Here is a 124684-nt window from a genome sequence, read left to right as displayed (position 1 = left end):
CAACATCTTTCTAAAAAACCCAACAGCAATAAATGAATGTTGACGTGAATAGCCAGTTATGCTGTATGTTTATACGCACTCTCTGATTCTCTGGAAGGATGTCCTAACAAAGGATATATGCTATCTCCAAGGGTGGTTATGTATGAGCAGTTTCCTAAACATTTCTGATTTTGAAAGGGGGGAATTCAGTATGCATTCCAATACCCCATCTAATCCAGGAGTCTGTCTCTGACAGTGGCCAGCCAGATGGTTGTAAGAAGCTCACAAACAGGGCACGATGCTGCTAATCTTCCCCTATTGTTTGCTCCCAGCATGTGGTAAGTCAGAGGTATACTACCCCTGAATGTGGAAGTTCTATTTAGCCATCAAATTTAACCAGCACCATTGATAAGACATCTCCATCATGAAAGAGCCTAATCCTTATTCAAGTGTACTAGTAGCCATCATAAGAACATAAGAACAGCCCTGCTGGATAAGGCCCAGGAAGCCCATCTAGTCCAGCATCCTGTTTCGCACAGTGGCCCACCAGATGCCGCTGGAAGCCACAGGTAGGAGTTGAGGGCATGCCCTCTCTCCTGCTGTTACTCCCCTGCAACTGGTACTCAGAGGCATCCTGCCTCTGAAGCTGGAGATGGCCTATAGCCCTCCGACTAGTAGCCATTGATAGACCTCTCCTCCATGAAGTTATCCAAACCCATCTTAATGCTATCCAGGTTGTTGGCTGTCACCACATCTCGTGGCAGAGAATTCCACAAGTTGATTATGTCTTGTGTGAAAAAGTACTTCCGTTTGTTGGCCCGGATTTCCCGGCAATCAACTCCATGGGATGACCCCTGGTTCTAGTGTTATGGGAGAGGGAGAAGAATTTCTCTCTGTCCACTTTCTCCACACCATGCATGATTTTATAGGCCTCTATCATGTCTCCCCGCAGTCGTCTTTTTTCTAAACTAAATAGCCCCAGGTGTTGTAGCCTAGCCTCATAAGAAAGGTGCTCTAGGCCCCTGATCATCATGGTTGCCCTCTTCTGCACCTTTTCCAGTTCTACCATGTCCTTTTTTAGATGTGGTGACCGGAATTGTATACAGTACTTCAGGTGTGGCTGCACCTTAGTTTTGTCTCAGGGCATTATAATATTAGCAGTTTTATTTTCAATCCCCTTCCTAACAATCCCTAGCATGGATTTGGCCTTTTTCACAGCTGCCACTATTGAGTCGACACTTCAACGAGCTGTCCACCACAACCCCAAGATCCCTTTCCTGGTCAGTCACCGACAGCTCAGGTCCCATCAGCGTAGACTCATCAGCATATATGCATCACATCTTGAGGAGGACTCAGTTCCACAAGTTCTTTTCATTGCTCAGGTTCTAGGTACTGGGGGTTCTGTGATCCAGGTGAGCTAGGTGCCAGCCCAAGTGGGCCAGAAGCAGACATATGGTCCAAAACAAGGCAGGGGTTGAGCTCTAAAACAGCAGGCAAGATTCAGAGAGGTCAAAAGCAGGTGCATAATCAGACTCGGGCAGGGTGAAGTCCAGAGCACTGATCAAGAACGAGGAGCTTCATGCAGCAGACAAGTTGCTCAGACTGAGAAGCAGGCTCTGCAGCTACAACTTGATAGAGCGCGGCAGGCAGGGATTGGTCATTAAAGTCAGCTGACTCTCAGGGAGGCTGGTACTGTGGTGTGGGTGGCACCGTCGAAGCACAGCTTGCCAGACTTAATAATAATAATAGCAAGACAGGACTGCAGAAAATAAAGGAATTGAAGGATGAATACGAAAAACAGCAGATGATGAATCGACGAGAAAAATGGCACAACAAACCATTGCACGGTCAGTGCTTTAATGACATACAATCGGAAGTCAACAATAGTACAACATGGCAGTGGTTAACGAGGGGGGACACAGAAGAAAGAAACGGGAGGTCTCGTTTTTGCAGTCCAGGAACAATCACTACAAACAAATGTTATAAAAGCAAAAATTGATAAGACCCAGAAAGACAGTAAGTGTTGATTATGCAAGGAAGCGGATGAGACGGTTGAGCACATTGTATGTTGTTGTAAGAGAATCTCACAGACTGATTATAAGGAAAGACACAACAAAGTTGCTGCAATGATCCACTAGAACTTTTGCAAGAATTAGAAATTGCCAGCAAGCAAGAATTGGTGGAATCATCCAATTGAGAAGGTCACAGAAAATGAAGAGGCAAAAATCCTTTGGGATTTTTACAACCGATAGGCATTTAGCACACAATACGCCTGATCTGACAGTCATCAAGAAGAATTGGGTTCTGATAACTGATATTGCAATCCCAGGGGATAGACGAGTCGACGAAAAACAATTGGAGAAAATAACCAAATACAAAGACTTTCAGATTGGAACTGAGCAGCTCTGGAAAAAGAAAACAATAGTAGTGCCAATAGTGGTTGGTGCCCTTGGTGCAGTACCAAAAGAACTTGAACACCATCTCGACACATTGGGCATCAATAAAATTACAACACATCAGGAGAGCTGGTCTTGTGGTAGCAAGCATGACTTGTCCCCTTAGCTAAGCAGGGTCTCCCCTGGTTACAAATGAATGGGAGACTAGATGTGTGAGCATTGTAAGAGATTCCTCTCAGGGGATGGGGCCACTCTGGGAAGAGCATCAGAAGGTTTGGAGTTTCCTCCCAAGCAGTTTCTCCAAGATAGGGCTGAGAGAGACTCCTACCTGCAACCTTGGAGAAGCCACTGTCAGTCTGTGAAGACAATACTGAGCTAGGTAGACCAATGGTCTGACTCGGTATATGGCAGCTTCCTATGTTCCTAACTACAGAAGGCCACACTACTCGGCACAGCACAAGTACTACGACGATATCTTTAATTCTTCTTTAGTTATCCTAGACCCTTGGAAAGGCCCCGATAATTAGAGTACTAAATCCAGTCAATAACATCTGGTAGACTGTGTGTAAATAGCATCATCATCATCATAATTATTAGCTGCCCCATAACAAATTGTTCTCTGGGCAGCTCACAACAGAAGATTAAAACATGAGATTTATAAATACATTAAATCATAACAGACGGGGGAAAGGCAGTGGGTGGGGCAAAGAAAGTACAAAATACAATGCAAAAACAATTTTTAGAACATTTTAAAAAATCAGTTACAATCAAATCACAATTTTTTAAATTTGAAATCTAAAAGGCCTGATTGAACAAAAAGGTCTTGCCCTGGTGGAAACAGAGGCCACTAGTGCAGGAAGAACGGGGCTAGTGCCTGAGTGTTGGGAGCAGAGTCCCCTCTAAGGTGTGTGCACATGTGCATGCACACAAGTTTTTTTTATGTCAGCTCAGTTCATTTTAGATCCCGCTCAGACTGAATCAGAAAGGTCCCACTCCAAATATACGTGCCATCCAAAACAAAACTCATCCCACATACAGATGAAAAAAATTAAAGAGAAAACTGGTTCAGAGCTCTGGTTCCAGATTCCTACAGATGCTTTACATGTTGGGAGATAAAAATGATACTTTTCCATTTTTAAAAAAAAAGAGAGAGAAAGCTAAGGAAGGAGTCTGAGTGGTGCGATGTGTTCTCCATGGCGGACAATGATGAACTAACTAATGGAGGGACCATGCTGCACTAGTGATATTAGAGGGGGTGGAGTTCCCGCCAATCGCATTGCAAGGAAAATAAAGCCCTGGAAGTTCCCTGCTGAAGGGCTCCTCACGTGTGTGAACACCCACTTGTGTGAATCACAGAGCCCACAAAGAAGAAGTACCCCATTTGTCTGCTCCAAACCTACTGCCAAACTGTTTCAGTGGGTCACAATTTAAAACAAGAAGTTCTGGGAAGAACGAATCTGCTTACTTTCCTTTCGCTATCATCTTAATTGATAATTACCATCTTCACTGTACCAAATTTGGTCAAAATTGGTCAGATGGTTCATAAGTTAGCCCATTTGCATCTCAAACATTCATGTGTCCGCCATTTTGAACAGGGGTGGATGGCATCATCACAAACTACGCTGTTGAGGTGTTCCTGTGTGTCCCTACCACAGTACTAAATTTGGTTCAAATCGTTCCTGAGATTATGAAATGGATACACACAGAGAGAGAGAAAGCTGGGTGATTTCATAAGCTCACTTTCTTAAGGAAGGTAGGCTAAAAACATAGGCAAAATGGTTGTTGGAGGCAGGAAAGTAGTGACCTCTTCTTCAATCTGCCCCCTCAAATGGACTGCTTTGCATCATTTCTTGGTAAGGCTTTTCCTGGCTTGGAGATTTGTGTAGTTTTGAGCATGATAGGCTTGCACAGTGATGTGACGCTGAAGAGCAGCACTTCGTTGCCTACAGCTATATATAACTCGGTCTCAATGTGCGCTCTTGGCAAGCGTGAGCTCATTAGCTGCCTCATCATTACAGATTTCACACCTCCAGAGACGCAGCCTCTGAGGCCTTGAGTCAAATCTCAGGTTTGTTACCAAAGCTCTCTCTGGTAACATTAGCGGCCAAACGTTTTCTCCCGCTCTCAAACCAATTTTAAAATATTTAAAAACACAAAAACAAAACCTTTTTAAAACACCCAAAACTATAAAAGCTGTCTTATATAGTTTTTACACAGGCTAGGGGTAGTTCAACAGTCAAGAAATACATCGCAGACTTGCACTTGGTAGGGTTGTAATGAAGTCCTTAGAAAGGCTATTTAGATGCCGTGACATGTCTACACCAACAAAGAGTAGAATCATTCGGACCATGGTTTTCCCTGTTACACTCCATGGATGCGAAAGCTGGACTTTGAAGAAGCAAGACAGAAAAAGCATTGACGCTTTTGAACTTTGGTGCTGGAGAAGACTTTTGAGGATACCGTGGACAGCCAGGAAAACAAACAAATGGATCATAGAACAAATCAATCCAGAATTTCCACTCGAGGCACAAATGACCAGGCTCAAACTATCCTACTTCGGACACATTATGCAAAGACCCAGCTCCCTTGAGAAGTCCCTAATGCTGGGGAAAGTTGAAGGAAAGAGAAGAAGAGGATGACCAGCAGCAAGGTGGATGGACTCGATGACGACAGCAATGAATGTACCACTGAGAGACCTTAAAGGCCAAGTTGAAGACAGATCATCCTGGAGAGAATCTATCTATGTGGTTGCTAGGAGTCGACACTGACCTGACGGCACGTAATCAATCAATCAATCAATCAATCAGGGGCAGTACTTCCATGAGGCACGATGAGGCAGTTGCCTCTGACAGCAGATTATTAGGGTACAAGCGTGATGGCAAGACTCCCTCCTGTCCCCTGATTTTTAAGGTGGGGGGGAGAACGTGGGCACAAGGAGAGGGCAGCATTTGGCATCCTGTCTCAGACGCACAGAAGCCTTGAACTGCCACGGCACAATCTATTGATTTATTTCATTTTCAACCCCCGTTATTTCATTTTGAACTTCCTACAAGAGCTCAGAACCATGTAGAGGGTGTGCCCCCCTCCTACATTTTATCCTCACAACAGCCCTTTGAGGTAGACCAGGCTGAGAGAGAATGACTGGCCCAGAGTCACCCAGTGAGGTAATGTTAATTCTGTACTGAGAAAGCTGCATTTTATGACCTGCATAAAGGACACATGTTAAGCCAGTCTGTGCGATTTCTCTTCTTTTTGCATAGTCATAGGGCGTGGCAAATAATTATGCTGGACATTGAAGCCTACACAGAGAGAGAGAGAGAGAGAGAGATCTTATTCAACATCTTTTTTCGCTTCCTAGATTTCACCAAAATTTCCTACACAAAGTTTCAAGCATGCCTTCAGAGGCTAGATTTTTAAAATAATAATAATAAACTTTAAATATGAAAGCTACGCCTGAATTCAAAGGTACATCACTTGAGTCACTGTGATAGCAAACTGACTCACAAGATTGTATACAGATGTACAACTTCCTGTCCAGGGCTGGGCTTGGAGAAAACTGGTTCTCCCAGTTACAGCAGAAGCCACTGTCACAGAAGCCCCACTGTTGACTTGCTTTTCGTTGTCACAAACCTCTTTAGAGTAATACTTATATTGTGTTTACTTCTTTATGGTGTTTAATAAACAAAGATGCAAGACAACTAAGGAAAACATGTTTAAAGAAAAGGGCATGTCGAGGGGGGAAATGGGTGTGGGAAGAAGAAGTCAGGGATAGATGGAGACAGCTAGGAGATCAAGAAGCATAGCATCATTGCCTCACATCAATGCCTAAGAATCTCATCAAGCATATACGTCTGTGTATACTGTCCATATATCCTGATAATTTCCCATGTGTTATTGTTTTCTGTATTCAGGCCTCTCAAGTCTAGCAAAAGCTGTTAAGCCCTCTCTGCACTGATGTCTAGATGTGAGAGGGATGGTTTTTCCAACGCTATAAATCTGGTCTCTTGGCAATCAACCATGTGCATCATAACAAAAAACCCCGGAATGCTTTACAGATTTTCAGGATGTGCATCTTCTTCTTCTTCTTCTTCTTCTTCTTCTTCTTCTTCTTCTTCTTCTTCTTCTTCTTCTTCTTCAAAGCAACAAATGAACATTCAAAGGTCTGGGCAGACCCTCAAATTCTTAGTGGTGTAGTGGTTAGAGTGCTGGACTAGGACCAGAGAGACCCGAGTTCAAATCCCCATTCAGCCATGAAACTAGCTGGGTGACTCTGGGCCAGTCACTTCTCTCTCAGCCTAACCTCCTTCACAGGGTTGTTGTGAGGAGAAACTTAAGGATGTAGTAACCACTCTGGGCTCCTTGGAGGAAGAGCGGGATATCAAATGTAAATAATAAATAATAATACATTCAGGCCTACATTCTCTTTTCTTTTTCCCCCTGCATACACCCCTGCCCATTTCTATTCTTTTAGGGGCACTTTTCCTTCTGCCTGTAACATGGCTGGAATTGCAACTAAAGGTCTTGGGATCAAGGGGAAAGGACAAGCTGTCACTCTTGCTCCCCACCACAAACCGCATCCGTACACACACACACACACACACGTATTTTCTATCGACGCAAGTCAACCGCCCACCACAGTGGATTTCAGAAAAGTAGCGGAGCATATTAAACAGGGGTGATTCACAACATCGTCTGAGCCCCCGCATCATGGGCACAGGCTTAAGATGGTAATTGAAATGCATTCCACTGGGATAAATCAAATGGCAACAGCCAATCTGTTTCCCTGGAGATAAGGACCTCGCATATATCAGCTGTCAATGCAAATGAATAATTGACATAAACGGGAGGTGAAACCACACAGGCACTAAGTTAAAATAGGGATGTAAAATGGGGCTACTCTGAAGTAATTAGAGCTCTCTGGAAATTCTCAAGCAACATTTGTGTTTGGGTTAATTGAGAAGTTAATTAAAAAAAAGAAAACCCAAACTTTTAATACACTGGTTCGGGGGGAGGGGGAGGATACTGGTTCAGGTCAATTCTATTCTGTCTTCAAATGCTTCAAACATGGTTTCAAAATTGCATACAATAAAAAAGTATTGCCCCTCAGGCCAGCCTCTTGAAATGTTGGTCTTATTTAGGCAGTCTTGGCTAGGCCTTTGCAGAAAAGGCCACCTTGGAAGGTCTTGAATTGTGCTGGTGGAGAACATAAGAACAGCCCTGCTGGATCAGGCCCAAGGCCCATCTAGTCCAGCATCCTGTCTCACACAGTGGCCCACCAGATGCCTCTGGAAGCTACAGGAAGGAGTTGAGGGCATGCCCTCTCTCCTGCCATTACTCCCCTGCAACTGGTACTCAGAGGCATCCTGCCTCTGGGGCTGGAGCTGTCCTATAGAGTTGTGCACAAAACCAGTTTTGCTGGTTCAGTTTTGCCTCCAGTTGAACCGGATCCTGTTCAAGTTCAGATCCAGTTCAAGCGGAGGCCGGCAGGGTGGTGGGGGAGATGCACCCCCCACGGCTGCCTCAGCCACCACCAGCAGCACTTGTAAGTAGCTATTTATGTTTTTCCCTCCCCTTCTACCCTTAGAATAGCCCTCTTTCCTGGAAAAAGGATCCTCGCCAGATTTCCCTTTACCAGTTGCCTCATAAGCCAGCTCAGTTTGAACCAGGCGCAGTTCAGTTCAGACGGACCAGGTTTTACTCCGAACCCGTCAAGCCAAGTTGGCTTGATGTCAAGCCCGGCTCGAATCACCACCAGACTAGTAGCCATTGATAGACCTGTCCTCTGTGAATTTGTCTTAAGTCCCACTGAAAGCCATCCAAGCTGGTAGCCATCACCACAGCCTGTGGCATAGAATTCCACAGATTACACACCGTGTGAAAAAGTACTTCCTGCTCTCGGTCCTAAATTTCCAGGCCTTCAGTTTCATGGGACGACCCCTGGTTCTAGTGTTGTGAGAGAGGGAGAAAAATTTCACTGTGTCCACTCTCTCTATTCCATGCATAATTTTATACAACTCTAGTATGTCTCCCCGAGGCCACCTCTTTTCCAAACGAAAAAGCTCCAGATGCTGTAGCCTTGCCTCATAAGGAAGGTGCTCCAGGCAACTGACCATCTTGGTCACCCTCTTCTACCCCTTTTCCAGTTCTACAATGTCCTTCTTAAGATATGGTGACCAGAACTGCACACAGTACTCCAAATGTGGCTGCACCACATATCTGTATAAGGGCATTATACTATTAGCATTCTTATTTTCAATCCCCTTCCCAATGATCCCTAGCATGGAATTTGCCTTTTTTACAGCTGCCGCACACTGAGTCGATGCTTTCAACGAGCTGTCCATCACGACCCCCAGAGCCCTCTCCTGGTCAGTCACCGACAGCTCAGACCCCATCAGTGAATATGTGAAGTTGGGGTTTTTTGCCCCAATATGCATCACTTTATCCTTGCTAACGCTGAACCGCAGCATGCAATGCAAGAAAGTATACAGTAAGCAACTGGGTCCACTGCTGAGTCCCTGTTGGCAACTGACTCTTGTTGGTAGACCTCCTCAGGGTTCTAGTTTGTTTGTTTTTTTAAAGATCCTGCATGCCTGTATTCTAACCCACCCCAACCGCTGCTCCACAGAAGCCCTGAGGACCGGGCACTGGTTCCCTGTGCTTTCCTGCACTGGGGTTGCTAACCGGATAAGGCAGTTGCAGCTGGGACAAGCAGGCCTAGTTCTCACCTATGTTGACCCATGTCTGGGCTGGACCCCTCCATGCTGTAGGTGGGGGTTCACATGACTGAATACTTCTTTGGACACCTCACCACCACCATCCCTTCCACATAGAAAACTAGCCTATCAAGGGTACAGGTTCTAATCAAGTCTTTTCTTCCTGATGCTAGCTTTCTATGCACAGGGCATCTCTTTGTATGGAGAGGCATTCAGTCATGGATGTGAGCCCCCACCTGCATTCTGATGTGGTCCAGCCCCCACAAGGTTTCACCACTTCCATGAGAACTCAGTTTTTAACCATAACCCAGAACCCTCTTGGTCTGGAGAGTCAGGTGATATTAGTGGGCCAATTAAGTTCCACTGCATTATATAAAACTCTCAGTGTGTTATCTTTTCTCAGCCTTGTTGAGGAAGATCATCAGGTGCTTTCTCTGGACTACCAGGTTTTTTTAGCTTTGCTGTATTACCTACTTCTGGCCTGCCCATGTTCTGTGTTCCATCTCTTTGAAATGTTGGGTTAACACAGGAATGTTCGCTAGAGTCTTATGCATCATATCACTTACCCTTTGGAACTCGAATCCACATGATAGACTTATTACAGAGTCAGATTCTGCCTGCCTATAAGACCCTTTCATCTACAAGTAGGCATTTGGCCTATCAGCTGGTTTCTTCTTTTGCTGGATATACTCCTTGTGATTTTAAGAATATGTGTTTTGTTGCATTTTATTGGACATCACCTTGAACATTAGTTTTTAAAAGTTGGTTGATACATTGTTTTTATTCCCAGTGATGATGGTAAATAAGGACATGCACATGGGTATTTGCTTACAATCATCCGTTATTGTTCTTGCCATTCCCTATCTTGTCAAACTTTAGATGGGAAGCTCTTTGGGGCAGAGACCTCTCTTCGTTTGTTTGTTTTTTAAATATGCTGTATAGAGCTAGGAAGAGCTAAATACATAAATAAAACTGTGTAACAAACACCAGGAACTGCCCCAGCTGAACTTTCCAAACTCTGTTGATTTTTTTCTTCCCCATCATGCAGGTGTTCCATTAGGGAATGTGTCCTGACATTGATGTGAGGAGCAGGCAAGCTTCCATTTCTCAACTTGCATCTGAAACAATCAGCATCCTTCTTATGTGAGGTCAAAGTGCATTTCTTCCACGATATTGATTGGCAGCTCTTGGGTCAGTTGCTGTCTTCCCCTTACACGCACGTTGACAAGCTCGGGGTTCCTCAAATTAGAAAAAGCTGCACACTCTAATGAGGTTCTGTTGATGGAACTTCATTCCCATCTCGATTTTTTAAAGGGGGCAGGGGCTATGATTCCTCAGCATTCCTTTATCTGACAAGGGCTGTTCATCAGGTCTAGGAGAACACAATTTTCCAGCCTCCGAACCCCCAGACTCTATTATAACGGACCTATTGTGATGTAAACCGCCCTGAGCCATTTTTGGAAGGGCGGTATAGAAATCGAATAAATAAATAATAAGTAAACGGAGCCTAAAAGTTCGTGAAAGAATCCCGTATTTTCCTACAATCTTTCTAAGCTCCCACTTCCTTTCTTCAGTTGTTTCCCTACGCATCTCTTTCATGCAGTGTCTGGGACCTATCCTCTTCCTCTGTGTAGTGTCCTCTGTGTCGTGTCATGTACACAAGTGGAATAATAACTGCTAGATTTTAAAGGCATTATCTATTAAGTACCTGATTAAAAACCAGGGCATTGTAGAAATGTGAGATTAAAAATGTCAAGACCCTGCCAACCTTACAGTCTAAATGGGCAGACACATTACAAAAGGGAAAGTAAGGAAGTAAATGGGGGTGGGTGGGATAATTATGTCTTCTTACTTCTGTAAAAGGCCACCTGATGGTGCAGCTGGGAAGTAACTTGCCTAGGGAGTTAGAGGTTGCTGGTTTGAATCCCCGCTGGTAAACACCTATATTGGCAGCGATATAGGAAGATGCTGAAAGGCATCGTCTCATACTGCGTGGGAGGAGGCCATGGTCAACCCCTCCTGTATTCTACCAAAAGAAAACCATAGGGCTCTGTAGTCTCCAGGAGTCGACACCAACTCAACAGCACAACTTGGGATTGTTTTGATGAAAGGCGGTATATAAATTTAACAATAAATAAATCAACTTTACTTCTTAAAAAGTGGGAGTTAACTTTGATGTCTTTCTAGTGCTCTCTCAGCCAAGGGAAGCAGGAACTGGTGTTGAAGATTCGGTAGGTTGCTATACAGAGTTGCCAACTTGTGATGTAATTAACAATATGAGCCTATGCATGTTTACTCAGAAGTAAGTCCCACTGATGTTAATGGGGCTTCCTCCAGTCTCAAGTAAGTGACCATAGGACTGCAAGCAAAATGGTATACTTTAATCAACTGGCATGTATTTGATCACTTTGCATAAGTGATGTGGCAGCTAGTCCTAAGGGAGGACTACTTACTACTCACTGAGCATCCTACTCACTGAACCCACCTGCCCTCCACTAACTTTCCTATTCAGTTTCCCCATTTCTAAAATTTCACTGAGCATTAAGCCACACAGAAAGGTGTTGGATTGTATGAACAACTGTAAAATTCTAAGTGATTTTTTAAAATGAAAATGGCTTGTGCACATATCATCTCTCAACATACTGTTTCTGGCATTACGGGAACCTGATGTAACAGCCAGGACCAAAACAGGACCCACATTATTTGAGGCTGGGACCCAGTCTGATGATATGGGGGCTTGGTTCAGACATACACTGTAATGCCATACCAAAACAGGCATGTGCTCATGTGCTTCCTCCACCCTCTTGCTTGCACTGAAAATCCCTCTCTCCCTTCTCATTAGTGGCAATAAAGGAGAGAAAGCACCAGTCCAAAAACAGAAGATGCCAATTCCATGCTAGGGATCATTAGGAAGGGGATTGAAAATAAAACGGCTAATATTATAATGCCCTTATACAAAAACAATGGTGCGGCCACACCTGGAGTACTGCGTACAATTCTGGTCACCACATCTAAAAAAGGACATTGTAGAACTGGAAAAGGTGCAGAAGAGGGCAACCAAGATGATCAGGGACCTAGAGTACCTTCCTTATGAGGCAAGGCTACAACACCTGGGGCTATTTAGTTTAGAAAAAAGACGACTGCGGGGAGACACGATAGAGGTCTATAAAATCATGCATGGTGTGGAGAAAGTGGAGAGAGAGAAATTCTTCTCCCTCTCCCATAACACTAGAACCAGGGGTCATCCCATGAAACTGATTGCCAGGAAATCTAGGACCAGCAAACGCATAATCAACTTGTGGAATTCTCTGCCACAAGATCTGGTGACAGCCAACAACCTGGATGGCTTTAAGAGGGGTTTGGATAACTTCATGCCTCTGGGTACCAGTTGCGGGTGAGTAACAGCAGGAGAAAGGGCATGCCCTCAACTCCTGCCTGTGGCTTCCTGTACCATCTGGTGGGCCACTGTGTGAAACGGGATGCTGGACTAGATGGGCCTTGGGCCTGATCCAGCAGGGCTGTTCTTATGTTCATTGGAAATGAGAGGATGACTGGACCCAATGCACTTCAAGTGAAGACTCCTTATCAGGAGCAATGTGTTCTCCATGCTTGCCCTGCTACCAAGTAATGCCAGGGATATTACAGGAGTGCCCAACCTCTGCATATGGCAGGCAATACAAAGTTTCTGGATTGGCCAGACCTGGTATTAATACTAGGAGCTTGTCCTTCAACCCTTGCTTGGTCAACAGAGCAGTCTCTTCTGCATTTTAGGACCCCAAACTTCAGGGAATCTGGGCTGGACAGCACACACTTACTGTCACATTTGGGTTTAGCTGCCCACTGGCGGTCTCCACATTTGTGATAAAGGCAAATCAACAAAAATTGAACACTAAGGGCTTTATTTTGTTTTTTAAAATAAAATGGGAAGATGTCCCCCGTCCCCTTTCTTCAACTATTTTTAATAGTCATGAGATCAGGTATTACAGAAGCTAATAACCCTAGCAAGTAGCTCCCTCTTCACTATTGTCTTAAACGCGTGGAAACAGAGGGTGGTGTGGTGCTTAAAACTACAAGCGTTGAAGTGGAAAGATCTTATTTGGAGGCGACTTGTACACATTCGACAGACCTTTCTCAGAAACGTGCTCAGAGTTCTTGAATCTCATCACTTTTAATTGGAGCCAGTGTGTTCACGCCTCTATATTTAAATTGCTCTATGAAGTCAGGCTGCAGCTGTCAGAACTGTGAACATCTCTTTGCAATAATTAAATGTTGGTTCCAGGGAATATTAGACACAAGGCTCTCTTTTTTTAACTGTAGGAAACCGAAGACAATAGAGCACATTAGGCATATCTACCTTACAGATTGAAATTGCTTTAACAATAGTCCTCTCTCCCCACTGTCCCCAGGAACCATGGGAACTGTAGATCTATGAAGGGGCTTAGAACTCTCAGCACCTACACCAAACTACAATTTTCAGGTTTATTTGGGGAAAACCATGAAAACTTAGGCTGGGATACATCTAACATATGTTTGTAGCATAAAGAAAGAAATAGGTCCTATTCTAAACCTAAGGCTACAGTTGCAACAGATCACAAAGTCGTCCTTATATGACTCCTTCCTAGCTTTCTTATCACCTTATTTCTGTGGCGCACTCTGCCATTCTTCCTTTTCTGTGCATGGTCTGGTACCTCCACACACACCCATCTCCTCCTTTCCTAGTCCTCACTGCTCCAACCGCCCCCACCGACTGGCTTATTAATTTCATACAAAAGCATGCATGGACCCAAAGCCACACCCCCTTGTGTCTGAGGTCAGGCACAAAGGGCCAATGCCAAGGACGGGGCCATCAGCCCCGACAGAGTTTCATTTCCCTGGGTAAAGGAGCTCCCTTTCAGAGATTCCACCAACCACTGACAGGGGAAATGAAACTCTGCTGGGGCTGATGGCCCCGTCCTCTGCATAGGCCTCGCCCCTTGTGTCTTACATCAGATGTAGGGGTGGGGCCAATGACTGGGAGAGGGTCCAGCGTTTGATTGAAACGCTGGCTAGAGAGGAGAGGGGCACGCCTCGTGCTCCCAGCTGGCAAATTCTTTACTCGCTGGCTGAGTGTGGGAGGGGGCACCATAGCTGAGGGTGCGACATGGGGGCCCCCAGACCCTGGGGACAATTGTCCACCCTTGCTCTATTGTCACTACGCCCCTGAAGCTAGACCTCCAGTAAAAGTATACTTCTGGAAAGTGTATCGGAACATGCACTTCCACCCCAAGGACAGCTACCTGGAACAACCTCCAAGAACACAAAAATTAGCCATCTGTTTTCTAAGGTATGCAAAGCCCAAGGCATGTAGGTCTTCAGTACCTTGAACGGTGTTTGCAGAGCAGTACAGGAGGCTAGTCAAGACTGACATGGGTGCATAGTACAATGAGCTTCCAGTAGCTACTTCCTGTTGGTTGACAGTTGGTTCCAGGAGTTGACATTTAGAAATCTGCTCCCAATGTCTTGTGTAGAATCACTAAGGTTAAAGATGTAGATGGCCTACTAAACCATAAAATCTGTTCCCCTTAGGGGAAGGAGGATGGGCGATAATCTCCATAGGTATATAATACATATTCAAATATATCATGCTGGTTCTTAGCTTTGAAAAAGCCCAAATCAATGCATTAGATATTACAAACTGCAATGCAAATTCACAGCACCAGGCGCAATACTGATACGTTTTTCCAAACAGCTTCTCCCAGTGTTGAGATGGCAAGCTTTTGAATTTTAAATAATTAAAAAATAAGTCACATTAACCAGACATCAAAGAAAAATATGAGAAATGCAAGCCCCAGCATAAAATGAGACACCAGGCAAATGAATTTTTACCTTAAATATTAGAAGGGATTAAGGGTTTTAAGGCAGGAGTCTTGCTAGAATGTGTCGCTTATCAACTTAAGAGTAAGAAGATAAAATGGAAGTGCTCAGACTCCAATCCCATAAATATAAAATCCCCATAAATTATACTTTGTAATACAGACAGATGCCTGCTCTCAGACCCCAGAAGAGATTGCTCTGTGTGCACTCACCAGGGTTGACTGGTCCTGCAATTTTATTGTGGGTTTCTTTGTATAAAAATGATATGTCTCGTTCTCGGAACTGAAAACCTTGAAAATGTGATTTCAGGGTATACTATAGTGTCAGAAGACCAAGATCTATCAAAAGGCATTTTTGCAGGTCCACCACCATCATATTCTGACGTGTGTTTTTTTTTTTAAAAAAATGTTAAAATGTTTCATGAAGAATTGCAAAACTGCCAAAAGAAAGAAAGAAAGAAATCCCCCTCACACAATCTAGACATACGTCCAATTATACTAAATAACCTAAACAAGTATTTTGCCTTTTTGAAATTTTGTCTGGTAACAGTAAATCTTTTCTCCTCTCTCCTTGCATCTGGAGCTCAGGTATTTCTCCATGGGAGACAAACCTGATTTCCCTTTTTGCACATCACACACACAACACACATGTATCTATTCAGCCCCATGGGTTCGAACATTCATCTAGTCGTAAGTGGGCTGGTTACAAAATGCCTTTCCCCATCACCTTCCTTGTGGCCCTGCTCCTGCGTCTTTAACAGCCGTCTGTCGTGAACAAATTTAGCAGGTGACGCTTTTCCTAGCTCCCCGCTACCAAGGTTCACTTTTAATTTTTTTTAACCATGTCAGTCGTCTTCTTCTGTCCTCCTCTTCTTTCCTTTGCCCACTCTCTTTTTTTGCTGCTCTCAAAAAAGATCCAGAAAATGATCAAATTGTGCTGATATGATACACATTGGATCAAAATATGATCAAATTGTGCCAGCTTGTTTGCCTGAAGGTCACTTTGAACATATAAGAACCCATGTCTCAGTGTTCTATCCTTGTGTCCAACTAGTCTGTTCTCACAGGTACCATTTCTCCTCCTAGCTGGGCAAAGAGAGACACCTTTTTAAATGGTGCCCCTCTTATTTTTAGCAGAAGGGGAGAGCAACTGGCCCTGTCAAGCACCAACAGGGCATCTCTCCAGAGGCTGCTCCTGGTCTCTGACTTAACTTTCCTTTTAGACTGTGAACACTTTGGGGAAAGCGAATCATCTTATTCTGTTGTAAAACATATTGAGAATGTTTTTGATGAAAAGTGGTATACAAATACTAATATCAATTTTTTCCTCACCTTTTGCTTCCCTCCCTGGCATCTCCAAGATAGGGCTGAGAGGGATTCCTGCCTGCAGCCTTGGAGAAACAGCTGCCAGTCTGTGTAGAGACAATATTGAGCTAGATGGACCAAGGCTCTGACTCCATATATGTCAGCTTCCTATGTTCTACGTTGGGGTGGACTCCAGTTGCTGGAGTCCATTTGCAATCCTATTATGGTGTGCCACAACCACGGACATCCACAGTGGGCATTCCCCTTGGATTCATGTGGTCTCGTGGAGCAGCAGTTATTTTTACTTTTCTGTTTATGTATTTCTTCACCCACAGAAACATTTCTGCAGATGCCCACAGCCACAACCCACCCTTCCAGTACCAATGGCCTGTGGCATTAGGGTCTTGACAAGAAACTAATTCATGCTTAGTCATATTTGGCATAGTTTTTTCTGTAGTAAGCTTTTTTCTTTGATAGATTAATTTAATAACTCTAAAATATGCTGAATGGTTTCTCCTTTTGGTCATCCCTTTGCTCTTGGAATAATCTTCCTACACACAATAATAATGTTATGTCACTTATTCACATGGTACTTTGCTGAGTAACAAGCAAAAAGTCAGGCTGCCACCTTCAGGAGCTTACAGTCCAGTTTCATGTGTGGTTATATTAATAATAATATATAATAATACCACCCAGAGCCAAAGCCCTAAATAGCTTAGGCCCTGGGTATCTAAGAAAACGTCTTCTTTGGCATGTACAGTGGTCCCTCGACTTATGAAGCTAATCCGTTCCGAATGCACGTTTGGAGGTCGAAAATTTCGTAAGTCGAAAAGCGCACCCACGGAGGTTTAAAAAAATTCGTAAGTCGAGTAAGCCGCATCTAAAAATTCATAAGTCGAGGAAACCGCATCTAAACCGCCAACGGTTTCCGTTCATAGCTCGAAAAATTCGTAAGCGTGCGGCCATTTTTGTCGTTCGTAAGTCGAAAACATCGGATGTCGAGTAGTTCGTAAGTCAAGGGTCCACTGTACTCCACTGCCCATTGACATAATCCTTACCAGATTCCCCTTTTTAAGCAATCTGAACCAAGTCTGGTTAAGCTCGAACTCAGACCGGCCCCTTTTTCTGGTGTGATTCAAGCTCGAACCAGTCAAACTAGGCCAGTCCGAATCCAACCCAGCTCTATTCGAACTGGTTCTGCACATCCCTACTGTAGCCCACCAGAACCGCTGAGTATTCTGGTATAGTAGTGGGGAGGGGAGAGAAGGGAAAGGAGTCAAGATGTGTACAGTAGCAAGCTCCTTTAAAGGCACAGAAGGAGAACCTGAAGTAGTAGTAGTGGTTGTGGTGTGGTGGGTGAACTAGCAGCCTGCATGATAACCTAAGCTGCCATACTGAAAAAGATAATTTCTTTGGATTATGTTTTTGAGTACTGATCATAATCATCACTTTTATGTTGTTATAACTGGTTTGATCTGGTCCATACGTTCTTCCCATTAGCTTGCTCCAACTGGAGAAGAGCTGGTCTTGTGGTAGCAAGCATGACTTGTCCCCTTAGCTAAGCAGGGTCTGCCCTTGTTGCATATGAATGGGAGACTTGATGTGTGAGCACTGTAAGATATTCTTTTCAGGGGATGGAGCCTCTCTGGTTCCAAGTTCCCTCCTTGGCTTCTCCAAGATAGGGATGAGAGAGATTCCTACTTGCAACCTTGGAGAAGCCGCTGCCAGTCTGTGTAGACAATACTGAGTAGATGGACCTGTGGTCTGACTCAATATATGGCAACTTCCTATGTTCCTAGCTGAAAATAAGGGACAAATTGCATCCTGTAAGATGCTGTACAATGGTGTACAACCAGCCTCAGAATTGATCATGAAGACATTGAAGTGGTGGCTAGTTTCTGCCTTTTAGGATCGACCGTCAACAGTAAAAGATCCAGCAGTCAAGAAATATGTCGCAGATTAGCACTTGGTAGGGTTGCAATGAAGACCTTGGAAAGAATATTTAGATGCCATGAAGTGTCTACACCTACAAAGATTAGAATCGTTCAGACAATGGTTTTTCCCATGACACTCCATGAATGTGAAAACTGGATTTTGAAGAGGCAAGATAGAAAAAGTATTGATGCTTTTGAACTTCGGAGCCGGAGAAGACTTTTGAGGATACCATGGACAGCCAGGAAAACAAACCAATGGATCATAGAACAAATCAATCTAGAATTTTCACTCCAGGGACAAATGACCAGGCTCAAACTATCATATTTTGGATACATTATGCAAAGACCCAGCTCCCCTGAAAAGTCCATTATGCTGGGGAACATGGAAAGGAAGAGAAGAAGAGGACGACCAGCAGCAAGGTGGATGGACTCGATCATGACAGCAATGAATAAACCACTGAAAGACCTTCAAGGCCAAGTTGAAGACAGATCATCCTGGAGAGAATCTATCTCTGGGGTCACTAAGAGTCGACACTGACTTGACAGCACTTAATCAATCAAGCCTCAGACAATTCTGGGCTGAAGTGAGGGATGTCCCTGCTAATCCATCTTATTTATCATTTCTCTCTGCAAACCACCCTGAGCCATTTTTGGAAGGGCGGTATAGAAATTGAATTAAATAACTAACTAACTAAATAAAAAGGGACTGTCGGTAATGCTTTCCATAGATGCTGGAAAACCACCTTCCTCCCCAGCCAGCCAGCCAGCATTCTCCTCCTCCTCCAACAGTGGATAGACGTCAGAGGCTGTGTAGTAGAGGACGCTGGTGTACCTTCTGCGTCACAGATGAAATCTAATTAATCTTTTAATTATGTGAGTGTTCCAACGGTTTTAGATGGTGAGCCACCTTTTCGTAGGGGGCGGTATATAAATGGACTAAATAGAACCAGCGTGGTGTAGTGGTTAGAGTGCTGGACTAGGACCGGGGAGACCCGAGTTCAAATCCCCATTCAGCCATGAGACTTGCTGGGTGCCTCTGGGCCAGTCACTTCTCTCTCAGCCTAACCTACTCCACAGGGTGGTTGTGAAAGAGAAACTCAAGTATGTAGTACACCGCTCTGGGCTCGCTGGAGAAAGAGCGGGATATAAATGTAATAATAATGATAATGATAATGATGAAATAATGTCTGTGTGCCTCCCGCGAAGGGTTGGATATAGGAGCGGTTGGGGAGGCTCCACCCACGAAGCCCCGCCCCCTCCGGGGTGCGCGCCCCGGCCCTTTAATTCTCGCCGGCCCTTGGAACGCGCGCGAGCCTTCCTAACTGTCGCTTGGCGAGCGCGTCTCCCTCAGTGTTCCAACGGCCTGCCCGCGGCGCGCGCGGCAACTGGGAGGGGAGCGCGCTGACGCTCCTGCGCCCCTTTCCCGGGCGGGCGATTCCCCGCTCCTGCTCTTCCCTCCTGCTCCCGTCTCCCAGCCCCTCCCACTCTTCTCCCCCCCCCCACCGCCGCTCTTTGAGTTAAGCCTCGCCCTCCCCACTCCCCCTCCTTGTGCGCAGGCGTGGCCCCCTCTCCTGCCAGCAGTGCCGCTGCCGCCGCTCCCTGAAGCCGCCCTCCGAGGCCCCGCCCTTCTCCAGCTCAGCCCTTTCGGCTATCCGGGTCCCTCTCGCTCTCTGGTCCCTTTTCGGCCGCCGGCCAGCCTCCGACCTCCACCCCTCCGCCCCCTGCGCGCGCCTGAAACTGGTTACCCGTCGTGCTTTGCGCGGCCCCTGGCACTGACGTGGCCGCCGGGAGCCGCCATCTTGTGTGCCTGGGCGCAGCGAGCGAGCGGGAGGAAAAGGGACGAGAGGCAGGCAGGCGAGCAAGCGGGGAGGGGGGGAGCCAGGACAGAAAGCCCGGAAGGAGCAGCGCTGCCTGAGCGAGGCAAACCAAGACGACGCCGCCGCCGGGTAAGGACCGCCAGTCCCCCGCCCTCCCCTCCTCCCTCCCAACCTCCACTGAGACGGGACGGGGAAGAGAGTGGGGGCCGAGCCCTTGTCCTGGGCGACGGCCAGGCCTGGGGCTGAGGCCTAGGCCCGGACTAGGCCCAGGCGACGGGGCCGGACCAGCGAAGAGCTGCCTCCGGGGTCTCGCTTGTCCCCCTCCCTGAGTCTGCGGGCGGGGTGGGGGATGGCTGCTGGCTTCAGGCCGCACTGCCGGCGCGGACTCGGCTGCGCGAGGGGGCGGCCCGCTGGAGGAGGAGGAGGCCGAGACTCGCCTGGCTGGGCCCCCCCTCTCTCGCTTTCCGCCAGGAGGAGGGGGGGCTGTGGGTGGGTGGGAGGTCGAGGGAGGACCCTACCTGGGTGCCTCAACTTGAGTATTTTGCCTTAATGGACGGCCATCGCTCTCTGGAGTGTCCTTAATAGTGAAAAGGTTGGGTAACTGTTCTAAAAATGCGAATAGCCAAGTGACCACTCACAACAGCTCGCTTTTTTCCTTCCCCCTCCCTGTAAAAACTGCATTTCCCGAACGGCGCTGGCGTGGGAGGCTCCTTCTGGCCTACTCTGCCCTTTCTGTCCCCCGTCCTGTATTGCTTTTTTAAAAGGGCGTTGAACTGCTTGCTGCTGCTTGTCGTCGGCAGCTCAGCCTGCCTGCCCCAATGGTCACTTTCCCCGTCCCTCTGGAATGCACTTTGACCGCTTTTTTCTTCCATATGGAAATGTGAAGAGGGACTTCTTGTCCCACACACTTTGGTCTGTGCTTTCTTTTGTATCTTTTGATTGATTAAGTGCCGTCAAGTCGTTGTCGACTCTTAGCGACCACATAGATAGATTCTCAGCTTGGCCTTTAAGGTCTCAGTGTCAGTGAAGTAATTCCAGTGTTTAACTTCTTGAAGTACCTAATTGAGGGGTGATCAGCATAGGGTTCTGTTTTGTCCTGTGTTAGGAGTGAGCCCTTGTTACCACCCAGACACCCCTTGATGATCTGTTGCTTGGGTGATTGAATGAGTCATTAACATGTTATCAAAAAGGGAAAAAGCCTCTTCTCTGATCCCTATATTTGGGGTATATAGATGGTTGACCTCTTGCTTGTAGTTTCCCACTGGATTGAGCACAGGATTTGAGAAGATGGGTGGGGAGAACAGTTTTGATCAATTAGTCACTCACTGGTGACTTCATCAGCGGGACAAAAAAGTTACGCAAGTGCAGTATCTCAAGTGTGAAATGGCAGAGGACAACCTTTTTAAAACTCCATTTACAGGGCGGAATGGGAAATTGTGATCCATTTCCTCGGGCTTGGAGTTGTCGTCCCATGTCACTGACACAAATGCAACCTTGTGGAACAAAGCAATCTCCCTGCTGCATACACCTTATTTCACTGGGCTTCCCCTCCCCCCCCCCCCGAAATACAGTGCAACATTGGCAGCCCTGGACTCATTGGCACTGCTAGTCTCTGCAGCTAGAGGCAGCCAGATGCGCTCCACTGGCAAGGATCCATCCTTCTGTATTTTTAGCTTATACAGCTCCATTTGAAAGAAATTTTATTTAACAGTTTTGTATGGTCGCCAGCATATATACAAAAGACAGATCTCTAACGTAGCAGGCAATGAAAAATGGCAGTAGGTATGCCCATGTCCAGAGCTGGGAATCCCATCTCCTACCAGGCACTCCCCTGCCATCATCCTTTTCTTCTTAATTTTGTATTTGTTCTGGTGACAGAACAATCCAGCGTGTGGGTATCTGTAATGCTCTCCTTGAATTATAGCTTTCAGACATGCATATTTGTATTTATATGTGTGAATGTCCACATGATTTGCCTTTCAAGATTCTCCTCCCTCCCCCCCCCCACACACACACTTTCAGCTGCACACTTTGAAGGATATGCATTTTGGTTGACTGAGATTTTCATTCTAAGCTTAGAAATAAGTTTTACTCAATTCAATGACTTTTCAAAATCTATTTCAAGTAAATGAATTTGTAGTTCATTGTCCAGGAAGTGTCTTCGTATTTAATATCCAGGAAGTGTTTATGTGCAATTCATGTGTGATGTGCAGAATAAGGAAGGATCCAGATTAGAGAAGTTCAAATAGGAGAGGTTATACACATTTCCCAACCATTCAGCTTTGCTTCTCTTCCTCCTTCTCTAGTGTAGGTTCAGCCATGCTTGCCCCTTAAGAAGGGGGTATTCTGAGAACGTTTAGGGGGAAGCTGCCCTTGCCTTTCTCTGCTCATCTGCACTGCTAGACATCCTTTTCTAGTCTTAAAGGGTTGTGGTTGCAAGAGAGCAACTGCTGAAATTTCTGAAACACCTTAGGGCCTGTGTATGTGACTCTCCGTGGATAATGCATGTGGGGAAGAAGCCGTTTACAGCTTGGGTGCTCACTTGCAGCAGTTGTTACATGCTTTGGTGAACATGGGAAATTGTAATGGTACTAGTTTGTGCCGTCAAGTCAATTTCTATTCCTGGTGCTCACAGGGCCCTGTGGTTTTCTTTGGTAGAATTCAGGAGGGGGTTACCATTGCCTCCTCCCACGCGGTATGAGATGATGCCTTTCAGCATCTTCCTATATTGCTGCTGCCCGATATAGTACCAGCAGGGATTTGAACCAGCAACCTTCTGCTTGTTAGTCAAGCATTGCCTTGCTATGCCACTTAAGGTGACTCATAGACAATATTCCTGAACTAGTGTAGCTTTGTCAGTGCAGTGCTGGCTCATCTGTGGGAATGTGGCCCTGGTTTGTAAGAACAGGACTGATTTTCTTCTTCCTTTCCACAACTCCTCCTGTTACTTCTTCTGACTAGCTTCTTTGATACACCTTCTAAACAACTCTCTGAAATGGTCCAGGGGGAAAAAGTACTGGCCAACACCCTACACAGTGCAGTCTTGGCATTAGCAAGTTGCCAAGGTTATTTCTAATGGAAGTAGCATGAAGCAAGTGACCTCATGCTTTTTTAAGGAGCTCTGCAACAGTTTGGGGGGTGCCTTTTCTGTGTGCAGCAGCCTGCTAATGCCACGGTTGCACTGGGCAGAATGTTGACCACTGACTACAGGTTGAGGCTCATTTAGCTGGGTACTTATGGGTTTGGGGCTTGAATGGCTGTTTGGCTGCCTGTCACGTTTGACCAATATGTGACATTGACACTTCAAGGAAGAACACCCTTCCCATAATGTACCGGAACTAATGTTCCCTCTAACAGGAATTGCCAGATGTTGTTGACTACAGCTCCCATAATCCCCAGCCAAATGCCATTGCAGCTGGGGGTGCTGGGAGGTGTAGTCAACAGCATCTGGGAACCCCTGTTAGAGGGAACACTGACTGGGACTGTTGTGCAATCTTAAGTATAGACTCACACTGAAGCATGAAGCTGTATTTGTCACTGTTTTAAAGCTTTTGTGGTCCATAAAATCACCAATTTCAATGTTTACTTTGGCTTTAACAGCTGTCTTCTCCCAGTGCAAGTTTTTCTGTGTTGACTAAGCACACCTAGAAGTTTTACTAGGAAACACTGGTGGACAGAGCAGGAAAAAGTTAACAGATGAGTGAGGTTGTCATGACTTATGTGCCTTCTGATTTTTAAGCTCATATGTAGCTGAGTTGCATTTCTAATATTTATTTTTCTTTTAACGAAAGGCGGTATAAAAATGTAAAAATAAAAAAAAATTAAAAAATTATTTATTTAAAATATTTTTATACTCCCTAAAACTTACATCTCTGGGCAATTAATAAATGACAACAGAAAAGTTAAACCATTGGTTAAAACAAAAGGAATGCTAACAGGAAAAGTTAAAACCTCAAACAATTTAAAATTTTAAAACAAATTTTTAAAATTAAAACAATACTTTTTAATTAAAAGCCTGGGTGAACAGGCTTTTATGAGTCTTTAAAGACTTTAAAATATGAGTCTTTATGAAACATGAATCTTTAAAGACTTTTTTAAAGTTGTCAAATGGGGAGGCTCTTATTTCAGCAGGGAGTGTGTTCCAAAGCTTTGGTGCAGCAGTGGAGAGGGCCCATCCCAAGTAGCCGCCAGACGAGCTGGTGGCAACTGCAGATGGACCTCTCCTGATTATCTCAATGGGCGGTGGGGTTCATGACGAAGAAGACGTTCTCTTAAATACCCAGGGCCCAAGCTGTTTAGGGTTTTATTGGTTATAACCAGCACCTTGTATTTAAGTTAGTCTTGAGATTTTTCATGAAAAAGTGTTGTGTTGGAACTGGTAAACACTAAATGCTGGCTACTAGAATGAGGTAGCTTCTTATACCTCACATGTTAAATGTTTAGGGATTGAGAACAAGAGCACTGTATCCTCAATCCAACTTTACTCCTAATACTGTAGTTTACAAATTTCCTGTATCTGAACAAGGTCCAACAGTGGCCATCCAGATGACTCTGGAAGGATTGCAACCAGGGCATGCTAATGACTGTTGAGCATCTTTTGTGCTGTCTTGCTTGACCCTGAAGGAATAAGTCAAGGAGGTTAGGCTCAGAAGTATGTTGCATCTGAAAACATTAAGGTTCCTACCATCACAGCTAGTAGGCCTATCAGTGGGTAATGTACATGAATTTTTTTTAAAGCCAGCTAAGCTAGTGGTCATTGTCACAGTCTGGTAATGGAATTCATAAACCAGTTTTGGGTTGTATTAAGTACTATTTCTTGCAAATATATGTTATTTCAAATTAGGTTTAAGTATCTATTGTGATGTTTTGCTGATTAGCCTCAGGGGGCATCTCAGACTATTTTAGCAAAAGCAGAGTTTAGGGGGAAAGTTGACCATGAAGCAATTCAGCTCATTTTCTCCTTGATTCATGACTTGAGCATTTTTTGTTGTTCCTCAAGATAACAAAATATGCTTAAGTAATGAGTGTTTTGAGATAGAAAGATGCTTTAAAAATAAGACACATGGGTTGTTATAACTAAAATAAGTGGCTTAGTGCTGCTTGGTTCTCACTTGAAATTGGAGGAAATGTGCTCAAAAATTCTTGATACCTCAGCTGAAGAACACTGGATTAATATCTTGTTAGCAGTCTGTTTTACTGTTTGATAAGGTGAGAATCCCTACTGTTCTACCTGCCGTATGTTTTAGGTAAAAACATAATTTGTTTTCCTTATGACACTGGGCTGAAATGGCAACGAAGCAGATTTAGGCTAGACATTAGGGACAATTTCCTAACTGAAAGAGCTGTTTGACAGTTGAACAATCTGGCTCATGCAGTGGTGGGCTCTTCTTGCCTGAAGGGTTTCAGGCAGAGGCTGGGTGGCCAATCCATCTGTCAGGGATGATGTAGTGCTTTTCTGCACTGAACTGTCCACTGGCTGGACTGAAGACCTCCAAGGTCTTTTCCAACTCTTAACACTGTGTATGGCCTGAAGATTTGTTTTAAAGCATAGTCATCTGGATAGGTTTAAAGCAGCATAGCTTAGATGAAACAGATTCTTTTCCTTTTTGAACTGCCAGGCTAGTTAATTCTGTACTGGTTGCAGATTTTGGGGCAGCGGAGTAACTTGCAAAAAGCATAGTTCCTTGGGCATCAGTAGTCAAGATTAGGTATATTGTATAAATGGAAGGGCATAACCAGGAATGGATCTTGCTTCAATGAAACTTAAATACAATATTGTTTCTCAAACCACTAAAAGTTGCTGTTCTTTTTGTCTCATATGTCAGAGTATTGGCAGCCTAGTTTCTTTATGCTGGCCACTAGTGGAATAGAATGTGAAAGTGAAGTCCCATGAAAAGCATCTGGAGGGATTATTCGCACTGGACTGAAAATGTTGCAATATCAGCTGCACAGTTTTGAGATCACAGACTCTCAAGCCCTTTCTTACAGCTTTCAGGCAAAGAGTACTAGTACATTTCCTGCTATAACAGCAGTTTTTTGTATTATTCAGCAGACTTTCTTGCTACATGCAAAAATCTAATTTTATTTCTTGTTTCTAATTATTTGGAAAAATGTAGGGTGCCACTTTGCTGAGGTTTCTATTCTCAGACTTTTCTCTCATAGGCGTCTCAGTCCAAATATTACCCTCTATTGTTTCCTTTATCCTCTAATTTATAATCTTACTACTTTGTGTAAAAGCAGTTCTGTACTCTTGTATGCTGAGTTGAGTAACAAGTAAAACAGCTTAATATTTAAGCAGTTTAAAGCTCAGAGGTATTTTGCTGTAGGCCCAAGTGCCATGTGTGCTCTCTGGTTAGGTGTAGTCTCCAGACTTCATGACTGGACATACATGAAGATGGTGTGAAAGAACATTTTTGCAATTTGCTATGGAGCATCCTGCTACTTCACCCACCAGTGACTTCAGGAAACAGTTCTGCTCATTCCAGGCCAGCACCATAGGTGGACCTTTATGGTTCTGCTACTTCTCCTGTATCTAGCAATATTTGTTCCAGTGCAAAAATCCAAAGGCTGAATGTGTTAGAAATTATTAGGATATGTAATCCAAAGGCTGAATGTGTTAGAAATTATTAGGACTTTTAGGGTGGGACTAGGTAATATGGAGGATGTGTGGATACTGCCCCAAAGCAGTAGTTCCACATCATCTCTGCTGCCTCCTCTCTTCATCTCTGTTAAGAGAGACCATGTGCTGTAATGTGAGTGAGTTGCAGAGTTCCCCTACAGATGCAGCTGCTCAATGCAATGGTATTGTCATATGTCCTCTTGATGGGGAGGAGCCACACAGGGCCCAGAGTTTTCCTGCCTGGAGGGGCTTTTGAATTGGCTTAGGGGAAGTGCTTGCCCTGCTCAGCTAAAGAGTCTCAGCTAAACCAGGGCCTACTAGTGAAGGAGATCCACCACTACTTCCCCTTTGACCACAATGAATGTCCACACACAGATATACCTCTTCAATATCAATCATTGCCTATAATAGCAAACTACCGTTGCTCATATCAAGTTGCATCTGTTTGGAGTCCCTTAGGTATGGCAGAGGAGCCACCTAATGGTGCAGTGGGGAAATGACTTTACTAGTAAGCCAGAGGTTGCCAGTTTGAATCCCCACTGGTATGTTTCCCAGATGATGGGAAACACCTATACAGTGGTCCCTCGACTTACTAAGTTAATCCGTTCCGAACGCACGTTCGTAGGTCGAAATTTTCGTAAGTCGAAAAGCGCACCCACGGAGGTCTGGAAACATTCGTAAGTCGAGGAAGCCGCATCTAAACCGGCAACGACTTCCGGTCATTTTTGTCATTCGTAAGTCGAAAACTACAGATGTCGAGTAGTTCGTAAGTCGAGGGACCACTGTATTGTGCAGCAGCAATACAGGAAGATTCTGAAAGGCATCATCTCCTACTGCATGGGAGATGGCAAGGGTAAACCCCTCCTGTATTCTACCAAAGACAACCACAGGGCTCTGTGGTCACCAGGAGTCAACATCGACTCAACAGCATGACTTTACCTTTAGGTATGACAGACAAGCCTTGCATTATACTGCTAACAATCAAATGTCTGTCTAGTGCATTGGGTAGTCTACACACTTTATGAGACCCACCAGAACCTTTAGAATACTGAGGCATTCTTGTTTTGTTTCAAAACTAGTGCATCTCTGTTCTTTAGTGGGGATGAAGCTGTAGCTGTAGAGACCAGGCTAGAACTGTAGCTCTCGAACTGTGAGGCAGTTGGGTAGAGAACATTGGGAAAGAGACACAATGATCCAGAGAATATTAGGATACCATGGTAGTTGCAGTCTTCTTGCCCTCATTGACTGAGACATAGGTAGGTTGAAAGCTCTGTAGTAGCAAATACTCTCCTCTAATTCACATCGATTTGGGGGAGTGGGTGACTCTCCCTTACTTGCCCATCCTAATCTGATTTGAGAAGAGCTGATACTTCATTTTGTTTTCCTGTGAGCAGTTTAGGAAGTCTTAGTTTGATCTTTCAATACTCCTTTCTAGTGCCAGGTTTGGATTAGGGGGGAACAAGTGGTAGGGGCCAAGCTCAAATCTCAAAGTATTAGGCTGGAAGGAATGGTTACCTATAGGGAGAAAGGATGCAGTCTGGCAGGAAATGGCAGTGTACACTGGGGTCTGAGCTGTTGGTGATTGACCTGGAAAGGGATCTTGGGGTTGTGGTGGACAGCTCATTGAAAGTGTCAACTCAGTGTTTAGCCACTGTGAAAAAGGCAAATTCCATGCACCACCCCAACACTAAAAGCCAGGAAATGTAGGACCAAGAAAGTATGCACTCCTCCACAGGATGTGGTGGTGATGGCCACCACCTTGGCTGGATTTAAGCAGATCTTAGACAAATTTATGGAGTACAGATCTATCAGTGGCTATTAGTCTTGATGACTATAGGCTATCTTCAGGCTCAGAGGCAGGATGCCTCTGCATACCAGTTGCAGGGGAGCAACTGCAGAGGGCATGCCTTCATCTCCTGGGGCTTCCCAGGAGGCATCTGTGGACTTCCTAGAGGCATCTGGTAGGCCACTGTGCAAAACAGGAGGGTGGACTTGATAGTCCTTGGGCCTGATCCAGCAAGGCATTTCTTATGTTAATATTTAGAGAGCAGGTAGAGATGAAGGGTGGTAAAAGTAGTGAAGGAGATCAAGGAGAGTCAAGTATGAGATTTGGGCTGTGTGAAAGAAAGGAACAGGGATTGAAGAAACCTTGTAGTAAGCAAGAGGAGACATCTAAGCTCTGGGTTGGTGATTAAAATCCAGGACCTGGAAGCATGGATTAGCACCTAAGTTAGAAACTTTGTGAGAGCCGTAAGTTAAGTGCTCACTCAGTGTTTATCCTCTGCCTGAGTTCCTAAGCCTTGATGTCCTGTGACACTGCCTTGCATTTGTTTTATAGATTTATCCACTCTTGTAGAGATGTGCATATCAATTGAGCTCAAAACAGCCGTTTTGAGTTGGAAACGAATCACCCTTAAAATAAAGGGCCTGTTTCAGGCTTGAAACAAAACTACCCCATTTTGAGCTTGAACTGTTTAGAGTGTGGGAGCGCCAGTCTACCAATTGGGGTCAGTGGATAGACCAAGCCTCTGAGGAAGGCCAACGCACTAAGTCCGGAGCGGAGGCCTGGTCTATCCACTTCATGCAGCAAGTAGACCAGGCCTTTGCTCCAGACTTAGCACATCGGCCCAGCTCGGGTCTACCCACCAATCCCAATTGGTAGACCAGCTCTCTCCAGAAAAATGGCACTCGAAACATTTTGAGTATTTCATTAAAACAGGCTTAGCTGCTGTTTTGATGAAACGTTTTGAGCATTTTGCACTTCATTTTGAGATCTAACAGAGCCAGTGTGGTGTAGTGGTTAGAGTGCTGGACTAGGACCAGGGAGACCCGAGTTCAAATCCCCATTCAGCCATGAGACTTGCTGGATGACTCTGGGCCAGTCACTTCTTTCTCAGCCTTACCTACTTCACAGGGTTGTTGTGAAGAGAAACTTAAGTATTTAGTGCACCACTCTGGGCTCCTTGGAGGAAGAGTGGGAATAATAATAATAATAATAATAATAATAATAATAGTCTTGATGGTTATAGGCTACTTTCAGGCTCAGAGGCAGGATGCCTCTGCATACCAGTTGCAGGGGAGCAACAGCAGAGGGCATGCGTTTCGAGCTGGAAATGTACAATCCGTTTTGTGAACACCTCTAATCTCTAGGGCAAGAGAGATAAAGTTGCCTATACATTGTCTATAGACATTTATTTATTGATCTACTCTTGAAATGTTGCTCTGCTCCCTGTAGTTTACCTTTATTTATCATATAGTAGGGGAGTACTTTCTGTGCAGTTCTCTAAAACATAAAAGAATTCCTTAAAATTAAAACTATGGTGTAAATATTTTGCAGATGGATTCCTAAACTGGTATACTGAACTAGCCTATGGCTTAAAATTCAATGCTTGAGCAGAAAAGAAACTTCCAGGATGACTGTTGTAGATCCCTAGTGGTGGGATATTTTGACATGTTCCCCAAACTTAAACATTCAAATATGAAAGGGCAGTAAGGAATTTTTAAATACAGTTAGGCATAGCAGTTCCTAAATCCCCTACACAATATTTTGCTGCTTGAAGTTACAAAAAGAGTGAACAATACTTCAGTGAACCCTTAAGAGGATGATGTTTTTACTAAGTAGTCTTGTTTCTGCCATATTGAAAAATAGTGTTTAATCAATAGAACTTTTTAAGAATTGAGACTGATGATTTTGCATGCATACACGCAGCTGTAGTCCTTTAATACTTTTAGGTAATACTCAGAACTACATAGTTAGAGACAATTAAATCTCTCACGTGTTGCTTTGGATTGGTAAGACGTGTACAGTGATATGGGCTGTGTGAAATTTGCTGTTGGGTGCAGTTTCTTCCTGGACACTCTTTAAGTATCTGTGCTTGCAGTTGGAATACATAGTTCTAGATTTGTAAGGGACCTTGGAAGTCCTCCAATCTAAACCCCTGTTCAATGCATGAAACTGCTACAGCATCCATGACAGACGTCTGTCTAGTTGTTTGAAAACCGGTAGCGAAGGAGAGCCCACCGTGACATGAGACAGATTGCTCCACTGTTAAACAGTCCTCTCAGTTAGGAAACTGTTCCTAATGTCTAGCCTAAATCTGCTTCCTTGTGATTTCAGCCAATTGGTTCTAGTCCTGCCCTCAAGAGCAACAGAGGATTGTGTCTGCTGCTTCTGTGTGATAACCCTTCAGATATTTGAAGATGGCAGTCTTTACATTTGGCTCTGTTGAACTTCACCTTGTTGGTTTCAACCCAATATTTGAGGTTGAATCTTCATTCTGTCTTCTGAAGCTTTGTCATCTGCAAGCTTGATAAGCATCTCCTCTACTTATGAAAATGTTGCACAGCACAGGACCCAGGACAAAGCCCTGTGGCACTCCACGTGATACTTCCCTCCAGGAGGATGTGGAGCCATTAATGAGTTCTCGCTGGGTATGGTTGTTCATCCATCTGAAAAGGGAAGCTCCTAGGCAAGGTGTAGGATGGCTTCCTGCTTGAACTGTGTTCTCTGCCAAGCTAGTGGTGTGAGTTATACCAAGCTAGTGGTATTCTTGTCTACTACTTGCAGTTGATCAAGACACTAAGTGGGTTTCCCTCAAGTGTGTTACTACTTAAAGCTAGCAGTCATGTAACTGTTTTGTCAAAGGTAACTGAGCTCTTTCTGTTGCAGCAAACATATTGAGGATAACCTTTTTGTTCTGAAGAGTCGCACATAATTGGCTTAGTTTTTAGGAATGTTTAAAGCAGAGGTTTGATTTCAAAATACTTGCACACCTGGTAATAAAATACAAAAATTAGGCTACAGTGTGTTTTAATTGCACAAAACTGCATTGTTTTGTGGGGTCCTTGTTTTCTAGTATCATTTTTTGTAGCATCATAGAGATTTTTATCTTGGTTAGCTTTTGGAAATGCACCTGCTGACTGGTGCTGACAGTTTAGCATCAGTGGAAACTTAAATTAAATTAACAGCATGGCCACCCTCTGTTCAAAAGAGAGACATAATTTGCCAATGTGGTACTCTGAAATGTATGGAGAGATTATCTTTGACCACTGCTGCCTAGTGTTGGGGGATAACTTGGGTGTGAAACAGAATGGTATAATCCTGGCTCTGCTGCATATCAGGAGATGTAGCAGATGCCCTGCTGTAACACAGAAGAAACAAGAAGTCCAGAGCTTCACATACATGAGTCTGCACTTGGACACCAGAGTGTTTGTAACTGAGCTTCATTTAAAGGCTCCTACAAAGGGCTTATTATGGATACTGGAGAACATGTATTTAGGAAATGTCATTGTCTGTTAGCCTGATACACAGGTTAGAAATATTAGAAGTGTTTGTTTTCATAAGGTTTCTGGAACAAACCAGCAAAACTAGGTCTAGATGCAAACTTAGACTTCACCAACTCTGCAGTTTCTGATTAAGAGCTGTGCACCTTCAGAAGCCAAGATTCTGACTTACCAACTTGGGACAAACTGTTAGATAGAGCTCTTGTGCGGAAAATGTAGCCACACCATAGGGTCTCTTCTGCATTCCATGTATACAACCCACTCTTCCACCCAGTGGCTGTTTGACCACTAAAAAGCAAGATTCCACCAGGTGCTTGAGGCACTTATTGCGGTGTGAGGAAATAATTCTTAGGGAGAGAAACTCACTAATGTAAATTAGTCATGTTGCTGCTACTCATCTTCATGTGTTTGATAAAGGTGTGGCCCCTCTGCTGATTCATCTTTGTATTAAAGGCATTTTAGAAGTTCAGAAAACTCCCGCTGAAATATGTATTTTGCATGCATTAAAACATTTTGTCTGTCACAGTTAATCATCAAACTATTGCTGAATCAATGGTAGTGAATGAATCCTTGTGTTAAGGCCAGTAGTGGGTGATTCCATTTTAATAAAGAACTTCAAAATGCACAGGGCAGTATATTATAACTAATGTACAATAATGCCCGCTTTTCACATGCATGACCAAGAAGCCTACTGTTGACCATTGCATCTGTTGTCTGAGTGCAAATGTATATCCCTGTCACCACTAATACTAGCCACCTTTGATTTGTTCTCCTAAATAGGAATTTGGCTTATGTTAAATCAGGCCATTGTTCCATCTTGCTTGTGTTAGACTGACTGGCAGCAGGGGTTCAGAAAGGGGGCTTTCCCAGCCCTATCTGGCAATACCTGGGACCTTTGGCATGTAAAGTTCTAACATTGGACCATGACCCCCTTCCTGCATTAGTTACATCTTTTAAAATATAACTAAGTGTGGGACTTGAGCAGATGAAAACAGTCCAGGGAAATGTCTGCCCAGACCTTTGGTGGTGATGGTGCTCTAAAATTTGAAACCATGTTTGCCCCTATTGAAGAGTGACCCTTATCAAACTTCAGCATTAAATATTGAAGAGAAACATGTTTCCAGCTGTGAATTATCAAACCAGTCCTAATTTCACTGAAAGGAATTGGTGAATAGTGTGGTATAAATGAATGAGGCATGTTTTGCTTTTGTTAAAAGTATATAATCTTGCATTGTGACCTTAACATTAACATTACTACCTCCCTTGACATAATTGAATATGCACTATAATTTTAAAACATGTCAACATTTAGTAGCATCCATCTATATTCAGAGAAAACACACACACCAGATCTGGGTTACTGGTTTTTTTATGGCACTGAGGCTACTGCAGAGCCCACAGGGAACTTCGAGAGACAGAACGGAGGGAACTTGGATAGACAGACCGGAGGATAGATCGTATTAAGGAGATATTGTATAAAGAAAAAAGGAATTTTCAAAGGAGAAGGAAAGAAAAGAAAGAATTAGACTTGCCTAGCTCTCTCTCCTTCCTGCCGATCCTGAGGCGACAGGAAAAGGAACTGGGGATTAAGGGTTAACCTAGCCCTCCAGGAAATCTTTGCTGTACTAACTTCCTGTCACTACCTGAAGGTATGAGGAAATACCCACACTGCAGGATGGTCTCCGATTACGTTGGAAAACATTTCTGTTCTCAGCCCCTAGTTGAACTTCTGTTCTGCACTGGACCTTTATTGCTGTGAACTGATGTAATAGTCAGATTATGACTGCTATCCTGCACACTCATGGGAATGAAAAGCTCTGAAACTTACTTCCAAGAACTAGGCTGTATGTGTTCCTATACTGTAGCTAACTTTCTTGAATTTCTTATCTCTCTAGATTTCTTTGGCCAGTGACTGATCGCCACACTCAAACATGGGAAATATTTTTGCTAACCTCTTCAAAGGTCTCTTTGGCAAAAAAGAAATGCGTATCCTTATGGTCGGACTGGATGCTGCAGGAAAGACTACTATTTTGTACAAACTTAAACTCGGTGAAATAGTAACTACCATCCCAACTATAGGTGAGTAGCTTCCTACCTGGATTATATGGTGTTTTGAAATGTCTTTTAAACAGTATTATGGCTGCAATCCTATCGATGCTTTGGAGTAAGTTCTACTGAGTGAGACCTATTTCTGAGTAAACATGCATAGGATCAGCCTGCATGTGTCTTTGGCTTGCTGCCCAGTTGAAATAAGGATCTGGTTATGGTGCTGCATTTTTCACAGTTGCTGTAACCAGTTTAAGGAAGTGTTCATGGACAGATTGCAGTGCAGCCTTGAAGAGTTCAAGATACTCCCAGTTTTCTTAAGATTTTTTTTGCATTTGATACTCCTTGTAGTTCATTCTTTATGATAGGAGTTGGCTGTTTCTAGTGTTCTGGAGTTACAAGAGAAAATTGGATAGGCTAAGATCATGTGTGAATCTGCCAGATAAGGTGTTGCTAAAGCCCATTTTTCTTCTTTGGATAAAGAACCTACTCTCTAAGGCTGAAAGCAGGGAACAGATTGTCTCATTGATCCTTACAGTAACCCTAATATTTAGGTGAACAAGAGTTCCATTTTAAAGTGAAGGAAAGTGACTTGGCAGGAATTGTCCAATAAATCCATAAGTTACCTTGGGCTTTTGCTCTCCCAAATACTCCTTAGGCTTTAAAAAGAGGGTTGGGGTGGGGGAATCACCTGAGGTTGCAGATACATTGCAAACTGTGACTGAAGCTGAAGTATGTTCACTTCATTTCAATGGCTAACTCAAACATGTGGCAAACAGCTTCAGAAAAGGCAGTCAGTGGCCAGGTTTGCAGATGATGCCATGCTATTCAGGGTAATGAAAAGTAAAATAGATTGCAACAAAATTCAGAAAAATCTCTTTTCCGCAGTTGTCGGAGGTCATTCTAAACAATGGGTTGTCAGCTAATCATGCCTCAAGAAAGACAGGAAGTAGAATTTTAAAGTAGTTGGAGATATCCAGCAGTTAAGTAGGAGGCGCCAAAACCTCCTGTTCCTTTCCTGTCTCGCCTCAGGCAACAGTGAATCCAGAGAGCTCTGAAATGAAATTCTTTTCCAATTTGTGTAAAGTGATACACATTAGGGCAAAAAATCCCCAGCTTCACACACATATTGATGGAGTCTGAGTAGAAAAGAGATCTTGGGGCTGTGGTGAGTAGCTCAGTTAAAACATTGTCCCCATGTGCAGCAGTTGTGAAAAGGCAAATCTCATGCTAGAGTTCATTAGGGAAAGGATCAACAATAAAACTGCTAATAACTAGACCATCTTACTTATGTATTTTTCTATGTAAACTGCTTTGTGAACTTTGGTTGAAAAGCAGTATATAAATATCTGTAGTAATAGTAGTACAATGCCTTTATACAAATCTATGGTGTGATCATATTCTAGTTGCTGCATCTCAAAAAGGATATCATAGATCTGAATAGAGTGCAGAAGATGACAGCCACAATGATCTGGGGGCTGGAAAACCTTCCTTTCAAGGAAATACTACAATGTGTGGAGCTTCTTTGTTTAGAAAGAAAGGGACTGAGGGTGTGATTAGGCTTGTAAAATTATGCATAATATAGAAGAGACACTTTTCTCTCTCAGCACTAGAACCAGAGGTCATCTAATGAAACTGACAGGAGATTTAAGACAGACAAAAAGGTCTTCACACAGCACATGATGAATCTATGGAATGTGCTGCCTCAAGATGTGGTGGTGATGGCCATTAGCTTGTATAGCTTTGAAAGGGGATTAGACAAGTTCATGAAGGACACGTTTATCCATAGCTACTAGTCTTGGTGGTTGTATACCACCCTCGGGCTTGGAGACAGGATGCCTCTGAATACCAGGTGCAAGGTGGTAGTGGCTTTATTTTATTTATGCCTTTATTTCCTCCTCGTGGGCTTCCTAGAGGGACCTGACTGACTACTGTGGAAAACAGGATCCTGGACTAGATAACCCTTGTCCTGACTCAGCACTGCTGTTCTTCTGTTATGAATGTTGCAGAATAACAGCCAATATATGAAGTTTGTCCTATATGTTTATGAAAATAGCAAACTATCAATAGATGCTGTTATAATTATGGAGGCTACCTGTGGCCGTTGAGTTGGTATAATGTTTCCAGTGTGGCCTTCAGCACAGAACAAGTTCCAGCTACAAATTTAGCAGTCCAGCTTTAGGGCTCTAGTGGCTCAGATTCAAAAATCAGTTGAGCAGGTGTTTGAAGCTCACTGGTGAAGTGTGGGAGGGAGGATGGAACTTTGTGTAGGTGTTCTCATTTCTGAATGTAGAATTAAGACTGGATTGTTTAAATGAGGTCCAAAGCACTCTTTGGTACCAGTGGGCTGGTGGGTTGGGAGCATATTACAAACAATTTACTTCCGTGTTGTTCTTAGTCTGTCACCTGATCAAGCACATCTTTTACTTGTTAACTGATCAACTTCTTTACCACAATTTGTTTCAGGTTTCAATGTAGAAACAGTAGAATACAAGAACATTAGCTTCACAGTGTGGGATGTAGGTGGCCAGGATAAAATCAGGCCACTCTGGCGCCATTATTTCCAGAATACACAAGGTGAGTAGTACTCTTCTGTAACGTCCATGTACTGGGCACTTGCACTTTGAATGCATCCATTGATGCTTAGTTGTAGGGCTGAGCCATCCTGCACCTCGCTAAATATGCTAACTTTTTCACTCCTTCAAGTGTATTCATTATTAACAGTATTCTGTAGGATTCCTTCCTTTGAGATTTGCTAAACATTTTTGTTTCAATGCATCTAACTTCATTTTTGAGGCCACAGCTTATAAAATAATAGAAAATATTCAGTTGAAAGCAGTGGTCACCAAAGCACCTAATCATTGTCTTCAGACATATCAGCTATTTCAGGGCTTGAGTGTTGGTCATTGGCAACTGAATTTGCCAGGAGGTCAGTTTAGTGATTTAACAGTGAGCACCAGCACACACACACGCACACCCCGTGCTGGACAGCAAAACCACCACATGGAAGAGTTGAGAGTAATGTTCCTATTCTACCATTTTGAACTAAGGTGCTTGACTTTTCTGCATTGTTCTTGCTGGCTGTGCTGGTAAGGGTTACCTGGAAAGGAAGTATTTCCTACTAACCCAAATGCAGTGAGGATACTTGTATCAACCACACATGCTACCTTTTCAGCTTAATGCATTGTAGCTAGCATGATGCCACTGGAAAGTGAAGCAATTCCTCCCATACGTTGAATTAAAGTGGCAATAGGAGGTCCAAGAAATACTTAGAGTACCATTTAGGTTGCCAGGTGACCTGTTTTGTCTCATCTGTGTCTAGCTTCTCTCTCTAAATGACTGGAAGATAGTCATGAAATACTGAAAACATACCGAAAAGGTGCAGAATAGGTGACACAGCATAGTGTGCTGCATAGTTAACTATTGTGAATGTGTATGCATTGTATATACATGAGTCAAAGCTTTGGCCTTCGTAAAACTTCTTTCAGATTTCACCTATGGATCAAATTGATGGAATCTAGAGTTTTGATCCATCTGCTGCAAATGCATGTGGATTTACAATAATTTGACATTTGGTACCAGTTATTGTGTGATACACTGTTCCCTCTAACAGGGATTCCCAGATGTCGTTCACTACAATTCCCAGCATCCTCAGCTGCAGTGGCCTTTAGCTGGGGATTCTGGGAATTGTAGTCATCAATATCTGGGAATCCCTGTTAGAGGGAACACTGATGTGGTGGCCCATTAACTTCAATAAAATGGTTAAACTTCTTTACTCATTTTGAGCACTTTTAACTCCAAATTAAACAAAAGATTGAGGAAATTGCATCCACAAACCCTTAAGTCAGCCAGGTGCAATTGGAGCTGTACTTTTCTAAATGCGTCCTGACCAAAACTGCAAGACAATTTGCAAAGAATTCTAGCTCAAGATTGGTTGAAATGGACTGCCTGAATCCACTAAAGAAAAAGTGGTCCCAGCTGGAATAATGAACATTGCTTTCTGAACTTTTTTCCTTGTTACGTGGTGGCCTGTTCTGCATTTTTAGATTCCTAATCTTTTAGCGAAGAATGTCTCTGCATGCCTCAGAGTTCATGTCTGTTCTGTGCTTTATTGCTTCCAGCCCTCAGGGCTGACTTAACAAGATGCTGTGGCAGATTGGCATATGTTTTGTTTTCACAGTTTACTTTGTGCGCAGGAGCTGTTGCATCTATGATGCAGGCAGACGGCTAGCCGTTGTCAGCTGTTGCCTAGCTGTTTCTTGACATTCTTTGCTCAGGCTATTTTGCCTTAGTCTCAGAGTTGTGAACTAAGAGTTACAGAATTGCTGCAAAAACAAATTAACACACTTGCTTCTGCACAGCAGATGGCTTGAAGATGTGTCAGCATAGCGTAGTGGTTAGAGTTTTGGACTAGGACCAGGAAGACCCGAGTTCGAATCCCCATTCAACCATGAAACTCATGGGGTGACTCTGGGCCAGTCATGGGTCTCTCAGCCTAACCTACCTCACAGGGTTGGAACATAGTGAGACCATTGGTCTATCTAGCTCAATATTGTCTACACAAACTGGCAGTGGCTTCTCCATGGATGCAGGCAGGAATTTCTCTTAGCCCTATCTTGGAGATGCTGCCAGGGAGGGAACTTGGAACCTTCTGCTCTTCTCAGAGCAGCTCCATCCCCTGAGGGGAATCTCTTCCAGTGCTCACACTTCTAGTCTCCCATTCATATGCAACCAGGGCGGACCCTGCTTAACTTAGCAATAGCAATAGCACTTACATTTATATACCGCTCTATAGCCGGAGCTCTCTAAGTGGTTTACAATGATTTAGCATATTGCCCCCAACATTCTGGGTACTCATTTTACCGACCTCGGAAGGATGGAAGGCTGAGTCAACCTTGAGCCCCTGGTCAGGATCGAATTTGTAACCTTCTGGTTACAGGGTGGCAGTTTTACCACTGTGCCACCAGGGGCTCTTAGTGGATAAGTCATGCTTGCTACCACAAGACCAGCTCTCCTCCCAGGTTGTTGTGGGGGTAAACATAACCATATGCACCACTCTGAACTCCTTGGAGGAAAAGCGGGATATAAATTTAAATAAATAAATAAGAAACTCTGTGTGATAAGGCAGCTGCTGTAGCATTGTGGCTGTAAGAATGCTCTGTAAACCAAGAAATCTTTAGCTAATATCTTGCTCTGTTCAGAAACTTGGCTGATGGTTTGTGCCTAATACCTTGCATAGTTCCACTTTTCATAAAGCAAAATACTGGGCATTGGTTTTTATCATAGTGAGTAAGGAAGTCCGTCACATTGATAGCGCAGCGGAGCTCAAGAAGCACTTGACCAATTTGCTGTGTTCATGCAAAAGGAGGTTCAGGTTTTGGCAGTAGATGGCTGAAAGCATAATTACTGGTACTTCTATGTAGTAGTGTACAGTTTCTTCACTTTTTGAAACTGGAGCGACATGAATCTTCCAGTTGGTAACTTCCCTTTCTCCTGAATAGATATTGAAGCCCTTCCAGAGTGAGCTATTTCAGGTTGTTTTTCCAGCACGGTTATAGTTTTTACGGGATTAGAATGCTGCTGAGGGAAACTTCAGCACTAATTCTGATCTCTGCTAACTGTGGTATGGCAGCACCTTCCCTTCCCATTTTTGACAAGTCAGCATAGTTTTAGGAATTGTTGGCTGAAGGATGCAGGGTGTAAATGAGAAATCAGTAATATTGTTACCATGTTATGCATAGAGTGAAATGATCCTGTTTCTCACTACTGGTTTTGATGGTTTCATCCACAAGCACATTGCAGTTTTCTAACTTTCTCCCAAAGACCTTCAGGCTCTTAATAAAAATATCTTCTTCTTTATGTATAATTCTCTTAAAAGTATGTGTCGCTAATCCCATGTGTGGCAGCTCTTGCGAGAGTTCACGAGCAGCTGCCAGATAGGATGGGGACGGAGGAGAAAACAACGATAGCGGCCAGAGGAGGAGGTGGTGGCCTGCCCCGTGGGAGCAGGAGGCAGCTGCTACCAGGCAAGCGGAAAGCCCAGGTGGGGGGAGAAGAAGTTGGCCCGCCAGCCAGAAAGTGGTGGCGGGGGAGAAGCCGGCCCGATGAGGGGATAAAAAGGTGGCGGTGGGTAGGGCCAGCCAGAGGTGCAGATACCCTGCGCCCGGCCCAGCTAGTTTTCTATTAATGCTTTCCTGTTCTGTTTCCAGAATTCCCTCGAGTCATGTTGATCTTATTACATATTCGGATTTTGAACCCAGTCTAGAAGATAACTGTCTGTTTCCCTTGACCTGATCAAAGCAATGTTTGAGCAAATAGCTCCATCCTTTTAAATCACTGTGTGTGCCTATCTTAAAACCAATAATTGTAGTGAACTGGATGAAAATTTATTTAACCTGGCTTATTATAGGTTTCATTGGCAACTAGCATGAAAAAGAACATGCACATTTCTTATGGAAATAGGCCTAGCTCCACACTTACACTTTTCATTCTTGGAGGTGCCTCACCCCACCATCCCTATGCTAAACCTGTATTAAAGAAAACCATTTGCAGCTTCAGACCATGCCATGTATCCTAAGCGCCTTTTGTGTGAAGGAAAGCACTTCCATGCAAACCACAGGGGGGCAACTTAACCTCCACTCTCCATACGGTTCTGTTCAGAGAGTCCCCCAATGCTTGGGAATAGATTTTCAAGGGGCTGCTGTATTCAGGAGGCAGGGAAGCTTGTGCACATGGACTTGCTTCTGTTTGCACTCCTTAGGATACAACACAACATGCTTGGCCCAGAAAAAAACTTTCTGCTTCTTCTTTTTGAAATGTGGAATGAGCTACTGTTAGAATCCCTGGATTGTGCTTGGTTTACAATTGCTTGCTTGCTTGCTTTATAGGTTTGATCTTTGTGGTTGATAGTAATGACAGAGAGAGAGTCAATGAGGCCCGAGAAGAACTTATGAGAATGTTGGCTGAAGATGAGCTCAGAGACGCTGTCCTCTTAGTGTTTGCTAACAAACAGGTAAGCATTAAGAAATGAATATGTATAGCCGAGCCAATAGGATTCCCTGGGTGGTTGTTTGGCTGCCTCAGTTGTAGCCACTTTGGCAGGTGGGCTTGAAGAGTTCCAACCTTTCAGCCTAACAGTGTCAGTGGAGTTTGTTTTTAGCAGTGGGTTGGAAATAGTATTTCTGCTTACATTCTGCAGTAAAATGCATACTCTCTTGCATGACATGGTTGCAGGATGTGCTGTGACCTATGTGATACAGTTGGGTTTCTTTTGCAATTCAATACTTGGGGATGCCCTAAGAAAGCATTACTATGCTAAAAGTCCATTTATTCGTGTCTCTGGCCCTGCGTATATGCAGTGAGACTTCTTGTTGGCTCTTGCAAACTGTCACACAACCTCAAAAGTTGGAGGAATGAAAAAGTCACATGCAGTATTGCACCAGAAAAGAGGAGCTGGGGTTATTTGGGGGCAGTGCTCTGTTGTTGGATTCTAATATGCAAGGGGCATGTTGCAGCCTAAATTGGGTAGAGCAGCTATTGTTATAGTAAGGCTGACTTTTCACATCTGGTGGCATTGCCCAGTAATTAGAAAGTATTGGAAGAAAATAATCTCTGTTCAGGAGATCCAATTCCTGTTGATCTAGTGTTATATCTCATATTAAAATTAATCTGATTCATTTAAGAAGGGGGCGGGGGCACCAGCAGGATTGTTTAAACTCTTCCACACTTGTGATCTGCTCCTGTTTGGATTAGAATCCAGTCCACTGACATCAGTGTGATAGCAAACTGTCTGTCCGAGCAGGTAGTGTGAAGAAGGCACTGCCATTGATCAGTAGCCACATTACTTCCTGCAGAGTCCAGAGGTCTGCTTTGGAAAAAGTGGCTCCCTAGAACTGGCAGCATAAACTGCATAGATCTGCCTTATTTCAACCTCAGTGCATCCTCAAGCGGAGCAACCAAACCCCCATTACCTTGAAATCTGGTTAATAGTCATTTCAACACATTTGCACGTGTTGGTTTATCTCCATGCCAACAGGAAGCTGGCTCAGTTTGACAGCCTTTTGTGTGTAACAGCTGAGTAAAAGAACAGCTGTCTGCATGAATGATAACATTTTTTTAAAGACATGGACTTTTGGGATGCAGTTAATGGCTTTCTAACCTCGGACTCCATCCCTGAGTTCTCAAAGGCTGAGGCTTCCTTTTCATGTTTCATCCCTAGATGAAAAGTGTCAAATTGCTACTCAGTCAGATTTGTACAAGGTTAACTGGGTTTGTTATCTTCTGTTGAAGTTGCAGTGAAGGAGTAAAACTTAGGTGCTTCAGGTCACCTGAATGTCACCTAAAAGTATATGGTGATAGTGGATACACTTAAAATAAAACTTGCCCACATTTTAGGGCACACCCTGGCTTCGAATGACTTCCTGAATGTAAACACAGTAGTTACTTCTGCCGGGACTTGTGTGGCACACATCTGCTGCTTCAGTGTCCAAGTGTAGAATTAGGTGACACAGAAGAGAGCATCCTGAGAGTGCCAGCAGAAAAAGTTCTTAAAGGCCCTCTGAGTAGAGGCTGGTGTTCTCATGCCCTTCACAACTTCTTTCCCACTGCTGCCGCCATTTGACTTGCTTACTTGGTAATCTCCAAGCCTTTCTCTCCCCTGTAAAATTATTTGAGTCTTTAAAGAAAACCAACTGAGACTTCGAAGTCAAATGATGATGTTTGCACATAATTCTCAGTGCAGGATTTCTGTATCAGTGTCCATGTAGGGCTGACTGAATTTATGATGGTCAGATCTGTGTAATGAACCCCTTCCTATAGCTTTCCCTTGTTAAGCTTGAAGCCTCACAAATTGTGTTAAGTGCCCGCTGCACCTACAGTGGTCCCTCGACTTACGAAGTTAATCCGTTCCAAACGCACGTTCGTAGGTCGAAATTTTCGTAAGTCGAAAAGCGCACCCACGGAGGTCTGGAAACATTCGTAAGTCGAGGAAGCCGCATCTAAACCGGCAACGACTTCCAGTCATTTTTGTCGTTCGTAAGTCGAAAACTACGGATGTCGAGTAGTTCGTAAGTCGAGGGACCACTGTAGTTGAATTTTAGCAGAGCTTAAGTTGCATGCCACATTTGCTGGCAACTTAAGAAGCAAGGCTTTTACAGTTGATTGTTGCTGCCCTTCCAAAATCTGTACTATGAATACTACACAGTTGCTGGATTGAGGGCTGAGGGTTTACTTGTGCTGCTCTCTGAGGGAGCATAAATATGTTTTGGGCTTGAAGGAAGCAAGCTTTGAGCCAAGAACAGACAAAACCATTGGGTGGGAGAGGCTAACTCATCACAGTTAATCACTGTAGCAGTTATAGACATACCTACCCAGATTTTTGATGTCTTGCAAGTAGATCTGTATTGCTGTGAAGTAGTTACCCTTCTGAGGGATGTCTTGTGACTGTCTCTTCTGGGACTTAACAGTGTTTTGGTTCAGTGGAGCTACTTTATCTAGACAGGATGATGCATGGAATGGATGTATACTCCCCAGAATACCATGTTAATTGGGTCTGAATGAATACTGTGTCTGGGGCCAGGAAGGAGTGTTTTCCCCTGTTCAGATTGCCTGGTGTGTTGAGGGATATGTTGTCGCATGTAGTTTGACTGACTGATTTGGAGTTTGTGATCTTCAAACACCATTCTCCAGAATTGCTGCTGTGGCACACTCATGGTGGGTGGGCAGTTCTGTTAAGCAACCACTGGATTAAATAACGTGTCTCTGTTCTATGATTCTCTAAAAGAAGTGCATCTTCTAAAGCCAAGTTGCTTCTGTTTTTAGGACCTTCCGAATGCGATGAATGCAGCAGAAATCACAGACAAACTAGGACTGCATTCTCTTCGCCACAGGAACTGGTATATCCAGGCCACCTGTGCCACTAGTGGAGATGGTCTCTATGAAGGACTGGACTGGTTGTCCAATCAGCTCCGAAACCAGAAATGAAGCCCTGAAATTCTTCCTCTTTCCCCTCTCTTCTCCACCCCTAATTTCTCCTCCTCCTCCTCCTACTGCCCTTTGCTTTACTCTAATGTGGCAAACCATGCTACTTTGTGGTATTGAGTGCCGGAAGCTGTTTTCATTTCTCTTGTCACAGGATGTCCTTCACCATGCTGTACGTGTGGCAAATCCAAGCCTGAAAACAGTTTAGGTTTCTTATTTAATGTAAATAGTTCTTGTTTCCAATGAGACAGTTTCTGGTACTCCTATGCAATATTACTCAGCTTTTTTTATTGTAAAGAAAATCAATTCGCTGTTTAGTACTGGGAAAGGAATTTAAAGTGGCTTCAGAGAAGGGTTGCCAGTAGTCCAGTTATACACTAGAGCTGAAAATGATCCCTCTTGGCTAGCAGGGTCTGTGGGGAGGCCAGATTTGGTGGCTATTTTTTTAGCCTGGAGTTGTCAGTTTCTTTTTTTAAAAAGGAAAGTTTAAACACTTGAACAAAATGTCCATTGTGAGTTCTGCAACAACTTGAATACCAGCAACTTAACATGTGTATAGATCCACAGAATGAGCAGCATTCTGGATCTTTCTGTGCTTGATGACTTTTTGTGTTTTTATGTGGACCCTCCTAAAGTCCGAGCTAGTTCAGTTTTGGCCACAGACTTGAGAGAAATTGGCGCACGCACTAACATTGAATCCCTCGAGCTGTCTTGAGATTTGGGCAAGAATAGCCTCCTTTTCTGCATCTAATTTGGGTGCCATCCTCATCTGTTTGATTTCTTGTTGGTTCTCCCCTCCCCCCAAGTATTTTGGACTTATCTTGTGTAGAACTACTCCAGAAGGCAAATTCTTTCCACAGAGCGCACAGCAGCCCGTAGCAATTCTAAGCTCTGTCATCGGCAAGTACTGTACTTAAGTAAGAAATGCCATCCAAGCCATCTAATGTAGTGTCTAGGAAAAAAATTAAGTAAAAGCATGAAAGTTTGGAGTTTCATTCCATTCTAGAAGTATTGATGCCATTTTTTGGAACAACTTCACATCTGTGTATGTGTGTGAAAACCCTTCACATCCCTCATACTGCAAGGTTCAGATTTGCCATCAAGAAAGCCTCTAACTTTTTTCTTTTGTATTTTGATAAAACACTGAAGAAGCTGGAGCTGTTTAACTTGAGGAACTATCAGAACTGGTTTATTTAGTGTTGTGGAAAATCTTATTTGCTTTCAATACACAGTTAGTAATCAACTGTTTTGTATACTTGTTTTCAGTTTTCATTTCGACAAACAAGCACTGTAATTAAAGCTGTTAGAATAAAAATCTCTTAACTATTTCACGGTGTCTTCTTGCTTTGCCTGCTCACTTTGCCAGGTTCATAACCAAATGCATACTGAATAAAACCTTGCATAGCATTGTACTCATCCAGTTTCTGCTTTGAGTCTCCACTGAGAAATCCCACGTTGGAATGGGCCCCACCTAAACCGACCATGCTTCATCTCCTGGACTCCTCATCAGGCTTCACCCAGTGGAAGACCCCCTGGGACTTAAAAGCCACAGGCTGAGAACCCTCCTTCACATACTTGCCCCTGAGATCCAGGCTCTTTTACTGACTTTCCAGCTTCCATTTACAAGTAATATAAAAGCATATCCCCTTTCCCTTATGCCAGGTGTCCTCAAACTTGTAGTCCAACGACATCTGGGGACCCAACTCGCCAGCCTTCAGCCATTGTGGCTGAGGCTGGTGGGAGTCGTAGTCCAAGAACAGCTTTAAGAAACCCAGCCTTATGGGAATACAAGGGGAAATACACAAATAGTAGTTGCTTATAAGAAACAAACTTGCTTCTGAACAGTGAGTACAAAGGCACTGGAATGGCAAGCACTTGGGCAGCAGGCACTTGCACTTAACAGATTGTGTTCATATTTAATACTTTAAATTACACTTTGCCTGTATTGAAGTTCTTGCTGTTTTACATTGACTTGCGTGGTGGCATCCCTTGCCATGAGTTTTTAGCTAATAGGCCTGATTCTTCCATGTGGCAGTATGCTTGGGCTAACGTGATATGCATATGTTCTTTCATCAGATGATCTGTTCTGTGGTCAGCACAAAAGTCTTACGCTACCCCTCAGGTATGGTCTGGTGATGCTATCTATCCTGAAGCACACCTGGCTAGACCTCACCTGGGAATGAGCCCAACATCTCTCCCTGAAGTCACTTGGAGATTTTTTGACTCCAACCTTACCACCTTGAGGGGCTTGCATAAGCTGTGTTCAGATGGAACCCACACACCCCCCCCTTACAAAAACACTTTGGTTCATCATAGCAGTGGGAAGCCCTTAATAGTCTTCTAAATGGAGTCTTCTGAACCAAGGAAGATGAGGCAATTGAGAAACACGTTGCTAACACATTCGTCTTCTGATGAATGAACTCCACGGATGAGCTTTAGCAAGTGTTTGGGAACATTGCACTCTTCTGTTGCCATGGCCTGGCTTGGTGGCATAGTCTCTGAATGCTGTATCACCTTGCCTTGGCAGCATGGCCCAAGATTGTTGAGCACCCACCAGCATAAGAACAGCCCTGCTGGGTCAGGCCCAAGGCCCATCTAGTCCAGCATCCTGTTTCACACAGTGGCCCACCAGATTCTGCTGGAAGCTGCGGCAGTAGTTGAGGGCATGCCCTCTCTCCTGCTGTCACTCCCCTTCAACTGGTACTCAGCAGGTGTGGCGCATCCTATGCAACATGTCTTAGACCACCCCTGCCTATTTATAGTGAGAGAATAAGTTGGGAACCTGTGAAAATCCCCAGTCAAAGGGGGCTAGAAAGAGGAAGTCCTAGAATAGACTGTTGCTTCAGATTGCAGCAGACGAGCCACTTTTGAATGCTGCTCTCTATAAAGAACATCCCAACAGAGAATGCTAGAAACAGGTTCTAGCCCAGCCTACTCCCTGCTATGCTAGCTTTCTGCTTTCAATGACTTCTTAATGCAGCAGAATATGCACTTTGGGCCCCCCCCCTGCCATCCTGCCCCCTATCACAGCTAGGCCTGTCCTTAGGGCAGGGCGACAGGGGCGATTGCCCTGGGCGTAGCTCCACAGCGGAGGCATGAACAGCTTCTCACTTAGCAGCCTCATGCCACCCGGCAGCCAGCTGCAACTTGGAAGCAGAGGAGAAGAAAGAGTGCAAGCAAGAAAACACAGGATGTGGAGCATGTGGAGACGTGGGTGGGGCTGAGCACTGGTGGAGGGGTTCCCTCCCACTTCCCAAGTCTCTTTTCTGCAGGGAACCTTTGCTCTCATTCCCTGCAGCGTCAGCCAGCCCCATCAAGTGATCTCGTGAGTTTGAAGGCTGTCCCAGGGAGAAGGCCTATCTGGGGAGTTGCTCTACTGTGGGAGGGTTCCCTCTTCCCCTTCCCAGTAACCCCCATATAGCCAACCAGAGCAAGCCTGGGAAAAGAGAGGCTAGAGAAGTTGTCTCCTTGCCATTTTGCTGCTGCTCCCTGGGTTTCTCTTGGCTTCAGCCCCTTCCATCTATCCTTCTGATTTCCCAAGCAATATGTAAGAATATATTTTTAACTTAAACCATTCTTGCTTTCTTAGACCAAATTTATGTTGTAAAAATCATGAGGGAAGTGTAATATGCTTTGGCAGAGAGCAGAGAAACAGTATGCTACACCTTGCACTTCCAAAAGATAGCATATACTTGGAAGTAAGAACAGCCCTGCTGGATCAGGCCCAAGGAAGCCCATCTAGTCCAGCATCCTGTTTCACACAGTGGCCCACCAGATGCTGCTGGAAGCCACAGGCAGGAGTTGAGGGCATGCCCTCTCTCCTGCTGTTACTCCCCTGCAACTGTTACTCAGAGGTATCCTGCTTCTGAATACCATTGAAAGTACTTGCTATCCATTGAAAGTGCTTGCTTCCCTGTAAATGTATCAACTTGAAGGTGCTAGTTTCATATTAAACAAAATATGAGGATGTTCTAATGGACAGTGTAATCTTATTTTGTGGGAAGGGGGAGAAATAAAACTTATAAACTATAAATTTTATAAAACAACAAGGCCTGAGCCTTTAGTACCTTACAGCATCATGAAAATTGTACTAAGATTGGGGAGATGCAACCTTTTTGTTGCAGGACCAACTTGTTTCCTCTAATAGCAAACTCAGGTGGTTGAATGCTACATAAGAATAACCCAGATATTATTCTGTGACGGCTAAGTCACAGAATAATAAGGGGCCAGGTTCACGTATGCATTGCTAACTGGCTGAAGAATATGAAACAGAGGATGGGGAAAACAGACAATTTTCACAATGGACAGAAGTAAGAAGCAGAGTCCCCCAGGGATTGGTAGTGGGACCACTGCTTTTTAATTTATTCATAAATGAGCTCGTAATGGAGGTAAGCAGCAATGTGGCCAAACTGGTGTCTGTACCAATGTATATGTATATTATATTGTATATATAATGTATATTATATTGAAATGTTAAGGAGGTCCTGCATATGCATTCGCTTCCAGCCCCACACACCCCTAGGGCCAGCCCTGCCCGCAGCATTTAGGTATGTCTACAGGCAGAGCCCACTTCAGCAATATAAGGTGCTGTGGCACTGTCCTACCTTGTAGGGTTGTAAGGAGGATTACTGAGATCACATAGGAGAAAAGCTTTAATATTTTAAAGGAAGAGCTATATAGTAGGGCTGAGCAGTCGTGTCGGTCCAACAGGCAGGTCAGACTGGATATGTCCTCTGTCAGGCATTATCGGAAGAAGTTCTGCCATGATGGGAGGGAGCCCAACTACAATCCATCCTGTCCTGGCAGAACTCTGTTGGAGTTCTCTGTATTCCCAAAACTAAATGGCCAGTGGGCTGCCTCTCAGCTGAGTGGTGGCTTGTTGGCCATTTATTTATTTAACATATTTTTATACCATCCAAAACTTAAGTTTTGAATCGGACAGGATTGGGGGTGGGGGTCAGGGATGTCTCTAAGGAGGTGCGGGGATGGGGCGAATCAGCATGTGCAGAGCCTCCTTAACATTTCGTATAATTACAGAATCCTACTGAATGATGACATACAGTGTAAATAGTGTAAGTGAGGTTTTTTGACATGTCCAACCAGCTTGGACATAGTGTCCATTTTTTAATTTCTAAAATAAAAAGAACAATGCATGGTTCACAGTTCTCACGCAGACGTTCTGGGTTGCAAATCAACCAGAGCATAGTGCATTTATAAATAAATAATGTTTCGGATGTTTTTGTAATTTTCTACCATGAAACAAGACACTTAGGGCTTTTTGATGGGTTTTTTTAATTCAAAAAAAGATTTAAAAACCAACAATTTGTCTAATCCACTTCAATTTAATAAATATATTTCTCCCCCTCCCCACATCTCAATATCAAAGCCCTATGGCAAGTCATTCCAGGTAATCTAAAGGCTGAGGCAGACTGGGGTGTGGTGTGGTGTGGTGTGTGTTGGTGTGTGTGTGTGTTGGTGTGTGTGTGTGTGTGTGTTGGTGTGTGTGTGTGTGTGTGTGTTTGTTTGTTTGTTTGTTTGTTTGTGTTTTAATAAAGGCAAAGAGCAGATTCTTCCATGTGGGGGTGAAATGTTGGTCTAAAGGCGGGGGGCTTCAGTTCCAGACATTTTTGTAAGTTTCTGCCATGAAACAAGCCACTTATAGGGCTTTTAAAAGGGGAGGTTTAAAACAAAAAATTTTAAAAAAATGTCCAGTCCACTTCAGTTTAGATATACATATTCCTCCCACCCTTCCCTACATCTCTGCTCAATACCATAGCCCTATGGAAAGCCAATTCCTAAATATTCAAGGGGTGGGAGATAACCACAAAAAGGAAATTACATCATACCTCCATTACTAAGCAGGCACAGGCTAGGCTGAGGGTCTGCAGAGAGCTGTGGTGGGTAAGGGCAAGCGCTGGACACTCTGCCCGCCTCTGTCCTGAGCTTCAGGCTTTAGCAAGGCCTGCATGGAGGCCTCTCTAGAAGCCCTGCCCACCCAGTGAACAGCTGGGAGGCGGAGAGAGTAGGAACTCTAGCAGCTGGCCTGGGAGCCTTTCAAGCCTGTGCTGCACATCCACACGAAAGATCAGCTCTGGCTGCACACAGGGAAAGATAAGTGACTGGGGGAGAGGAGGGCAGGCTGCACTGCAGTGTGCCTAGAGCAGGGCTCGGGGCAATGGCCCCGGTCGCCCTGCCCTAAGAACAGCCCTGGTTTAGCTATATCAGTCCTCCTTAAGGTGTTTCTGTTGGGTTGGATCCTCTCAGATCCAGTCCAACATTTTTTAGGCTGCACAGGCTTACTTTATTTACATTTCTAGCCTGCCCTCTACCCAAAGGTCTCAGAGCGGGTGACATATAGAGATGCATATTCACAATCCGTACTTCACAAAAACCCACCTAGCTAAACATTTGTCAGAAGTCAAAGATTCCATACCCAGCACCCAAACTAAGTATGTAGAAGGCGATGTGGTGTAATGGTTAGAGTGCCCAACTTGGACTGGGAAGACCTGCATTCAAATCCCCGTGAAGTTCACGGAAGGTATCTCAGGCCAGTTATCTCTACTGAACCTGCCTCGCAGGGTGGCTGCGTGAATAAAAGGGAAGGCAGGACCATCTACTCTGAGCAACAGAGGCGGGATAGAGTATCTTCTATATATGTAATTCTCTAAGGCATACCCGTGGCTAATGCCATGCATGGCAGCTCTTGCGAGGGTTCGGAGAGCTGCCAGGTAGCCACGGATACAGGCAGGAGAGAAGAAAATAGCAGCTGTGGCAGCAGCCGGCAAAAAAACAACGGCGGCCAGCTCGCCAGAAAGCAACGGAGGAGGGGAGAAGCAGTGGGCCGGCCAGCTGGAAAGCAGGTGGGCAGTTGGCTGGGCAAGGGGGAGAAGTGGGCCGGCGGTGGGGGGGAGGAGAAGTGGGCCAGCCGGCAAGCTGCAGGTAGGGGCTGGGAGGCAAGGAAGAAAAAGGTGGCGGTGGGTAGGTGGGATGGCCCGCTCTCCCGCCCGCCAAAGGTGCAGATGCTCTGCACCCGGCCTAGCTAGTCAAAATTAATGTATAGTAATTATTGAAGCTGGAGCCACTCCAGTGTGGTCATTTTCTCCTGCTAGAAGTGGCTAGCTACCTCCTCCTCTAGTTCCGGGTCTGTGCGAAGGAGCTGCTGAGGGGTGAATGCCTTTACCCTGGGATCACTCCGTTTGCAGATTGATAAAGGAATTCTGATGTGAACCAGCAAGGCAGATGGGTCACCCAGGGCCTTGGGCTGGGGAGCGGGGAGCAATTGCCCTGGACCCCATGCTTAGGGGAGCGGAATCCAAAGCATGGTCCAGTATTTGAAATGATGCTTTTTCGTTCAAGGCAGTGAAACAAATCAGTTAACATTTCATCCCAGGACCAAGAGTTATTTCAGGATTCGGGGTTATCACCATGACACAGCATGCAGTGGCAATATTACACATGCAGTGGAATGTAATGTTGGTACAGTTTCACAAGAGCAAATATTGCACAGTTGAAGGATGCCATAGTGCAGCCTTCAATATGTGCATGCATACACGTGCACACACACTCTAGTGCGTGTGCGCGCATGCGTATGCATGGGGAAATGCTTGACTAACAAGCAGAAGGTTGCTGGTTCGAATCCCTGCTGGTACTATATCAGGCAGCAGTGATATAGGAAGGTGCTGAAAGGCTTCATCTCTCACTGTGCAGGAGGAGGCAATGGTCAACCCCTCCTGTATTCTACCAAAGACAACCACAGGGCTCTGTGGGCGCCAGGAGTTACCGACTAGAGGGCACACTTTACCACTGTGTGTCTGTGTATACATACATGTGGACAAAAGTGTTAGTATCCCTCCATGAAAAAAGAAGAACCCACAATTGTATCTGAAATAAACTTGAAACTGACAAGTGTAATTGGCACCCATCATTGTTTATTCTGCATTTAACAAAAATCAGACTTTGCTTTAGAGTTTTGATGCAACAGAAAATTTCAGATAATAACACAAATGAAAATAACACATATACATACACACGTAAAGTGTGCTGTCAAGTCAGTGTCAACTCCTGGCGCCCACAGAACCCTGTGGTTGTCTTTGGTAGAATACAGGACAGGTTGACCATTGCCTCCTCCCGCGCAGTCTGAGCTGATGCCTTTCAGCATCTTCCTGAACACTATCATACATATTAATTAGCACTACAACACATAGTGTTGCTTGTGTGACACATGGCATGTGTTGCCCTCATGCCCAGCTGCTCCATTCCACTCTGCATGTAACTTTGCAGAGTATGTCAGCCAGAGGAAAATGGGGGGGGGGGCGTTTCAAAGGAACATCCTGCCCCCGGGCCTCTCAGAGTCTTGGAAAGGCCTTGGGGTCCCTGCCGGAACTGTGACCATGAGGAGGGGGGAAGAGGGCTGGAAGAACTCCCCGTCATGCCAGAGAAGGCCCCAAATCAGTACTCTTGAAAGCCAGACCTTTTGGCAAGGCCATTTCAAGGGGAATCCTCCACCCGCCCGCCCCCCCTTGGAGCTGCAGTTTTATGCTGTACAGCTCCACAGTGCCCCCTTCTGTCATAGCTCCACACAGCTTCACTGTGGAACAGAACCCTATTTCAGAATGCTTTTTGAGGATTAAATTAATTTATTATTATTATTATTATTATTATTATTATTATTATTATTATTTTATTTTATTTTAACACAAAATGCTGGCAATGGCTGCAGCATTAAACTCCAGACTGGGCTTAAGTAACACCTGTTGGGACTTTCAGGAGTGAGAGGCAGTGTGGTTTGGGGGCTGCCCGGGTTCTCAGTCTTGAATTCCCAGAGGTTGTTGGACTACAAGTCCCATCATCCCCCCCCCACCCATTGAAGCTGGGGATGATGGGGAGTTGTAGTCCAGCAACCTCTGGGGACCTAAGTCTGGGAATGCCTGATCTAAACTGAAGCCTTCCATAGCATGGAGAAAAGCATTATCCTCTAACTGATGGTTTTTTTAACCAATCCTCCAGGACTGGTCTGGCATCTCCAGGAATCAGCATCAATCTTAGGTAGTTATTAAAGGATAATTTAAGAGCCTGATACAGTGAAAAAATATAGGGATTTTTTTAAGGAGAATAAATATCCAGGAATAGTTTCAATTGGAAATGGCAACCCTATACAAACGACTGTGTATCAAACTATTAGTAAACGCAGAGGAACAAGGGCTATTAAAAAGCATTATCAGCCCTCTGCTGAGAGTGACCAGTCGTCACTCTGAATCACATGGGCCTCTACAGGAAGTCCCCACCTTACAAACAGGTTGTGTTTCAAATGTTCATAAGTCGGATGTTCAAGACTCCAAATGCATCTCGTTCCCAAGAGCGACGACTTGTTTGTTAAGTGCAAGCTGGCATTTGTAAGTTGGGGACCTCCTTAATGTCGCACGTTACCAAGCTTTGCTTGTAAGTCTGGGTGCTTGTGACTCGGGGAGTACCTGTATCTTTAAATCACACTTAGAAATTGGGGGATGTATTTGGATTTGTGGGGCAGGGTGCAAAGTCTCATCCTGACCCCATCTCATGCCCAACTCTTCTACGTTTTGTTTATTTTAAGTGGGGACCAACCCTTTTTATACCCCATACGTAGCTACACTCATCCAGAAAGGTGGCAGAGAGAGGTGGCAAAATGCCCAGTGCCATTTCAGGCTGTAAGAGGGAGGGGTGGTTACTACTTTTGAACACTCCCCCATGTCAAAGACTCCCAGCAAACAGCAAATTAGCACATCCCAAAGAGAGATGCTAGTCCAGCTCATTGCCTGCTATGCTAGTTTTCTGTTTGCAGGAAATGTTTAATGTGGAGCTGCATTAAGGAACAGCACACACACACAAACACACCCTGCACACAGCATGAAGTGCTTTCCATCCCTTCTTTTTGCTGCATGTACAGAGCCCCAGTCTGGAGTTAACACCAAGTGCAGGAAGAGGGGATTTCCTTGGCTTGGCGATGATGTATGATTGCAGGTTAATCCCCTCTGCCTGGAAAGTGACCTGTTGTGATAAAGAGGGAGAAAAGGAAATGAAGATAATTAGGGGTTGTCAGGTTCAGGGAGAGGCTCCAAATTAAGCTATCCGGCTGCCGTTCAAAGGAGGATGGGGCAAGGAAGAGACCTTGCCTGTGGCTACAGGGGCTCCCCAAATACTTCCCTCCACACACACCTTCAACCAAGAGGCACAGGCCCGAATTGGGTTCTCTAGCACCCTCACGGCTGGGGCATTTGCAGCCGAACAATGGTTGGCAATCTGGATGAACAGTGGTGGTAGCAGAAAAATAACATGGCGGGAGCGGGAGGCAGTGTTCTCTCTAATTTTTTCATCTGTGTGCGGAATGAGTTCTGTTCTGGGCAGCAGTCTCAAGGCAGTGTGCGTGCACCATGTGCTTTCAGAGAGGGACGCTCCTGATTTATTATTTAGTTATTAAATTGTTCTTATACTCCACCTCCTCCAAAGACTCTTGGCGGTGGACAAGAACAGTACCAATAACATCAAAAAAAAATAACAGAATAAATTAAAGGGCAAACATCTGGCGAAACAGGTAGGTCTTAAGAAAGGCCTTAAAAGCAGCTAGGGAGGGGGCTGAATGAATCGGGGGGGGAGCATGTTCCAAAGAAGAGGGGCGGCCACAGAGAAGGTCTTCCTATGTGCCCAGGCACCAAGAACTACACCAGGGCCTGGGACACTAAGGAGGGTTAGCTTTGAAGCCCTCACAGGACGGGATACAACCGGCCGAGAGAGGCGATCCCGGAAATATACAGGTGCTAAGTCCGTAAGGGCTTTGTAGGTGAGAACCAGTATTTTGAATTGGACCCAGAAATGAACAGGCAACCAGTGCAGAGACCATAAAAGAGGTGTGGCACTATCAAACCTACGGCCACCCATAAGGAGGCGGGTCGCTGCATGCTGGACTAGCTGAAGCTTCCGAATCGTTTTCAAAGGCAACCCTAAGTAGAGGGCATTACAGTAATCCAAACGAGAGGTAACAAAGGCATGAGTTGTTGTTGTTGTTGTTGCCAGGGCCTGCCGGTCGAGGAAAGGCTGTAACTGGCGAACCAACTGTGCAGGGAACCAACTTAGAGGGAACACCGAGGCGGGGGTGGGGGGGGCACAAGCAAGGGAAAGTGCATTTCAGAGGAGAGCAAGCTTTGTCCTGCATGTTAGATTTCTGAGAGGCAGCAATGTGTGTCTATCCCACCTCCAGCCTCAAAAGGCAGGATGCCTCCGAGTCCCAGTTGCAGGGGAGTAGCAGCAGGAGGGGGGGGGCATGCCCTCCGCTCCTGCCTGTAGGCTTCCAGCGGCATCTGGTGGGCCACTGTGCGAAACAGGATGCTAGACTAGATGGGCCTCCTTGGGCCTGATCCAGCAGGGCTGTTCTTATGTTCTTATCCCAAACATCAGTGGTAGTGAACCTAAGGGGAACTGTGATGTACTGCTGTTTTTTTTAAAAAAAAACTTTGACTGAGGATAGTAAAGAAGAGCATGTGAAGAACTCTGAGCATGTGACGAGTGCCCTTCCTTCAAACAACTGTCCAGTAATTGGGGGAGGGGGGGAGGGAGGGGGTCCCTGCCTCCCTGGTACTTTCTATGCAAGTGAAGTTGCACACCTTTGTGGCAGGGACGGGGAGAGAGCCGGAGACTCCAACCCCTCCAGCATTTCACAGATGAAAATGGGGACGTGTTTGAATAGCAACACCCCCAGTTCTCATACCCAGAATCCCTTGGCCGGTCCTTCTCCCTCCCCTACCGGAGGACTCTGCGGTTCTGGTGGGCTGCAGGCTTAGAGTTGCCAAGAGTCCCATGCTGTGGACGTTAACAAAAACATTAAAATTAACGATTGTAATGTTAATTAAAACAAGCAGTGATTGGCTAACTTAGCACTCTCCAGTTATCAGGATCGTGAAAAGAATGCAAGGGAGCACTACTGGATAGTCCTCGAGTGTGAAACCTATTTTGCCCTGCTAACTGGGCAAAGAGGCACCTTTTAAACGTGGTGATTCTCTTTATTTAGCAGGGGGAGAGTAACTGGCCCTTTTCACCCCCAGCACAGCACCCCTCCAGTGACTGTTGCTGGTGTCTATCTGATGTTGCTTTTTAGATTGTGAGCCCTTTGGGGACAGGGGTCCATCTTATTTGTTTGTTATTTCTCTGTGTAAACCACCCTGAGCTATTTTTGGAAGGGCGGTATAGAAATCGAATTATTTATTATTATTATTATTTCCCCTGGCGAACCACGCTTCTCTTTCTAGAAAACAAAATGACCTCACACCCCATTTAGCTAACCATGGTTATATCAATAAGTAGAGGAGACGCAAGCAACCTGAGCTGTAGTCAAAAGTGGTAAAAGCACGCACAGCACTCAGGCTCCCAACCACTCCCCGATTCGGGCAGTGGGATGTTGGCAACCCTCGTCCCAACCTCGCCACTGTCATACTTGGCTGAAGACTCTGCCCTGCTCTGCTTGCTGTCGGCCAGGGGTTCTCAAACTCGGGTCCCCAGATGTTGTGGGACTACAGCTCCCATCATCCCCAGCCGCAGTGGCCAAAGGGAGTAGTCGTCCGACAATATCAGGGGACCCGAGCTTGAGAACCCTTGCTCAGTTATGACTGGCTGCCCATCCGGCACACAGAACAATCTGCACAGTTGCATTTCCACACTTCAGGATTGTTGCGTCCCTCGTGATGTGAGAGGAGCCTGCGCAAAGCAAGAGGCACCTCCTTCCTCTCTCCCGTTTCCGAAAGCCATTGTGTGTGAACTTCTCGCCCTGACACACCCCAAAGAGGCAAGTCTGGTCACCTGAAAGCACAAGGCTTCCTTTCAACTCCCCATAGAGGAGGAGGGGGGGGTAGAAGGTAGGTGCATGGGCCCATCACTCACAGGGGCAAGGAATGTGGGGAGACACACACACACCCCTTCTGAGGTGCGTGAGGCCTTTGTCCCAACAGAGCCCCCGTCAGAAACACTTCCCTGACCTTTGCACAAAGTCTCTGGGCGTGATTTATGCTCCAGCAGTGTCGGGGCTGCCGCTGAGGGTTCAATGGAGTCATCACTAGCACTTCCTGTCAGGGCTGGATGGAGACCAGACTGCTTGGCCTGGACCGGTCTGGGCGGCAGCAGCCAACAGAAAGGCTTAATTGCGCCGGGCAGAAGAGCATCACAGTAAACAAGCCGCCGGCTCCGGAAGAGAGAGCCATGCCAGGGGTGATTTGTAGTCAGCCACAGAGCGAGAGAACCACCCCAAAGGATGCTGGCTAACTGGAAACAGAAGAATTGCCTGCTGTTGGTGACTGTTTGGAAGGGCTACGGAAAGCCACTGAAACACCGAAGCTGCTAAACTCTGCTAGAACCAGAGAAGGAAGAAGACAGCAGATGCAGAGATCTGTGTCAAGTCATGCTTCATGGGGGGAAATAATACTGTGCAGCCATTCTCCTTATCGGCGCTGCTGTAAATGACTTTGCTACAAGTATGGGCCTGCAAGAAAATGTTGCCATATATCCCCACTGCGCATGTCTTACCTGAGCACCTGTCTGAGCACGGTGAAAGTTTTAGGCACCTTTCTGCCTCAGAAGAAGGGCTGACTTGAGAGAGTATTCTTCAAGCTGAGAAATTCCCTGCTCTTTTTGTTCAAAGTCTCCCCCACACCCACACCCCACTCACAACAGAGTAAGAGTTATTTTTTTTAGGGCTTGGCTCCCTCAAAAGCAAGGTTCTGAGAAGGGAACTATTGTTTAAGAATATTTAGGAACATAGGCAGCTGCCATATACTGAGTCAGACCATTGGTCCATCTAGCTCAGTATTGTCTACCCAGTCTGGCAGTGGCTTCTCCAAAGTTACAGGAAGGAGTCTCTCTCAACCTATCTTGGAGATGCTGCCAGCGAGGGAACTTGGGACAAGTTCTCCCCAGAGCGGCCCCATTATCCCCTAAGGGGAATTTCTTACAGTGCTCACAAGTAGTCTCCATTCAAATGCAACCAGGGTGGACCCTGCTTTGCTAATTCATGCTTCCAACACAAGACTGGCTCTCCTCCCTGATTTTATATCCTGCTTTAGTTAGTTTAGTTATATACTGCCTCATACAAAAAGGTCCCTGGGTGGTTCACAATATTAAAACCATTAAAACATCAACATAATTAAAACAATTTAAAATACATTAAAATCTCTAAAACCAAAGCTTAAAAACTATGAACTAAAAGCCTAACTAAACAGGTATGTTTTTAAATCTTCCTTAAAAACATTCAGAGAAGGGGAAGCTCTAATTTCATTATGAAGCGCATTCCAGAGTCCCGGGTCAACTCTACAAAAGGCCCAGTTTCGCATTGCCACCAGCCGAGCCAGTGGCAACCGGATCTCCCCAGAGAATCTTAACAGGCGGTGGGGGTGATGAAGAAGAAAGCGCTCTCTTAAATACTTCCAGGGATGTAGCTATAATTGAGCGGATGGATTCAAAGAACCTGGGGCCCCCAACTCCACCCCTCTCTATTTTCTTCATTATCTCCCTCACTCCGAGGGGCCGTCAGGGAGAGGGGTGAACATGGGCCCTGTCTCCCCTATCTACGCCCCTGAATATATCAGACCCAAACTTTTCAACAGCAAAAGTTCTCAAAGCAGTTGACATAAGAAAATAGAAGTGGCCGCCTATCCCCCAAGGCTCACAATCCAACATGGATGCATCTTCCCCTGAACACACGTGCAAGAACATAAGAACAGCCCCGCTGGATGAGGCCCAAGACCCATCGAATCCAGCCTCCTGTTTCACACCGTGGCCCACCAGATGCCTCTGAGAAGCCCACAGGCAAGAGCTGAGGGCAGGCCCTCTCTCTTGCTGCTGCTGCCCTGCATCTTGCCTCTGAGGCTGGAGGTGGCTTATAGCCAGTAGAGGAGCCAAGCCAGCAGTGGCCCCGCTTGCCCTGCCCCCTACACCTGACATCAGATGTGGGGGTTAGCCACACCCCTGCTTCTGATGTCAGATGCAGGGGGCGTGGTCTGGCTCCCTAATGGGGTTGCACACCCCCGTTTTGGGAGTTAGATCCAGGCAGCTCTCCCTGCCCTCTGTGAATGCAACACTGAACATCTAACTCCAGAAGGGGGTCACATGACCCCATACGGGAGCTACATCGGGGCCAGCGCTACATTCTCAGCGCGGCCAGAAGCGGCTCTCCCTGCCTTTAAGGCAGCTCTAGCAATTTAACTCCCGAAAGGGGCCACGTGGCCCCATTCAGGAGCTAAATCAGCCCCCCCACACACATCTGATGTCAGACACGGGGGGCGTGTCGGGGCCCCTGAGGGGCAGCGGCCCGGGTTCTTTGAACCCGGTCACCCAATGATAGCTACGCCCCTGTTTATAGCCACCAATGAGTAGCCGTTGATAGTCTCGTCCTCCATGAATATGTCTAAGCCCCTTTTACAGCCATTCAAGCTAGTGGCCATCACCTCATCATGTGGCAGAGAATTCCACAGATAAATTATGCACTGTGGAAAAAGTACTTCCTTTTGTTAGTCTTAAATTCCCTGGCAGTTTCATGGGATGAACCCTGGTTCTAGTGTTGTGAGAATGGGAGATATAGATAGATATAGCTCCACTCGCTCCACACTGTGCATAATTTTATAGACCTTTATTACATCTCCCTTCAACCATCTTTTTTCTAAACTAAAAACCCCCAAGTGTTGTAGGCTTACCTTGTAAGGAAGGTACTCTAGGCCCCTGATCATCTTGGTTGCCCACAACTGGACGTTTATCCAGTTCTATAATGTCCCTTTTGAGATACAGTGACCAGAACTGAACACAGTATTTCAAATGTGGCTGCACCATAGATTTGTATAAAGATTGTACATCAACACCTGCTATGGCATTGCACAACTTGCAGCCGCTGAGCCTGTTCTGAGCTGTTGCTATCTAGCATGATTATGTTTTTTTGAACATAACGTTAGCCCAAACTTATGCCTTTCTGATTTTTAAACGGGTGGAAGACAGGCCATTGGAGAGTGAATGAATACCGCAGACAGCATCTGCAGTGGGGGTGTGGCACAGTGGGGTTTCAGGCAGTGGTCCGTAGCCTGGGAACTGAGGGTCTCACAAACATGTCCCCATTTTCATCTGCAGCATGTTGGAGGGAAGCTTGAAGAAGAGAGCTAGTCCTGTGGTAGTCACCCCCTTTGCTAAGCAGGGTCTGCCCTGGTTTGCTTTTGAATGGGAGACTACATGTGAGTACTGTAAGATATTCCCTTTAGGTGATGGGGCCGCTCTGGGAAGAGCATCTGCCTGCTTGCATGCAGAAAGTTGCAAGTTCCCTCCCTGGCAGCATCTCCAAGATAGGGCTGAGAGAGACTCCTGCCTGCAACCTTGGAGAAGCTGCTGCCAGTCTGTGCAGACAATACTGAGCTAGATGGATTAACTCGGTACCTGGCAGCTTCTTATGTTCCTAGGAGGGCAGGCCACTTTGTCTATATTTACCAGAAGCCAGAGATTCGGGAATCTATGTGGTTTGCCCCTCTCCCGGGAGGGGTGGAGCGGGGAGGGGAGGTCCTTTGAACCCATCCACTCAATGGCTACACTCCTGTATGCATCCTACAGTGTGCATTCCAGTCAAGGGCACACGTACATATCAGCTCGTCTTTTTGCACAATCCTCTGGCTTTCTGAGGTGGACACATGTGCATGCTCAACTGCTTGTGGAGAGGGCTTATGTCCCCCTTTCCTGAGCGGTTGGTCAGCATGATATGCATCTAGATGCCGGCTTTCACAGGCATAGGTCCCTAGCTTCAACAGAGCACATAGCTGGAGGAGGACCAGACCGACCATGCCAGATCAGCTGTTATTGCCCAGTTTTGTCCTGGGTTCGTTTTCTTTAAAGCACTCCGATTTCACAGTGGCCATTTCCTTTCTCGGCTTTCCTAGCTTTCCAGAAGCTCTTCCCGGGGGCTTATAACCCAAGCAAGGCTCATAAAGTTTCCTTTCCCACAGTTCCCCCCCCAATTAACACATAGGTGAGAGGGTCCTCCCTTCTCTCACTTTATTATGCAGAGAAGTTAATGGGGCTGTTTTCCTTTCAAGGGGATCTTTCCCCCATTTCCTTTCTCACTTACAGCAGGAGGCCCAGGTCTTGAAGAGCTCAGAATGAAGTCAAAAATATGTTTTTTTGGTGGGGAGAGAGGCCCGTAGCACACATTTATGGCCCTGGGTAGCATCCCATTGTAAAACAATCTGATCATTTAAAAACCATTGTCCTTCTTCTTGTTGTTTTTAAATAGGGCATCCCACCTAGATGGCATTGCTGACCAACACTGACAGGCAAAATAGGTACCAATCTCCTTCCAGCTAAGAGTTAAAAATGGGTTTATTCCCCACAGTAAAGAGATTTTGGCCTTTTCAAGGAGGGGTGGAGTTGTGTCACATCCACGAGTTATTTTCCTAATTAAGCAGGTGTGTGACATTCTCGTTCACAGATCTCCCTTTCCTCTCTGCCAGCTGGTCATTTCCTCACTGGCTCCCCTCTTGCAGGTTCGCCATTGGGTCTGGAAGAGGCTAGTTCTGAAATGCCCCCCTCCCCACCATCAGAAGATGCTAAGAGCCAAGCCCACCTGAAACCCTTAGCCCAATCCCAGGCATGGAGAGATGACTATGGGTGCTTATTAGGGAAGGAGAGGAACCCTGCCTATGCTCACAGTCACTTTCATTTTTATTCTTGCTTCAGATGCAAACCTGCTAATTGAGCAAAGTGGTACCTTTTGGAGTAGTGAGTAGTCTCTTACATTGAGCAGGGGGAGAGCAACTGTCCCTATATAACCCAAGCACAGCATCCCTCTAGTGGCGGTGGTTGCTGGTGTCTAGGTTGTTTCTTTTTAGATTGTGAGCCCTCTTCGGACTGGAAACCTTTTCCTATGTAAACTGTTTGGGGGTGGGGGATGCTGGAAATTGGTATATAAATATTAATAAATAATAATGCAGACTATAATGCAAATAGTGCAATAATAATGATAATAATGCAGACAGCAAGTGCCGCTTTTGTAAAGAAGCAGATGAAACAGCGGACCACCAAATCAGCTGCTGTAAAAAGATCGCACAGACTGACTACAAACAAAGGCATGACAAGGTAGCAGGGATGATACACGGGAACATCTGCAAAAAATACAAGCTACCTGTAGCCAAAAATTGGTGGGACCATAAAACTGAAAAAGTTGAAGAAAATGAAGATGTAAAAATATTATGGGACTTCCGACTACAAACAGACAAACATCTGCCACACAATACACCAGATATAACTGTAGTCGAGAAGAAAGAAAAACAAGTTAAAATAATCGACATAGCAATACCAGGGGATGGCAGAATAGAAGAAACAGAAATAGAAAAAAACCACAAAATACGAAGATCTACAAACTGAAATTGAAAGGCTGTGGCAGAAGACCAAAATCATCCCAGTGGTAATTGGCGCCCTGGATGCAGTTCCAAAAGACCTTGAAGAGCACCTCAACACCAATAGGGGCCACAGAAATCACCATCAGCCAATTACAAAAAGCAGCTTTACTGGGAACAGCCTATATTTTGCGACTATATCTATAATAACCAACAGTACTGATGATAAAATTCAGCCATCCCAGGACCTTGGGAAGGACTCGATGTCTGGATAAAACAAACCAGTCAATAACACCTGTCTGACTGTGTAAACAAGAAATAATAATGGTGTTCACAGATGAAAAACAGGTTCCAGATGTAATTAACTAGTATATTGTATAGATTATGTTTATATCCTACCTTTCCTCCAAGGAAGCCAGGGCAACATATATAGACCCTAGCAACAACCATGTGAGGTAGGTTAGGCTGAGAGATAGTGACTGGATCAAAATCACCCAGCATGACTGAGCAAAAAGATTCCCAACACTCTATATTCGTTGTGCTGCCTCTCAGGTGAGTCATGGAGAAATGGTATGTTCGCAGAGAACCTTTTGGGAGCATTTGTGCACAACTAAGCGTACAGGAAGCAGCACTCAAATACCAAAAACGTATCACAGCGAGAAGAAATTTACGGATCTTTCTACCATGTGGACTCCATGACCCCAAAGGAACCAACGATTCATGTGAACTGCTAAGCATTTCACACTTTCCTCCTTGAGGGAACCCTTCTCCATGTAACTGTCTGTTGCTGAGCGAGGATTGAAAGGACGAAAGAACAGGCAGGTGTGGGAACAAGGGACAGAGAAGAAGACCCCCCAAAAGGACACAAAGAACAATAGACTAAAGTCTAGGGCCATGGAGATGTGAGACTCCCCATCAGGGTCAACAGACTGAGCTATTCAGGCTCATGAGAGGAGTTGTTGCTGGCTCCACGAATTTCTGGGCTGTTTCCGCTTTCTTGGAACAGCTGCCCACCATGCTAAACCACATACAGCATTCGAACCTTGCCTAGTTCCAAACAACTTTCCACGCAGCAAGGAGGGATTTCCTTTCAAGGAAACACAAGGGTAGTTAATACAACCATAACCTGGGCAGGGCAAAGAACGGTGCGCACTCCTGATTTTTGATCCTGTGTGAGCCACAGTCTAGGTAGGAGGTGGGGGCCAGCTCAGGTGGCATTTCCTCCACCCTCGTTCATGTGCTGGGTAGGATGACCCTGTCTGAGCCTGCATCTGCTTTCCAGACAATCATCCCGCTCCTCCTACCTAGATTTTAGCTCACACACAATCAGAGATCAGGAGCATGCATAGGACACTTGTCCTACTCAGGTTATGGCCGTGTGAACTGGCCCACTGCCTAAAGCCTCCTGTAGGTTCATGGACAGTTGCATCATTTTAAAAACCCCGACTACTCTTGCAAACTTATTTGCAAATAAATCCTCCACCTTCGAAGAGGAACAAAGAACATGGACACAGTTCCAACAGACTCCATCCATTTTGAGGAAGATATATCCGAAGGGATAAGACATCTGGCAGCTTTGGGAAGCATCCTGCATGGGTCATTTAGCAGAGGCACCGTGAAGGCTTATCTGCTGCCCCACTGCACTCTGTGTTGCCCACAGAGGGGACTGTCATAAGGTCCCAAGTGGCATCCTCATCAACTGTGGCACATCACGCTCTTTGCATACTCACTTTTGCGCAAAAGAGCACCAAACGAGGAGCACAGACATGTGTTCTGAATCACATTGCAAACAAAGTGTAAACGGACACACATGTGCCCCACAGAATGAACAAGGAGACAGATTAATTGATTGTGCAATCTCAGGCATGCCAACGCAGAAGTACATAAGAACAGCCCTGCTGGATCAGGCCCAAAGCCCATGCAATCCAGCATCCTGTTTCACACAGTGGCCCACCAGATGCCGCTGGAAGCCTACAGGCAGGAGTTGAGGGTATGCCTTCTCTCTTGCTGTTACTCCCCTTCAACTGGTACTCAGAGGCATCCCGCCTTTGAGGCTAGAGGTGGCCTACAGCCCTCCGACTAGTAGCCGTTGATAGACCTCTCCTCCATGAAGTTATCCAAACCCCTCTTCAAGCCATCCAGGTTGTTGGCTGTCACCACATCTTGTTGCAGAGAATTCCACAAGTTGATTATGCGTTGTGTGAAAAATGCAAATCCTACTGTGCTCAAAGGGGCTCACTCTCAGATACGTGTGCGCAAGATTGCAGCCCAGGTCGACCAATCTGCAAAAAGCTGGAAGTAAGCCTGCAGTCATGAACCCTGTCACCTATTGCAATCATCTGGGGAGGTCCGGTTATGGTTGCTGCCAGCTCATTTGAAGGTGACTCAGTCCTAGGCCTTTTCTGGGGCTGCCCCGGGGCTTTGGAATGTGCTCCTTGTCGAAATAAGAGCATCTCCTTCTGTTTGCTTTTAGGAAGACCTTCAAAACACACCTGTTCTCTCAGGCTTTTAACTGAAATTAATCTTAGTGTTTATCCCATGAAATTGTTTTAACATTTTTATTCTGTGAAATTGTTTTGTTTTTACTCTGTTTTATATTAGTTTTAAATTGTGTACACTGCCTTGAGATTACACATATTAAGCAGTATATAAATACGATAAATAAACAAATGGGTACAGGAGACCCTCGCTATTCCATAGCCCCTGGTGGCGCAGTGGTAAAACTGCCGCCCTGTAACCAGAAGGTTACAAGTTCAATCCTGACCAGGGGCTCAAGGTTGACTCAGCCTTCCATCCTTCCGAGGTCGGTAAAATGAGTACCCAGAATGTTGGGGGCAATATGCTAAAATCATTGTAAACCGCTTAGAGAGCTTCTAGCTATAGAGTGGTATATAAATGTAAGTGCTATTGCTATTGCTATTCGCAGGTTCTCCATTCACAGATGCGCAGATCTGTGGTCAGATCATAGAGACCCAGTTTATTAAAAGTTTGCAGGGTGAAAACAGGGCTATTTTCACCTATCTGTGGTTCCTGAGTGGCCAGAAATGACTTCTGATGTCATTTCCTGCCACCATTGAGACTCTTATCTGCAAAAAAAAAAAAAAAAAAAATGAATAAAACCCAAAACAAAAAAAACCAAACAAAAATCAGAGAATTTAGGAGTTTGGGGGGCATGGCCAGAGAGCAAAGTGCCATGCTTATTTCTGCTCCCTCCACCCTTTTTTCTTGTGATTTTCAGCACACCTCAGTGTGCTTAGGAACCCCACCCACCCAAAAAATCCCCATAGGGTTATGGTCTCTTTACTGACGGTTTCGTTATCTGCTGAAATAGGTGGGAACGGAAGCCCCATGAAATAAAGAGAGCCTAAAAAACAGTATCTGCTAAAAAAACCAGAACATATTATCTTGTCAATCTTACTGAAAGCGAGACTGAAAGTGTTGCACAAATGTCTGATCTGGTCCAGACATTTATCATCTCTATTTAAAAAGGGAAACATTAAAATCTATATATTTGAATGCCTGAAAAAAAGAGAGCTTTGTTGTAACTCAAAAGCTTGTTCCCAGCCTTTTGAACACCTGTTGATTCAACACTGGTTATCACCTCATTGTATTCCTGAATACAGAAATGTATTGGTGGTGGTTTTAATTAATATTCATATTGGTTAATGCAATATAAACTTGGTAAGCAATAACAGAAAGAACATAAATAAGTGGATGCATTTCTGGTTTTTAAGGGGTAAATGTAGCTATCATGACTCTGATCGAGTGATCGATCGATCCTCTCTCACTCACACACCATATGGCACTAAGGGATACATATTACATATTTAAAGTCAATGAGGGTGGTTTTTTTCTGCCATGCTCCTCCCTGACATTAGAGCAAACTGGCAGAGGCAGATAAAAGCTGTATTCTGTCCCCCTCCTGCACAACCCCCCACCCCACAAAACCCTAAACCCCTCTCCCAAACACAGAGGCCATTCACATAATCAAAAACTGTGTCTGGGAACTGTGTGCGCTCCCAATTTTCGGTTGTGTGGAAGCCAGGTGAGAGGAAAACCTGGGCTGCAGTGATGGTGTGGATGCCAGGTAGGAGGAAAAGCTACCCAGGTTCTCCTCCGACCTTGCTTCCACACAACCGAAAACTGGGAGTACACAGAGCTCCCAAACCAAGGTAGAACACAGTTCCTGATTGTGTGAATGACCCCATAGAAATGTGCATCAGCCAAGAAACAGATCCAAGGAACCACCAAGAGAGGGTCTGTTTTGAAGAAAGGCTTCCTCAGTTCCAAGGCTGGTTCAGTCATCCGAGTCTGTGTCGTGCCTCTTCTTGGTCCTGTGGGCTGCAGGGGACCGGCTTCTTCTCCTTCTCTGGCCCCCCGCGCCCTTGCCTCTGGGAGACGGGGACCGGCTGCGGCTACTACCACTGCGCCGGCCCCTCCTTCGGGGCTTGGGAGAAGAGGTTTTGGCCGCTGGCCGGCCAGAGTGGGTCCTTTCCTTGAGGCTGCTGGAAGAGGCCGGACTGTGGCACCGCCTGCTGGGGGCTTTCTGTCCCTCTCGGGGTGGTGATGAGAGGCTGTCACGATGGCTGGCTCCAGGCCGCTGGGAGGAGGAGGAAGGGCGCTCGGGAGGGGAGAGGGGTCTCCTTTTCCTGCAAGCACAGAGGAAGCAGGTCAGGTCAGGTCATCGGACAAGGAAGACAGGAGAGCACAGAAGAGGTCCAGGGCACTACAAGGCCACTGCAGGCACTGTTCTCAAAGGCTACCGCCATGGCATCCGAGAAGCTCCCTGAGTCCAGCAGCCTGCACTAAGACAGAACAGGCTGTTGCTGTTCTGTGCTCACAGCCAGCCAGGGTGCAGTAGTTGGAGCTAGGACTGGGGAGGCTCAATTTCAAAACTTCGTTCAGCTGGGCAACTGAGCCACCCACTTCTCTCTCGGCCTGGCCTACCTCACAGGGTTGTTGTGGGGATAAACAGAAACGTGCACTACACCGCTCTGGGCACCTCGGAGAAAGAGCAGGATAGAGACATTTAAAAAAAAAAAAAACCAACCACCTATATACTGTTAAAGACTAACCAATGGCTGTGTTCATTCTGCTATGAAATGTTTAAAACAATATCGGCTTCTTCACCCCGAATGGGCTAGAAAACACTGCAGCCAGCTAAAAGGAGCTGACATTCTCAGGGCCAAACTAGCCATTACAACAAAACAAAACAAAACCCATCAGAAGTAAATAGCATGGCGGGAGGTTCTGGGGTGGGGCGGAAGGGGTGGCTTTTGAGCAGGGGTTAAAGGGCGAAAGCTCTCTCCTTGCATGCCACAGTCCTTATCAGAGTCAGTTCTTAGGGAAGAACTGGAGCTCAGTGGCAAGAGCTGCTGCTTGGTGCACAGAAGGTCCCCGGCTCAATCCCCGGCCTCTCCAGGAAGGGCTCCAGCCTGAGGTCGTGGAGGGCCGCTGCCAGTCAGGGTAGACCAGAGGTGTCAAATTGTTGGCCTACAACTCCCATCATGACTAGCCAACAAGAGCTGGAGGGCCGCCGTTTGACACCCCTGGAGTAGATGGACCAGTGGTCTGACTTGGTATCAGGCAGCTTCCGGAGTTCTCCTCCTCCAACCCGGCGGCTTTTTAGGAAAGATGAGGTGCTAACAGATGTAGGCAAACTCCTTTGGCCCTCAGGATGTGCAAGTTTGCAACCAGGAGAGCTGCTCTACGGAGAGGGGAGCTGGTCTTGTGGTAACAAACATGACTTGTCCCCTTAGCTAAGTAGGGTCTGCCCTGGTTACAAATGAATGGGAGACAACGTGTGAGCAGTTAAACGTGTTGAACAGTTAAGATATTCCCCTTAGGAGATGGAGCCGCTCTGGGAAGAGCAGAAGGTCCCAAGTTCCCTCCCTGGCAGCATCTCCAAGATAGGGCTGAGAGAGAGACTCCTGCCTGCAACCTTGGAGAAGCCACTGCCAGTTTGTGTAGACAATACTGAGCTGGATGGACCAATGGTCTGACTCAGGATATGGCAGCTTCCTATGTTCCTATGATGCCTGACCACCCTTTGCTTGGAAGTTTCCAAAGCCAAGAAATTCCGTAACCTTTGCAGACACGCTATTCCACCACTGAACTTGTTCTCTGTGGAGACTGAGCCCCAACAATAGGAGATGTGGCATTTTCTACAAGTAGGGATGTGCCCAAAGCACGGTTCAAGCGCTTTTAGGGAAATTAAAAAGGGGACTTTGAGAAAAAGGAAAGCAGGTGCTTACTTGCTTTCCGCCAACCATGCAAAAGGATGACCACACAACACTATGCAGACCACACAAATGGCACCCGCGCATGCGTGGACGCCATATGTGTGCTGACAGTGCAGGGGGCTTTTGGGACCAGTGCTGCCCCAGCAGGAAGCTAGAAGGGTTGGTGGAGAGCAGGTAAGGACCTGTTCTCCTTTTTCTTAAAGTCCCCTTTTTAATTTCCCTAAAAATGCTTGACGCGCGCTTCAGGCACACCCCTATCTACAAGCATTTCCTCCATCCTAGAAGGAAGGAACTCCACATAGACACAGCTGGCCTCTGAGTATCATCCCCTGTGTGTTCCTCCAAGTTGGATCCAGAAATTCTACTACTACTACTACTATGAATATTTATATACTGCTCTTCAACCAAAGTTCTCAAAGTGGTTTACACAGAAAAATAAATACATAAATAAGATGGTCCCCTGTCCCCAAAGGGCTCACAATCTAAAAAGAAACATAAGGCAGATACCAGCAACAGCCACTGGAGGGATGCTGTGCTGGGGTTGGATAGGGCCAGTTGCTCTCCCTCTGCTAAATAGAAGAGAATCGCCACTTTTAAAAGGTGTCTCCTTGCCCAGTTAGCAGGGGCACAGTCAAAACCTATGGAAGATCTGTGGGCTGCTCACAGCACACTCCTGTGCTGAACATTTGAAAATGCACCTAAAGAACCCAACACACCTTCATCTCCAGTAATTTCAGGCCTCTGCAATGTATTACAGTACAGAAGTTATGTTTAAAAAAAATAAATCCAGGGATAGTCTTTTTTTGTGGGGTTTTTTTGGTTACTCTGAATGTAATGAAGCTCTTCAATGGGCTTGCAAATCTTCCAACGGATGGTGGTTCATTGCACCCCGCTCCCCACCGCAGAACACATGAACTTAGGAGAATCAGGTTCACTATATGGCAGCTGCAACATCAAACAGATGGCTTGCCTGGCTGAACGGGCCACCATGGATAAGACTCTCCCATCACCTCCGCACCCGATGCTTTTCAATCAGCTCAGCTCGGCTGCCAGCAGAACATAATTTTAACTGAGCAAACCGACACAGCCACCGTAGAGACTGACAACACATTCCCACTGGGCTCTGGGGGAGTCTGGGACTCCTCTGGGATTCCCAGAGTCCTCTGCAGGACTCTGGGTCAGGTGCTTTGCAAGCAGAGGTTTGCTCCCTGGCATCTCCAGCAAGGCCTAGGAAAAGAGCTGTCTCTGTCTCAAACTCTGGAAAGCAGACAATACTAAACTAGATGGACCCAGGGTTTGACTCCGTAGAAGGCAGCTTCCTACATTTCCAATGGCAGAGAGCCTGCTTTGCACGCAGAAGCTCTTGGGCTGAATCTCTGCCACCTCCAGGCAGGGCTGGGAAAAGACCTCTCTCCGAAGCCCTGGAGAACGGCTGCCCATCAGGGTAGACCAGGGGATCCTAGATCTGGGGCCCCAGGTGTTGCTGGATTGGCCACTGAGGCTGGGGAAGATGGGAGTTGTGATCCAACCACATCTGGGGACCCAAGGTTGGTAACTGCTGGTGTAGACAGCCCTGAGCAGGATAGACCAATGGTCTGACATGGTATAGGGCAGCTCCCTAGTTCAACCTTGGAGCATGTGCAGAGTGCACTTTCCTCCCAACTAAGCAACAGCCCACTGCCCCAATTAAGGGACAGGCCACAAGCTTGGTGGAGACACTTGTCTAATCCTACACCCATGGCATTAAGAGTGGGCAGGTACACCACAACCACCACCACACCCCACCACACTCATACCCATGGGTGCTGCAGGTGGCTGGATGCCTGCATGTGAAGAGACCTGAACTGCATAATCTCCCCCTTTTATTTTTATTTTTGGGTGGTGGTGGAGGAGAGATCCTGTAATCTGAGCCTCTGCTCAAAAGAGGCACTCCTATGGAGCAGGTCCCATACACGCTCTGCCACAGAGGAACAGGTCATCCAGCCTATGGAAGCATCTCGACCGGGCATCCGATGGAGAAATTCTGCCCCGTTTCCAGTGTGGCAGCATTAGTGAGGAGGGAAGCACATTCTACACAGGCTTGGAGATCCTCTCCACGGGTAGCCGATACGGAAGAGAATGACAGACATCCTTAGACGGAATAAACACCTCAACCAGGCAACAAAGCGGAGCTTCCAGGCGGGTACCACAAAACGTAAGCGCCATTAAGATCCACAGATGTGGTCCCAGCAGTACCTTTCTCTGTCATCCGGAGAAGATGAGGTGGAAGAGGAGGCAGTTCTCTTCTTCGGGTGCTTCTCTTTCTCCTTTTTCTTTTCCTTCTTGTGCTTTTTCTTCTTCTTCTCCTTCTTTTTGGATTTCTTGCTGACCTCTGGCCTGTGTGGGGAAAGAGAAATAGGCAGTCTCTTACCCTCGCCTCTCTGGAGGCCCACTCAAGACACAGCTGGAGTACCTTCTTCCTTCCCCAAGAAGACTCAAGCCCCAGTACAAATCTGCAGAGAAGTTTAGGGTCCAGTCCTCATGAGTCTGTGCCAACTCCAGAATGCCTGTGTGGAACTGATCCCATGTCAACAGCTCCTTGTCTATGGGAAGCTAATGTGCCAGGGAGAGGCCTTCAAAGCTGACCTCCTCCTCAGGCATCCATGTAAATTTCATGGGGGTGCTTTCAAAGAAACAGGTAGAAATGAAACTCTGGTAAAGCGAGGCCTGCATACCTGCCTGAATGTCCCTACTGGCCCCCAAAGCCTAAACACACATCAACAGGCTTTTTAGTGGCCGCAAGATACAAATATCCCAAGTGTTTCTCCATAACATCATGGACTAGAAACTTTATATTTCTAGACAGAGTTCAAAGGGCATGAAAGGAACCCCTCAACCGCACTACTCTGCCTGCAAGGAAGGATCTCTTATATCCAAAAGCATCCTCAACAGTCAGATAAACTTTTTATGTAGACAAGCTCAGAGTCAAAGTCTTCAACTAAGACTTAAATGACTTAAAACAGAGGTGCATATGCAGGTAACCTCCAGGCTTGACTACTATGCACTCTACATGGGGATGCCTTTGTAAGTTGTCCGGAAGCTACAATGGGTACAGAATACAGCAGCCAGAACAGTATATGGGGCAACCCGAAGGGGCTAAAACACATCGATTGTAAAAGAACTGCACTGGCTGCTGCTATGTTTCCGAACGAAATACAAAGCACTGGTTATTACCTATAAAGCCTTTAATGGCTTGGGCCCTGGGTACTTAAGAGAGCGCTTTCTTTGTCATGAACCCTGTCGCCTACTACTACGATCTTCTGGAGAGGCCCAGTTATGGCTGCCACCAGCTCGTCTGGTGGCGTCTCAGGACTGGGCCTTCTCTGTGGCTGCCCCAGGGCTCTGGAATAGGCTCCCTCTTGAAATAAGAACATCTCTCTCTCTGTTTGCTTTTAGGAAGAACCTCAAGACGCACCTGTTTTCTCAGGCTTTTAAATGAAATTAATTGTAAACAGTTTAATTTATTTTTACTGTATTTAGTGAAATTTTAACTGCTTTTACTCTGTTCTCTATTGTGTTAAATTTTGTGCACCGCCTAGAGATGTACATATCAGGCGGTATAAAAATATGGCAATAATAATCGTCTGATTCCTCCACTTGCAGGCTGATGTGGTCTAGTCTAGGAAAGAGGTCTCCAACTGTGGGTCCCCAGATGATGTTGGACTGCAACTCCCATCACCCCCTGCCACAATGGCCAGAGGCCACTGTAAAGGGAGTTGATATGTCTAATATCATCTGGGGACACAACAGTGGAAGACTCTGGTCTAGGATCCGTTTTACAAGCTGATCTGTATAGACTAGTACTCCATAACCACCTTAAGGCAGGCAGACATTCACTGTCTAGGTCCTCTTACAAGTACTATATTAACCTGAATCCAAGACAAAGTTTTCCCCATTTCTTTCCTATCAAATATAGGGGGTTCATCTTGAATTCAAATCCTCTTTCTTTTGGATAAATACAGGTATAATCCTGCTATTCTGCTAAATACGGTAAAGTGTGCCGTCGAGTCGGTGTTGACTCCTGGTGATCACAGAGCCCTGCAGTTGTCTGGTAGAGTACAGGAGGGGTTTACCATTGCCTCCTCCTGCGCAGTATGAGATGATGCCTCATCTTTCCTCTATCGCTGCTGCCTGATATAGATGTTTCCCATAGTCTGGGAAACATTGATGGCTACTACGGTAGTTGGAAGGCTGTAGGCCACCTCCAGCCTCGGGGGCGGGGTGCCTCTGGGTACAAGTTGCAGGGGAGTAACAGCAGGAGAGAGGGCATGCCCTCAACTCTTGCCTGTGGCTTCCAGCGGCATCTGGTGGGCCACTGTGCGAAATGGGATGCTGGACTAGATGGGCCTTCTTGGGCCTGACCCAGCAGGGCTGTTCTTATGTTCTTACCAGCGGGGATTCGAACCAGCAACCTCTGGCTTGCTAATCAAGTCATTTCCCCTCTGCACCATTAGGTGGCTATATGGTAAATACGGTAGGAAGTCCTGATTCATGTAACTTGGTTCCCTCCCTTGCCTGCCGTATACCTTAAACCAGGGCTGGGCAAACTTGGCCCTCCAGATATTGTTGAACTACAACTCCCATCACCCCCAGGAGCACTATATTAGGGCTGGGGGTGATGGGGGTCGTAGTTCAATACCACCTGGAGGGCCAGGTTTGCCCAGCCCTGCCTTAAACCCATCCCTCCTCCTAGACTTGGTGAGCACCGTCACCTCCCTTTCCCCAAAGCTAAACATAAGCAGTCCCTTTAGGCTCCTCCCTTTTGTCATCTGTTCTGCTTTCCAGCCCCTTCTCGGCCTCTGCTCTTTCCGGTTCCCGGTACCCAGCAATGAAGACGGCCCTTCTTCTTGGCCCCGAGAGTCAAGAGCCAGAGAGGCACTGCGGGTGTGTGTGTGTGTGTGTGTGTGTGTGTGTGTGTGTGTGTGTGTGTGTGTGTCTTACGGCATTGCTTCCGCTTCCATTTCCTTGTCCGGTTGTCTTTTAGCAGCTGAAACCTCTGGACTGTTTGCCACTCGATGATGCTAGGGATTCAGAGGCAAGATTAAAACCACACACCAAGGAACCATACTGTGTTTTTTCTCTTGAGAGATTGCCTTTATTTGTTTGGGGGGATTTTCACTGTTTCAAGACCGCTTTTACTTTTCTTGCGTTGCCCAACTCTTTACACTGCCTAGAGATGCCTATATCAGGCGATACAGAAATGTGATGAATAAAATAAAAGACTAGACCCAAGTCCTTCCGAGATTTGGGGTTCTTCTCCACACATTCAATGAACCCACATGGGGCTGGGAGGGGCGTGTCACAGCCTCATGCCAATAGGCCTGCCCCCACGCCACACGTTCATGAGCACATTTGCAAGGTGCCTGCAGGCGCATCTCAAATGCACACCGGGGGCCCACAGCCCCTGCAAAGGCAGGGCCGCCTGTGCATTGAAAGACAGCAGACGAGCAAGGCAACACACATGTGGGCAAAGCCTGCCCTTGCCTGACCGCCCGCCTTCCCACTATGCCCTAGCCAGGGCTGCTCAACTTCGGCCCTCTTGCAGAGGTTGGCCTACAATTCCCATAATCCCTGGCCATTGGCCACTGTGGCTGGGGATTATGGGAGTTGTAGTCCAAAACCAGCTGTGGGGCCTAGGTTGAGCAGGCCTGCCCTAGACAGATGCTAGTTTGGAAAGTAGAAGGAGGGAGTTAATAGAAAGCTGCCATACACTGAGTCAGACCCTTGGTCCCTCTAGCTCAGTATTGTCTACACAGACTGGCAGCAGCTTCTCCAAGACTGCAGACAGTGGCGTCGATCTCAGCCCGCTCGGGAGATGCCAAAGAGCAAACCTGGAAACTTCTGCATGCAAATGCTCTTCCCAGACCAGCCCCATCCCCAAAGGGGAATATCTAACAGTGCTCACACATGTAGTCTCCCATCCAAATGCAAACCAGGGTGGGCCCCACTTAGCCAAGGGGACAATTCATGCTTGCTGCCACAAGCTCTCCTGGTCTGAACTGGTCCTGCTCAGTGGCATATTCCCAACCACAGAGCCTCCTGCCTGGCTCACAAAAGCAGCCAAATCAAGTGGTCAAGCTTTTTCTGGATTTCCCCGAGTTGCAGACACTTTCGATATTCCTCAATACATAAAAACTTACAAGACCAGTATGTCCAGGAGAAAGGCTCACTCCCGGGTTCTCCTAGGCATGCTCCTTTTCAACACATAGCGACGTTAGTTTGTTCCACAGGGCAGAATTCAAGCGTGCAACCCCCACCCCACAACCCAAATTGATACAGTCCAGGAAAGAACCTTACTACCCGATTCTGCTGTATAAACTGACTCCAAGAGGAGTTTCAGAACTCAGGCTGGAGAGACTTTTGACTGGGTTCCGTGGACTCACTCAGCACTGGACCCCAGCTTGGTCCAGAGAAGGCAAATGGGACAGTTCCACAGCTGAAATTTGAGGGGGTGCAGGTGGGGAGACAGATGGCGCAGAGTCTGACGCTGAGCAACGCCTGGATGGCAGAGAGCTGAGAAAAAACATTTAAGCCACTCGGAGGTCCAAAGAGAGGAGCGCAGGGTACAAATATGATCAAGAAAAAAGTTGAGAGGAGCTGAGTGGCTGTAGCTACGGGACACTCAACAGACCAGGATGAGATCCTGCTTCTGCATGTCTGAAAAGGCCACCCTTTGCCTTCAAAGCAGAACTGGGAGCCAAGGCTTTGAAGCTTGGCTCAGAGTCAAAACGAAAGCCTTAAGCAGACATTACACCGTATGTGTGTGTTCATACACAGGCACATGCTTTTCTATGAATGACTGTACGTGCATTTCTGTTCAGAATGAAAATGGGTCCAGGTCCCTCAAATGCATGGTGCAGAGTGAAGTGTTCTGCTGTATGTGCGTTCAGCATAACGTGAATAATTGCACATGTATATGGATCTGTATGTCTATTGAACAAAATGTGTGAATAGTTATCTAGGGGCAAACACAGTTTGTTGGACGTCACAGCAAGCCAACCAGGTTCTACCGCCAACCAGGAGGCAGGGGCGGGATTTGGGAGTGTGTGAGAGGAGAAAGGAGGGCATGTGGAAAGTGGCGGTACAGCCCTCCCTCCTGACAACTAACAGTCCAAATTGGGCCTTTAAGTCCCATTGAGGAAATTTCAGCCCTTCATCCTGGGTTATTAGCAAACCACCAGCCTAGCCAAGTACATTCTCCCAACAGGCACAGCAGCATTGGGAGATGGGAGGGAGGAGAGTTGGTCTTGTTCTGGCAAGCACGAATTGTCCCCTTTGCTAAGCAGGGTGCACCCTGGTTTGCATTTGAGTGGAAGACTGCATGGTAGCACTGTAAGATATTTCCCTGGAGGGTGGGGGCGCTCTAGGAAGAGCATTTGCATGCTTGCAGGGAGAGGGTTCCAAGTTCTCTCCCTGGCATCTCCAGATGGGACTGAGAGAGACTCCTACCTGCAACCTTGGAGTAGCTGCTGCCAGACTGGGCAGACGCCCAATACTGAGCTAGATGGACCAATGTTCTGACTCAGTATATGGCAGTTTTCTCTGTTCATTTTGTGCTACACGTGTCTGTTTTCATGGTGCAAGTTTTTGGATTATTTCAGTTCTCATACATTGCACTGGTCATTCTTTCCCCACCCCACCAGAAGAGCAAAATTAATACTTGTTATAAAAACACAACACTAATAAACATGAAGAAAGGGAAGGTGTTCCATGGCCAACATTCGGGCTTCCACTGTGCCAACACAACAGCATTTTCCATTGTGTAGGAGTGTGTGCAACTTTCAGCGATCCTGCCTTCCCTCTGCACCTCCTGAAAATATGTCCCCAAATATTGGTTGACCCTCAGGGACATATTTTTGGGTGGCACAGGGCACTACAGAGGGAATCACCAGAAATGGTGGCTGGGACAGGGTGGGGAGAAAGTTCCCCCCCTTTTTTTTTTCCCTGTGGAAAATTTTCCATTTCTATAATTTCTACTTGGCTACTTGGAAAGCTTTAGATACACTGCAGAGGAAATTAATATAGTGCAGGTGCTTTTTCCAAGCAATATGCCAAATCAGAACACAATCTATTTAAGACATCAGGACAATTTGTATAATAGGGGTTTTTTTTAATTTAAAAAAAAGTAATGCAACAAGAGGGAAATTTGCATGGGGAAATTTTCCAATTCAAAATTCACCAGAAAACCCACATCTTTGGGAATCGCTAAAAATAGTGCCCCTCCTGTGCAACAAAACACACACAGTTGTCTGCCATGACATTCGTCTAGATCAGGGCCGCTCAATTTAGGACCCCCAGCTGTTTTTGAACTACGTCCCATAATCCCCAGTCACAGTGGCCAATAGCCAGCGACTATGGGAATTGTAGGCCAACATCTGCAGGAGGGCTGAAGTTGAGCAGCTCTGGTCTAGATGCTGGCCAGTGACATCTTCTTCACTATGAGCCTCACTGCCCATCAGGATCATCGCGAGGTCGGTCTGCAATTGCCACCAGTTTGTCTGGTGGCTACTCAGGGATGAGCCTTCTCTGTGGGACCCTGAGGCTCTAGAATGTGCTCCCTGTCAAAATAAGAACCTCCCCATCTCTGACAGCTTTTAAAAAGTCTTTAAAGATGCATTTATTCACCCAAGCCTTTTAACTAGAACTGCGGTTTTAAATTGTTTTAATGTTTTAATTTTTGTTTTAATTTGTTTTATGTTGATGTAAATGACCCAGAGACATAGGTTTGGGGTAGTATACAAATATAATAAACAAACAAATGCCCCTGAGGTGTCTCATTTCCATGACCTGAGATAATCAACTTGTGGAATTATCTGCCACGAGATGTGGTGACAGCCAACAATCTGGATAGCTTTAAGAGGGGGTTGGATAACTTTATGGAGGAGAGGCCTATCAACGGCTACTAGTCAGAGGGAGACCTACAGCCTCAGAGGCAGGATGCCTCTGAGTACCAGTTGCAGGGGAGTAACAGCAGGAGAGAGGGCATGCCCTCAACTCCAGCCTGTGGGCTTCTCAGAGGCATCTGGTGGGCCACCGTGCGAAACAGGATGCTGGACTAGATGGGCCTTGGGCCTGATCCAGCAGGGTTGTTCTTATGTTCTTATGAGATGGGATGAGGAAGGGATAGAACTTACCGTAAAGACTGAAAGGCCCAGTTTGGCAGCCTCTTTGTCTTCTTTGGAAAACATCACCCTGCTCCCACCACCACTTCTGAAAAAAAGAGTTAGAGCAGGGGTGGTCAAACATGGCCCTCCAGCTGCTGAACTACAACTCCTTGTGGCTGGGATGATGGGTGTTGTAGTCCAACAACAGCCGGAGGCACAAGTTTGACCACCCCTGAGTTAGAGAGGAAGCAGAGGCGATCAGCAAACAGGTCTCTGTGCTTTGGCGGGGAAATGGAATCTAAACCAGACCAAGCCAATGAGAAGAATTTTAAATCTAAGCAAAAATGGGGGGAAACGGAGGGGGATATAATCCTGTTTAGAGGAACCAAAGTAAGGGTCCAATGGCTGCAACCTTGGGGAACAGTGCCAACTACCCACAGAGCCTCACCTCGCTCCTTTGCAATGCCAGTTCAAAATAAATCAGAAAGTATCCATGACTTGATTGTGGAAGAGGGGGCTGATCTGGTATGCATTACAGAGACTTGGTTGGGAGATCCTAGTGGGCCAGTTTGGTCCCAGCTTCTCCCCACGGGATACTCTGTTGTGGAGCAGATGACAGGACATGGGCGGGGAGGTGGAGTGGCTGTAGTCTATAAGAACATCTGCCTTTCCAGGATCCTTGTCGGAGCACCTGCCTATGTTGTGTGTGTGTGTGTGTGTGTGTGTGTGTGTGTGTGTGTGTGTGTGTGTGTGTACTTGAGCCTTGGGACCAGGGATAGATTGGGACTTCTGTTGGTGCACTGATCACCCCGCTGCCCAACAGAATTCCTAACTGAGCTGTCCGATTTGGTTGTGGAGTTGGCATTGGAGACACCCAGGCAGGCTTATGGTGGTGGATGACTTCAAAGTCCACTTTGTCAGGTGCAGCTCGGGTGTTTATAGCAGCCATGAAAATTATGGGCCTTTCCCAAGCTGTCTCAGAACCGACACATGATGTGGGTCACACTCGATTTGGTTTTTTGCTCTTACCAGGGAGGTGTTCATGGGTGGGGGCTCCTACAATTTCCCCATTGTCATGGACAGACCACCACCTGGTGAAGGTTCAACTTGCTGCTGCTAGTCACCTCTGCAGGGGTGAAGGGCCTATTATGATGGTCCACCCAAGGAGACTATTGGATCCAACAGGATTCCAAGAAACCTTTTAAAGTTGGCTTTGCCGGTAACTCTGTTGATGCCCTGGTGGAAAAATGGAGTCCTGAGTTTACCCGTGCAGTAGACATGATTGCTCCTGAGCGTCTTCTCTGGCCTGCTTCTAAGTTAGCTCCATGGCATATGGAAGAACTGCAGGAGCAGAAGCGGTGAGGTAGACGACTAGAGCGCAAGTGGAGGAGGACTCAACTCCGACAGAAGCACATGGTGCACATGCTGGTTACCTCCAGGCTTGACTACTGCAATACAATCTATGTGGGGCTGCCTTTGTACGTTGCCCAGAATGCTGCTGCCAGGTTGGTTTCCGGGTTGTCCCAAAGAAACCATATCACTCCTGTTTTCAAATAACTACACTGGCTAACAATAAGTGTCTGGAGAAAATACAAAGTGCTGGTTATTACCTAGAAAGCCTTTAGCAACTTGGGCCCAAGGTATTTAAGAGAATGTCTTCTTCATTATGAACCCTGCTGCTTATTAAGATCATCATGGGAGGTTTGTCTGAGGGTGCCACCAGCTTGTTTGGTGGCGACTCAAAGGCAAACCTTCTCTGTAGTTGCCCCAGGGCTGTGGAAAGCACTTCCTGATGAAATTAGAGCTGGTCCACCCCTGATGGCTTTTAGGAAACAACCGAAGACACATTTCTTTAGCCAAGCTTTTTAATTGAAGTTCTAGTTTAATTTTATTGATTGTTTTAACTTTAAATTTTAAGAGTGTTTTAACTGTGTTAATCTTTTCAGTTTGTTTCATTATTGTAACTGCCTAGAGACTTTGGTAGTGGGCCGTATATATGTCAAATAAATGAATAAATAATAAATCAGACACACCTAGAGCACCAAAATTTCTTGCAAACAAAAAAATAACGTGCACAACAAAGTATCCACGGATCTCTTCGGTACAGATGTGCATGAATCGGCATTTGGACAGTTCAGTGGCAGGGCAGGGGGGGAGAGGTTACCTTTAAGGAGCAGGGAGGGTGCCCATCCCTCCCCCCCTGTGTGTTTCCCCCACTGGCGCTGTCGTCAAAACCACTGGCACGGGGCTGCTGCATAACCCCCCACAGCTGCCCAACTGTCCGAACGGTGGACCTCCAAATTGGTTCGGCAGTCTGTAAAAGGACCACTGAACCAGTTCATGCACATCCCTACCCCTCGGCACCCACCGGACAATACAAGTTAATTATCACTCATAGGCACAAGTAGAGAGAAGCATGGACAGGGGTTACAATAGACTAAGGCTGCTGATGAACTACAACTCCCATCATCTGGGAAATCGAGGCTGCCTACCTCTGGAGCAGACAGCGTTAGCCACCTGTCTCCTGAGGCAATTAAGACAAAACACAAATAAAAGGATGGGTGAGTGTCCAGCACCTCCCTAAGTAACTTCCTGTGTCTCCACAGGAAGTCCCACCTCCCACTTTAAGAGGAGCATTAGAAGTTACTTGGAGAGCTACACGATGTACCTCGAACTCCCCAAACCCAGCACTCGGTCCACGTTCTTCTCGTCATGTTCTGCTCCATCGCGTTTGCAGACCTCGGCAAGATCCTTGCAAAGAATTGCAGACAGAAATTGGAGACTTAAGTGCCTGGGATTGTGAAGGACCCTAAAGTTACTGCATCACTCCATATAATCCTCAAAATGACATGGAAGGAGTAGTGTTATGTATAACCTATCACAGACCGATACAGAAGCCAGTGACTGAAAGAGACTAGATTGTGGGTGAGATTTGGACACATCTAATAGAGCCCAGCTAATCTCCTATAGAAAGGGACTATCAGGGAGACACAAGGACACCCCTCACTCCAGCTCTTAACTGGCCAGAACTGGCAGAGATCCAAAGCTGGTGTTTAATGTCAGGAGTTACACTACCTTGGAAGAGAAAGGGAAATGACTGATCATCCCTTCCAGTGGTTTACATACCCCACAAACACAAATGCACACATTGCCCAACTGTCGTTACATGAGAGTAAACCCTTTATTTTCAAAGGTGTAGCATAACTCCTGTGTAACATCAGTTGTGCAATTTTGTGTTTGTGCTATTTGCGTGCTTGCATGCACACAACTTCACTGGCCTGACATACTCTACTTCATTGGGCTGACATGTACTTATTAACTTGGCGTACTTTATCTGTTATTAAGTAGCTATGTCTTAATTAGGACAGCCACCTGACCGACTGACTTAAATTTTCATTAATCGCATCCATTGTAAATGAGTAAACACAATAGTTCTGAAGAAGAGGAAGAAGAACAGTTTGCTTTTTTACGATATGTGCACATAGTTAAATCAGGCACCATCTTCAAAGAGGGAATCCCCTTCTCATACAGAGGAGATAACTCTTCTAAGAAGACGCCTTCTTGCAGTTTTTGTACATACCGTGTTTCCCCGAAAATAAGACAGTGTCTCATATTAATTTTAGCCCCCCAAAATGCACTAGGGCAATTAGCGGTACATCAGAAATTACTACTAGGTCTTACTTTCGGGGTAGGTCTTACTTTCGGGGAAACAGGGTACTTGCATTAAATATAGATACATTTCTTAGAAAAAGAAGTCTGCTGCAGAAGGCAGACAAATCAATTTAAAGCCTTTGCCTCTATCAAATCTAACAGATTAATTGGCTAAACCTGGTAGAGGTTGGAGCCACAAGCCTCAATCACTGCAATTGGTAGGGAAATCAAAGCTCTAAGTACGGATTAAAATATGCCCCTGGATTAACCGATGGAGCTGAGACAGATAAGGCAGAGGTCCTGCATCCTGATCCAAACATGATTTTTAAAAAATTAAGAGAAGGATATTTCCCAGTTTGTATCTAAAGGTAGCAGCTATTTCAAGGTAAACACTGTGGCCGTGATCTAGGCAAAGTTATACATATTTAAATTCTATTGAAACAAACAGTGCTGAAGTTTATAAATGACAAAATCGTCCCAGCAGTTTCAACAAGATGCATGCGTGACTGGCTTTTGCTGGATCAGGGCCTATGATTTTGCTTCTAGCAATCAAAACCACAGGCTTAGCGGATGGTGTACAGTGGTAATCTATGTCCCAGGGGATTTTTTTAAAAAATCATGGCCTTTTAAAATTTAGGTAAGACCTTGAACCTGTTCATCGTCTGAAGCCATTTTAGCTACAGTATGCTGACATCATAAGGAATATAAATTCTGTTCCCAGTTCCCAAATGGATGAAGAGGAAATATCAAACTTCCCTTCCAAAAAGCATTCAAATAACTTTTGTTTATCAAATTGTAAATATTATCTCAACACATGAGAAAAAGATGACAATCCTTGACCATCCCCCAAAAGGGACAGGAATATGCTCATATATTTATATATGTGTAGGACTACGCTCATGTATTTAAATGCAACCCATCAATCAATTGCACAGTTTAAAGTCAGATTATTTCAATGGAAAGTACAGCCCTCCTTTGAAGAGAGAAGCTCCCACCGTGAGCTTTGATGGGCGACAACAGGGCTTCTCAAACTTGGGCCCCAGATGTTGTTGGACTACAGTTTCCACCATCCCCAGCCACAATGACCAAAGGCCAACAACATCTGGGGACCCAGGATTGTGGCCACTGCGGTTGGAGATGATAGGAGCTGTTGTCCAACAACATCTTGGGACTTCGGTTTGAAAACTCCTGGACTACAGAATTAAATAAACACAAATCAGAAAATGGAAAACAATATACCTCTTTGCTGAGTCCTGTCGGCTGCTTCTTCACATTCTTGTAACCCCTATAAAGAAACAGCAGCAGAGGAGAGTAATGTCTGGCAGAGGTCTGCTTCACCAGCTATGGATTGGAGGATTCCTCTCCCACCCACCCACCTTTAGTCAAGAACATTTCTCAGCCTCAGTGCTTGGGGCTCTTGGGCTTGCTACCCAATTACGTTGAAGAACGGCCCTCGGCCCAGTTGCTCACACAGACATGCCATCCCTACACGGATACCAACCATAGCCAGAAGGTTGGTCTAACTTACAAGGCTGCCATCATTGCTTCCTGTTCAGCCCGCCGGACAGCAGCCAGCTCGTCCTCCCGGGAGAGAGGTGCGTCTCCTTTCTTCTGCTTGGCATACCACGTGAGATCTTTGCCCTTCTGCCAACGGCCTACTGGTGCCATCAAAGAGTTCCCTGCGTGTGGAAGGTAAAAGGAAAAACCACCCATAAGAGCAGAAGCAGGAAGTGTGGATGCCAAGGAACGACAAGCAAGATAAGAGGACTCCGTGACAGACTACATGCTTTGCACTGAGAAAGCCCCACAATAGGAGGAGAGCTAGTCTTCCAGTAGCATGAATTATCCCCTTTGCTAAGTGAATGTGAAAGAGGTATATTCATAAGAACAGCCCTGGTAGATCAGGCCCAAGGCCCATCTAGTCCAGCATCCTGTTTCACACACTGGCTCAACAGATGCCTTTGGGGAGGCCACAGGCAGAAGGTATGTGCCTGCCCTCTCTCTCCTGCAACTGGTATTGAGAGGTATCTTGCTTCTGAGGCTGGAGGGAGGAGAGCTGGTCTTGTGGTAGCAAGCATGACTTGTCCCCATAGCTAAGCAGGGTCTGCCCTGGTTGCATCTGAATGGGAGACTTGATGTGTGAGCACTGCAAGATATTCCCCTCAGGGGATGAAGCCGCTCTGGGAAGAGCAGAAGGTTTCAAGTTCCCTCCCTGGCAGCATCTCCAAGAGAGGGCTGAGAGAGAGTCCTGCCTGCAACCTTGGAGAAGCCGCTGCCAGTCTGTGAAGACAATACTGAGCTAGATAGACCAATGGTCTGACTCAGTATATGGCAGTTTCCTATGTTCCTAGGTAGCCAATAGCCACCAGACTAGTAGATGCTTTGATAGACTTGTCCTCTGTGAATTTATCTAAGACCTTCTTAAAGCCACCCAGGCTGATGGCTGTTGGCCATTCAGAAATTCAAAGCATTCCATGGTCATCTGGAAGGAATCAGGGCTTTCCAGTGGGCATTCCCTGTCATTCACTTTAGTACATTCCCTAGAGCATCTGCTTTGCCTGCAGAAGGTTCCGACTTCCATCCCTAGAAGCATCTCCAGATAGGACAAGATTTTTTATTGAACCAACAAACTACCCAAGCATACAGTATGTTGCCAAAGCACAATTATATTACAAAGTGGTTGTTTGTACATCCTATATCTACAAAGATTTACGCACAAGGATTTGGAAACCCACAAGGTTATGAAGTATATGCAGGTAGTACTGTAACTCGGGGATGGGGGATTACAAGGCACATCAGGTAATCAGCATCTCCAGATAGGGCTAAGAGAGACTCCTGCCTGCAACCTTGGAGACGCTGCTGCCAGTCTGTGCAGACAATGCTGAGCTAGATGAACAAAGGGTCTGATTCCGTATAAGGCAGCTTCCTGTGTTCCTGTCTCCAGTTAAAAGACCCTGCCAATAGGACTGGAAATGAGCCTTTCCTGGAGACCTGGGGGAATCACCACCATAGGAACATAGGAAACTGCCATATACTGAGTCAGACCATTGGTCTATCTAGCTCAGTATTGTCTTCACAGACTGGCAGCGGCTTTTCCAAGGTTGCAGGCAGGAGTCTCTCTCAGCCCTATCTTGGAGAAGCCAGAGAGGGAACTTGAAACCTTCTGCTCTTCCCAGAGCGGCTCCATCCCCTGAGGGGTATATCTTTCAGTGCTCACACTTCTAGTCTCCCATTCATATGCAACCAGGGCAGACTCTGCTTAGCTATGGGGACAAGTCATGCTTGCTACCAGACCAGTTGCTTGCTACTGCACCAGTTGGAGCAGACAATATTATTACCTGCATATTGTAGAGCAAGGGAGTGCTGAGGCAGAGAGAGAGACTACATTGTCCTAAGGCCACCTGGTGAATTCATGGCGGGGTGGAATTTGAACCAGAGACTCATCGGCTTACACTTAGCGAGGGTCAACGCAAGGAACGTTTAGGCAAGGAACATGCAGAGCTTCAAGCACACTGCAGAAGTTAAGGAACATTAACCAGTCAAAATGAGAAGAGGAATCTCCGTACCCAGGTAGTTCTCCCTTTGCTTATCCGTCTTCACATCTTCCCAGTTGAACTGGTCCTGCCCGCCCCGCACACCACCTCGGGAGGAACCAAACATCCCGGAGAAAAGAGAGCACTCTGAATGTTCAAAGATGAAACCCAGTGGTCAAAGGAAGTTCAGACTCCAAGCTTCAGACATGTGGATCTAGAAAAACAAAAACAAACAATCAGGGCAAATGCCATCTATACATCGGTTACAATTCTAAGATGTGTTTGGACTATTTTTCTCATTAGGAACATAGGGAGCTGCCTTATGCCATGTCAGACCCTTGGTCCATCCAACTTAGTATTGTCTACACCAGGGACTCTCAATGTTGGGTCTCCAGATGTTATTGGACTTGGGGCTGGGGATTATGGGAGTTGAAGTCCAATACCATCTGGGGACCCAATGTTGAGAATCCCTGGTCTACACTGACTGGCAGTGTTTCAGGCAGAAGTCTCTCCCAGTTCTCCCTAGAGAAGCTGCCAGGGATTTGTTAGAAATTTGTGTTACCTTTAGGAAACATTCACTATCCTTTACCAGGACATGGCCATTGTCCTCATCAGCAGGGCAGTGAATTGATAGATAGGCCTCGCAGAACTACTTGTCTTGTTGACCCACAGAAAAACATCTGGACACAAATATTCAATTAACAATAGAGAAGTACTTCATTATGCTTACCACCGGTCAAGACAAATACAATCCTTTCAGCTAGCTGAGTGACCAGGCCTTGAAGAATTAGCTTCCTCTGAAGAACTGGCCACACCTCACAATCTTGCTCAAGGATTCTTATATCCTGTTTCCCACAATGAAACCTTTAGAACATGTTACCCTTGACCGTTACTTGTTTATAGGAATATTAATCGACTAGAACTCTTATATACGGTCAACTTAAGTGGCGCAACGGGAAAATAATGCTTGACTAACAAGCAGAAGGTTGCCGGTTCGAATCCCCCATGGTACTATATCAGGCAGCAGTGATATAGGAAGTTGCTGAAAGGCATCGTCTCATACTGCGCGGGAGGAGGCAATGGTAAACCCCTCCTGTATTCTACCAAAGAAAACCAAAGGGCGCTGTGGGAGCCAGGACTCGAAATCGACTTGAGGGCCCTTATTCCTTAACCTTTCCCTTATTCTTTGACTTTTCATATCACCTGATATGTATATGTCAATTGTGGGTTTTCAGATTCTGTACCTGAATAAAGAACATCTGTTAATGTAGATGAATATCACTTTTGTGGTGGGCTATATACTTCCTTAACACACCTAGTTTGATACTATTGATGGAACAACTGAAAGTTGAGAGTTGATCTAGAAGTTATAAACTTAGACCTTCCGTTATATGATGAGCTTGATCAGAACCATGGAACTTCAACTGCTGTGCAAAATGAAACATACAGATGTAGAAAAAAGGACTCTGACCTTTTTCAGAGAGTTGAAACTATAGCTCAGAGGTTATGCTGCTCTTTTAAAATTCAACAGCCATGCTCAAGCCAAGCCAATCTCTCACCTATATGTGCTATAATTACTGGTCTATTGAGCCTAATAATATATTTGATTGATAGTACATTTTTATCTTCAATCCTCTTCCTAATTACCCCTAGCAAGGAATTTGTCATTTCTACAGCTGCTGCACACTGAATCGACACTTTCAATGAGCTGTCCACTATGACTCCAAGATTTCTCTCCTGGTCAGTCACTGACAGTTCAGACCCCATCAGTGTATATGTGAAGTTGGGTTTTTCTGCCCCAATATGCATCGCTTTACACTTGCTTACACTGAACCGCATTCGCTGTTTTGTCACCCACTCACCCAGTTTGGAGAAGTCCTTTTGGAGCTCCTCACAATTTGCTTTGGTTTTCACTACCCTAAATAGATTAGTCTCATCTGCAAATGTGGCCACTTCAGTGGTTACCCTAATTTCTAGATCATTTATGGACAAGTTAAAGAGCACGGGTCCCAGTACTGACCCCTGCTGGGGGTGGGGGGCGGACCCCACTTCTTACTTCCCTCCATTGTGAAAAACAGTCCACTTATTCCTATACCCTAGTTGCATATGAACGGGAAGCTTGATGTGTGAGCACCATAAGAGATTCCCCTAAGGGGATGAAGCCACTCTGGGAAGAGCAGAAGGTTCCCAGTTCCCTCCCTGGCAGCATCTCCAAGATAGGGCTGAGAGAGATTCCTGCCTGCAACTTTGGAGAAGCCGCTGCCAGTCTGTGTAGACAAGACTGAGCCCGATGGACCAAGGGTCTGACTCAGTATATGGCAGCTTCCTATGTTGGCAAAGTGCCTGCCAGGCTGCCCTGCGCTTGCCAGCAGTATCACCAAGGGAGGCCCCTGGATGCCTAGCCCCGCACGCCTCCTTGTACCTTCTTCTGCATCCAGCGGCTAGATGCAGATGCATCTAGATGCGGCGGCGGGCGTCCAGCAGCAGCAGCGCTTCCCCGCCACCAGACCAGAGTGGCAAAGCAGGCGCCCAGCAAAGAAGAAGACCCCGCCACTGCCAGATTCACGTGCAAGCTGCAACACCTAACTTCCGGCAGCAACTTCCGCAGGCCTGGGGAGATACCATTGCATTACATGCCGGGAGGGAGGGCAGACTGAACCAAGTATCCGAGAAAAAGGGTTGCAAACCCCCGCCCCGGCGGGGGCGCCTGGTTTTTTTAAAAAAAAGTTGCATGAGGCATGCAAAAATTCAAGAGATGTACATTTTCCTCTATTATAGGTTTTTAAAAAAACAAAAACAAAAAACAAAACCCTGTATATTTACAGAAATTCCACAGATGTACTTTTTTCAGCTTCATCTGCTGGATTTCTGTCTGCCATGGAGGCCTTAAAGGCACAGGATCCCGACGAATGGGAACACACACAAGTTAACATGTGCACATTTATTTTGATCACAGCCTTTGGCTGCCTATATGCCAAATAGGATTTTAAGAATATTGTTCATCTTCTGCCAGAGTTGCTCATTAGACTTAATAAATAAATAAATAAATAAAAAGAGGCTCTGTGCCCGTGACAGCGGCATGACAAGCAGTAATCCGCTCGGCACAGCTTCCCCAGTATTGCCCATCCAAACACAGGCTGGGGAAGCTATACCTATTGAATTTTCGCCCCATGTAATTCTTAAAAAGCAGAACGCTTGAGTTTTGGAAGCACTCTTGCATTCCTCTTCTCCTGCTAATTCAGGCCTGCTTTACACAGAGATACTCAACATGTGGCTCACTTCAGCTCACAGGTGGGGGACTCATTACTGGATGCTTTTCCTTGCACCCCAGGAAATAAAAAGCAAAAGCCCCATATATCGGCTTTTAAAAGGTTTAAAATAACCTTTAATTTGAACCTAATGATGATTGTGGTTTTTAATGAACTTTTTTGTTTAATTTAGTTAATTTTATTACTTTTATTATCTTGCATCTGTCTTATTGTTGTGAGCAGCCCCGAGCACTAGTGCACTGGTGGGGTGGGGTATAAATATTTTAAATAAATAAAATAAATGCATACATATAGACCTGTAGACTTGTCAAGGGAAAGGCTGGTTTAAAACCCCTTTCTCCTTGATATCCTAGTTCCTTACCTGCACCAAACAATTTGCATGGAAGAGCAGCGTGTAGCAATTCAGGAACATAGGAAGTTGCCTTATATACAGAGTCAAACAATGGTTTTCTCTAGCTCAAAACAGACTACAGTGACCTGGTGCTCAAACTTGGCTGTTCAGATGCTGTTGGACAACTCCCATGATCCCCAGCCACAATGGCCTCTGGAGAGCCAAGTGCCTCAGACCATTGTGGCAGGGGATGATGGGAGTCGTAGTCCAACACTTGGGGACCCAGTTTAGGGAAGCTCCGGTAGCTGTTCCAGAGTCTCGTTCTTATGACGCAATCTTTGGAATTAAGGATGCTGCCTTATACTAAATTGGACCATTGGTCCATAGGATGCTGCCATATATTGAGTCAGACCATTGGTCCATCTAGCTCAGTAATTGTCTGCACTGACTGGCAGCAGCTCTCCAAGGGTTCAGGCAGTAGTCTCTCCCAGCCCTATCTGGAGATGCTGCCAGGGATTGAACATGGAACCTTTTGCATGCAAGCAGGCAGATGCTCTTCCACTGAGCTATGGCCCCATCCGCTAAGGGATTTTTTATTTTTTTTTTTACATTTTCTATTCCGCTCTTCCTCCAAGGAGCCCAGAGCAGTGTACTACATACTTGAGTTTCTCTTTCACAACAACCCTGTGAAGTAGGTTAGGCTGAGAGAGAAGGGACTGGCCCAGAATCACCCAGCTAGTCTCATGGCTGAATGGGAATTTGAACTCGGGTCTCCCCGGTCCTAGTCCAGCACTCTAACCACTACACCACGCTGGCTCTCTTGTCTTAAGAGTGCTCACATATACTCTACCCATCCAAATACAAAGAAAGGTGGACCCTGCTTAGCAAAGGGAAAATTCATGCTCATTACCAGAAGACCAGCACTCTTGCTCTGGAACCTCCACCTGCTCTGTATAAGCAAAGGCAATGTGCCCAGGGTTTTAAGGGGTTCCCTTTGGCCACTGAGGGCTAGGGATGATGCAAATTGTAGTCCAGCAACATCTGGGGACTCAAGCAGTGTTCCCTCTAACAGGGATTCCCAAATGTTATCGACTACATCCCCCAGAATCCCCAGATGAAATAGCCTTGCATGGGGATTATGGGCATTGTAGTCAACACCTGGGATTCTGTTAGAGGGAACACTGGACCCAAGTTTGAGAACCCCTGGCGTATTGCCTTTTTCTTCAGAGCCACTGCTGTTACCTACATACACATTTATGCTATTTTAGCAATTAAGCAACTAAGATTTATTTAGTTGGGTAACAGTCCTTGTAAGGAAACAGAGGAGAGCTGATCTTGTGGTAGCAAGCAGGACTTGTCCCCTTAGCTAAGCAAGGTCTGCTCTGGTTGCATATGAATGGGAGACTTGATGTGTGAGCACTGGAAGAGATTCCCCTCAGGGCATGGAGCCGCTCTGGGAAGAGCATCTAGGCTCCAAGTTCCCTCCCTGGCAGCATCTCCAAGATCGGGCTGGGAGAGACTCCTGCCTGCAACCTTGGAGAAGCCGCTGCCAGTCTGTGTAGACAATCCTGAGCTAGATGGACCAATGGTTTGACTCAGTATGTGGCAGCTTCCTATGTTCCTAACTGCCACAAGCTAATTATGGTTTCCCAGCACCCACAGTAAGACAGGACAACATATAAACTGGACACAGAAAAATCTCTTTACTCATGCATCATATTTATCTCCTGGAAACATTTTTACAACATTGTATCTAGTACGAAAAGGTTTGTTCTTCCCTCAAAATCTCAGGGAAAGCAAAAGGGAAAGGGGGAAAAAAGGAGGAGAGAGGTCATTTCTTCTTCCAAAACTTTCTGTAATCCTCTAGTTTAAAGTCATCTTCAAATGGTGTCTCTTCTTTAGGTTTAAGCTTGTGGGCATCCCGTTTCCGCAACCGGGCTCTCCTTTCGGCATCAGGGAGGGTGTTGATGTCTATAGGTATCTAAGAGGAGAGATTTTTTTTTTAAAAAAAAATGCAATTAAATACAACATTTTAGTAAAAATCTTTGGATTGCCACTTTCCCCCCTGTTAAGGTCTTGATGCTTTAAAGAGCTTAATGCTGGACAAAAATTCAGCAGGTAAAGGTGCTTCAGAATAGCACTCAAAAAGGATTTAATGTTTGGAGACCATTTCTGGCAAGACGCAATTTGAAGTCATGAACGAGGCATCTGAAGAATTATGTTTAAAAAGCTGAATTCTCAGGAGCATTCCATTCTTGAGTCGGAAGCGAAAGTTTGCAACAGAAATGTTTACATTTTCTAAAAATTAATTGTTTCACGAAGCATACTAGTGACAATGAATGGATACCAACACAATATTAGGCAAGATGCCTCTGAATGCCAGATGCAGGCAAATATGCCCTCAGCTCTTGCCTGTGGGCTCCTCAGAGGCATCTATCTGGTGGGTCACCGTGTAAAACAGGATGCTGGACTAGATAGGCCTTGGGTCTGGTCCAGCTGGGCTGTTCTTATGTTCTTAAGTTGGACATGTACCAAAAGGTTCTCTAAACTTTACACAGAGCCACAGTAAAGTCCAATAAGTCTGACCAGATGCCCTGCATTAACGGACACTTAGCTCTCCCTGGGAGGGTGGACCTGTGTGCCACTTCACACTGCTAGGAGCTCTCATGACCACAAACTTGTATATGTATGTGTACACACGTACACGTACACACACCCTAGCATACCAGAGGGAAGGATTCTAGCCTAGCCGCCTTCTTGATGTTCTTGCTTGCTAAGTGAAGGAATCTTTTTTCACGGAGAAGCATTCAATCACACAGTTTAAAGAGATACAGCCACTGCACAGGCTGACCAACTCACTCGGAAGAAAGCCAAAGAAAGGAGCTACGTGTCTGAAAATTTTAGGACATCTTTTGGGGAGATATATTTCTCTCTTGGAAATCCTTTCTCTCTGAGGGAGCATGAGAGGAATGTAATTCTCACCGAAAGGATCTGCCTCGGCTCTTTGTAGCGAACGTGGATTGTTGAGCCATCAGGTCTGACTAGCAGTACGGGATAGGTCCTTGCATACTTTTGTCTTGGAAGGCGGACGATGGACGTTCGGTTGGAGTTGTGCTGGCTGGCAGATGTGTGGAGGCCGCAAGACCCGGGAAGGAGCCTGAAGAAGGTCTCTAGCCGCAAGACTCTGAAACCAATTCAGATGGAATAGGAGGACATATCAGATGCATACATCTTATTATTTCCCCTTTCCCCAAAAAACACAGCACCAAACCTCAAATCTAGAATACACTCAAATCTGATAGGGAAGAGCCAGAGTGATTTAGGAAGCAGAATGTTTTGCTTGGGCATAGAAGTCCAGGAAAGCATGACACAAGGTCTGAAATTTAGACTGGAAATGCCAGGACTTGAAACTGGGGCTGCCTGCATGCCAATCACACATCCTATCACAACCCCTCCTCCTATCATGGTGGCGATTTGGGGCTAGGAAGGGCAGAGGGAGAGATTGCCTCCAACAGCGACCTGTCCTGAACATGTGACGGCAGCCGACTCGCTTGTAAAGACAAGCACGTCTCAAGTGGCCTTAGCTGGCCTCCGCTCTTTGCCCAGAGGGCCTGGCAAGTCCACAGCATCCACCGACTTGCATGTCTTTGCACTTTCAGCCTGAGCAGCTGATAGAGCAGAGATTCAGGCTGGGATCCCCTGGAGGCAAGATCCGTCTCCCAGCCTCCCTCGTCAGCAGAAACAAGCGAAGACAGAAACAGATAATGCCAAGAGAAGCAGCCCTTCTTTTTCACTCAGGCGGAAGAGCAAGCCCAGCCAGGGCAGTGCACAGCACACTTGAAGGACTCCCTTGGACACTCTCAGGGCATCCAGAAGCTCAGAAAAAGGGGGAAAAAACCCTCAAACAATTGATCACACAGCCAAGGAACCTGGAAAACCCACCCTCTCCATCTTCAAACCACTTCTCTCCACCTGAGAGTTTCATCCCAAACCTACTCCTTTCACAGGTTTCTCTCTCAGGCTTCACAGTTGTGCTTAGGCTTCACACATATTCCACATCACACTGTGCTAATGAGGATACTTGGGACCAAAAACGGAATTTGGCACCCTAAGCTGAATTACAGCTCAGCTTTAATTAACGCCCCCCCCGGACCCTCCCTCCCCACACATATTTCTTGTTATTTTCCCTGAGGAAATAAGATTGGTGAAGTTGTAGCGAAGGAGAAGAATGCTAGTGAAACTGCAGAACCTAGAGGAGGTCTGAGCAAGGCATCCAGTTTCCTCTCCGTCACAAATCAGAAGCGAATCAAGCAATGCACATTTATTTGAGGAGAGGCTTGGGCACATCTTGATGTGCGTAATGTTTTCAGGTCCACATCTTCAGCGCAGGGCTTGGACTAGCTGACCTCTAGGATTCCTTCCAGCTCTAACTTCCTACAGCTCTATGAACTTCTCTCAGAACTGGGCCTTCTGCACTCTCCAAAACAGATTAAGTTCAGCCTTGCAAATAAGTTCATGAAAGCAATTAGTCAATAAGAACTGTTATATGGATGTGTGTGTGCAGGCAAACTAGTAAGTAATTTGTTGCTTAAAATAAAAGAATAGGGAATGAGAGGGAGGGAGACCTGTTGTTAAGTTTCCAAGCCTACAAGGGGCCTGGGTTACAAAGGAAACATAGGAAACAGCCATATTGGTCTATCTAGCTCAGTATTGTCTTCACAGACTGGCAGAGGCTTCTCCAAAGTTGCAGGCAGGAATCTCTCTCAGCCCTATCTTGGAGATGCTGCCAGGGTGGGAACTTGGAGCCTAGATGCTCTCCCCAGAGCGGCTTCATCCCCTGAGGGGAATATCTTGCAGTGCTCACACTTCTAGTCTCCCTTTCATATGCAACCAGGGCAGACCCTGCTTAGCTATGGGAACAAGTCATGCTTGCTACCACAAGACCAGCTCTCCTCTCCGCGTGCAATAAAAGGAGGAGGTAGAAGAGGCTGTATATTTCAGGCAGGGGTACAGTTTATTTTTGAATGTTTCCTCATGTTAAAAAGACAAACAAACCCAGTAAACAAACAGAAAGAGCACACAAGGGAAAAGGAGTCTAACCCAGCCTGCTAGTTCTGTACTTGCTGCAAATCTTTCCGATAGGTCAGGGCTTCCCAAAACCGAGTCCCCAGACACAGCTCCTCATCTTTCCACAAGGGACAAGGGCAACAGAATGGCTCAAGGCTATTGTGGTACAATCCATTTAACCAGCTCAGAACTCCACCACCTCATTTTGTTTCATGTAGAGGCCAGGCTGGACTTCCCTACTTGCCACAGACGATTAAAAAGGCTGGAATAAATGCACTTTCCGGCCATTAAATGTCAGCCGCCCCACAATCACAATTCCTTTCCCTCTCCTTTTGCCTTCAATCGTGTCTTGTCATACAACTTGCAATCCTAAGCAAACACACAGCCCAATCAGTGTTCTAATTTGTTTCATGTGTGCAGAATGAGTTTTGTTCTGGGTGGGAGTATCAAGACACCGTGTGTGCACACATGCATTCAGAATGGGGCCTTCCTGATTCAACCTGAGCGGGATCTAAAATTAACTGAGTGGACATAAAAAAACCTGTGAGCGCAGACATGTGTGCACGCTTTAGAGGGAACACTGAGCCCAATCCTATGTTTGTTTATTCAGAAATAAATCCCATTCTGTTTAGTGGGGTTTACCCCCAAGGGCGTATGCATAAGGTTACAGGTTAGAGTGGGAGGATAATCAAGTGAAAACAGGGGTTTCTTTCCATGTCACATGTACAACATTGGGTAACAAATATGTAAAGGACTGTATAACTTCTGCTCCTATACAGCACTTAGCACAATAATAGTGTTCACTCAAATGTTCTATAGTAGTACCTTAAAGTCCTGCTTACAGTAGTCATTCTGAGTTCAGATCCAGCTACCGAAGCTCCAGAAACAAAATCTAGTCTTCAGCACGTCTCTGGCACCGGACACTACCTCTAGGATGGGCAAACGCCACAAAGACCTATAGCTGGCATGATCGGAGGGTCAGAACTCTTCTTGACAGTGCCTGCTGCAAAAGAAGAGGGTTGGTTTTTGTTTGCTTTAGATTAGGGGTAGGCAGCCTTGGCTCGCTAGCTGCTGTTAAACTACAACTCCCACCGTCCCCAGCAGTGTCCCCTCTAACAGGGACCCCCAGATGTTGTTGACTACAGCTCCCATAATCCCTAAGCAAAAGCCATTGCAGCTGGGGATTCTGGGAGCTGTAGTCAAAAACATCTGGGAATCGCTGTTAGAGGGAACACTGGTCCCCAGCCACAACAGGAACTGGGAGAGCCTCAGGTTCGCCACCTCTAGTGAGAGCAATGAAGTACCTTTCAGTCTACAGCCCTGAGAAGCACACTCTAGCTCAGTGGTAGATCACATGCTTTTGTATGCAGAGTGTCCCAGGTTCAGTCTGTAGCATCTCCAGGTGGGGCTGGGACAGACCCCGTCTGAAACTCTGGAAAAGGTCTGCCAGACAGAGCAGGCAGTACTGATGGGCCAAGGGTCCAACTCGGCATAAGGCGATGTGTATACAGATTATGAGTCACAGCTCAGTGGAAGAGGATCTGCTCTGCACGCAGAAGGTCTCAGGCCCAATCTGTTGGCTTCTGCCAGCAGAGCTAGGAAGTACTCCTGTCTGAAACCCTGGAGGGCTGCTGCCAGTCAGAGTAGATAAGGATGAGACAGATGGACCAAGGCTCAGCAGAAGGCAGCTTCAGAGGATGCCTGGCACACAGCCACCTTGAGCGCTGCCCTTGCAGCCAGCTGGGATTTCTTCTCAAGGGAAAACATTTGCACAGACAGGGAGCCCTCCTTCTTCCTGCAAACGTTTGCAAGGATCAGAACCCAATCAACCTAAAGGGGGAATGCAGACAGAGGCAGCAGGTCACGGAGAATCAAATGAAGCCTGCCAGCGGCCAAGGTCACCAGCACCTGGGGGTGCACACAACTCCGCGACTCCCCCCTTCCACCCCACCAATGGTTCAGCCTCTACTACACCTGCAGTGCAGAGCCTCCTACCTGCACAGTGCACACCCCTCCTGCCACAATGGTTTGGCCCTTTCTGTCCCGCGGACCCCCCCCCCACATACACAATGGTTCGGCCCTCGGAGCAGTCGCTCCTCTCCAAGGTCCCTCCCCTTCTGTACACGGTGCGATTCTTATCTTAAGAATCTTCCACTCCACACATATACAGAATGGTTTGCCCCACAGCTGATTCCCCCCTCTCCAGTCCGTCCTCAGTGGTTTGCCCCTCACAACTATTCCTACCCCCTCCCGTTTGCCCATACCGAAGAGCTCTCTCACGTGACTCGCCACTCGAGAGCCGCGCGCGGACGCCCCTCCTTTGGGCGCATGCGCAAATTCGTCCCGGTCACGGCGCTGCCGGCCGCTTCATGGCGTCATCAAACAGCGACGTCATGATTCGCTCTGCACGCTGCTCCTGCCTTCATAGAAGAGGTCGCGGAACGATGACGTGACCGAGCTCCCGGTGAGAGGGAGGGCCTTGCTGCTGCGGGCGGCAACAGGGCCTGTGGCCCCAGCCCGCCCCTCTGAGTCACACCGTTCCGGGAAGCGGCTGCGGCTCCTTTCCTCATGATCTGGCGGCGCTTTCTGTGCAGCGCGCTAAGAAGTGAGTACGCCCTTTGTGGGTCCGCTCCCCTTGCTCTCCGGCGGTGCTTCACTGAAAGGCTCCCCTCCTGCTCCCGTGGCCTCGCACAGGGGTTCCCCCGCCAATTATGTATCCCAATCAGGGGCGTCGCGTGTCGCCCCCGAATTCTCTCCTCCCTTCTCCTCAGGGCGGCCTGCCAGGTTGTGGCAGCTGCTGTCACTGTTGGGGGCTCCCACCCCTTCTCCGCCTTCCGGTGCCTCTCTATAACTCTTCCCCGCCCCTTCTGCTTCTTCCTGGCGGTCATCTCTGGCAGGCGCTCCTTCTCCCTGGGGTCTCATTGCCAAAATGCTTCTTCTCCGGCGCCTCCGCAGTCGCAGACCCGCCTAACAGCTCCAGGATCCTCGGCCCGCGTTGTAACTGAACACCGCCGCCGCCCACTGCCCGTCCCCAGAGGCTCTCGCCACAGCTCTGCATCAGGCAGGGTTGGCAGCCTGAGATTGTCCAGCTGTTGGACTACAACTCCCATCACCACCAGACGCAGCTTATTGAGGCAGGGGTGATGGGAGTTGTAGTCCAACAGCTGCCAATCAGCTTCAGGTTGGCCACCTTTGCCCTAAAATAAGAGCCCCTGGTGGCGCAGTGGTAAAACGGCTGCCCTGTAACCAGAAGGTTACAAGTTCAATCCTGACCAGGGGCTCAAGGTTGACTCAGCCTTCCATCCTTCCGAGGTCGGTAAAATGAGTACCCAGAATGTTGGGGGCAATATGCTAAATCATTGGAAACCGCTTAGAGAGCTCTGGCTATAGAGCGGTATATAAATGTAAGTGCTATTGCTATATTGCTCTCATCAGTTTTCAAGGCAGATTCGAACATTATAATCGTACTAGTGGGTGAAGCCAGTTGACATGGCAAAGTCATTTTGCGTAGATTACACTTGTGGGAAAGTTCAAGACAATAAATATATGCGATAGCACTCTATTAGTCCACTTGTAGAAGAAAAGAAAGAGGATAGTTTGAAATTTGTAAGATTTTAGCTTCAAACATTCATTTTATTGAATAAGGATCATATATGGTAAATTTAAATCATAGTAAATTTGAATCTGAGAAAGAACTTCTGCTTTTCTTGGGTTTGATAGCGTTTTGGAAGTATTGCTCTGATTGCGTGTTAATCTGTTCAGAACAGCAATTAAAATATGATGGTTTTATTCAGAACTTCTTCTAAAATATATATTTTAACCTTTCCCCGAGCATATGTTGCAGTAAAAGGTAGTGTATTCAGCTAATTTCAGTGGTAGGGATGTTCATGCAAAATGGTATCTGTAGGCCATCGGGAAGTATGACTTCATTTTGCACAAACTCTTCAAAATATGGAATAGATTTATTATATTTGCTTCCTGTGGGAGGTCACTGGTATGTTGTAATGTACATAAACATCACTTTGAAATCACAGAAATTGATACAAGTTATTATTATTATTTAGACAGCGCTACCTGTGTGCAAATTTGCTTTACAAAGAATTCACAGACAGATCTCAGTCCTAAGGGGCTCAGAGTTTGCAAATAATGTTAATCTCAACAAAGGATGAATGATGTGGGCACACAACTTTCTGTCAAAGGGTGCTTAAAAAGGGTGTTGGAGTTTCTGGGGTTTGGGGTTTGGGGTTTTTGTTTTTGCAGGGCAAGGTTCATTATGTTTTGTGGAGCTTGGCAAGGGAGCTCTTGAAAATGAAAGGTATTTGGCAAATTTTGGAAAATGAAAGATATTTGTTTAACTCAAGCTGACACCCTTCAGCTGGCATTTGCGCTTTAGCAAGAGAAGCTGGCCAGAATGCTGCAGCCATCAAGGAGGGGAATGATACCCATCCTGCTTCTCACTGCATCTGAGTGCTTAATGGCACAGGAGCAACAAGCCACTTGAAAGATGGCAGTCTTTCGTGCCTCGTTGCACTAAGCTCTTGAGTCTGCTGCCTGCCTTACTAAGGCTGCAATCCTAAACAGGCCGGGCAGCATCCAGACTAGTTAGTCATGACTCAGCATCATTGAAATCAACGTGAGGTTTAAATGAGGATCTAGATGCTTCCTGCCCGCTAGGAAATAGGCCCAACTGTGTACAATGAGACTTATTTCTAAGTAGCATGCATAGGGCTGTGCTGCATGGCTGCAACAGTTATCTGGGAATAAGTTCCATGAAGTTCAGTGGAACTTGCTTCACAGAAACATGCTCAGGACTGGACTGCAAGAGTGTCTGCAAGTGAGTCTTAGCGAGGCGTTCATTATTTATTTATTTATTTATTTACATTTCTAGCCCACCCTATTCATGTGCTTATGGGTATGTTAGATCCTCATAATATGTACAGGATCAGCTAATGCTGACCAGGGAAGAGTATGTGATTTTAATCCAGGCTTTAGAATAGGACTTAGTGTGGGAACCTTTCTGGCAATATATAGAAGAGGGTAAGGACCCAATGCATGACCCCAACGCTCTAAACTACATTTACTCTTGGTGAAAGTGAATGTTCATTTGCAGAAGCGAGTTGATTCTATTTTTTATGTTCAAAACTGGTTATTTAATTGAATGATGCAGGGGGAATTGGTGTTATAAATATGTGTCATTTTTATTCCATAATATGATACCTACCTGTCATTGTATATTGAAGGGGGAAACTCTAATAAAGTTTTAATTTAAGAGAGAGAGAGAGAGAAAAGAAGAAGCATAGGCCTCAGCAACTGGAGGCCCTGTGGGGAGGAACACCACTTCCTGATCCCCCACCCGCGGGACAGGGGGCACACATGGTATTTGTGGCAACAGGACTCGGAGGCAGGCCACGTTGGAGGGTGGGTTGAGGCGTCCCTCTGCCCTGACCTCATTTGCAGTCACCCATCAACCTCCTTCCATCTCTCCCTATCATCTTCAAATGCATGGCGCCCTTATGGGAATAATTGCAAATGTGGTTCCTCCTTCAGCCAAAGTCTTGTTATTAGAACAGAAGCAATGAAAATGAAGAAGCTAAAGGGTGAATGAAATTAGCAGCAGCCGAACCACAAAATTAGCCGCTGTTCCCAGTAGCTGTTGGTCTCGACAGACCAATTCCGCTAAAGAAATAACAACCTAGAAAAGCAAATGAGACTGAAAGATATCTTCTCCGAAGTTTAGGAGAGCACTAAGACAGTAATAGTATTTTAAGATTATGCATTTGCAAAGTCTTATGATCAGGGAGCTGCATAGCAGTTCAGGATGCTGAGTGAGTGTCTGTGCCAATTTTAACTGTGAAGCAGCAGGATTTGCATGCTGATTGCAATTATTAGTCATGTGCTTCTGTCATCTGCTGATCTGAGCAAGATGGCTTTTATTTCTGTATAATCATCCCATTAAATGCTGCATGAAAACCACTGAAACAGAAAATATTCAATTACTTCTGCCCTCCACTGGGTAATGCATATGCTTCACTTCCCTGGTAGTCAGTTCCATGGCTTATAAACAGGAGTTGTCTTTGGAAGCGGGAACGGATCTCTTGCTAGTGTCTTGGCTGTGTGTTGCTGGAAGCCAGTTCAAGCAGAACAGCAGCCAAGTTTACGCTTGCAGTTTCTTAATTTGTCCTTATTTTAATACAAGTTCAAAAGCTGTTTATATAGTAACTCTTTTGACTTCCAATTGCAGTATTGTGTATAATTAGAGACCTGCAGCTGGTGATTTGACTGCACTATAAAGCAATATAGAGTTCTAATCCTTACCCTTTTTGGTTATCCAGTTCCTAGTCACCCTGCCTTCCCAAGTCACAGCTGGATATTTGGGATAAATAATGTATAAACTGAGCCCTCTAACTTGTTCCCCAACTCCTTTTCTCCTGCCCCTAGAACTTAGTGTGAGATACCTTCCTTGTTTGATTTCTTGATCAAACAAGCTTCCTGATCACTTAGCCTTCCCAGGACCTTGTGTCCTTAACCTCCCATGCAGCATACAGCGCCTCCTAATCCGGCCCTCATAAGATAATCTTCCCCGACTGACTGCTCTCTTGCTTTCCTCACACTGGCTATGCTGATATTTACCTTTCCGTTACTGGTGAAATGGTGATTGCCTTTTCCCAGAAGCGGTTAGAATGTTTGTGAACATTTCTGTTTTGTCGCGGTACAGAGGTAGGGAGCAAGAGTACAACTCATGGGCAGACGTTTTCCAGACATTTATAATGGCAATCTCCGACAAAACCAATATTCTGAAGCACAGCAACTACAAAGAACAGTCTTGGAAGGAAGCTCCTGTATTTTAAATTGGTTAACAAACTCAATGGTGTTTTTCCAGGCTTGAACAGGAATTATGGGGTGTTCTTGATATACCGGTAGAAAGTCAATGCTTTCACTTTTCAGCGAACAGTGAAAGGCACTTTTAGTGCCTTACACTTTCCAGAATTTGTTTTTGTTTTTGCCTCCATTTATCTGCAGATTACAGAAACCTCTAATGGTGTCGCTTAAGTTAAGGGTGGGGTGTCAGGCAAAGGTACATGCCTAAAAGGAATTATTACTAGCTGCAGAGTGAGCCTCTGACTGCAAAGCTGCCTCAGCTAAAGTGCATATATGCCTCAACACCTTCTGAAGCACTGTGAAAACCTTGTGAATTTGAAAACAACAAGCTTATACATCTGGTCTAAAATGCAGCTACCAGATTTGTGATCTGATGGCATCAGAGTAACCACATTTGTGATCTGTCAATTATCTGAATAGATCATTGTGATCTATTCCACCTGCATTGTTTCCGTATTTGTTTCCAGGTTCGGTTTATGGTGCTGGTGCTAGCCTTTAAAGCTCTTAACGGCCTAGGACCAGGCGACCAGAAGAATTGACTCCTCCCGTATGAGCCTGTCCAGGGGTTGAGATCAGCATCACGGCCCTGATCCCACCTTCACAGGAGACTCGACGGCAGTGTTCACTCTAATTTTTTTCATCTGTGTGCAGAATGAGTTTTGTTCTGGGCGACAGTATCAAGGCAGTGTGTGCGCACCAGCATTCAGAGTTCGGGCCTTCCTGATTAAACCTGAGTGGGATCTAAAATTAACTGAGCAGACATTAAAAAAAAACACATGTGAGCGCGCATGAGGAAAGCCCACTCACTGGTTCAGTGGCACTTACCAGTCTGCCAGTGCTTCTAGTGAACGTGCAAGAGGCTCTGTACAAACAACGCTGTGCGTCACTGCAGCTCTGCCCAGCTCCCATAATTTCCCATGGAAGTTGGGCGGAGCTGCAGTGATGCACGGTGTCCTTTGCATGGCGTGTCTTCTGCATTCACTAGAAGCACCGACAGAACCAGTGAGCACGCTTCCCTCTTGGGTATGCGGCTCTCTGCCCAGTTCCTGGGCCAGTATTGGTGGGGTTTTGCAATCCCCTTTTTGAGCTTCCCTTGCCAATCATGATCCACTAGCTAGATCCTAAAGGTCAGGGATTCCAGAGGAAAGAGGCAGAATAAGCAGTGGGTATAGGGGCATGAGGGAAGGGCAGGGGAAACATAGGCTGTGGCTAGGGAGCCAAGGGCCAGAGCGTTGCCAGGTCGACTCTAAAAAGGGCTAGCAGGGCACGACGGAGGCATTGAGATGACCCAGGAGGGCTAGCACCAAAGTCATCAGGGTGTCCTTCTGCAGGCTTTCTCCACAAAAGTGTCCAGCTCCTTGAGTTCTGTGAGAGTAAATGCTATACCAAGGAGTTCCTAAAGAACATCCAGCCTCACCCTAACCATATTGACTTTGACACCAACCTCTGGTTTGCATTTGAATGGGAGACTACATGTGTGAGTGCTGTAAGATGTTCCACTTGGGGGAATGGAGCTGTTCTGGGAAGAGCAGAAGGTTCCAAGTTTCCTCCCTGGCATCTCCAGAGGAATACTGAGCTAGATGGACCCATGCTCTGACTCAGTAGAAGGCAGCTCCCTATGTTCCTAAAGGGCACGTGCTTTTCATCCACAAGGCATCTCCAGTTAAAAAGACTCTTGAACAGCAGGCCAAGGAATGTAGTAGACCAAGGTTTCTTAACCTTGGGCCCCCAGATGTTGATGGACTACAACTCCCATCACCCCCAGATATGGCCTTTGTGGCTGAGGATGATGGGAGTTGTAGTCCAACAGCATCTGGGGGCCCAAGGTTAAGAAACCCTGTAGTAGACTGTGAAGGACTAGTTGGCCCAATGGTCTTACTAGTATAAGCCAGTTTCATGTGTCCAGTCTAACATTTTCCCATCCAGCTACCTTGCTCGAGGCCTGATGGTGATGATGTGTGTGTGCCTATTATAAGCCCAGCACCGCAGAAGTGCCCACAAGACTTCCCTTTTTGCTGCCTTTGCATTGCAAAGGGCTGGGGAAGGTGCGGTTATTGAAGGACACACTATAAATGGAAAATGCGATTAAAAGTTTAAATCAGGAAACCTTTCTTGAGGCTACATCAAGGACTGCCCACTAATCTTCTTTTCTCCAGATGCTGAGCTGTCCTCTCCTTTCTTCCTTTAAGCTTGCAAGCTGGCCGGAGCACAGTTGCTTGATCCCTTGCTATGTTCATCTTTTGCCTCTTCTCCTGTCCTTGTAACTGATGATTTCACTCTCCTTCTCAGTTCAGAGCTCAGGAGGATATCGGCAGTGTCGCCATCTCCACCGGCCCTCTGCCCCTTTCTAGAAAATGCATGCAAACTTGGATCTTGGGAGTAGAATCAATTATGCAGATTATGCCCTGATCCTATCACCACCCATCTTTAGACGGCAAAGAAGAATATTCTGGTTTAGCAAAGCTTTCTGGCTTTGTTGCCATGCTAATCTGCTGCTAAGTGAGGTTGTTTTTACCGGGTTTGGTTTTAAATCATATTTGAAATCTGTTTTTTGGAACCTGCCTTGATAGTATTATTATGCTACAGAAAGGCAGATGCCAAGGTTTCAGAAATAATGTTGTCTTTGACTTGTGGCCATATAATCTCCCATGTTGACTGGCTGAGCTGGTGCCAACTAATATTCTGACTGCTCGGGGAACAACGGTGTTGGCAATGGAATGTTCTCAATCCTCCCCCCCCCCATTCGTGTGCAGGGCCTCAGTATGTGTCTCGCAGGAGTGTTGGATTGTGGCCTTCATCCTTGAAGCTCAAGGGTGATCTTGACTAGTCAGTCTCTCTCTCTCTCTCTCTCTCTCTCTCTCTCTCTCTCTCTCTCTCTCTCAACCTAACCTACCTCGCAGGATTGTTGGGGACGGAGAGCCCGTGACCACCCCTCTGAGTTCCTTGGAAAGAGAGGGTAAACATGTAACATAACAAGAACAGTAATACTGTGGAAGTTTTAAGGTTCTCTGTGCTGTCCACTGTTTTATTAACAACATATAAGGAGTCTTTGAATTTTATGCTGTCTATTTCTATACATTGCATATCTCCTCCCCCACACCCGACTCATTATGTTTTATTGACATTTCCTTGCTAACAACATAGCACTAAACACCGGGAGAGGCAATAAATAGTAACAGAGACTTCATAAGAGAACTGCAATGGAAACAGCGTTTGCGACGATATATATATTTACACACACACCAGCCAGTTCAGTGATCAGATGGGGATCTTAGGAAGCTGTGCGAGTGCATAGCTGCTGTCGGGGAAGCAGTGTCCTTCGTCACACAATCCAAGGTATGGGGACACCACCTGTTTAACAAGCCCTTCCAACTGCATGGAGGCATTACTGGGGCCTGTAGGTTCATGGACTCCCTGTAAAATCAGCAGCATCTGGACAATGGAAGGTGGAACTTGGGTTTGGACCCGAGGTAGAATCTCACCCAACTCCACTCTTAATAAGACCAAGTCTCGGAAGCCAAGAAGGGCAATCTGGCGAATAGTCAATTCTTGGCCCTGAACAGGATAAAATATAGCCTGAAGTGTAGGAAGAGTCTCAGTGAAGAAGTGATCCCAGTTTTCAGATAGTGCATGGATGCGATTCTCTCCTTCGCAAAGCTTAACCTTCTCCTCTATGAGCAGCAAGCCCTTTGCAAGGATCTGGTTCTGGAAATAGTCTTTGACAAAGGATCCAAGTTCACTCTTCAGCAGTTGCCGGACGTTTTCATTGAGGGTGTAGAGTTCGTTGTTTTGCAAGCCTCCCCCCTTGAACACATTGATCACGGCTGTTTGGACACTGTCCCATGCAGAGTCAGAGTTGAGCTGTAGAGACTGCCGAGCTGCCAGGAACCGGGGCAAATCAGGCAACACTGGGGAGCTCATGAAACGAAGCCGTGGCTTCCGGAATGAACCCATCTTCTGGGACTGGAAGACGAGAGGTGACACGAGAGTCGAACCCTTGGTCATCGATTCAGGCGGAAAGCGGGCAGGAAATGTTGTCTTGAAAGATGCCTTTATTTGTCACGAAGGATTTTTAAATTTCTTTTCAGTCAGAATTTAACCTTTTGCTCATTCTGAAGAGCAAGCACTGGCTAGGATGGACAAGAGCCAGGAAGAACCCCATACCACAACATTATTCTAAATCGCTATCCATTGCATGTTCAGAAATGCTAAAACAAAGTATTGAAGATACGTAGCTATTCTTGGGCAGGTGTGCGTGCCTGTCAAGGCCTTCTCTTTAAAAGTTGCATCCTCTTTGAATCAGCAGACATGCTTTATGAAGCAGGCTCCGCTCTGGGCATGGCTGAAGCTTTAAGCCATAAAAAGCAGGCGGGAGAGTGGAAGAAATTGCAGGAGGTGATTAGGGATTTGGAGGATAGTTTCTTATTGGCCGTCTCAAGGTGAAGGATCGGTAATTAAGGCTTTAGGCAGTCACAAATAGCCAAGCGATCTGCCTGTTGTGCCTTTTTGGTGTCTTTCCTTGTGCAATCTGCTCCTTTCCAGCAAAACAAGCAGGATTATAAACTGAATTTTGAAAAGATCCTAGAAGAGCAAAAGGTAAGGCGTCGAATATTTGGGAAGGCTAATATGGCTGGGGTGTTTGCAGCCAATACCTGCAACAGTTTTGTCTGCCAAGAAATTGCAGCAACTCCAAGTTCCTTTCATTCCTTCTTGTTTTCCTGATGGGTAAAGGACCAAATATGAGCTAACAGAGTCAGAATTGTTTCCATTGTCTTGGACATGGAAGATTCTTTGTTTGTTCCTCTGTGGCCTCTGCCAACGTCCCCTCTCCTTCCTGAACTTTGCAATTATTCATAATTTGGGAAGGCGAAGAATGTTTGTATATTCTTCTCTCTCCTTGGTAGTATGGCAAGCAAATAGAATGTATTTGAGGGACATAATGAGGAGGGAGAGAAAAGCAGGCAACAGAAGCAAGAAACCAGGCAGGCAAGCAGTTGGACTGGTAAGATAACAAGAATGTGAAAGGATTTATGGAGGAGGAGAGGAAGATCCCAGAGAAGCGAAATGGATTCTTTGCATCATTCTTTACTCCAGAGAGTATTCAAGAGAGGGCCGTGATGTGTGATTCAGTTTTCTCATAGCAGGCATCTGAAGAAATAACCAATGCAATCCTAATGCAAGTTTATTCAGAAGTAAGTTCCATGGCAGTCAATGGGATTGCCCTCAAGTATGTGTGCATAGGATTTCAACCTAGAGGTGATAAGAAATGAAGGTCTAGCTAACTGACGCATTTCGAATTAGCAAGTTCCTGTGCCTGGATGGCTTGAACCTAAGAGTTCCTGTAAAATTGTTGATCCAACATAAATGTGCAATGTGTCACTAAAATATGCCTCCTTATTGGAAGCCTGGAAAATAGTCAGGGTAATGTCTTTTGAGGCAGGGACCCAAAGGGGACCCAGGAATTTACCAACCTGTTAGCCTAACGTCTTCCAAGTAAATTGGTGGAAAGCATTATTAAGAAAGACCTATAAAAGTCTTTCTGAGAAAAACTCAGCACAGCTTTTACTAAGGGGCAATTCTGCCACACTAGCCTTTTAGAGTTCTTTGAGGGTGTCAGCAAACTTGGTGGGGTGATCTGATAGACCTTATATATTTGGACTTCTAAAAAGATTTTTACAGCTTTACAATGGTCGGAGATAAGCAGTGGGGTCCCTTGAGGATCTCTCTTGGTGGGACCAGTGCTGTTTAACCTAGTGGTAACTGATTTTAAGTCGGGAGTTAGCCAAGCTTGGGTTTGATGCTCAACTTGGGGCTACCCACTGATACTGATTGGTAGTCCATTCTTGGTGGCCAAAAAGAAGTACTGCTTCAGACTACATATAATTCAGGGTCTCAGCCTTGAGTCCTCAGATGTTTATGGACTACAGCTCCCATCATCCCCAGCCACAATGGCCTTTGGAGTTGTAGTCCAGCTATATTTGGTTGGACTACAAGGTTGAAAAACACGGATGTAAGCCCTGCATGGAATTTGCTGATATGAGACTCAGTGGTGGCCACTGGTTTAGATGGCTTTAAAGGGGGATTGGACAAATTAGCCATGATAGTGAAATAGCACCTCCATGTTTAGAGGCAGCATATTTCTGAAAATCATGTGTTAAGGAACAAACAGTAGGATAAGACTGTTGCCTTCAAGCCTTGCTTCTGAGCATCCCGGGGGTATCTGGTTGACCACTGTGGGGAATGGGACATTGGACTAGATGCAAATTGCTAGATACATTTCTAATATAGCGTTAAGATTGGAAATGGGAGTCACAGGTGTGGAGACCCAGGTGTGGATCACCATCTTTCATTATTGGTTGAAGGTGATATTCACACCAATGGGTCTGGCCTCACTGATATCTGAAGACAGATTCCAATCACAGTGGAAGTTGGCTGTTAAAAAAAAAAAAAAGCTTGCTTTCTATGGCTTTTCCCCTGAAGCGCTGTGAACTATGGGTTATGAACAAGCAAAAAAAAGGCTGTAAAGCAAAGAATATTAGATATGGAATCTCAACAGGAGAGGAGTTGGGCCCTGAAACGATGCAAAATATGGAGATATGCCTTTAGTACTAAGCTGATTATTGTCACGCTTTAACAATCTCTAAGTACCTATCTCTAAGGAGCCCCTGGTGGCGCAGTGGTAAAAACTGCCGCCCTGTAACCAGAAGGTTACAAGTTCGATCCTGACCAGGGGCTCAAGGTTGACTCAGCCTTCCATCCTTCCGAGGTCGGTAAAATGAGTACCCAGAATGTTGGGGGCAATATGCTAAATCATTGGAAACCGCTTAGAGAGCTCCGGCTATAGAGCGGTATATAAATGTAAGTGCTATTGCTACCATAGTAGAGCATTTGCACTGGCCCTCTTTGATGTATTTCCCTCGTCGGTTGTATATGGTAAGGTTCCTTCCGCTGAATGCTACTGTCCACGTGATGCACAGGCCATGGAGGATGTGGGTCCTGTCTTATTAGTCTTCTTATATTGTAATTTGTATAGGGACTCACAAGAGACATTAATTTTACCCTTAATTAAGGATATACCAGGCAGAGAAGATGAAGTATATATCTTATTTCTTTTGTCAGATTATCAAGCCAACGTTGCTTATAACGTGGCTAAGTTTTGTCTAATATTTATTTATTTATTTATTTATTTATTTATCAAATGTGTACACCGCCCCAAACATTCATCTCTGGGCGGTTAAAAATATGGCAAAATCTAATGTAATGGAATAATTTACTATAGCTATAGCACTTAGCAATAGCACTTACATTTATATACCGCTCTATAGCCGGAGCTCTCTAAGTGGTTTACAATGATTTTAGCATATTGCCCCCAACATTCTGGGTACTCATTTTACCGACCTCGGAAGGATGGAAGGCTGAGTCAACCTTGAGCCCCTGGTCAGGATCGAACTTGTAACCTTCTGGTTACAGGGCGACAGTTTTACCACTGCGCCACCAGGGGCTCGAGGTTGATTCAGCCTTCCATCCTTCTCAATATACTATGTCATTGTATATTCATTGAAAAACTATACTGTTATTGTAATGGGTATTATGTTCCTTCATGTTTCTGTACTGGTCAAAGACTAATAAAGTTTATCTATCTATCATAACTGGACTAGATGGTCCCTTGATCTCCTCTAACAAGGCTATTCTTACATTCTTCTCTTCCTGACCATTTTCTTCCTCCTGGTATTCTTTCCCAAAGAGAGGCTATAAATGTAGAGAGAAATCCTTATATTTGATGTCTCTCAGATTTGGGGAAACTAAGCATTGGCTTCCCCTGCCAGCTGCAGATACGTATGACTCTTTCTAAAGATAAATTGTGTCTTAACTGTAGATCTTTAAATAAGCTTTTGATCCCCTCACCGTGCATATCTATTTATCCATATTTAAAACTAAATGTTTGTTTGTCTGTTCCCTATACAGTCCCATGCCCTTTGAGCTATTGGCACAGTAACTTCCTAGGAACGTAGGAAGCTGCCATATACTGAGTCAGACCATTGGTCTATCTTGCTCAGTATTGTCTACACAGACTGGCAGCGGCATCTCCAAGGTTGCAGGCAGGAGCCTCTCTCAGCCCTGTCTTGGAGATGCTGCCAGGGAGGGAATTTGGAACCTAGATGCTCTTCCCAGAGTGGCTCCATCCCCTGAGGGGAATATCTTACAGTGCTCACATGCAGTCTCCTACGAGTAATGTAGAGTGCCTGGGAACCCCAACAACCACCTCGCACAGACACAGGCGGATATACAACAGGTATAGCCACAACACCTGTGGATGCAATAACAAAGAGGAACTCGCACCATAAGCCCGAGCAACGCCAGGTACTTAAAGCTAGTTATAAATAAACACAAGTCCCATGATAGCATTACAGCTTTGCTTGTGCTGTTTGTTGAAGTGCGGGGTGGGGGACCCTTTCAAGTACTGATCCAGCCTTCTGCTGGTTCAGACTGTTGGTCCAGCTATCTCAGTGCTGTCTACACTGACTGGCAGCGGCTCCCCAGAGCTTTGGTTAGGGGTCCATCTCAGACTTTCCTGGAGATGCTGCCAGGGATGGGACTTGGGACCTTTTGCACGCAAAGCAGATGCTCTGCCAACTGAGTATGGCCCTGGGAAAGCAGTCTGCATTTCAGGGTTTGCTAAACGACAAGATATGGATGAACAGAGGGCTAAAATCCCTCTCTGTGTTGTAGGACCGCAGACCATCAGCATGGCAGCCCTCCCTCTGGAAATTATGCTTCAGCCGGCGTCCCCCGATGTGGTTGGGACTTCAGATCCCACCATTGCCCAGCCACAACGGCCAAAGACCCTTGAGGGAGTTGTAGTCCAATGTCATCGGGGGACCCACCCCAAGGTTGAGAACCCCTGATGGGATGGGATGGCTTGCATCTTGGTAGGTAACAGACTGAATGTGAGCACGGTGGTCTGCTAGTTTCTGTAAACGTTTTCCCCGCCTGGGAGCTGCTTCACGTGCTGCAGGTCTGTTGCCATGCATTGAAAGCCACTGAAGGATGCATGCTGCCTATTTATTAGTGGGAAGATGCCCACCAGTGACAGCAGTGGGCCTGAAAGTGTGGCCTAGAGCTGGGAGAATCCTTGAACAATTAGTAGAGTTTCCATTGGGTTATTTTGGTGTCCTGAACCTTGGAAAGTGCATCTCTTTGCCCCCAGGTCCTGCATTCAATAAAACTGAATAAATTGAAATTGAAATTAAATAAATAAATTCAGGTGTGTTTCCAGACTGTAGCTGTGCTGAATGGCTATTTCTCATGTCATAATATCATCATCATAATCATCATCATAATTCTTTTTATATAAATCTTTTTATTAATGCAAAAAAGATGACAAGATATACGCTATTATCTGCTTAAAAAGCAAGGTGCTGTACAGAAAGAAAAATCAGCAGAGACAAGACTCTGCCCTCAAGATAGCAATCTAACTAAACAGACACATGAGGAAAGATAAGGGAGGAAAGAACGACAGTGGAGCAAGAGAGACATTAAGTGAACATGTCAGCAGATTAGGCGGCCTTTGTCTCTGTCCTCAATGTGAAGGTGGTTGCTACGAATGCAAATAATCTTGAGGTGAGGATGCTGATTGGTGCAGTGATAGCAGGTGTTGCAAAGGCACTGGTGCTTCTTTAAAGCAGTGACATTTCCTTATGCATGTCTAGGGAGAGGAAAGTCCTGGGAGAGCTTTCTCTCAGCTACAGACGGCTCAAATGCCTCTTACGGCTTTCCTCTTCCTCTCAGCATTTTCGCTAATGTCTCTCGCACCAGTGCAGGCCTGTGGTTCAGAAGTCAAACTCCAAGACTGGGCAGCATTATTAAAGGAATGTATGGGAAAGCTTGCATCCCCAGCAAAGAATGAATCTTGCCTCTTCTCCCTCCAGTTATGACGGGACCAAGGCCGGTTGTCCTGAGTGGCCCTTCTGGGGCAGGGAAGAGCACTTTGCTGAAGAAGCTGCTGAAGGATTATGAGAACGTTTTTGGCTTCAGCGTCTCCCGTGAGTGAGTTCACTTCTGCAGAGCCAGAGGAAACGGCACATATCTGAAGCTGTTCTGGGGGCTGGGGGAATGGGGCAAAGGATACCCGCTCCCCATATGAAGCTAGCAGTTACAATAATGCTTAATGTACTTTTAAGCCTCTTTCATTCCGGATAGTAAGTCCTGCTGGGAGGGATCTGGATGGAATAGAAGAAAACGGGGGGTGGGGGGGGGCTGGGTTGACAGCTTTTTCTCCTGCCCAAACCTTCCCTGTCAACTTGCTTTCCTGGTTCTGTTGGATATCACTATTTTACATTTTCATCCCACTCTTCTTCCCAAAAACTCAGAATGCTGTATATGGTCCCACCACATCTTAACCTCACAACAGCCCTATGTGAGGAATGACTCACACAGGGTCACCCAGTCAGCTCTCTGTCCAAGTGACTATTTGTTCATGGGTCTTCCCAGTCCGAACCCAAACTCTCCTCCAGGGGATCTCGACTTTGGGTCCCCAGATATTGTTAGATGACAACTCTCCTCTTCCCCTGCCACAATAACAAACAGCACCAAGGTCCATTGTGGTTGGGGACGATGGGAGATGTTGTCCAACAACATCTGGGGGCCCAAGGTTGGGCCACACACTGCCTTTGCGGAGAAACACCAGCCCTTTAAAAGTGCCTTGAATGATGTACTGTGAGAGAGTCACCAAGTGAGCTTCATGACTGATTGGGGATTCGAACCAGGACCCCTCTGGTCCCAGTCTGATAGAGTACTACACCACACTGGCATGGATTGCTTTCCATTTTCTTCTCCCCATCATCTTGCACACCCACAGTCTGTTCCGCCAGACTTTGCTCACCTTCCTCCGTCTTCCATCAGAGGGTCCTTACTCAACCTCTTCATAGGAGCAGATGGAGTGGATTCTAGTTCTGTGAAGGGGAGCAGGCGACATACTGACAGATAGCTTTTCAGTCTTGTTGCACCCAGGGACGAGGACATTTTTCAATGTGCTCTCTCCACCATTTCTCCATCCAGAAGTTGTCTTTCACATCCAGCTCGTTTCCCCTTTTTCGGCTTAGCAGTTGAAACCTGGACCGTTCTGCCTTTCTGTCCTGTGTTTTCCACCTCACCCTGAATGAGTTCTCTTCCCTGCTTGGCTGTGAGAAGCTAGTCATAAACTGAACCAAAAAGGGCTGTGTTGATAATTGGTGAAGGGGGTAGGGTGGAAGAGGGGAGAGTATTTCTCTGTGTTTAGGGTTTTCGGCCATTTTACGAAACGAGCTTTATTGTCTTCTTTTGGATGTATCAATTTTTTTCAGATACCACAAGGCAACCAAGACCTGGAGAGGTGAACGGTAAAGGTCGGTGTCCAGATCTGTCTACCACAGGAAAGATAATACCAAACTCAGCCAATGGCTAGTTCTAGGCTAAAGCAGGGCAGACCCTCTTTATAGCACAGGCCTATGGCAGGGCTCTCAAATTCAGGCCCCCGGTTGTTGTTGGATTACAGATTCCATCATCTCCAGCCACAGTGGCCGAAGGATGTTGGGAATTGTAGTCCAACAACATCTAGAGACCCAACTTTGGGACCTCCTAGTCTACAGGATCAGGAGGGAAAGGGCTTGGTGAGAATTGCTTGTTTTAGGGGGAGGTGTGAGTCTGTGATGTTTGGGGAGGGTTGGTGTAAGATGGGAACTTGGGGGTGGGAACAGTTGGGGATATTCTGATCAAGAGATAGTCCGGGATCTGTTTTTGTCCTTCAGAGGGTAAGTAGAAAACAGGCAGCTTTTGTCCCACCCCCGCCCCCCATCAGCTGAAATTGTAGGTTTTCAGTCCTGATGCCATCTTAAAGCAGGGCTGTACAATGTGCAACCCAGTAAGTTGGATGCAATGTGGGAGGGGTTGGCTAAACCTTCTCAGTTTGCAGCTGTCCTGTGACTGCAAAGGCAACCTCAGGTATAGACACTTGGCAGGACAGTATGCATAGCATAGTTTAATTAAATGTATATCTTGCCTTCTGGCTTCAGAAGCCCTCAAGGCCTTTTAAAAACAGATTAATTTAGAAACATGGTAAAAACAAGAGCATTGATTAAAAACCATAAAACGGGAGTTCTCAAACTCAGGACTTGGGGTGTTGTCGCACTACAACTCCCATTGTCCCAAGCCACAGCAGCCAAAAGGGGTGATAGGATTCGTAGTCCAACATCACCTGGGGACCCAAGTTTGAGAACCCCCTGCTGTAAGTTAAAGCAGTACAATAAAAACCAGGCCAGCTGCTAAAAATCAGGTCAAAAGGATCTTGAGTACCTGAGGAAAGTGCAGCTGGTGCCTAAAAGTTAATGATGAAACTGTCCAGCAAACTCCTCTAGGGAGAGAGTTCTATAATTCAGGCACCACCACAGAAAAAGCCCACCAAGCCAGAAGTCAGGAACACACAGAGAAGGGCCTCGAAATGGGTGGGCAGGTTCATATGGGGGACGGTGGTCCTTACATAAGGGCCAGTGTTTGCTGTAACAGGGATTCCCAGATGTTGTTAACTACAACTCCCATCGTCCCCAGCCAAAGGCCATTGCAGCTGGGGATGATGGGAGTTGTAGTCAACAATATCTGGAAATCCCTGTTACAGGGAATACTGATAAGGACCGCTTTCTCCCCTAGGATTCAGAGGATTCTCCCAGACTAAGAGCTCAGGCAGCCTTGGCTGTGGTTTTCCTTCCCTGCCAAGTCCCTTCTTAAAAGATGTACCGTGAGATAATCAAGGTAGTTGGGAATGGCTAAGTTGGTGGGGCTGATTCTGTCGTAGGGAGGGACCTTTCTTGTGGGAGCACTAAGAGAATGGAAAGAGAATTGCGTATTTCCAGTGGAGCTCACCTTTGGGACTCTCCTGCACCTTTCCCTGAGTACCTGTGTGTCCTCCTGCATGTACTGCAACATAGCCATGAAAAACCTCATTTTATCCAGACTACCATTATGTGACCAGAGAAGAGATGCAGAAGGGAATCGATGCTGGAGAATTCATCGAACATGCAGAATTTTCTGGGAATATGTATGGGACAAGGTATGAATTTTGGATAGGACGTGAGTGATCTGCTGTGTTCAGGGTCGAATTGCATGTTTTTTGCTTCACTGATCAAATATCTCTCTGGAACCTTAAGGACTAGAAACTTTCCTTTACTTTTTTTTAAAGCTGGAATTCTTAGGATTCCCAGGCAGAAGCTGTAACCTGCACATGAAGCTTCTGAATGTCTCCCACCCCAATATTAGAATATTTTAACTTGGGGTTCAAGTGACTGTTCCCACCCACCCCTTGAATGCACATTTGTCTTTTAGTTGCCCAGTTTTAGCTTTCCACATGTATCTAGATCAGGCCTGCTCAACTTAGGCCCCCCAGCTGTTTTTGGACTGCAACTCCCATAATCCCCAGCCACAGTGGCCAATAGCCAGGGATTATGGGAGTTGTAGGCCAACATCTGCAGGAGGGCCTAAGTTGAGCAGCCCTGATCTAGATTGTCCAAAGGGGCTGAGTACACAATGGATCTGGTTGCCAGTACCTGTTGGGCAAGATGGATGTCTGAGCTGTGGTAGCCATAGTGACGGTTGTGCTTTGGGTTTCCTCATCCCACGTCCACCAAATGGAGCGGGAGCCATGAGCTGTGCCTGGGGTCAGTCTTCAGTGAGGAATACCCCTCCTCCACAACTTCCCTCTAGTTTCTAAGGGCCTTTGCTGACAGCAAAGGATCTCATGCTTTATTCTGAGAGAGAAAGCTAGAGCGTGAATGGAGTGTCATGGAAGAAAGAGGGAGCCCATATCTGACTTCCCATTCCTGGGAACTGATGTGATCTTGAGGATGCACATCACCAAGCATCCTCATCACTTTTTGACCCATAGGGACATACTATGTCGACTCTCTAGAGAATGGTTGGCATGGCATTTAAAGAACAATCGCATTTGAACGTGTGTGATACTGACTGGTACAACATTACTTTCATTTTTATTCGTATCTCCACTTACATGCCACTTCTTGGTAGCTCAGAGAGATTCTACCCCAAAGAGATTCCCAGACAGGAGAGAAAAAAAATCAGTCAACCAGCTTATAAAGAGTTAAGTCAAATCAATTTAAAGCACCTTTGTAAAAAACAAAACAAAAAACCTCCACCATGCCCATTAAAAACGACAGCATCAGAGAATGAGACAATTCCAGTGTGTCTTTGGAAAAAGCCATCTGTCTTTCTTAAAAGCAAGCTGTGCTGCTTTCATACTGTCGTCCCCCTTGCTGCTGTGCTGTACTGGAGGCTCTCTCTTGGCTGTTGCAGCTGAGCAGTTTTTGAGGTGCCCTTCCTAGAATGCGTCCCATTGCATTGTGAACCGTCTTCCCAAACAGCATCCCCACCCTGTGACCTTCACCTCTCTCTCCTCTGCCTCTCAGTAAAGCTGCCATACAGGCTGTCCAAGCCCAGAACCAGATCTGCATTCTAGATGTCGATTTGCAGGGCGTGAAGAACATCAAGAAAACCGACCTGGATCCCATCTACATCTCAGTCCAGCCTCCATCCATAGAAACCTTGGTGAGTGTGGCACAGAGCCAGGCTACAGGGCTGTGTCGCTCTCAAAACTTCATAAGAACAGCCCTGCTGGATCAGGCCCAAGGAGGCCCATCTAGTCCAGCATCCTGTTTCGCACAGTGGCCCACCAGATGCTGCTGGAAGCCACAGACAGGAGTTGAGGGCAGGGCATGCCCTTTCTCCTGCTGTTACTCCCCTGCAACTGGTACTCAGAGGCATCTTGCCTTTGAGGCAGGAGGTGGCCTATAGCTCTCCGACTAGTAGCCGATGATAGACCTCTCCTCCATGAAGTTATCCAAACCTCACTTAAAGCCATCCAGGTTGTTGGCTGTCACCACATCTTGTGGCAGAGAATTCCACAAGTGGATTATGCGTTGTGTGAAAAAGTACTTCCGTTTGCTGGTCCTGGCAATCAATTTCATGGGATGACCGCTGGTTTTAGTGTTATGGGAGAGGGAAAAGAATTTCTCTCTCTCCACTTTCTCCACTCCATGCATGATTTTATAGACCTCTATCATGTCTCCCCGCAGCTGTCTTTTTTCTAAACTAAATAGCCCCAGGTGTTGTAGCCTCGCATCATAAGGAAGGTGCCCTGACTGGCAGCTTCATGATTGAAGGTGCCTTGCCCTGAGTCATACCCTTGGCCCATCTAGCTCAGCACTGACCGGCAGCAGCTCTCCCAGGCAGGAGTCTTTCTCAGCCTTATTTGGAGGTGCTGCCAGGGTTTGAACCTGGGACCTTCTGCATGCAAAGCAGACACTCTGCCACTGAGCTACGGCCACCTCCCCTTGAGAAACATCATATCCCATCTTTGTCTACATAGTTGATTTCTTACGCAGGTGACTTCTGCACCTCTGCTAAAATGAACTGCCAGTTAATGAGGAGGGAGAGTATTTAATCCTAGAATTGCTTTGGTGTTGGACGGGACCCTGGAGGTCTTCAGGTACAGCCCCATGCAGGAAATGGCTACAGCACTGCAGTTTGCACCTTTTCCTGCAAGCCAAGCCAGCTTAAGCTTGGGGTTGCGGTAATAATTTCAGGGATAGGAGGTGACATAAATGTATCAGTTTCTATGATGCAATGGCATATTTAGAAATCTCGCTCAAATTAAAAGAGCCTTGTCCTGCTGATTATTGTTCTTTCCCCGACCCCTTAGCCCTACCTGTGGAAGAACCCGTAAAGTAGTCAAAGGAAGCTTAGAAGTTTCCATGACTTCAGAGAACTCTAGTGCACTTGGACTGAACTGCATTGAAATGCACCATACAATATGGTTTATTATTATTATTATTATTATTATTATTATTATTATTACTACTACTACTATTTTATTCAATTTCTATACCGCCTCTCCAAAAATGGCTCAGGGCAGTTAACACAGAGTAATAATAAATAAGATGTAGTATTTAACCAGCACTTCCACGGCTCTTGAGCTCCCACACTGGTATGGAGCGCTCCAAAGCAGTAACAGTGGAACACATGGAGAAGGGAAGAGGATTTCCTGGAGAATGTGTGAATTTCACCTTTTCCTTCCCCCCGCCCTTAGGAAAAACGGTTACGAGACAGACAGACTGAAACGGAGGAGAGTCTACAGAAGCGGCTGAATGCAGCTTGCATCGATATGGAACTTAGTGAGTATCGAGGAGCTGGCGTGTGGGGATGGGGGAAGGGAGGCATGGGAGTAACCTGAACCTGGTACGATGGCCTTCCTTGGATAGGGGTCAGTCCCATCTTTTAGTTTGCTTTTGCCCCAGCTCTCCCCACATCACATGTGTACACTTTTTTTTGCAGGATCCGGGGGAAGTGTGAGGGATATGTCGCAGGGATTTAAGAAAGCTGGTGTGGCACAATAGTTCAGAAAGGAAAAAGCTGGGAACTGCTGGTGTAGTGGTTAGACTGTCAGACGAGAACCAGGGAGATGAGATCCTCACTCAGTGATGGAGCCCAGTTAGGGCTCTTGGACTAGTTACTGTCTCTTAGCCTCACCTCTTTGCAGGGTTATATGGAAACTGGCTCCTGCTAATTGGGCAAAGAAGCACCTTTCAAAGTGGTGGTTTCCTTTATATAAAGCCGGGTGAGAGCAACTGACCCTACCCATCCCCAGCAATGCATCCCTCCAGCAGCTGTTGCTGGTGTCTACCTTGCATTTTCTTTTAGACTGTGAGCCCTTGGGGAGAGGGAAGCATCATTATTAGCCTACTTTCCAGCAGGCTTATGAGATCACCTGGCATTCTGTGTGTGTGTCCCCCGCCGCTATCAATTTCACAATGCCTGGACCAATATGAACCAAATTGGGTACAGTTATAGGGAAACCTCAATGGCGTAGTTTGCGATGTCATCCATCCCGATCCAAGATGGCGGATAGGTAAACTTTTGAGGCACAAGTGGGCTAACTTGTGAACCACCTAACCCATTTGAACCAAATCTGCTACAGCTGTAGGGACACATAGGGATGCCCTAATGGCATGGTGTGTGGTGATATCATCCACTCCAATTCAAAATGGCGGCCGCATGAACATCTGAGGTGCAAATGGGCTAATTTGTGGACTGCCTAATCCAGTTGAACCAAATGAGGTATAGTTGTAGTGAGTAACAATAGGGACACCTCAACGATGTAGTTTATGATGATGTCATCCACCCTGATCCAAGATGGTGGAACTATAAACTTTTGAGGTGCAGGTGAACTAACTTTTGAACTGCTTAATCGATTTGAACCAAACTTGCTACAGCTGTAGGGACACATAGGGACACCTCAACAGCAAAGATTGTTATGATGATATCCACCCCAGTTCAAGATGGTGGACATGTAAAACTTTGAGGCACAAGTGCACTAACTTGTGTACAGTCTAATTGATTTGAACCAAATTTGCTAGAGCTGAATGGACACATAGGGATGCCCAATGGCGTAGTTTGTGATGATGTCACCCACCCCGATTCAAGATGGCAGATACATAAACATTTGAGGCGCAAGTGCACTAACTTGAGGACTGTCTAACCAATTTGAACCAAATTTGGAACAGCTGTAGTGAGTGACAGACAGGGACACCTCAATGATGACATCCAATGATGTCTCAATGATGACATCCACCCCATCCAAGATGGCGGACACATGAACAATTGAGGCACAAGAGATCTAACTTGTGGACCTCGTAGTCCAGATGTAAAGACAGTGAAAGGAAAGTAGGCTGATTAGTTCTTACTAGAAGAACTTGCTTTTATATGTAAATTGCTTTGATGACACTCTTGTTGAACAGTGGCATACAAACAGTAGTAGTAGTAGTTGTTAGGATACAGTGGAGGGAACCATCCTTTAGGCCTCCCGTGCTCCTTGGAGAAAAGGTGGGATTAAATATGTGATAAAACTTGTATCTAGATTCACCAGAAATGATTTGGAGTTGTCTTAGACACCAGCAGCCTTTTCCCCTGGAAAAGCAAAATGGTTGAGAGGGTCGCAGGCTCCAAGAGCACCCATCCCCCCCTTGGAAGGGAGCTGATGAATGTCTTTCTGATGAATGGAAATTAATGGCCAATTGGCCAATGTGGGAAGAAGGGCAGTCTTGACCTCCTGAACTTCTCAGTGGCTTCTGTATTCGTAATTCAGTACTTCTGGAGGGACCCTTAAAGGGCGGTGTGTGCTTAAGATCGTCTAACTTCTGATGTTGTGGGTTTGGGGTTCTTTTTAACACACCAGGTAAAGAGCCCGGCCTCTTCAACTTGATCATTGTCAACAATGACCTGGAAGAAGCATATTCCGAACTGAAGGAGGTCCTGGCAGAGGTGAATCACTTGGCTTTCTTGCAACACAGTTATCTGCTTGGATGGTAGAGAAGCTTCTGGGATCACAGAGGGCATAGTTTGGGGCCTCCTGCCTTGTTCCCTGCTGGTTCTATATGTTTAAGCTCTGAAGCTTGAATAAAAGTGGAACTGCTTGGACAGATGGCAATGCCTAGAGTCAAAGTGGCGCAGATCAAACATAAACTAGAAGGGCATTGTGGTGTGGGGAGGCCAGTTTCTCTAAACCTCTCAGATGGTCCGTGCTGGAAGCAGGAGGACAGGCATGTTTCCTACACACTTTAGATGTGAGACAGAAAAGCAGTTGTCACTCGTGAGTTATGCAAAGCCATTGGCTGAGCTGCCGTGATGTCACAGAATATTCCCAAAGGTTCTGACTGCTGGCCTGCTTGACTGCTTTGAGGCAAATGGAAGGTTGGTTTAGCTGGAAGAAGAGCTTCTCAGGGGTCATAGAGAGGAGGAGTTGGGGAGGTAGGACACTTGAAAGGCAGACAAAGCCAAGGACTCTGAGCCAGTCGGGGGGGGGGGCGGGGCGGGAAGGGTGCAGGAATGGGTCCTTTGCCCAAAGGCACAAGGAATGTAGACATCTCAGCAAACGGCTGTGTGACAGACCATTCTTTTTTCTCTCCTCTTCCTAGGAAATCGAGAAGGCACAGGGGTCCAAGAAGTCCTGAGTCTCCCGGGCGTAGACGCTCCAACCTTGCACAGCATTCCAGAGGCGTGTTTGCTGCTGCTTATTCCGTGCTATAGAGACACAGACACACACATTCCCTCTCAGCTTGATTCCTGACAGATTTCTTCTAGGGCACTTTTGATTAAAGAAGGAAATACCAAATCCTATCTTCTGTGCATTTTTATACTTTTTGTGTGGTCTGAGATTAGTACCGAGGCTAAAGCCAGCTTCGGAGTTCCACAGAGGCCTGGCTGCAGACCAGTCCCCCATGCATGCATTTGTTTTGCTGCTTGTCTACAGTGTGGCTTTCAGTGACATAAACCAGCAAGATATTGCTGTGTATGGTTCATACTTGATACAAGTGGTGAAGATGGCCACTGGCTTAGGTGCCTTCAAAAGGGGCCTAGACCAATCCATGGAGGAAATGACAGTCCATGGTGATTAGTTATGATGGCTTGATAGAACCTCCAGGTTCAGAGGCAATATATCTGAATACCAGTTGCTGGGCAGTAGGGAAGTTTGTTGCACTCCTGCCTTTGCATCTGACGGTCTCCTTCAACCATGCAAAGGAGAGCCGAAGAGGCCACCATGCATTCCAGTCGTCTCCCCTTCTCAGCCTCTCCTTCCACGTCTCTTGGTTCTGGTTGCTCCAGAGTCAAGGCCAAGAGGGGCAGTCACTCCCTGCATGCACCTCTCCCCACTGTGAAATGAATTGGGGCTGGGGATGATGGGAGTTGTAGTTCAACAACAGCTGGAGAGCCAAGATTGCCTACCCCTGTTGTAGATGAAAGGTCATGAAGTCACCATCGTGGGGAAGCTGGTCTGTTGCCTATCAAGATGCAAGCCAAGCTACTAGTTACATTGTTCTCATAGCTGGGCACTAGCCCTATGTATTTTTTTATTATTTTTTTTATTATAAGTTGCTGCTGCTGGGGATCATCGGACTTGGAACCATGGGGTGTGTGTGTAGAGGGAGGGAGGTAACGGTTTCCCTTTGCATCGTGCTCCTGAAGGAAATCCCACCCACTGCAAGACATGATGTGCTGCAGGAGAGGAGTTGCGATGGGTAACTGCTGCCCATCCAAGACAATAAGCAGCTTTGTGGGTAGGATTTTGTCAGGACCGTGGCACAGAAAGGAAAGGGATGTTGAAAATGGGGGGCGGGAACACCTCTCCATCATTTAAGAGAGCACCTTTTCTGTCATGAAACCCACCATCTATTGAGATCAGTTGTGGAGGTCCAGTTACAGTTGCCACTAGCTCCTTTGGTAGTGACCTGGGACCTGGCCTTCTCTGTGGCTGCCCCAGGGCTTTGGAATGTGCTGCATGTCAATATAAGAGCTTCTTCATCTCTGGCTGCCTTACAAACAAACAAACAAAACACTACCCTTAAGCCGCGCCTGTTTTCTCAAGCTTGAAATGGTTTTAATTGTCTTTTTCTTTTTGCTGTATTTTTAAACAATGTACACTGCCTAGACAGATCCTTCTGGAATCTGGGAAAATACTTGTGTGGAGTTCCATTTGCAGCTTTGAAAATCATGCAAACACACATACTCCATGCAGTTTACAAATATGAGGCTCACTGTAGCTGCTATTTAATTTTAAGGTCCAAGGTATGTGTTTAATGTAATAGGTTAATCAGCTTTATCCACCTTTGTGAGTCTCTCCCTTACGAGTAATTTGGTACTAGTAGCGAAGGCTAGTACTCTATGGGGCAGCAGCAAAATAGAAAGATGCTGAAAGGCATCATCTCATAGTGTGTGGGAGGAGGCAATGGTCAGCCCCTCCTGTATTCTACCAAAGAAAACCACAGGGCTCTGTGGGTGCTAGGAGTAGAAATTGATTTGACAGCACCTTTTACCTTTACTAGTAATGAAGGGATATTTTACTTGCATTACCTGTAAAGTTACACTAGAGAGCGCCAATGTGGAAAGGAAAACACTATATCTCCAGAAACCATGCTTCCAGGTTCATGGTGGAGACCCAAGGAATTTCCTTCATGAATAGCATATCTGTGTAGAAAGCAATACACTCTCCCTTGCAGCAGGTTTTAGACTGTAAGTTCCTCAGGGCTAGAACCAGGGGTCATCCCATGAAATTGATTGCCAGGAAATGTAGGACCCGCAAACGGAGGTGCTTTTTCACACAAGGCATAATCAACTTGTGGAATTCTCTGCCACAAGATGTGGCGACAGCCAACAGCCTGGATGGCTTTAAGAAGAGTTTGGATCAATCAACTCATGGAGGACAAGTCTATCAATGGCTACTAGTCTGAGGGCTATAGGCCACCTGCAGCCTCTGAGGCATGATGCTTCTCAATACCAGTTGCAGGGGAGCAACAGCAGGAGAGAGGACATGCCCTCACCTCTTACCTGTGGGCTTCCCAGGGGCATCTGGTGGGCTACTCTGTGAAACAGGATGCTGGACAAGATAGGCCTTTGGCCTCTCCGGCAGGGCTTTTCTTATGATCTTATGATTGTGCTGTATTAACTAGTGAGTCATAGCAGTGCAGTTCTCCATCCCAGACAAGATGTAATAAGAAATATTATTTTTTAAAAGTCTGGCTGACTTTGATCTCCCAGCAAGTGCTGCCAAATCCCGCCCATCTGTGGGGCCAAGATGTTCTCAAACTTGACTCGGCTGAATCAATCGGGCAATCTGTTATTTATAGTAACATGACGGGGTGGAAGCTTTGAACATTCTTAGTGTCTTGCGCTAATTGAGGATGACAATTAACAGCAGGGGAGTGATGTGATACGAAGGAAGGGGGCAAACCAGCTGGGGTTGGCGTCTCACTTTGCCTCATTTGATGATTTGGCGTCCTGGGAAGGAGAGGCAGATGCGGAAGACCAAAATAGCCAGGGAACACTCAAGGGAGTGAGTGGCTGATGTGTTCATCTCATCAGTGCTTAATATCTAAAACAGGGAGGGCACAAGCCTCTGGGGGACTGGGCCCTCTTCCTGAGAGCTTTTCTTCCTCCAGATGTGACCTTGCAGTTAGGATGAGGAAAATACTCTCTGCACATGCTCAATGGCACAATCTTTAATATTACCTGTCATTCTCCAATTTGCATCTGGGGCTATCCTGGCTTGGATTAGCCAAACTGGAGAGGAGAGCTGGTCTTGTGGTAGCAAGCATGACTTGTCCCCTTAGCTAAGCAGGGCCCAACCTGGTTGCCTATGAATGGGAGACTTGAATGTGTGTGAGTACTGCAAGATATTCCCTTCTGGGAAGAGCAGAAGGTTCCAAGTTCCCTCCCTGGCAGCATCTCCAGGAGAGGGCTGAGAGAGATTCCTGCCTGCAACCTTGGAGAAGCCGCTGCCAGTCTGTGCAGACAATACTGAGCTAGATAGACCAAGGGTCTGACTCAGTATATGGCAGCTGCCTATGTTCCTACGATATGTAGCAGCTCCGTGACCGGAACCCAGTATCTCTTTCTTTTTGAAAAGCAGCTAGGCCTGTGGGAGGCCTTGAGTTAGGTGGGGGCCACAGTGTGGTGGAAAGGGGTTAACCCCACCTTAAATTACACACACACACACACACACACACACACATGCCACAGAAACTTCAATTAGCTGGAGATTAGGGGGGAAAGGCACGATTTGCAGCTTGGGGGTGGTCTGGTGTAATGCTGCAGGGATGCAGTCTCCGTCCGTCCTTTCCTCTTCCAACGTCTCAGCCAGGACGCAAAGCCCTTTGCTTTCTACATGGAAATAATATGCTCCTCTTCTTGTTGCAGCAGTGTGTGACATCATTAAAGGGCCCCTTTTGTTAAGGTTCTGCCATTATGACTGACAATTTCAGTGGCCAAAGTGGGACATCTTTGCTGGTGCCAAGGACTCCATCCTCCCTACCTGGAGCCGGGCCTCAAGAAAAAGCAGGGGTGCATGGAGGGCCAGTTGGAAGCGAGCAGAATTTGTGGCATCGCACAACAGGGTTACTGAGCATGCAGCATGTCAGCTAAGGCATCACCCTCAGGTTCTCATTTCCTGGTGCTGTGTGGAAACCATTCCCAAATGAGAGAGCCGTAACTCTGGTCTTAAACCGGCAGGCTAGTTTGACTATATATTGCACATCAGACTGCAATTGATTGTATTACCATTCTTCCTGACTCCTCTTACAAGGAATAGCTCTTTGTGGTGGTAGGAAAGTGTTCCCATCTGATTCTGCAGAATACATCAACTTGTCTTAAATGCCAGCCTCCGAGAAAACATGATGAAAGGTTGGCCTTGGCCAGTGAGGGAGGAGGAAGGACCTTGAGATGCTGGAAGGGAAAGGCAGAGCTTAGCAGATGTGGACGCCGTTAGGGCGCTGCTGCAGCATGTAGAGCTGCCTTGCTTAACCACCCATATAAGCTACAGCCACAATGTTCAAACCTGGATGTTGTTGGACTACAAGCCCCATCATCCACAGCCACACTGGTCTCTGGCTGCTGGAGACCCCAAGCTGGGAACCTGTGCCTTAACTTGTTTCTGCTGTCAAGGCCATCTTCCCCTGCCCTGTCATCCCACCTCCCCAGAACTTGGCACCACAAAGGATTGTGAAAATAAAAAGGGGATAGCCTCTACTGCTGCCCTGACCTTCTTGGAGCGGAAAGCATGGAACACGTTACTTGATTATCTCACTCAATGCTCCTCCAGAAGCAGCATCTGCACCTAATGCTGATTTTGCTTTAGAAAGATTTTGCTCTTTCTGAGTCTGCACTGATCTCTCTCTACACACACACACACACACACACACACACACACACAAACTTGGATTTTCAGTTTGCTCCCACTGTTGCCCAGCTGTACAAATCAGGCAAGTAGTCAGAATTGGAGGTCTCCAATTCTCCAATTCACACAATGCCTTCACAGTCCTTTCCACTACAATGCTTACTATTTTTTAGTTTAGTGCCAAGCAGCTGGAAAGCACCCAGCTGTGCAAAAGAAAACCCATTGCACGAGGAGGCTCTGTCTGTGCTAGGTGACGGGCACTGAGGTCCAGAAGCATGCTTTGGAAACTCGCTGTCCTTCTTCTAAAGCCAAAGACCTTGAGGGCAGGAGGATGACCCGGCCAGCCCTCTGCCCTAGCGGAAGCCAGACACCACATTCCTAATAATGACGCTCAGCAGCAATGTACCTGTCACAGGGATTCCCAGACCTTGTTGACTACAACTCCCATCACCCCCATGGTTGTGGCTGGTGATGATGGGAGGTGTAGCCCAACAACATCCAAGTGT

General features: G+C 46.0%; 5 protein-coding genes across 10 annotated transcripts; 2 read left to right on the top strand and 3 right to left on the bottom strand.

The window, feature by feature from the left end:
* The first annotated feature begins 19570 nt into the window (after window positions 1-19570).
* On the top strand, window positions 19571-45250 carry ARF1 (ADP ribosylation factor 1). The gene is made up of 5 exons (XM_053263155.1): window positions 19571-20125; window positions 33794-33977; window positions 36411-36521; window positions 40832-40956; window positions 43764-45250. Exons 2-5 carry the CDS (start codon window positions 33830-33832, stop codon window positions 43923-43925), a joined length of 546 nt encoding a protein of 181 aa, XP_053119130.1. The 5' UTR covers window positions 19571-20125; window positions 33794-33829; the 3' UTR covers window positions 43926-45250.
* A 20675-nt stretch (window positions 45251-65925) lies between these two features.
* C6H1orf35 (chromosome 6 C1orf35 homolog) lies at window positions 65926-87479 on the bottom strand. Its single transcript, XM_053265767.1, has 9 exons — window positions 87291-87479; window positions 84902-85082; window positions 82864-83014; window positions 82575-82620; window positions 80353-80435; window positions 77715-77790; window positions 73522-73601; window positions 70777-70917; window positions 65926-66948 (listed from the first exon to the last, which is right to left on the bottom strand). Exons 2-9 carry the CDS (start codon window positions 84993-84995, stop codon window positions 66597-66599), a joined length of 1023 nt encoding a protein of 340 aa, XP_053121742.1. The 5' UTR covers window positions 84996-85082; window positions 87291-87479; the 3' UTR covers window positions 65926-66596.
* A 2668-nt stretch (window positions 87480-90147) lies between these two features.
* On the bottom strand, window positions 90148-95930 carry MRPL55 (mitochondrial ribosomal protein L55). 5 transcript variants are annotated; one of them, XM_053265442.1, is made up of 5 exons: window positions 95531-95789; window positions 94840-95365; window positions 94361-94538; window positions 91451-91652; window positions 90148-90449 (listed from the first exon to the last, which is right to left on the bottom strand). In XM_053265442.1, exons 3-5 carry the CDS (start codon window positions 94384-94386, stop codon window positions 90300-90302), a joined length of 378 nt encoding a protein of 125 aa, XP_053121417.1. In that variant the 5' UTR covers window positions 94387-94538; window positions 94840-95365; window positions 95531-95789; the 3' UTR covers window positions 90148-90299. The 5 variants fall into 5 exon arrangements, with proteins under 5 accessions (XP_053121417.1, XP_053121415.1, XP_053121416.1 ...); XM_053265440.1 differs by lacking the exons at window positions 94840-95365; window positions 95531-95789 and adding an exon at window positions 95800-95930; XM_053265441.1 differs by lacking the exon at window positions 94840-95365.
* A 23-nt stretch (window positions 95931-95953) lies between these two features.
* GUK1 (guanylate kinase 1) lies at window positions 95954-119629 on the top strand. 2 transcript variants are annotated; one of them, XM_053265438.1, is made up of 8 exons: window positions 95954-96140; window positions 110344-110457; window positions 111757-111798; window positions 113399-113495; window positions 114865-115003; window positions 116544-116628; window positions 118689-118774; window positions 119428-119629. In XM_053265438.1, exons 1-8 carry the CDS (start codon window positions 96104-96106, stop codon window positions 119461-119463), a joined length of 636 nt encoding a protein of 211 aa, XP_053121413.1. In that variant the 5' UTR covers window positions 95954-96103; the 3' UTR covers window positions 119464-119629. The 2 variants fall into 2 exon arrangements, with proteins under 2 accessions (XP_053121413.1, XP_053121414.1); XM_053265439.1 differs by having other exon boundaries at window positions 95985-96140; window positions 110344-110461.
* LOC128331699 (proline-rich protein 5-like) lies at window positions 103654-104419 on the bottom strand. The gene has a single exon (XM_053265437.1). It carries the CDS (start codon window positions 104417-104419, stop codon window positions 103673-103675), a length of 747 nt encoding a protein of 248 aa, XP_053121412.1. The 3' UTR covers window positions 103654-103672.
* Window positions 119630-124684: the final 5055 nt, after the last annotated feature.

This window comes from Hemicordylus capensis, chromosome 6 (genome assembly GCF_027244095.1).
Source record: "Hemicordylus capensis ecotype Gifberg chromosome 6, rHemCap1.1.pri, whole genome shotgun sequence".
Taxonomy (NCBI): domain Eukaryota; kingdom Metazoa; phylum Chordata; class Lepidosauria; order Squamata; family Cordylidae; genus Hemicordylus; species Hemicordylus capensis.
Note: the sequence above shows the minus strand (reverse complement) of the source record. Positions and strands in the feature narration are given on the sequence as shown.

What these genes read in the sequence shown, in the direction of transcription:
- ARF1 (XM_053263155.1), top strand. Translation starts at nt 33,830, where the DNA reads ATGGGAAATATTTTTGCTAACCTCTTCAAAGGTCTCTTTGGCAAAAAA. An exon ending in AACTACCATCCCAACTATAG is followed by an intron (nt 33,978 to 36,410) that starts GTGAGTAGCTTC and finishes AATTTGTTTCAG; the next exon opens with GTTTCAATGTAGAAACAGTA. An exon ending in TTATTTCCAGAATACACAAG is followed by an intron (nt 36,522 to 40,831) that starts GTGAGTAGTACT and finishes CTTGCTTTATAG; the next exon opens with GTTTGATCTTTGTGGTTGAT.
- C6H1orf35 (XM_053265767.1), bottom strand. Translation starts at nt 84,995, where the DNA reads ATGTTTGGTTCCTCCCGAGGTGGTGTGCGGGGCGGGCAGGACCAGTTC. An exon ending in CTGGGTTTGGGGAGTTCGAG is followed by an intron (nt 77,791 to 80,352) that starts GTACATCGTGTA and finishes TCTTTTTTTCAG; the next exon opens with AAGTGGTGGTGGGAGCAGGG. An exon ending in ATGGAAGCGGAAGCAATGCC is followed by an intron (nt 70,918 to 73,521) that starts GTAAGACACACA and finishes TTCCCCACACAG; the next exon opens with GCCAGAGGTCAGCAAGAAAT.
- MRPL55 (XM_053265440.1), bottom strand. Translation starts at nt 94,386, where the DNA reads ATGACTACTGTAAGCAGGACTTTAAG. An exon ending in ACTGTAAGCAGGACTTTAAG is followed by an intron (nt 91,653 to 94,360) that starts GTACTACTATAG and finishes AATTGGTTTCAG; the next exon opens with AGTCTTGCGGCTAGAGACCT. An exon ending in AGCCGAGGCAGATCCTTTCG is followed by an intron (nt 90,450 to 91,450) that starts GTGAGAATTACA and finishes CTCTCCTCTTAG; the next exon opens with ATACCTATAGACATCAACAC.
- GUK1 (XM_053265438.1), top strand. Translation starts at nt 96,104, where the DNA reads ATGATCTGGCGGCGCTTTCTGTGCAGCGCGCTAAGAA. An exon ending in TGGAGAGGTGAACGGTAAAG is followed by an intron (nt 111,799 to 113,398) that starts GTCGGTGTCCAG and finishes CATTTTATCCAG; the next exon opens with ACTACCATTATGTGACCAGA. An exon ending in CTCCATCCATAGAAACCTTG is followed by an intron (nt 115,004 to 116,543) that starts GTGAGTGTGGCA and finishes CCCCGCCCTTAG; the next exon opens with GAAAAACGGTTACGAGACAG.
- LOC128331699 (XM_053265437.1), bottom strand. Translation starts at nt 104,419, where the DNA reads ATGACCAAGGGTTCGACTCTCGTGTCACCTCTCGTCTTCCAGTCCCAG.